Source organism: Mirounga angustirostris, unplaced genomic scaffold (genome assembly GCF_029215605.1).
Source record: "Mirounga angustirostris isolate CCGP_5_RB_7025 unplaced genomic scaffold, mMirAng1.0.hap1 SCAF_5, whole genome shotgun sequence".
Lineage (NCBI taxonomy): Eukaryota > Metazoa > Chordata > Mammalia > Carnivora > Phocidae > Mirounga > Mirounga angustirostris.
The window spans coordinates 61,092,482-61,220,616 of NW_026991713.1; the positions used below are offsets into that span (position 1 = coordinate 61,092,482).

At 52.5% G+C, this 128,135-nt stretch overlaps 7 protein-coding genes across 9 annotated transcripts; 6 read left to right on the forward strand and 1 right to left on the reverse strand.

The window, feature by feature from the left end:
- Window positions 1-5,045: 5,045 nt before the first annotated feature.
- On the forward strand, window positions 5,046-14,699 carry LOC123838904 (keratin, type II cytoskeletal 75). Its single transcript, XM_045868104.1, has 9 exons — window positions 5,046-5,543; window positions 6,083-6,297; window positions 7,265-7,325; window positions 7,685-7,780; window positions 8,633-8,797; window positions 10,655-10,780; window positions 10,923-11,143; window positions 12,518-12,552; window positions 14,461-14,699. The coding sequence occupies exons 1-9, from the start codon at window positions 5,046-5,048 to the stop codon at window positions 14,697-14,699; spliced, it is 1,656 nt and encodes a 551-aa protein (XP_045724060.1).
- A 2,148-nt stretch (window positions 14,700-16,847) lies between these two features.
- LOC123838910 (keratin, type II cytoskeletal 5-like) lies at window positions 16,848-28,809 on the forward strand. The gene is given in 9 exon segments (XM_045868116.1): window positions 16,848-17,340; window positions 19,155-19,347; window positions 21,848-21,908; window positions 22,707-22,802; window positions 25,017-25,181; window positions 25,942-26,076; window positions 26,547-26,767; window positions 27,341-27,375; window positions 28,628-28,809. Coding segments are annotated over 9 exon segments (1,581 nt in total).
- A 3,505-nt stretch (window positions 28,810-32,314) lies between these two features.
- Window positions 32,315-42,710, forward strand: KRT82 (keratin 82). The gene is made up of 8 exons (XM_045868153.1): window positions 32,315-32,719; window positions 34,466-34,674; window positions 37,050-37,110; window positions 37,787-37,882; window positions 38,252-38,416; window positions 40,562-40,687; window positions 42,175-42,395; window positions 42,671-42,710. The coding sequence occupies exons 1-8, from the start codon at window positions 32,315-32,317 to the stop codon at window positions 42,708-42,710; spliced, it is 1,323 nt and encodes a 440-aa protein (XP_045724109.1).
- A 9,759-nt stretch (window positions 42,711-52,469) lies between these two features.
- Window positions 52,470-59,631, forward strand: KRT84 (keratin 84). 2 transcript variants are annotated; one of them, XM_045868140.2, is made up of 10 exons: window positions 52,470-52,680; window positions 52,801-53,006; window positions 54,224-54,432; window positions 55,036-55,096; window positions 55,586-55,681; window positions 56,562-56,726; window positions 56,897-57,022; window positions 57,139-57,359; window positions 57,822-57,853; window positions 59,288-59,631. In XM_045868140.2, the coding sequence occupies exons 1-10, from the start codon at window positions 52,470-52,472 to the stop codon at window positions 59,629-59,631; spliced, it is 1,671 nt and encodes a 556-aa protein (XP_045724096.1). The 2 variants fall into 2 exon arrangements, with proteins under 2 accessions (XP_045724096.1, XP_045724086.1); XM_045868130.2 differs by having other exon boundaries at window positions 52,470-53,006.
- Window positions 59,632-74,341: 14,710 nt separating this feature from the next.
- LOC123838929 (keratin, type II cuticular Hb5) lies at window positions 74,342-82,018 on the forward strand. 2 transcript variants are annotated; one of them, XM_045868165.1, is made up of 9 exons: window positions 74,342-74,853; window positions 77,033-77,241; window positions 77,807-77,867; window positions 78,009-78,104; window positions 78,741-78,905; window positions 79,166-79,291; window positions 79,681-79,901; window positions 80,639-80,670; window positions 81,068-82,018. In XM_045868165.1, exons 1-9 carry the CDS (start codon window positions 74,434-74,436, stop codon window positions 81,259-81,261), a joined length of 1,524 nt encoding a protein of 507 aa, XP_045724121.1. In that variant the 5' UTR covers window positions 74,342-74,433; the 3' UTR covers window positions 81,262-82,018. The 2 variants fall into 2 exon arrangements, with proteins under 2 accessions (XP_045724121.1, XP_045724130.1); XM_045868174.1 differs by having other exon boundaries at window positions 74,434-74,853; window positions 80,639-80,674; window positions 81,075-81,261.
- An 8,810-nt stretch (window positions 82,019-90,828) lies between these two features.
- LOC123838937 (keratin, type II cuticular Hb5-like) lies at window positions 90,829-101,020 on the reverse strand. The gene is made up of 7 exons (XM_045868187.3): window positions 100,532-101,020; window positions 97,640-97,848; window positions 96,188-96,248; window positions 95,492-95,587; window positions 94,653-94,817; window positions 94,290-94,415; window positions 90,829-91,053 (listed from the first exon to the last, which is right to left on the reverse strand). Exons 1-7 carry the CDS (start codon window positions 100,952-100,954, stop codon window positions 90,829-90,831), a joined length of 1,305 nt encoding a protein of 434 aa, XP_045724143.2. The 5' UTR covers window positions 100,955-101,020.
- A 14,322-nt stretch (window positions 101,021-115,342) lies between these two features.
- On the forward strand, window positions 115,343-121,463 carry KRT83 (keratin 83). The gene is made up of 9 exons (XM_045873388.2): window positions 115,343-115,726; window positions 117,353-117,561; window positions 118,202-118,262; window positions 118,393-118,488; window positions 119,085-119,249; window positions 119,499-119,624; window positions 119,864-120,084; window positions 120,776-120,807; window positions 121,276-121,463. Exons 1-9 carry the CDS (start codon window positions 115,343-115,345, stop codon window positions 121,461-121,463), a joined length of 1,482 nt encoding a protein of 493 aa, XP_045729344.2.
- Window positions 121,464-128,135: the final 6,672 nt, after the last annotated feature.

Below are 128,135 nucleotides of genomic sequence, written 5' to 3' on the forward strand. Positions count from 1 at the left end.
AAATAAGGAACCTCTTGAAGGTGTATTTTCTGGAGCTGAGGTGAACGGCAAGGGCCAGGGGCCTAGACCCCAGACCATGGCCTGGCCTCGGAGGAGGAGGTGTCCCTGCCAGGCGTCCCAGTGCTCCCCGTGCACACGCTATGCCTGCTCATATTCATACGGTGACACCCTATCGTAGTGGTTCCTTTCCTTGAGGCAGAGGGGAAGACTGCACCACCTCCCCTGTCATGGCCCAGCACCTAGCACATTGTAGGTCCCAACAAATATTCGATGAAAGAATAAACGAACAAATGAACAGACGCATGTTGGATGAAGGCTCCGGCCAGCAGTGCCGGGAGTGAGAGATGACACTGGAAGGCAAGAAGGAGGGAAGGGCTTCCGTGATGTCCAAGCTTAGGAGACACTGAGGCAGTGCCGAGCCCTGCATGGCTTCCAGCTGTTAGTTCCCAGCTGGTGACACACACCCCAGACCTCGACGGCACCCCCGAGCCCTGGAAGGAGCCAGTGGATGGGGTCAACAGCCTCCCGCAGTGCAGTGGTATCACCCAGCGCCCCCCGCCTGTGCCCACCTGGCCATGCCACCCGGCCAGGGTTCCTAGGTATTGCACCTTCTGTTCACAGAGGCCCGGGAGGAGCCACAGGGGCATTCCAGTCGTCCCCCACTTTCCTCTCCCAGCAGTGACCCTGTTTGGTAGCTCCCCCTCAGTACCAGCCAGAGAGACTTGGTGAAGCACCCTGATCCAGGGAGCAAATGAAACCACTAAAGTGGTCAGAGGTGGCGGGCCAAGGCTTTCTTGTCTAAATCCCTGCACCTGCTTTCTGTGGGGACCCGCAGGGGGGCCCTTGAGACGCTGGCTTCGCACCACCCCCTCCCTCCCGGAGGGGCCCCAACTGTGCTTTCTCACTGGGGGCTGTGAAATGCAAATGTGGGCAATAGCACAAGGAACCAGGATTCCAGCTCGGCTACCAGACAGGTGCATCGCCTTCAGACAGTTCTTGTCCTGGATCCCCTCATCGCTAAGGCTCCTTTGGGCTCCGAAGGCCCGACTCTACTCCTTCACGTCACTTCTCTCCCCAGACACACCCAGTGGCCACGACGTTGCCTCAAGACTGCTGTTTGGTGAATGTTCTTAAGACACGCGTGTCTGTGTGTTCATGCTTTGCACGCGCACGTCCGTTGGGTGTGTCTGAAGAACTTGATTGTGGAGGGAAGGGGCTGTTCCACCTTCACTTAAACACAAGCTTGAATGAAACGAGCACCCCATTGTGTTGCTAAAAGTGGCTGAAGGGGACTTGAGGGCTGCCTGCCCACGTGCGCAAAGCACGCACCTGCCCATCAGGTCTGGGCCCCAGGGAAAGGCCTGGCTATGTCGGCTGTAGAAGGGAGCACATCAGGCGAGGTGTGGCCGTGAGCAAGGAGATGTCCCGAGTCGTGAATCTTGGTGGTCTCTTGGGAGTGACTGGCACATCTAGTGCCTTCCGGACGGCAGCTATGGCCACAGAATGCAGGGGGAAGGGGGCCGTGGGCAGGCCGGGTGGCGCCGCTTAGAGGTCCCAGACATGAAGGAAGCCGGCTGCCCTGGCATGCACCAATAGCCCAGGCGGGAAAGGGGTTCTGGTTGCGATGTCTCCGGCACCACCACAGAATTCTCTCTCTCCGCTCAGCCCCTGGGAGTTGTAAACTGGCAGAGCCATGTGTGGCTGTCCCCCCAGACAGCCTCAGCTCCCCTTCTCTTCCAGCGCGCACTCCAGGGGGAAGGCTTTGTGTCCGCTTAGTTCCCCGCTGTAACTCCCGTGCCTAGAAGACTGAACATCTGGCACCCAGTAGGTGCTAATAAACATTACTAACTAAAGGAGAGGTCCATCCCAGTGTATGGAGGGATTGGGGGCGGGGGGTTTGGGGCCTGGGGCCTCTGAGATTGTACGCAGGGACTTGGCTCTGTGCCTCAAGACAGTCTGCTCTAAGGAGTTACCTAATCACCTCTGTCCCCATCCAGCCTGCCCTTCCTTCTCTGGCCTTGGCCTGGTTGGAAGCCAAAGCTTCTTGGTGTGCCCCCACCCCACCCTTTCCCACCCCAACTCCCTCGGCCTCGGGAGGCGTGCCTCCGTGCCTTCTTCTCTTCTTCCCCTGATCTCCACAGCCCTGACTGCCACCCCAGCCTGGTCTCCTCAAAATCTACCACTACCAAGGACCTCAGTTTCCTTCTGGGGATGGGAGAGCCTGCCCTGAGCAGGACAGGGAACAGCCTGAGGCAGCAGAGTGCTTACTATGGCTCTTGATCCCCCACTCCCCGAAACCTCAAGAAAATTCCTCCAGACAGACCCAGGAACAGCGAGTTGTAGGAACTCAGGAGAAGTGGAGAACAGAGAAGAGTATGTAGCTCTTCTCTAAACTAGACAACCTAACTCGGGTGAACTTCTGCCACAGTTCCATGTAGGGTGCTAGGAGGCAAGTCAGGGCGGGGGGGAGAAAAACACCCTTAACCCTCAGGGGTAAGCTAGCTCCCGGACCACCAGGAAACCAAAGCGGTGGAAAAACACAGTGACCTGCAAGCCTGCACAGGTGGTCTCAGGAAACAAGCAGAAAGCGGTCAGTACCGGCGTGCAGTTAATCTGAGAAGCCTCCTTGGGGGTGAGTTTTAAGCAGAATTATAAAGGAGGTGAACATCAAAACAGAAAGGAAAGAAGAAGGTATTAATAGTCTCAAGTTTTGAGGTTTTAAAGGGGACGGTGACACAGGCTGTCAGGGAGGCTAAGGTGTCCTCGGCATTCATGTGGACATCGTTCACTGGGGAAAAGGTCACGATGAAGGTCAAAGGCCACAGAAGAGGGAGTGAAAGAAGAAGAGAAGTGAAAGACTTACCCATTTCCATCTATGTCACCAAAGTCAGTGAGTGAGACAGTCTAGATCTGGAAACAACAGTCCGGGTGGAAAAATTAGAGAGAGGAGGGAGGGAAAGAAGTGGGCAGCCCCAGACACGAGGCAAATGGAAATGGGATGAGAGGTAATGCCTGGGAATAGGGCTCCCTGGAGAGGGCATGGGAAAGAAAGGAAGGACCCGGGCAGGAAGGCGGACTGGGGTCAGCTCCTGCACAGGAAGGGTGAGGGGAGAAAGTGGAAGCGGCCCCCATTCCCACGGGCTACGGCGCTCCCTAAGCTCTGAAGGGTTTACTCAGCACAGGTCAGGAAACAAATGTCTCTTCTCTGGGAGAAAGATTATCATGCGATGCATTCAGAAAACAAAGACGGTTATTCTTTCCGCCCCAGACGCATGCACCACCCGGCTCGGACCTGCGCGCCCTGGCAGCCTGGTGAGAGAACGCTGCTCCTCTCACCCTGTATCAACACAAGCTATGATTCATAGGTTCCCTGTGGAAACTGAGACTCTCGAACAATCTCTCAACGGAGGAGTGCTCCCCCCGCCCCTGCCCGCCTCAGCCTCAAGGAGGAGATAGCTCCGCAAGAAAGTGCCAAGCTGTCATTCCAGGCCGGTGAATGTCGGCCAGCCCATCGTTCCACGTGTGTCTCTGAAAGGACACCTGTGTGGGAAGACCATGGAATCTGGCTCTGCTTCTCCATAGCTGGGCACCACTGATCTGCTAAATTTACCATTCAAGGACTCAGTTTCCGGAAACTGAATACATTTCCGTTCCTCTCTCGCTCTGCTAGCTTTCGAAACCACTGCAAGGAGCTCGCGGTCAGCGAGAGCAAAGAAAATCTAACAATTTCTCTGGCTGTCCCCAGGGTAGAGGCAGGGGAATGAGATGCAGAAAAAGGGGAGACCAGGAGCCTGCAGGCTTCCTTCCTATCAGTGTCCACTGGCCACTGGCCTTCAGCCGGAGTGGCCAGTCTGGGAAGCTTCTGGAATAAGGCAACCTCAGACAGAGCTGGGAGGCAGTTTATGGTACACCACCTTTGTATACATTAATGAACTTCAATTCTGTCTTCCTACTAGGACTACAAGCCTGTTATTAAAGAAAAAGAACGTGTATGTTGCTCCTTTCAAATCCCCACCGGCCTTGCCACGGGAAGGACACGCGGCGGGCTCTTCGCTCATATGTGCTTGATGGCACCAGAGGGAGCGGAGGCTCGACAAATGTTTCGTCAGCATTCACGTGTCCTAGGCATTGCAACAGTTGTTTTCCCACATGAATCCTCATCACAAACCCCACTTTACAGACACCCAAAGTGAGGCTGGGGGAAGGTTCGCGACTGGTGGAGGGTCTCACGACTAGTAAGTGGTGGGGCTGGGACTCAAACCCATCCTCCCGCACTCACAACTTCCCTCCGCAGCAGACAGAGGGGCTGGTCCCGAGAGTCCCATAGTGGAGCAGACAGGACGTACGTGTGCGTATGCGCGTGTGTGTGCGCGCACGCCCTCCTGTTCCAGGAAATCAGGTGTGACCTACACGATAGAGAAGGAAGCTTTGAGGAAAACAAAGGGGCAATCAAAACTGGGTGGTGTCCTGAGAAAGATGAATGTGGAGCAGGATTTTTAGGACCTGGAAGGACAGCGTGGGGCAGGGGACACAGCGGGCACTTGCTGAGAAAAAGCTCAGGAGCAGGAAGCACAGCCGGAGAAGAGGAAGGCCTGAGAAACAGGGAATCGTGGGCACTTGTTTTGACACACGATGTTTGCGCAGGAGAGAGTGGGTCCCAGGCCTAAGAAAGCGGTTTAGAAACAAGGCAGTGTTTTTAGAGCCCATTAGGAGATGCATGATTAGGACATGACTGAAAGCAATTAGCGTGCTTCTCATTCGTCTGCTGATCAAGTTGCGACTGGAAAGGAGTTTCCACGTGGGGGAGGGATGCCAGGGAACCAACCAGTGGCCTTGACACTGTCTCGGAGGGGCGCTGAGTGTGAGCTCAGGGGTGGCGAATGCCTGGGGGATGCCATCAGAGGCCTCCCTCGGCCGCACCCCGCCCCTCCCGCAGGCCCATAAAAGCCAAGGCGGCCCAGGGCTCCCCAGGTGCCCCGTCTTCTCCATCCCCCGGCGCACGCGCCCGTGTCAGGAGCTCTCCTCGCCGGCCTCGCTCAGCCACCATGTCCAGGCAGTCCAGCATCACTTTCCAGACCGGCAGCCGCAGGAGCTTCAGCACGGCCTCGGCCACCACCCCAGCGGCCGGCCGCTCCCGCTTCAGCTCCGTCTCCGTGGCCCGCTCCACAGGAGGCGGTGCGGGGCTGGGCAGGATGAGCAGCGCTGGGGCGGGCTTCGGGAGCCGCAGCCTCTACAACCTGGGGGGCACCAGGCGGGTCTCCATCGGGGGGTGCGGCGGCAGCTTCCGAAGTGGCTTTGGTGGCAGGGCCAGCAGCGGGTTCGGGGTCAGCAGTGGATTTGGCTATGGGGGCACAGGCGGAGGAGGCTACGGGGCCTCGGGCTTCCCTGTGTGCCCCCCTGGAGGCATCCAAGAGGTCACTGTCAACCAGAGTCTCCTGACTCCCCTCAACCTGCAAATCGACCCCACCATCCAGCGAGTGCGGAAAGAGGAGCGGGAGCAGATCAAGACCCTCAACAACAAGTTTGCCTCATTCATCGACAAGGTGAGCCGGGGGGCTGCATGGGCGCCATTGGGGTCAGGTGGCAGGAACTCTTGGAGAGGCCCCCTGCATGGACAGGGAGCAGTAATGCAACGGCCTCCCTGTGGAAAAACGCATCCACTCAACAAGTACCTCGCAAGTGGGGCCAGATGGCCCCACAGGACCTTGTGGAAATTTCCCTCATCCTCCCTGCGAGACACGCGGTTGGTTCAGCCAACACAGAGGGAAGAATGAAGTTGTTCTCCACAGGAGGAGTTTCCACTGAGCAAACTAGCCTCACCCAGAGCAGGTGTTGTCAAGACACTCAACCCAAGAGTAGAGTCTCCCCCTAGAGACCTCCAAGCCCACCACACCAGTTCTAGGGAAGCCTCAGAGAACGGTGAGGTAGCGTCGAGGGCTTTCTCATTCTGATTTGGAGTTGTCAATTATAGAGCTGACAGACGGTTATGAGGTGAAAGGTGGATTTTTCTTCTCTCCCTTATTAGTTGGAGTGTCTGTCTCTGCCCCCCAATATCTCAAGATTTCGTTCTCCCTCCCACCAGGTGAGGTTCCTGGAGCAGCAGAACAAGGTCTTAGAGACCAAGTGGGAGCTCCTTCAGGAGCAGGGCTCCAGGACGGTGAGGCAGAACCTGGAGCCTTTCTTTGACACCTATATCAATGACCTCCGCCGGCAGCTGGACAGCGTCACCACAGAGAGGGGCAGGCTGGACGCTGAGTTGAGGAACATGCAGGACGTCGTGGAAGATTTCAAAGTTAGGTAAGGGGAAGACGGGCTTCTGGTCACACAATCGTCCCAGGACTCCTTTTTATAAGGACCAGCGAAGTGCAAAGCAGCAAATACCAGTGGCAGCAGGGAGGTTTGGAACTTGAAGTCATCATCCCATGATCTGAAGATAGCATGGTGTAGGGTAACAAAGGGACTCTCATCTCACGCATCACTATTAACAAGGAGCCTAGTCTAATCTGTCCACATGACCGCAAAGGGATGTCGGCATCATCTAAAATAACATGGCTACTCTGGAAAGCATAATACCGTTTCACAGCCAGAATATTCTTTTACTCTGCTGGCACGGTCCCTATTATTGAGCTGGTACATTCCCAGTGTAAGCGAGGCAATCCTCCTGGGGGAGGCAAAATTTGGCCATCATCCAGGCTGCAGTAGGTGAGGTATGCAACAAAAAGGGATAGTCCCCTCCCCCCAATCCCATAGCTGCTTTACCCTTGGTTTCTGAGTTAGAGCTGCTCTTATTTACTAAAAGCGTGCTGATCATACACACAGCTGCTCTGAGTTTCAGTGAAAATACATCAAAATCTACTAGGAACCACTTCCTTCCTGAACAAGCAAAATCGGCCCCACAGTTCCAGCAGCCACTTGAGGCAACAACATTTGTGAAAGATTGCAATTGTGCATCTCTAATAAGATGGAGTCATAAGTACATATTGCTATTCCCATAAGTTCCATGCTCGCCTTCTAGTCTTACAAGAGGAAGAGGAAGAAGAAGAAGAAGAAGAAAAAAAACTTCTGGCAGAAGAAATGATTCCCCTTTTATAGAGGGAGAAATAGAGGTTAAGTGAATCACCCCAAGTCACGCACAGGTCAGTGGAAGAGCTAGAAAGGATCTGAGGTCTCTTAACTCTTGCTACACCAGAAACGCTCCTCAGCCAGGGAAGAGTTCAGCTGCACGCTTGCTCAACAGCACGCCCCCTCTCCTCTGTGCTTACAGGTACGAGGACGAAATTAACAAGCGCACCACTGCCGAGAATGAGTTTGTGGCCCTGAAGAAGGTGGGTGGAAATGTCTCTCAAAGGAGAAGATTCGAAACTGAATCTTGGAGTATGCAGTGACTCGACCCTTGGGACTCCCAAGAAATGGCACATAACCCTTGAGGGTATCTGGAGAGCTCAAATCTGCCAAAATGCTCCCTCTGTATTTATGGACCCCTGACCCTGCTAGGGTTTCTGTTAGCTCAGGGGACTCAAGCCCCCAGTTCTCTGTAATCATCCACCCCAACCCCAAGCCCCAGACTCAGAGTTTGCTAAAATCTAACCTGGAAGGGCCAGGGAGGAGTCAGTCTGTCCAACTTCTTCTGGACTCACTGCTTGGGGCTGGGGTCTCAGAGGAGCATCCTGTGCTGTTGTTCTAGGATGTGGATTCAGCCTACATGAACAAGGTGGAACTGGAGGCCAAGGTCAACTCTCTGACTGATGAGATCAACTTCTTCCGGATGGTCTTTGAGGCCGTAAGAGCCTGCAAATGTTTTTGTCCCTCCTAGGTCTGGAGCCTGGAAAGAAAAGGATGCTGCAGAGGATGTCATCTACATGGGGCCTCCATCCAGCATCTTGCCCCAGAGGCTCAAAGTTGGGGCTTGGGTGGTCACGGGCACCTGGGAGAACTCCTTGAAATCTTGCCACAGTAAACCCTACTCCTGCTCTGAGGCTCCCCGCCCCACCCCGCCCCCCCACCTGCTGCCCCACAGCACAGCAAGCAGGGAGAGCTGATTCTCGAATTCCAGGGCCTTGGGTAGCATTCTCAAGGAAACAAGACACACCTCTCCCTTTCCCCTTCCAGAAAAGCTCAGAAAAGGCAAGTTGCCCCTCAGCTCGTTGGTCAGGGTGCTCCTTGCCCTCTGAAGATGCCTCATTCTGGGCACTGCCACTGTGAAGGCAGAGACCTGGGTCTTTGAAGGGGAGAGAGAAGTGGAGAGTGATGAAGTCACACTGTACAGGGAGAAGCAGGGTCCCCAAACTCACTGTATCCTGAAGGAACCTTTTATGCTGGCATATGAATCAACATATGTCATAGTCAACTCAATATAATTTGGACCAGAGAACATTGATCCACTCTTCATACTCAGGGAAAACACACAGGTGGGGGTCTTGAGAAGCTATACTGGGAGACACACACCCATTGCACTGATCTGTGACCCAGAAACTTCTCAGGGCTCAGCATGGGAGTTCCTAAATGGCTTCGAGTGCCCAGAGAAGGGCTGGAAGAGTCCCTGCTAGGGATGACCTAGACAGGTAGTCAGTCGCATGATTTCAAGAACCTTTCTTTTTATGCCTTGGTGACGCTGAGTTTTCTGGTTCCACAGGAGCTGTCCCAGATGCAGAGCCATGTCAGCGACACATCCGTGGTGTTGTCCATGGACAACAACCGCAGCCTGGACCTGGACAGCATCATCGCCGAGGTCAAGGCCCAGTATGAGGACATCGCCAACCACAGCCGGGCCGAGGCCGAGTCCTGGTACCAGACCAAGGTGAGCGTGGACACCTCTATGATAGGTTCCAAGACCAGTGTTATCTGAAGCCCCGAATAATCATTTAACTCTTAGCCACAGGCATCAGGAATACATGAGCATTTCTGTCTCTTTCAACATGGCCAAAGTGTCTGGTGCTATGAAAGATCACCTTGAAATGGGTGTAGAAACCCAACCATACACACTAACATGTGATCAAGCAATGTTGGGTGCTCAGGACAGCCCTCGTCCCCATATCACTTATGATCTGGTTGGGCCTGGGTGAGACTCCATAACAATGGAGGACTAGTCATATAGCTATTTCTAGATGGCTTATTTATTCAACACCTATGTGTCAAGCAGGGTTACAGATTTGTAAATAAATAAACTGTTTATTTTTGGTCTGAGAGACCAGGAAGTAAATGGAGGGGTCGTGGAAGGGAAAAGACCATGTTAATAAAAAGCTTCCAAGAAGAGGTGGGTCTTCCTTCCATTTGGAAGCATCCAGGGACAATAGATTGCCAAGGATGGGGGAGGTATTTAAGGCTGAACAAGCAGTCCTGTGGGGGCTGGAAGGCAGAAATGAGCACTTTGCCAAGCAAAAGACTCTATATCAAGAAGAGGGGGGTTGGGATGACAACGGAGAGCTACTGTCCAAAGTCACAGATGGCCAGAAGAAGGTTTGGCGTTGGAGGGTGTAGTAGACTGGATAGTCCAATCCATGAGATCAGCTCCCTACCCAGGGCAGACCCGTCTCAGGGCCAGCTGCTCACCTACATGTGGCTTCCATCCTTCACCCTGCTGTGTCCACTGCCTTGGTCCCTACCACTGCAACACGGTAGGAAGGAAGAGGATGTCAGGGGCCAGGGGTGCACAATGCAGAGGCACGCCCCCTGCAGAGGCAGAGGCAGATGGTAAGTGGAGGTGAGATGCGCCTAAGTTGAAATTTACAGTGGTTGAAATTTACAGTGAACCATTCCTTTTGTAGGCAGGGCCTCTTGTTCCCTTAAACCATGTGTATCTAGAAATGGAGGAGCTGGGCCACTCAGCACTTTCAAAGCAGCCAGATCTTCACTTGGTCAGGGGCTCTTCTTCCCTGGGAAAGGTGTGGGCAGGAGACAGGGGTGTTTGTTTCTCCTAAATGAGTACATCCTGGATATGCACCACAGGGCAGAGAGCTCCCTCAGATGGGGGATTTTGTTACAAAGTCTTCAGAACTGTGACCCCTCCAGCCTGGCTCCATCTAACACCGATTCCCTGCACCTCTCCCCTGCTCCCCCAACACTGAGGTCTGGAGGGCTACCAAAATTCATGGTCATGTGGGTCTGGATGTATGCCCCATGACCGGGATCCCCAAAGGACACTGACCAAGTCACCTTGTCACTCCTAGAGATCACCATGCTCCTTCCTGCCCCAGGGTCCTCACACAGGCTGTCTCCCCTGTCTGGAATGTTCTCTCCCCAGCCTATCACTTAGGTCACTCCTTCCCATCCTTCAGCACGCAGCTCGAGCACCCCTATCTCTGGAAGGGCTTCCCCGACCCCCACCCCACAACTCCATATCTGGTCAGATTCCTTTGTTACACTACCCATTCATTTCCTAAGGCGCACTCATCCCAGTTTGGAACTATAAATTCAATAATATTTCATTAACATCTATCTTCCCCAATAAACTGTAAGCAGGGGTCTGATGATGCTCTCTGTGATACTCCCAGAGCCTAGCATGTGCCTGGCAAGTAGATGTGCCTAAGAAATACCACCCAAATGAATGAGCGAGGGAGTGTGTGAATCATCAGTGAATGTGTGGGCCAGGTTGTGCACACGCAGAGTACGCAGCCCAGGCGTTTGATGAGGGGACTGACTGCTCTAATTCCATCAGTACGAGGAGCTGCAGGTCACAGCCGGCTGGCACGGGGATGATCTCCGAAACACCAAGCAAGAGATCTCTGAGATGAACCGGGTGATCCAGAGGCTGAGAGCCGAGATCGACAGTGTCAAGAAGCAGGTAGAGTTTTGGCAGGGCCAAGAGCTCCTTGCACACTCATTTCTCCCGGGTCATTCCACCATGCTTCCAGGACTCCTGCCCAAGACACGCCGCACCTCCAGGGGCTGTCAGTAAGGCTCGTGGCTTCCTCTTTTTTTTATAGTGTTCCAGCCTGCAAACGGCCATCGCTGACGCAGAACAGCGTGGAGAGTTGGCCCTCAAGGATGCACGGGCCAAGCTAGTGGACCTGGAGGAGGCCCTGCAGAAGGCCAAGCAGGACATGGCCCGGCTGCTTCGCGAGTACCAGGAGCTCATGAATGTCAAGCTGGCCCTGGATGTGGAGATCGCCACCTATCGCAAGCTGCTGGAGGGCGAGGAGTGCAGGTGGGGACAGATTGGGGGGACAGATGCAATTATCCATTGCAGCTAAGCAAGCATTCCTAAGGTCTCAGGTTGCTGCGGCCCCCTCCTCTCCTGGAAAGGGGAGCAAAAATAGAACTGGGCTATGAGGGAAAAAAACCAAAACAACAGGTGCAGTTTTTGGGGGGGCCAGTAAATCATTATCAAATGCCCTTATTTGAAGTACAACTGCTTTTCGTACCCCATAGAAATCTAGGATCTGATCAGGTCCTAAGTAATCAAATTCTATCAGCAATTGGGTTATGTGGCAGGTCTGGATATATGGTATGAAAGGCTCTGGGCTGAGAATAAACTGTCCCAGGATTCGGGCAGACAGGCCTACAACTAACTAACTACGTAACTCAGGAAAGTCAGTCTCCTTTCTCTGGTCCTCAAATTCTTCAGTGATGGAATAAAGAGGCCAAATCATCTGATCCCCGAAGCTCAGTAGGAGTTTTGTGTTATGCCGATTACCAGCTATGTGACCGAGGGCAAATTACTTTACCTTTCTGTTCCTCACCTGTGAAATGAAGATCCATACCATGCTTTCTATCCCATATGTTATTAAGAGGGTTAAAATAAGGGAATACACATGAAGTTCTTAGAACAATGCACGATACACAAGTGTTTGAAAAATGCCAGTGATCGTTCAGTTTAGTGGCCAAAGATACGGGCTTTGGAGCCAAAGGAGTCTGGCTACAAATCTTGCTTTGTGATCATGGGCAAGTTAATTAACCTCTCTGAGCTTCAGTTTCCCCATCCATCAAACCTACTTAACGGGGTCATGGAGAGAATTAAGTGGCCTAATGGAGGTAACAGGTATGTAGTCCCTTTTCACGTTCTAAGTCCGTGTTTATGAATGAAGGCCAGTTCTGTCCTAGCATGCAAAAGCAAAATTACTCCTCTTGCTACAATAACAGGTTGATTATTGTTACTGTTATGTTTATGACTCAGACTCCTCTCCACACCTCTAATCACCCCAGCACTGCCCCATGCACGACAACAGTCCATTGTTGAAAGAGAAATCTTCTTGTTCCTTAAAGGAGCCCTCCCTTCTCAACTGACCCTAGTGTAGGATTAGCTTTAATTTTCTCCAGGAGTCTACCTAGTTTGAACCAAAAAAATGTATTTCTGAGATTACAGGTTTTCCTCCTAGGAACCTCAAACTCCGCATTATGTCATTCATTAGATTATTATTTTTAATACTACTAGTATTTAAATAATTTCAACCTCCACTACTGCTGCAATAAAAATAATAAAGGGTTTTTTAATGTGCTTAATTGCAAAAATGTGATTTCAAATGCCCACGAGCTGCTGGACATAATAGTAACGTTCCTTCTGCCCCCTCCCCCCGATCAGGCTGAGCGGAGAGGGCGTTTCTCCAGTTAACATCTGTGAGTATGACATCCTCTGTGTCAGTTGGTGTGCATGTGGTTGGGGCAGGGGAGGTGGCATTGTGCGGGAGGGCGGAGGGCATGCATGAGGCATCGGAGGGGACCTCACGGATAGGGTTCATTTTGAGGTTTGAGGTCTCGAATTCCTTAAAAGGAGAGCCACAGTAGGAGTCTGTTTTGTTTTGTTTTGTTTTAGGAGAGAGTCTTTAATGTCCCAATTCTTACCTCTTTGCAAGGGACAGAGCACCACAGAGGGGCTGAGAGGAGTTTGCTGTGATCTTTCTGCATGGGTTTAGAAGACCCACAGTTTCCGCCCGCCCACCCCCCCCCCCCCCCCGCCAGGATCCCACACCTTTCTCGCAGGGGTGCGAGTCTAGTTCAGACATGAGCATTCACTGCGGACAGGATTTATAAAACCCTGGTGTGCTCTCAGTCTTTGGAGGGAGGCTCCACGCTGGGCCCAAGGGCATGGCCAGGAAGGCCACCCCTTCCTGAGCAGTGTGGGGAGAAGCCCTGCCGCTCTGTATTACTCTGCAGAGTATAACAGCAGAAGGTTACCCGGGTTTTTCAAGGCAGAGAGAGCACATAAGAGCAGGTGGGTGTAGCTGCTCGGGAACAGGAGAGGCGTTAGCAAGCTGGCGCAGCCCCGTGCTGCTAAGGGCAGAAGTCACTCTCAGAGCTCACTGCTGGCGTCGTGAGGCCGACAGGGGTGACTTTTACAGCTTGCATCCTACAAGTGAGTTTGGTTCTCTTGATGCAAGATTCACAAAACCGATGATTATACTAACCGATGATTGTAGAAGGCAGAGAGCCCTCTGAACTACCCAGCTGTCCTCCTTCGCTGATATCCTTGTCTAGCGGCCCCCAAGACCCCCAAAGCTAGTTTTGGGGACGGCTGCCATAACCTGTGAAGTTCCCTTTCTCTTGAAAGCGCCAGAAAGTCCGTGTTTGTTATCTAGGGCTGCCACATCTCTGGCTTCAAACCAGAGAAATGAACTGTCTCACGCTTCTGGAGAGCTCTTGGTGCTCCCTGCCCTGCCTCCTGCCAATCTCTGGCTCTGCGATCACATGGCCCTTTCCCTATGTGTCTGTCTTCATGTGGATGCCTTTCCTCTTCTTATAAGGACACAAGTCCTATTGGGTAGGGCCCTCCCTAATGATTTTATCGTAACTGGATTCCATCTACAAGATCCCATTGCCAAATAAGGTTGCATTTGCAGGTATTAGAGGTGAGGACTTCAACATACTTTTTTGGAGGACACAATTCATTCTGTAACAGTCCATTTCTATTTCAGTTTCCCTTCTGAAGAGCCCAGTGTAGGGTACTGGATGTTGAAGGTGATGGGTGGTTATAAAAGTTAGGAAAAGAGCAGGTGTGGAGGGGGAGAAAGGGAGCAGAGTTGGCTGGCCAATAGGTTATCTGTCACTTGGTCTAGCAAGATTACTCCAGCCCCACTCTGGGATTCAGGGTGCAGAGGCTGGGGACACCAAGGGAAGTGCATACGTGACCCCCCCCCAAAAGAAAGAGAGACATCAGAGCCAGGTCCACAGAGGGAGATGGGGACAGAGTGGCAGGGAGTGTGATGGGGTCAAAGGGAAAGGCACGTGGACCAGAATCGCTTCCTGGAGGCCAGAAGTCTCCATTAAGTTCTGGAAGGAAAAGCGAGGCGCCCAGGGGCAGAGAGGAGGCAGGAAGCCATTCCAGACGGGGAGCGTGCCCGGCATTACGGCCCAGGGAAAACCAGGCTCTGAGCATAGGCTAGAGCTCTCACTGAGTAGGTGGGGAAGCTGGAAGGATGCAAACAGCTGCCTGACCAGACAACCCATCCCCACCCCACGGACTTCGGGGCGCAGGCCCTGACACTGCAGGTGCCCTGGGTTCTGACCCTGTGTCCTGTCTTCCGGCAGCTGTGGTCACCTCCACCGTTTCCAGTGGCTACGGCGGTGGAAGCAGCATTGGAGGCGGAAGCCTTGGTCTTGGCGGGGGCAGCGGCTACTCCTTCACCACCAGCGCTGGGCACAGCCTGGGTGCGGGCCTGGGCGGCTCCGGCTTCAGCGCCAGTAGCAGCCGGGGCCTCGGGGGCAGTGGCTCTGGCGTCAAGTTTGTCTCCACCACATCCTCCAGCCGGAAGAGCTACAAGCATTAAGTGCAGCCAGCCCGCTCCCCGACCCCTGCCCTGAAGCCTGCCCGCTTGCTGACCTGGCCTGTCCACACTCGCAGACAGGATACCTGGGTCCTTCTCCTTCTTCTCCCCTGGCCCACCTGTGCTGCCGGGAAGGAAGCCTGGCGTCCTGGCTAAACCCCATTCCCCAGCTTAAGCCAGCCTCCGCCCTCCTGACAGTCCCCAGAGTGCTCCCCCACCCTCTCTGAGCCGATGCCCACCCTCTTTCAAGATTCACATTGGGCGTATCTTGTGGAGACCCTCCCTTCAGCTCCTCCTTCTTCCTCCCCACCTTCCGGATGCAGAGATGGGAAGTGGGTGTTTTCCAGGCCGTCTCAATGCCAGGTTGGCAGCCCCCCCATCTCACGGTGCTCATGAGCTGCCTGCTGGGAGTGCGGGCTCTCTCTCTTCCCTCCCTGGGATGCGTCTATTAAATGCATGTGTAATGTGTTTGGTGTCCAGCCCTCTGTTCGCGTGGTGATGCGGCACAGAATGATCCTCCTCCTCTCCGAGCCACAAAGAGTGCCCAGAGTACATCAGATCTTCCCTGCTTCCAGAATGAAGAATGCTGGGCTGGGGAGATGGGAGGGATGAAGGGGGGCAGACTGCCAGCCAGACTCCATCCTGGTGTTTCTACCCACTTCATCCTGCCTCTTGTTGGGATGTGTTCTTTGAGAAGCCCAAGCCCCTGGGCAGCTCTGTCCGTCCTCCAGACTCTGTATGTCATTCAGGGCGATACCATCCCCTCCCAAACCCTAACTGTTTTCTGAAGACACGGACGTAGGGTGGGCGGCCCAGCCCTCCTCCAGCAAGGGGGCTGATTGTTCCCTGACAGCTTCAAACTTGCAGACCTGAGCAGAGAAATAACAGGCCAGGGGAGGAGTTAAAAGTCAGCCCTGGGGGCAATGCTTTCACCAAGCAGAGCCACTGAGACCCATAACTGCTGGTGGCAGTGAGGCATCCAGGAAGCTCCCGCATTCCTGAGTTTACAGTCTCCGGAACCCCTCCCATAAGGTCTGAGCCTGGCATCACCCGGAGTGGGGACCACCCATGTGGACTTTGAGGAAGTGGGCTCAGGGCTCAGGACCATGCTTGGAACTGGTGGGAGCCAAGAACCAGGAATCTGAACCACAACAAACCAGGATGCTGTGCAGGAAGCTAGGTGGCAGGAGGGGAGAGGCCATGAACCGAGAGAAGATGAGTGTAAAACCGGGGGCTAAAGTCAGGAAGGGTTGGGAGGAATGGCAGGAAGGAGAGAAATGACACCGAGGGTAATCTTTAAATGTTTCTGGTCCCCAGGGATAAGAGGAGTAGAGGGGATAGGAATTTGGAGAGAAATCCTGAGTCTGCCCCTCTCAGACAAGCCACCTCTCCTCCAACCAACGTCAGGTGCAAAGATCCTGTGGTCAGACCACTGCGCCCTAACGTCAGCCCAGTACTCACTAGCCATGTGACGGCGGCCAAGTCTCACAACGACTCTATGCCTCAATAGCTTCATGAGCAAAACAAGAATAGTAATAGCTACCCCATGGTGTTGCGTGAAGACTAAATGTGAAGACTGGTGTAAAGCAGCCATGCTTATTGTAGCTGCTCAATAAACGTTGGCAACTATTACTCTCATCCTCACCCTCACAAAGTTATTATGAGAATCGAATGACATAATGCTTGCAACTGACCTGCCACATGGTCTGGCACAGACTGAGTCCTCAGTAAATGGGGTTTCTCTTCTTTTCCCAGCGACAGGAAGGGCATGATCCAGTGCTTGGGTTCAGAGTCCAAGACCTGGGAATCCAAAGAGAAGAATAGTTGAGAAACAGTGGGAGTGCCTGCCTTGTGAGCCTGAGAACCTGGGCGGGCAGGGGGCTCGGGACCCAGGCCTGCCCCGGGCCCGAATCCCCAGGCCTGGTCCTGCCCTGGGTAGGGTGTTCCCCGTGATGATTAGGGGGCAGAAAGACGGGTGCTGGCCAGACATGCCATTGAGATGAACTCAACAGAGTGGTCTCTCATCTTCTCCGGCCAAGCCCAGTTCTTGGAAGGGATAAAAGTCAAGGAGAGTCTGGGACAGCTAGACTTGGAAGGCTCCTCATCCCTTTGACACTTGCGCCCCTCCTTTAACTGGTACCGGCTCCCACCATGACCCAACGATCTTCTGTCACCATCAAGTCAGGAGGCACTCGGAACTTCAGTGCTTCTTCGGCCAGCCTCCTCCCAGGCTGCCAGCCTAGCTTCAACTCTGTCTCTGTGTCCCAGGGCGGGAAGAGCTTTGCAGGCAGCTTTGGGGGTAGCTTCGGGACCAGGAGCCTCCACAGCTTTGGGGGTAGCAAGAGAATCTCCATCAGTGGAGGCTATCGCTGCAGCTGGGCCAGTGGTGGGGGTGCCAGCTATGGGCTGGGTCTTGGAGGCATGGGCTACAGAGCCGGAGGAGCCTTCGGGGCGTATGGATTTGGAGGCGGGATGATGTCTGGCTCTGGGGGCATGCAGGAGGTCACTGTCAACCAAAGCCTCCTGACCCCCCTCCACCTCGAGATTGATCCCTCCCTCCAGCGGGTGCGAAAGGAGGAAAAGGAGCAGATCAAGACCCTCAACAAGTTTGCCCCCTTCATTGACAAGGTGAGAGGCAAGTGGGGTCCCCACCAGGAAAGCAGCAGGTACCCGGGGTATCTCTGCTTTCTGTGCTTTTCTGAGGTCAAGTGGGACTTGCCCAGGACCTGCGATCCTGGGGGCTGGGAAGACTGCTGACCCAGCAAAGAAGGAAGCAGTTTCCCACCTTGTTGAGGTGGGAGCAGAAAAATGTTCATCTCCACACTCCAGAGCTATCTGACCTACTGAAAGGCCATTGCTCTTTTGGTGGATAGGGAATGTGTACTGGGCTTAAAGTTAGACAGCAAAAAGGGATCATGCTGGGGTCACCTTTCCCTGCAGTTAATAGGGACAAGTCCTCCTGCGGTGACCTCCCTGGTGACTTGGGTATGGTGGGGAAGCTGAGTGGTTGGCGAGGGGCCGGCTTTCCCACTTTTCTTCTGGCGAGAGCTGAGCAGTGACATCAGCCCTGAGTGCGCCCTGCAGGAAGGCCTGTACTCCTAAGGATTTCCCTAGGTCCCGGGAAAGAAGCTATTCTATTTTGTTCTACCGGTGGTTCACACCTGAGCTGGTTGCTTTGTCTGGGAAGAACCAGTTCAAGGACCTGGCTTGTTCAGGCTCCATATATGGGACCTGGATGGAAGAGTGCTGGACTCTTCCAACCCAGACTCTAGTGCTAGGAGAACATCCCCTAACTTCTTGGGCCTCGGTTGGGTTGGACAGACAGACTCTAAGGTGACTCTGCAGGTCTAACAGGCTGTGGAATGCCTCATCCTAGGGTCCCAAATCTTCCAATGCACCAATCTAACCCCAGGGACTGTTGAGCCAGGGGTTCTTCCATTTAATCACCCGTGTCACCCCACTTGGCCTTGCATTTGCACCAACAGATGTGAGGTTTCCAGCAGACTGGCTCTGGGGGGGAACAGGCAGGCCCTCCTTTGCTTGGTTCCTCTGGAGGGGGATGTGGGGAAAAGGGGATGTGATAGCGAGGGACTTGGGGTCAGGATTGCCCTCCTTCTGACAACAGAGAAGAAAGGTGGGAAGGGCAAGTGGGGCATTCGTTAAAGGCCCTCTGGAGGCACACTGCCATCTCCAAGATTTTGGAGGCTCCTTTGTTCCTTCATTCTGAGGCTGTGTGTCACTCCACGGACTCCCAAAGGAAGGACTTTGTGTAGGGAGAAAGGTTTCACATATTCCCAAGGCTGCCTCCCAGACGGAGGAGCAGATAGATGAGTGCAATTCAAGCAAACCAGACTAGAAGCACAAGGCCACAGGGGACCTGAGAGAGCAGAAGGGGCTTGCCCAAGCCACACAGCTGGCCGGCGACATGGCTGGAATTGTGCCCAGGTCCCCCAACGTGATTTTAGAGTGACCCATTTCGGCGTTCCTGGACTGCATGGGCAACTGAGTTCAGATTCTAGATCTAGAGAAATCACATAGGAAAGAAAATGGACAGACTAAATTTTCTGCCAGGAACTTCCTGCCCATTTAATGGGAATCAAAATCCCGCCCAGTAAGGTGATGGTGGAGTGATTTCCTTCAGCTACCGCACATCAGTGTGGTGTGGTGGATGCAGACGGTTTCCAGCCCTTCTGGTCCTGGTCCTCCTTACTTCTCCCACCTCCACACCAAGCCACCGCCTGTCTCCCAGGCCCATTGCACCCACATTTGGGTGGCTAGCTACGTTGGAGGATCCTTCCAGGGTGAGGATGAGGAGGAGCCTGCCACCTGGACTCCAAGCTCCTGGAGGGCCTCCCTGCACTGTTGGGGGGCCCTATGTCGCAGAGCTCTCCGGGAGGCTGCTACAGGGCAGCCCTCAAAGTCTCTCCCCTCTGGCCGGGGCAGGTGTGGTTCCTGGAGCAGCAGACAAGGTCCTGGAGACCAAATGGAGCCTCCTGCAGGAGCATAAAGCCACCAGGGCCAACATCGAGCCCATGTTTGAAGCCTACGTCAGCAGCCTGAGGCGGCAGCTGGACTGCCTGGGTGGCGAGCGGACGCAGCTGGAGACGGAGTTGAAGAACACGCAGGACGTGGTGGAAGACTTCAAGAACAAGTGAGTAGACGCTCAGCCGGATGCCCCGCTGGGGAGGCCCCGCTCTCTGCAAGAGTCCAGTCCAGTGAGGCAGTAGGACGCACCCTCAGGGCAGCGAGGCGGAATCAGAAAAAGAACTGGGGGCCCTGTGGCCAAGAATGTTGAGGCTTTGGGGAGGGGTGGGGCTGAAGATGGTGATGACCGGCACGGGCACAAAGAGCGGGGTTTGCACGACCACCATATAAACTCTGCAGACACTGACTTAGCCAGTGTTGTGCAGGAGGCAACTCATGAGTTAAGAATGAAACCCATAGACTCCCACTCTCACATTTGTTCAACTCAGCCCCATTGCTAACTTACACGACGTGCGCACACACCCCAACCCTGGCCAAGGCCGGGAACAAAGCAAAAGGAGACAGATTTGCTGCCTTCTCCATGGAACCACACTCTCCATGGAACCACACACACACACACACACACACGCACACACACACACAGAGCCCACTAAACATGATGGCATGCTCGTGCCTATGGAGTCAAGCGGCTTCTTGTTTTTATTGTTTTAATTTATTTCTAATGCTCTTGGTCCAAACAAAATAAGTGGCTTGATGAGGAGTTTTGGTTATAGTTGTATAATGTAATGAGAATTCAGGTCTGAGTTGAGTTTAAATGGTAGCCACCACCCACCTGTGGCTGTTTAAATTTAAATTAATTACAGTTAAATAAAACTTAAATTTTAGCTCCTCAGTCACACTAGCCACACTTCAAGTGCTCAGTTGCCACATGTGGATAATGGGTCCCCAGAGTGGATGTAGATAGAGCATTTCCATCATCATAGGAAGTTCTTTTGGACAGCACTATAGAATCTAAAGTCAGTGGATTTTGAATCTTGGCTCAACTACACTAACTGAATGACCTCTGACTCTCTGAACCCTAGTTCCTTTGTCTGTTAAAGGGAATATTAATAGTGCCCACCTCGTAGGGGTTGGGAATATCATATCAAAACTTGCATGTGAAATACTTGGTAGGGTGTCCAGTGCCTGGCATATAGTAAGTTGTTAATAAATGTTAGCTATTTCTATTATAGGGATGATTAGGTGTGTAGTGATGCAGACACAGGCAAGAGAAATAGTGCAGATGGATAATTTATAACATGTATGCAACATGAAGTAACAGTGTTTCAGTCCAAGAAGGCTTCCTGGAGGAGGAGACTAAAGTTCAAGGTGGAGAAAGAAAGAGGCACAGGGGAGGACTATGGGGGCATTTGTTGAAGAGTGTCTCCTGGTTAATGGACAGTGATGTTCCTGTGACAGGGCCCCTAAGAGGCCCATACAGGGGCAGGGACTGTGAGTGGAAAACACAGAAGGTGAGGACAGTTGCATGGAGTTAGGTGAAGAGAAGATGTTCAGATTTCATTAAAAGGCAGCATGAGGAAGCAATAAGGAAAACGACATCCACTCTGGAGAAGGCACAGTGCTGAACATTCAGTGGCAGGAAAGAGCTTTTCTCAGATCCTCCTGGACAGTGGAAGCAACGTAAAAGCGAGGTGATCCCACATACACTTCGTGTGGGGGAGTACTTGTGGTTTTAAAAAAATAACGACAAGCCATTCAGAGATGAGAGAGAGCCTCTGAGAGGTTAAGTGACCTGCCCCAGGTTACTCAGCTGGGAGATGGAAGAGACAAAGCCCAAACCCCAGCTGCCCAGAGCTGCTAAGAGGGTGGGGCTCACTGACGCTTAGGAGGGCTGGGGAGGAAATGGGTTACCTAGAGCAGAGGGGAAGCTTCCTTCCCAGAGCTCAGTGAGCAAGAGGGTACCTCCACGTGCCCCTGGGCGGGGGGGGGGGGGGTCAGGAGGGGAGAGGGGCTGCTGTCTATGGGCAAATTGAAAAATGGGAAGCCTGGGCGGGTGGGGGAGGGAGGGCCCCTATTAGCTTGAGGACTGCTCCCTCTCCGTGGCTCAGTCCAGCTAAGCAAGGCAACGTGAGGGTGCCACAGGGTGCAGGAGCCAGCCAAGGCCTGGGGCTGTCTGCCTTGGGCCAGACTACTCCTCTGTTCCTCCCTTCTGTTTGGCTTAGGGCAATACCAGGGGGTAAAAAGGGAAGCCTGCTGACCCCTTTATGGAAACGTCAGCACTCTAGAGAGCAAAGCCTCAAGAAAGACAACCTCAGAAGGAATGAGGGGTGGTTCTGCTTTACCGCTGTTTGGGGCTTGAGTTGTATCTGGACAGAAGTGGTTGTGTGATTGACTTGGGATGGGGACACATGTGTAGTGGGAGAGCTATGCTCCAGTGGCTCACTCTCCATGGCTGTTCTGGAGACCGACAACGCCTACCCACCTACAGCCCCCCTGTTAGACCTCACTCCCAGAACCCTGCTCCTAACACCCATCCACTTTTCTGTATTGTTTTATGATCGGCATACAATATGATACTCGTTTCAAGCGTACAACATACTGATTCCATATTTTTATATATTACAAAATGATCACCTTGACAACCCCCTTCTTGATCCTTCCCGCAGGTATGAAGAAGAAATCCACAGGCGCACAGTGGCGGAGAATGAGTTTGTGGTGCTCAAGAAGGTGAGGGGACAGAGCTGCTCCCTCCTGGCTCCCAGGCCCAAGGCGTCCCTTCTGGCAGTGACACCCTGAAACCAGCGGCCTCGCAACTTTTAATTCATGTAGCTAATCTTTGAAGCAGGTTTTACTTTACAAGTGAGAAAACTCAGGTTCAGGCAGGTTAAGTAAGTGACCCAACGTTACCCAGAAAATCAGAAGTGAGTCAGGATCCGGGACTCCAGAGTCCCCGCTATAAATCATGACACCAGCCCCTCCCCATGTGGAGTCCCTGAAGGGAGAAACAAGCAAAATGGGCCCTGTGCTGAGCTAAGGCTCCAGGACATCAAGTCAGGCTCAGGAAGACAGGGGTAGGACAGGGATCGGCTCCATGGAGTGGTGGGCCTTCCTGCTCAGCAGGGGCAGGCAGAGGGAGGGGAGACCAGCTGGCGGAGGGAGAATGGAATCGGAATAGAGGTGTGTGCAATGTAGAAAGGGGCTGAGAGTGTGAGGAGGAGGGCCTGGGGAGAGTCTGGGAGAGCCCAGAGGCAGCCGAGGCCCACAGGCCCAGGATGGGGTTGACCTCACCACATGCAGGTGACCTAAGATCTGTCTATGTGGCACCAGCTGGGGAGCAGGTGAGCATTCCCTGAGAGCCCTGGTCCCCACATAGTCTTCGCCATCCTGCAAGTTCCACTCCAGAGCCTGGAACAAAGAAACGCCCTCAGCCCTGGGCTCTGACATTCTCCAGCCTAACTCTCAGCCAGAGGGGCTGGTTGCCCCACCAAGGATGGGCCTCAGAGTGACAGCATGTTCTGTGCCCAGGACGTGGATGCTGCCTACATGAACAAGGTGGAGCTGGAGGCCAAGGTGGATGCCTTAATGGATGAAATCAACTTCCTGAGAGCTTTCTACGATGCGGTAAGCAGTGTTAGGGGCCGGGGGCCTGGGCTGGGTACGCAGGCTGCCGGCTCCTTCCCTCGTCTCTTCTCTGCTCCCCACCCCGTCCCCAGGTTGGAATTCATGGAGCAGATGCTATTTTCCTTACCGAGGAACAAAACGAGGCTCCCTAGAGCAGATGGGGGGTCAGGCAAGAAATTCAACCTTGACCACTTGGACCACGCATGTGCTGGTGGTCAGACAAAAAAACTGCCTGTTGACGAATTGCACGTGCTTTCCCGAGACGTAGCTGAGCATCCTGGCTCACCCAGCCCAGCTTAAATTTACCAGCTACTCTTCCTAGAGAGGCTGCAGAATGATGCAATTTCACAAACCAAGCAGCAATTAATGAGCCCTCAGGTGCTTCTAGAAGCACCCGGCACAAATACCTGGCTCTCCTGAAGACAGGTATCATCGTGCACTTCCGTATGCCAGACACTGTCTTGGGCTGCCGGGGCAGTGCTGAGCAGACACAACAAAGCCCCTAAGTTCTTGGAGCTTCTATTACAGTGGAGAAGACAGGTGGCACAGGGAGGATAGAATAACTACACCATTTCAGGCATAGTAGGGCTGATGGAGAGAAACAAGGAATGGTGGCAGGCAGGAGGTGGGTGATACCTGATGAGAAACGGGAAGAACTGAGGATCCAGGAATGCCAGGAGGAGGTCAAGGTGGCTGGAGGCGAGCAAGTGAGGTAGAGTGGTCGAGATGGGGTGCAGGGTGCACTGTGTGCCCCCAGGTAGGCCTGGTAAGGACAGGTGATATGCCCGAGCACTGCGTATGTTTGTTTGGTGCCCAACAGAAGTGGGTCATGTTCCGGGAGCAGGAGCATGGGCTCCATGGCTTTGGACAGGGGCAGTGACCACCCTGCCGCCCACATAGGGCAAAAAAGACATCATTTTTCTCTGCTTGTCCACTGCGATGCTGACAATTGCAAGCATGTGGACTGAGACCAAACCCCCCCCCAAGTTAGGTCAGCTACCAGGAAAACTATGTGGGAAAAACATATCGCAAAACAACAACAAAATAATAATTGCTCGAAGCAGCAAATGCATGAACCAATTATTAACAAACTAAGGAGAGGAATATTTTTTACTAGATTTGTGCTGTGGACCAGAGATTCTCAAATTTGAAAGTGCATCAGAATCTTCTAGACCGCTTGTGAAAACACCAGTTCTGACTCAGTGAATCTAGGGTAGGAGCCAAAATGTTGCATTTCTTTTCTTTTCTTTTTTTTTTTTTTAAAGATTTATTTATTTGACACAGAGAGAGAGACAGTGAGAGAGGGAACACAAGCAGGGGGAGTGGAAGAGGGAGAAGCAGTCTCCTGGCTGAGCAGGGAGCCCAATGTGGGACTCGATCCCAGGACCCTGGGATCATGACCTGAGCCGAAGGCAGACGCTTAACGACTGAGCCACCCAGGCGCCCCAAAATGTTGCATTTCAAGCAAGTTCCCAGGTGATGCTGCTACTGCTGGGCTCAGGATCCCATCTTGGGAACCGCCACCTTAGATGATTCTGGAAAGTGATCATTAACAAATTAATTGTGGTTTACTGTTTCAAAAACCGTGTTATGTAGACATGAATTGATTTAATCCTGGCAGAAGGCGTGTGAAACAGTGCTAGGACCAGCCCCTCTGAGACTCAGAGAAGTGATCTAACCCTCTTGGCAGATTCTAGACTCGAATGCTTTGTTTCGGTGCTCTTTCTGCGGTCTCGAGCTGATTTCCATTTCCCATCCCTGAGGAGCAGGGAGGAGCCACGCTGGGCAACAGGACTGAGACCGAGCAGAGCTTTCTGGCTCCTTCTGACTCAGTTTTCGGTCACAAGAGGATTTCTTTATTTGGTGTGAAAGGCTGTGTTTTCTCAGAACATGAGCCAGCCCGGCACTGACAGGTCCCCGCAAGGTGCGCTCCCTTGACAGTGGGAGTGACTTCTGGAGGAGGCCGGCTGGAGTTCCCCGTGTGGCTTCTCCCTGCGTGCAGATGAGGTGACGGTCAAGCCCGAGTGTAAACTCAGTGACCTCCCTAATGTCCTTCCCAGCCCTTCGGGCCTATACAAGGTGCTGCACCCCAACAGTGCAAGTGAGGTCCTCGGTGCCACGGTCTGTTTCTCGGGCCTGGACACTGTCTCCCAACACACACACACACACACACACACACCCTGCTTCAGCTCTTCCGTTTGGGCCCCCTCACAGGAGCTGGCTCAGCTTCAGGCCCAGATCTCCAACACGTCCATGGTGCTGTCCATGGACAAGAACCGCAAGCTGGACCTGGACAGCATCATCTCTGAGGTCAAGGCCCAGTACGAGGACATTGCCAACCGCAGCCAGGCTGAGGCCGAGTCCCAGTACCAGACCAAGGTGAGGCGTCAAGGTCAAGTCCAGGAAACAATCTTAGAGAACTGGGATTTCAAAGGCAAATTAGGTAAGAGCTTGTTCTGTCAGGTGTCCCAGTCTGATGGGTCAAAGGGATGAATTCAGCCTGGGGCTTACCCTCGATCAGGAGCACCCCTCGGGCAGCACCATCAGGACCTGGGGGAGCAACCAGATGAAGGCAGGAGGTGGCCAATCCTCTGTGAGGGGGAGGATGGACACATCTCCAATGCCTTATAGAAGCCAACAAGGGACAGCTGAACAGCACCAGCCAGCAGGAGCCAGAAAGGGAAGGTAGGAACAAGAGCAAGTCTCAGCCTCCTGGATCCAGAGAAGGGAGGTGCAGCTGGTGGTGGCCAAGGGGCTGGGAGCAAAGTCTCGACATGGGCCACACAATGAGATTTTCTAGGTTAGAGAGCAAACACTCTGAGCAGGGGAGCCACAAATATGAAAAAGCTTAAAAATCAGAGACTGACAGGCACCCTGTGTGCTGTTGAGCTTGTGAGGATAAGATTCCTGGTGTGGAGGGGGAAGGATGAGAGACCAGACACAGGATGGGTCCAGCTGTGGGGTGGGGCCTGCAGGCATGGAGAGCGAGGGGCAGAGCCAAGAGACAGTGCAGATGGAATCTGATGGAAAGCAGCAGTGGGGGCAAAGGGAGGCACTTCCAAGCAGCACCCTGGAAGCCTGTTGGGCCCTGGGAAGCCACAGCCATCTCGCCTCTGGCCTGACCATCCCCTTCCCCCAGTAAGAGGAGCTGCAGTGGTCTGCCGGCCTCCAGCATAGGGATGGGGATGACCTCCGCACCACCAAGATGGAGATCTCTGAGCTGAACCGCATGATGCAGAGGCTGCGCTCCGAGACTGATAACCTGAAGAAGCAGGTAAGGCTGAGCTCCCAGCAGACATCCCATAGATGCCCCTGCCCACCGGCAGACCTGGGCTTGGTCCCAACTCGGCCCCTGCAGAGAGAAGCCTCCCCCGATGAGTGACCGTCCAGGAATGTAACCGTGCAGTCTCCCGCCCCACCAGGGGGGTTGGGACCTTCTTTCTGAGATCTGCCCAACAGCTGCTCCTCGAGGGAAGGGTCTGTCCTCCGGGGGCATACAAGACAAAACTATGCAGAGAAGCGCGGCATCGGAAAGGACTCTCCCAAAATCATTTTCTCCGTTATGGCTAAGCCTCAAATTATCCAAGAAGGACAGCGATTAATCTTATTTTTAAAGATAACAAGCTCCAACCTCCTTTGCTTGAAATGCATTTCAGGAAATTCTCCCATACTTTTAACCTTAAACGCACATCTTACTGCATTCTCTGTGGGCGACCTCACAAAATCCTTTCTACCCCCCGGCAGAGTGCCACGCTCCAGAACGCCATTGAGGATGCCGAGCAGCACGGGGAGCTGGCCCTCAAGGACGCCAAGCACAAGCTGGCTGAGCTGGAGGACGCTCTGCAGAAGGCCAAGCAGGACATGGCCCGGCAGCTGTGCGAGTACCAGGAGCTCATGAATGTCAAGCTGGCCCTGGACATCGAGATCGCCACCTACCGCAAGCTGCTGGAGGGTGAGGAGTGCAGGTGGGGGGCCTTCCCCAACCATGGCTGCTCAAGTACCATGGCTCCCACCATGGCTCAAACAGACACCAAGAGCCCCCGAATGTCAGGCCCCAGATAGAAATTCCAAAGGTGGAAACAAGGTTAAGATGCAGCTGCTCCCCAGAGGCGCCCTGCAGTCTCAGCCTCTCCCATCGTTGCTGCTAGACCCGGGCAGAGGGTCAGGGTGACAATGTCAGGCAGAGGTGACCCATGACTATCTGGAAGGCCATAAGCAGGGCCATTCCTGCCCAGCCCCCAGGCCACACTGGGGATGGGCCTCAGGGGCTCCATGTTTGCCCAGAGATGCCTACAGTCTGAATGTCCCTCTCCACCTAGTGAACACACATCCCTCTCCCCGTTTCTCTATGTATTTTGATTTCGTCTCTCTTCTAGATTCCCCCCGCAGATTCATATTAGCTAGATGAACAAAAGGCTTGCTAAGCACAGGCCTGGCACACAGTAAGCGCTCTGTACTCATAGCTGCAAATACAAGAGCCCAGGGCTCTTCAGCTTCTCAGCAAATGAAATGTCTCTTTCTCTCCACCCCCGCAACAGACTCCCTGGGGAAGGCGCCGGACCCCTGAACATCTGTGAGTAAATGTCTTGGGAAAATAGAAAAGTGGGCATCAAAACAGAAGCACTAGCATCACTAACCAGGAGTTGGTGATAGATATGGCCAGGGATGTCATTAAGACCCTCCTAAGGGCTCTGTGGAGACCCCCTCTTCTTTGGCCTTTCCTTTCTGTGGACTCGAGAGAGACTTGTGGTGAGACCTCACCACCCAGGGCCAGTCCTGGTGGGGTCCCTTGTCCACAGGAAGGACTCCACTCTGGCCCCCAGAGGACCCCAGTCACAGGACAGGACAACACGCAGAGTGATGGGTCTGCAGCCTGAATGCGATTCCTTAGCTAGTTCTGGCAGGATTCAAACTCACACAACTAACAGGAGGCTAGTAAACTGGTTAAAAGGAAAGAATCATATCTAGAATTGAAGCAAATTAATGGAACAAGTCGAGCATGGCTTGGCCTCAGCTCACAGAGGGGAGAGCAGGAATGACCCCGCAGGGTGAGGGACGTTCAGGGAGCGGCGACTCCTGGGCATGAGAAGGAGAGTCTCCTTAGTCCCCTGGTGGCTCAGAGCACATGAGGGAGGCCAGAAACCCATGATGGGGGAGAGCTTGAAACCAGTTGATAAAAGGAACAAGAATGCTTCAGCTGGAGAACTGGACAGAGAGGGGAGGTCAACGAGGCATCTTCAAACGTTTGACAGGCTGTGGGGAGCTGCGTCCCATGGTAGTGAGCTCCCCATCACTGAACGTATTTGAGCAGGTACTATAAACCATTGCCTTTCGGTGACGTGTCAGAGGTGATTGCAACTGGGGGAGGTTCACCCGGATGGCCTTCGGGCCTCTTCCAGTATGGGAGCCTACGCTCCTGCCCAGGACATGAGACCTCGTGCCCCGTCCGGTATGAGAACCCTGTGCAGCTGAGGAACGGACATGGCAGGTGTGACCCCGGGCTTGGCCCTTGATGTCTCTGCACCTCCATTTTCCCTCTGGGAAGTGGAGGTGGTCCTAGTAATGGTGCCCTCTCAGGTCTGTTGAGATCAACATGGTCACAGCTGTGAAAAGAGCTTTGAAGAGCGCCATGGACTATACGGACGCTCACGCTGGGGCGGCGGATCCATACCCACCCTCTCTGACCCTGGCCCCTGGCCCCAGGAGATTCTTGTTCCCTGAGGAAGCCCTGCGGGAGGGAGCCCTCCTGGGCCTAGAGCCAGGGAGGGGGGCTCCCGGGGACCCGGAGGAGCCTGCTAGCGGTGCCCTGTGCCTTCTCTCCACAGCCGTGGTCTCCTCCAGCAGGGGCACAGGCTACAGCTCGGGCAGCGGCCTCTGCCTGGCCAGTGGCAGAGGCTACAGCTACAGCCTGGGCTACGGCTCCGGGGGCGGCTTCAGTTCTACCAGCAGCTCCAGCATGCGCATCATCTCCAAGACGTCGTCCACCAAGAAGAGTTACAGGAGCTAAAGGGCCCCACCCGCCTGGGCTGCCACCCCCCTCAGGCTCCGCCCGATCCCCAGCCCTAAGGCCTGGCGCTTTGCTGATGCCCCATGCGCAAAATCACAGTAGGAGGCGTGGGGAGTGGCCTGTGGGTTCTAAGGTCACCTTGTCCATCCCTCGGCCTCCAGACGGGTCCTCACAGAGGTACCCCCCCTTGCTCCTTATCCCAGGGCCCTCCAGGGTCCCCAGGCATCCACTCCAACTAACGCCCACTCAACTGCTCTGTGCCAAGACCTGGGCTAGGACTTAGCCCATCAGCAGCTTCCAGAGCAGGGGTGCAGTAGGGTCTTCCTCTTCCCACTGGAGCCAGATCCACGGCACCCACCATCCTTTATGGGGGAGGGGGGAGCTTAGAATTGACCTTGGTGCCCCCAAAGAAGTTGCGTGTAGTCTAGGCCAGAGTTCCCATGCGTGGGCTCTCTTGCCGCAAACAGGACCCTTTCCTGCAGGCCCCCTCCGACCAGGGAAGGCTGCCAACCCAACGGGCATGTTGTGTCCTCACTTCCTTCCGTCTTGCCCCCTGCCAGGCCCCCAGCCACTTCCCCTGACAACTCCCACCAACAGAATATTGGAATAAGAAATCAACGCCCTTCAAAATATGACCAAGTCACTTATTCATACTAGAATAGAATGATTTTATCAAGAACACAAAAGTTCTCCATGGCCTGGGGCTACATTCCATGATAGTTCATAGCCGAATTCCTTTCAAATCTGCCTCATTTAAGCCAATATTAGATTTAGCGTCCCACACAGAACCGCCCTGCTGCTGAGTGGGAGGGAGGCAGGCTCAGACCAGGCGTGGGAAGGCAGCCGGGCTGCAGAGGCACCAGGAAAAGGAGCCCAATCAGACTGTGTTAGAATGGCCCTGGGAGAATCCTGCCGCAGAACAATCCTCCAGGCTCAGGAGTCTTTCTCCTTGCTCTGTGGTAGCCAGGTCTCTTTTCTGGAAAGTTCTCTTTCCTTCTTACCTTGCTCTTTCCCCCCTCCCTCCTTGTTCTCCTCTGCCGCCACCACCCTATGTGTCTCCTCTCTCCACCCCTCCCCCTTTGCTCCTTCATTTCTCTCTTTTCTTCCTCTCCCACTCATCTGTTTGGCAATATATCCCCTGCTCCCCCCTCCTGACCTTTCTTTTTCTATCTCCCTGTCTCTGACACGTCTGCAGTGTGGCTTTGTCTGTGCCCCAGGCCTGGCTAGAACTGACACTCTTAAGGCAGTCCACCAAACCCCCTGCCCCACAGGGAAGGCCTAAGAGGGCAGACTCTGGAGACAGGCAGTCCTTCCTCCAGCATCTTTCCTCACTCTCAGAGGATGCTTGCTCGGCCTGGAAAGGGAGCAGAGGTAGAGGAGTGGTGGAAGAGGGGAGCCGTGTAGGCACAGACCTGCCATGCATTCAAGACCAAAATGCATTCCAAAGGCCAGCAGGGCCTGGCTGCCAGTTGTGGACATGAAGACAGGAGAGATATGAAGTCAGAAAAAAGGTCACCCTGCTCTGATCATCTCAAACCCTCCTGAACTGCCTGCTCCGCATGCCTGCCTATTTCCTGATATTGCTTCAATAAAGTGTCACTGAGCTCTCTAGGTCTTGGTAGAGTCCGCGTCTTCTCTCACATTCAGAGGGCGGCCTTGGAACCGGTGTTCTCTGGGAACAGGTGCCTTCCGCCCACAACAGATCCAGCCAACCATCCTACTCGCTGATCCCCAGCTTTGGTCCCAGGCTCCTGGGGACCCAACATGTCACTGCACCATGCTCTGGCCTTGGAGTGGTGAGGGGTACTCTGCGGTCTGGCTTCTTACCATCACCATCCCCTCTAACACCGTCTCCTAGGCCCACTTCTGTGATGCTTAACCCAAGGCAGAATGGGAATCCCCCCTCCTGCCATCATGCAACAAGACCCACCCCACCTCCCCTCCGCCTCCCACCATTGGCCATGGCCACCTGTGACAGCCCTGACCCGCCCAAGCCCCAATTTCCCTCCCCAGCATTCTAGGACCCCAAGTCAAGACTAAGAAGAAGGGGACAGTGAAACAGAACAGTTAGACCGAAACTGTGGAGCTCCAGGCTCCTAATCTTCAGGTGGATCAGAGAAGACATAGTGCATATTGGCAGGAGACCCCCATTCTCAACCAAGCTTCTCTCCATCAGAGCGGCAGAGCACGGTGACGACAGAAAGAATAGGATCGAATCCCAGCCTACCACAGATGCGCTACATGGTTCAGGGTACTTAATTAATCACTCTGCTCCTTACGTTCTTCATCTGGAAAGCAGAAACTACATCATGGTGCCGTCATGCAATTAAATGAGATCGTGGGTGTAGAGTTTGACGTGGTCCCAGCACTCAATAAACGCCCAATAAATGTTATTATTATTATTATTATTATTATTATTATTATTATCATCATCATCATCATCATCATTGGCTTAATTGTGACCTGGGAAAAAAGCCAGTATGGCAGGGAAAGACAGTCGGCAACTGCAGAGGTCTCATGGATAGAACTGATGGGAAGGGAATTAGGGGCGGTGGGTATTTCAAGCATCTCCAAAGAGCTGTGACCTGGGTGCTGGGAAGGGAGCCAGTATCCCGCATCCAACTGAGCAATTCCTGAGGGCAACAACGGTCCCTTGAAATGTCCTCAGATTACGGCAGGCTTTGTCTACCTCAGGGAGTGGGGACAAAAGGCAAAAGGCTAGTGACACAATGGTGTCAACCTAATGGCTGACATCAATGCATCTTTGAGGGTCCAAAGGGTCTTGGGGAAAGCATCTCTTCCTCTCCCCTCCTCCAGCGCAAAGCATCTCCTCTCAAGCCCCCTGCAGGCTTTTTTTGGACTAAACGGGCCCCGGAGACAAGAGTCCGTGTCAGGAGCCTTAGTGGTTCTGAGCCAGAGTCAGCACCCACCTGGCCTGAGGAGGGGCCGGGCCCAACCTGCTTGTGGAGGCTTCTCCCACCTCAAAAGCCTCCCTCCCAGGGAGCTTCTAGGAACACCCAAGAGCCTATGGAGGGCACTTGGATCTGGCACATCGGCAGAAAAGCAGAAAAGCAGCCTTGGGGAAATAGAGCATCCCCAAGCATAGTTAATTTGGCCTCTAGTCTTGGGCAACAGGGGTGTATAATTCATGCCTCTCCCCACCACAAAATGGCATAAAGTCCAAAATCCCCCTTTCCTTGAAGCTGAGCCACCCAATATGCCAAACGTCTGTCTGGTTGGCCCCTTTCATCGGCCCCATAAACTAGGAAAGAGGACAGCAACACTACCCATTGCTCCTTCCCTTTGCTCTTCGCTACCCTAATTATCCACCTTGGTACTTAGCAACTGCCAACATCCCAAGCTTATAAACCTGTTAGTGGTGATTTGGGGTTTGACTCTGTCTGGCCCACCACCCCCGACGAGATAAAAGCGGGGAAGCTGGGCTGGCTTGAGAACTCGGGCCTCGCGCTCTCCCCTCCAGCCTCCTCTCTGCCTCTCCCCCGCCATGTCCTGCCTCTCCTTCCAGCCAGGGTCCAGATACGGCGGTCAGAGCTTCAGCTCCTGCTCAGCTGTCCTCCCCCGGATGGTCACCCACTATGCCGTGAGCAAGGGGCCGTGCCGGTCCGGGGCCGGGGGGGCGCTCCGCACCCTGGGCTGCCTGGGCTCCCGAAGCCTGTGCAATGTGGGCTTCGGGAGGCCTCGGGTGGCCTCCAGGTGTGGCCTGCCTGGCTTCGGGTACCGAGCGGGGGTCCCCTGTGGGCCCTCGGCCTGCATCGCCCCCGTCACCATCAATGAGAGCCTGCTGGTCCCGCTCGAGCTGGAGATCGACCCGGCCGTGCAGAGGGTGAAGAGGGACGAGAAGGAGCAGATCAAGTGCCTGAATAACCACTTTGCATCCTTCATCAACAAGGTAACAGGGAGGCGCCCTGCTGGGGGGGGGGGGGGCTGTGGGACTCAGAGGGCGCTTTGCCTCCGGGGCAGGGAGGCAACAGAGAAGACGTGGTGGATGGACTGGCCTCTCCTGTACCGTATGATCCCTAATCGTTGAAAACTGCTTCAATCAGGCTCAGCACCAGACATTTCTGCCTGCTAGTTCTTTTTTTTACTCTCCTGTCATCTCTCTCTGAATGTTACCTGAGAAAATCACCAGGGCTGCCTGAGGTCAGACTACAAGAGGAACTTCCAAAGCAAAGATAGGTACTGAAAAGAAAAACCAACGAGGCAGAGGAGGCTGTGACAATAGAGCCGCCTTCTGAGTGCCTGAGCTGGGGTGAGAGCCTTGGGCCTGGAGGCAGGGATGGGCCCCGTGACCCCAGATTTGCCACCAGAGTAGGCCTGGTGTGAGGAGAAGATGGAGCAGTCAGAGCTGGGAGCACACGGTTGCTGTCCCCAAAGCCACAGCTCCCAAAGGCTACAGGGAGGGGTGGTGTGCAGCCTTTGAAAGGCACTGATCTGGCCAATCGGAACTCCAAGCAGCTGCCTCTGCACCTGTCCCCACACCCCAGGGAGGCTCCTGGGATCAAGGGCTGAGCCCGTGTTTCTGCTGAGCCCCCAGCTGGAGGGCAAAGAATCCTGGGTCAGAAGTCAGGAGGCCTGGGCCCTGGTGTTGGCTCCACTCCTGACTGTTGTCCTGAGGCCCTGTGCAAACCTCTCACTTCTCAGCCTCGGGGCCCCTGCTGCCCGGTGGGGAAGGGGGACTTGGTGGTGGGCAGTCAAAGGAGGTAAGATAGGTAAAAGTACTCCAAAAAGAAACTTAGCTCAGTAAATGGGAACTGTTTCACTTACGGTTTTATCTTTAAAGCTCATTAAGTTCTGGGCTCTGACCTTCAGCAACATCGCACCACCTTCCTGAGGCTGGGAGCTCCCCCCGCTCCTCCCCGCCCCAGTGATGCGGCCGTCGACCAGAAGTAGGGCAACATTTCTCCCTCTGCAGATTGCTTTCAAGGCTTGGACACCGTGTTCCCTCCGCCAATGGCTAAGGGGGTGGCCGTGATCAGCTCACTCAGGTCTCCTCATCTCGGTTTCTAAGCCACCAAAAGGGAGAAGCTGGCGGGTAGCTCTCCGTGTTCCCGTGACAGGGACATGTTTTGGACGCAACCAGCAGGGTGCCTCAGAGTCGGGGGAGAGAGCTTAGAGTCCTAGGGCCAAGCCTTTGATCTGACATCCCCTGAGTGCCCCTGGGCTGTGACCAAAGAAAGCCTGAACTCCCAGGCATCCTGTGAGCAGTTTGCATTAGCATGAAGATTCCTGAAGTGCTTCCCAGACCCAACACCAAGCAGGAAACTTAGGAAGCCGAGCAAGGCTTAAAGGGACAGGATGTGTTGGCCGAGGTTGCCAGGCTCGGCAGGCAGGTCTGGAAGGTGGCCCTGTCCCAGGCCTATTGGGACAGTACTCCTCCCATAACAACATGCGACCCCTGGGTGGAAGGTGAAGGTCTTATAAAAGCTCCCCTGGGCAGGGGATTCACGGAGACATATCCTCAGGTGCCAGGCTACGCCAAGAGCCTCATCTAAAAATTTTAGCCCATTGGCAGCAGTGTGTTGGGAGTAAGAGCACACGCTGATCCCATTGCCCACCCACCCCATCACCTGTTACGTCTCCCAGCCACGGTCCCCAGGCTCCCTTGCTCTCCGTGACGTCCTGGTCTTGGCCGCAGGTGCGCTTCCTGGAGCAGAAGAACAAGCTGCTGGAGACCAAGTGGAACTTCATGCAGCAGCAGAGGTGCTGCCAGAACAACATAGAGCCCATCTTCGAGGCCTACATCTCCGCCCTTCGGCGGCAGCTGGACTGCGTGGCGGGGGACCGGGCCAGGCTGGAGTCTGAGCTCTGCAGCGTCCAGGACGCGCTGGAAAGCTACAAGAAAAAGTGAGTGTGTCCCACGTTCACCCCACCAGGGAACCTGAGGCAAGCTCCATCAACAGCCTGGGCTTCGGTTTCCTCATCTCTACAGTGGGAAGTGTCCAACTTCGTGGATTAGGTAGAGCAAGAGTGCAGTGGGATAACACAGGCAGAACACCCAGGAAACTGACACTCAGTCGAGCACGCGGTAGAAGGTCTGAACTTGTATATTTGTCTTCACCTCCCTTTCCGCCGCCCTCCCTCAATAAGGCCCTCCTCAGCTCCCTATAGTACTAGTTCTTTCTCCTGCCATTTCCTGCCCTCCAGGGCCCTGCTCTACCACTTGGTCTGCTGTATCTTCTATCGATCCCCGTTCAGATCCGGAACCACATCTTATTCCGCAAACAGGCCCCCAAGCCCTCTTCCCTCCAAGCTTTTACTCCCACTGTCCCTTCCTCCTGATAAGCCCCTCTCGGCACCTCCTGGGACCACATCCAGGCTAACCTGGCCCACGTTTTCCCTCACTCCCTGATACTCAGCTCCTGGACCTCGAGTCCACAGCTGGAAGCCATCACCCCTCCCCTCACCACCAGGGCTCTACGTCGCCAGCTCTTGTGGTTAAGGTCAGGTGGCCTGCTAGCCTTGCCCTCCCCGAGGGCAGCTCCCGGCCTGCCTCCAAGGAGAAGGTAGCTGAGAAACAGATGCTAACTAGGAGCTTGCAGGCTGCTGGGTCCAGTGCCTGCAAGAGGCTTGAGGCCTGGATAAATGGCCTCATGGGTCCTAGGTGGGTGTCTCTGGGTCCAGGGTCCATGGGAGCACATGTTGGTGGGGGAGGGTTGAGAGAGACACATCTCCATGACAGGAAGCTGTCCAAGCAGGCTCAGAGCCACGGTTCCTAAGGGAGGTGAGTCAGTGGAATGCAGCCACGTGGGGGCCACTCATGCTGCGGGTGTCAGTCCTGTGCCTTCCTGGTGCCAAACACTGTGCTGAGCCGGCTCCTGCCTCAAGATCCCCCGGTCCAGCACAGACCTCCATGTGCACAAACTGTCACGATGGGGTACGAGGCAGAAGCGGAGAGGAATGCCCAGACAGTGAGGGCGCAGACGGGGCCCAGGAAAGCTTCCTGAAGGAGGTGCCATTTGCTCGGGGCCATGATGAAGTTTCATTCTAGTTGGGCCTTACAAAAAGGGAGTCCAGAGTAGATCCCAGAAAAGAGCAAGGGACAGGAGCAGGTGACAAGAAGGGCCAGAGTGTGCCAAGTGAGAGAGGACCACTGAAGCAGACCGTGACAGGCGAGATGTGGCGAGGCCAGCCCTCTCAGCCGGAGCAATGCCTTTCTTGGCGGGTAACATACAAGGTGGGCAGGAGACGTGGTTTGCAGCTCACGATGAAGACTTTGGACGGGGAAAGCGGGGGGAAGAAGGATGACACCAAATGCTGATTTGATAGTAACAGCCAACGCTTATGCAGCCTGCATCCCATGCCAGGGCGGCCCAGCGCTTGGCAGACACTAACCAGTGCATGCGTTAGCTCGCGGCAGCTCCGTGAGGCTGGACCGGGTCATTCTCATTCTGTACATGATGAAGCTGAGGCACAGAGAAGTCCCTCACCCAAGTCCCTTCTGCAAAATCACATGACTAGCACCTGCCCGAGCTGGGATTCACGCCCAGGTAGAAGGCTCCAGCTCCCAGGGCCCATGCTGAGGCCAAGGTCTGCTGGAATCAGGAAGGATGGGCGTCAGGAAGCACAGTGAGGATGTTAATGGATCAATATCACTCATCAGACTGAGTCATCCCAGCCAGACTGAACCCCCTGGCCCTGATTCCATTGCCCAGGGAGACAGGGAGTGGGCGAGGAGCTCCCTTGGAGCCTAGAGGTGGCCGGGCTGTCTCTACGGCTCTGGTAAAGTGGGTAATTGCTACCTCTGCAAGTAGAGGCCAGGCTCAGACCTCCACTGGTGGGGAGGGCACAGGGCAGGCTGGGGTTCCAGTGTCTGCAGCCAAATCTGAGAACAACTCAGAGAAGGCAGCCAACTCTTCACCACCTTCCCAGAAGAAACAACTAGATGATGTGGGCTTCCTTCATAGCAAGATAGAATGAAAGTGGCCTTAAGAAGGACTTCCCAGAAGATGATTAATCACAGGAACAGGCTACTAGGGAGTGGGGAGGGAGGTCAGCACGCACAGTGGCTAACGAGAGGCTAGGATGACAACCAACTGTCCTGGGTGGCTGGAGGAGCTGGAGGTGTCCAGTGACGACAGGGGCCAGGCCTGGCGACTCCTTAGGGCATTAAGTCAGTGAGAGGCAGATTTGCCCCCCAGGCTCCCTCCTCAGCCTGGATACCAAGGCTACTTCTGAACCCCCAAGCCAGACTAAAATATTTCTTCCTGCCCATCCACCAGGTATGAAGAGGAGCTCTCCCTGCGGCCCTGTGCTGAGAATGAGTTTGTCGCCTTGAAGAAGGTGCGGGAGGGCAGCACAGGGAGAGAGAAGGCCCCCTGAGCTGGCCCAGGTGGCCTCACCACACTCAGCCCCTGACCGAATCCAAACGTGTCTGCAGCCCACCCACCCCCCAGCAGGGCCTCTCCCCTCCTCGGAGCCCAGGGCCGACCCTACCGACCCTGGGAAAGAGGAAAGCCAGCCGTTCCCCACTTCTTGCAGAAGGGCAGTGATCAACCTGGCCTCCATCTCCCAACTCATGTGGGCCCAACCCGGTTAGGGTTGTGTCTACACCTGCCTGAGAAGTTGGAGATAGAGGTAATGCCCAATCAAAAACCAAACAAAACCTCTGCCTCCAACCATAAAAGATGAAAACAATAGCGATGGTTTCTCAGATAGACACCGCGGTGTTCTATGGCCCATGTGCCACACACAGGGCTCTGAGAAGCTGTAGTCAAGGCTCCTTCAAAACCCACTCTGTCAGATCCTTCCCTATCAGGGTGCCAGGCCCAGACATAGGGTCCTGGGGCTGGGCTCCTCCCTCCATCCTTGGCTTTGTCGCCTTTTCACTTCCACATGCACCTACACGTGGTTCCCACACCAGCCACTGGTTTGCCTGGGAGGTGGCCCAGTGGGAGAAGAGGGTGGCTCTTACACGTTCCCCTGGCCCCAGTTATCGTTGTCCCTGCTCTGGCCGCAGGATGTGGACACGGCGTTCCTGATGAAGGCTGACCTGGAGACCAACGCAGAGGCTCTGGTCCAGGAGATCGACTTCCTAAAAGGCCTGTATGAGGAGGTACCTGCAGCCCCACTGCCCACAGGGGCTCGGTCAGGGGCCAGTGCTGTGGGCATGATGGAGTGGGAGAGCTCCGGCCAGCGGGTACGGTCTGGGGCAAGCTGACTCAAAAGTGAGCACGGGAAGAAATCAGCACGGGCAGCTGGTTCTCAGGCAGTGAGACTGCCAGAAGTCAGAGGGCCCAGACCTTGGCTCTTGGGTCTGCATGACTAGAGGGGGGATGAAGAACAGGTTGGTGATGGAAGGCTCAGGACAGCTCTGCAAAGTCCTGTGCAAATCTGCTCTGGGAAGGTCAGAGCTGCTTCCCCCCTCCCCGCCGCCACCTTTATCCTCTAAATGCTCATGCATTCCCACCTGTCCCCCGCCCAGGAGATCTGCCTGCTCCAGTCTCAGATCTCCGAGACCTCCGTCATTGTGAAGATGGACAACAGCCGGGAGCTGGACATGGAAGGCATCATTGCCGAGATCAAGGCCCAGTATGACGACATCGCCAGCCGCAGCAAAGCCGAAGCCGAGGCCTGGTACCAGAGCCGGGTGAGGCCCGGGCAGGGCCGGGCTGGGACCCCAGACCCCCCTTCTCCTAGGGAGTGAGTGAGAAGATAATGAGGGCCGCTTCACACCACAACCACAGGGAACCCTGTAAACGCTGAGTCCTGTTGTTTCTGCCAGGCTCCAGGGCCAGGTCCCTGCAGAGGATGTGGGAGGGGACCCCATGGGCAGCCCAGGCCTGTCATCAGGGTGCCGGGGCGTCCCAGCTTTACCCACGCACCGACACTGGAAGTGTTCCCCTAGGCAGTACTCGAGAAGCACTAATTGGCAATGACTGCGAAGAGGGCCCTGGGCTTCAGGGTGTGAGGGAGGCTAATGGTGCAGTGGGTACCGATGGTAGGGCAGGAGCAGTCATTAAAGCAGCCCCAGACGGAGGGAATGAGGGGCTTGCTGGGAGGGAGATTGATACTCCCAAGGGCAATTTGATTTCGCAAATATTATCATCTCCGTCTCGTCTACCCTGTCGGTGAAAGACACCAAGCATTCATTCGCTCGGTCATTTCTTCATCCAACAACCGTTTATTGAGCAACCATCATATGCCAGGCACTGTTCTAGATGCTGGATTCCAGCAGGGGACTGAATAGACAGCAAACCCTGCCTATGTGTCACTTTCATTCTAGAGGACAGGGGAGGGGGGGGTGGAGGGGCTGACAATACACAAGGTGAATCAGTAGGTGGGTGTACGTTAGATGGTGGCATGCGCTTTGAAGAAAATCAATCAGCATGAAGTTCAGGGAGTGTTGTGGGAATGAGGTTTTAAATAGGGTGGCCAGGGAAGGATGGCCTTACTGAGGTGTGTGGCACTGTGAGGATACTAAGAGTCACACCATCCCTGTCCTCAAAGAGGTTACAGAAATAGACTGCCCACAGATGACATGGGAGCTCTCTGTTGCCGTCAGGGACACAAGCTCCTGCTCGCTTTCTATTCTGCTATCCTTAACATTGCTGTAATCCTCACGGTTGCCTCACGTCCCAAGAAGGCTGCCATATCGCTAATCTCACATGCTCATTCCAGGCAGGAAGAACACAGGGAAAAAGAAACACGCCAACTGGGTCATCCCGCATTTTAAAACAGCTTTCCTGGAAGCGTTACCCATAGATCTCATTAATGAAAAAGCCAAGAAATATTCTCTTATCTGGGCTCACTGCCACCCCAAATAAAAGCAGAATTCTGTTGGAAGATGAGGAGAGCACATATTGCTAAGGCAGCTGCAGGCTTTGTCACAACAGCCAAATGACAAAGGGCCAAAGAGAGTGATTTGCTTATCATTTGTTCTGCCTTCTCTATGCAAAATGCTCCCATCCATTATATGCAGAAAAGTTGGCTGTTTTTAATCTATAGATGTAAATCTATAAAACATTATTCAGAAATTGAAATTGGAGCAGCAGAAGTTTAAAAAAATGTTAAGTCAAAGTAGGAAGTAACACTGCATTTTGTTTTCTATTGTTTTGAAGGAGAATACAGGAGGATACCCACCCTGGTGAGGCAAACGTGGTCTGTCCTCACTCCCAGACCTGTCAGGCATCCCAGGCTGAGCACAGAAACCCCTTCTAAGGTCCAGAGGGAACTCTAAAGGGGAAGGAGCCCTCAGAAGACCCTGGGGCTCTGGGCTAGGGAGAAAAAGACAAGCCACAGAACAGTTAAACAGAGAAAAGGAGAGCTTAGAGGAGCATTTAATAAGCCTGAATGTTCAGGGCTGGGGAAGGAAATAAGACACAGCCCAGAAAAGGACCCCAAAATTGACCAGAAACAGAAAGGGGATGGGGAGCAGAACAAGCATAAGAGGGGCGCCTGGGTGGCTCAGTTGGTTGGGCGACTGCCTTCGGCTCAGGTCATGATCCTGGAGTCCCAGGATCGAGTCCCGCATCGGGCTCTCTGCTTGGCAGGGAGTCTGCTTCTCCCTCTGACCCTCCCCCCTCTCATGTGCTCTCTCTCTCTCATTCTTTCTCTCAAATAAATAAATAAAATCTTAAAAAAAAAAAAAAGAACAAGCATAAGAATCCAGAGAGCCCTGAGCTGGGAAATCTCTGGAGGAGAGACTCCGGACGGTGAGAACAGGGGGCTGCGAGGCGCCGCGGTGTGGGTGTGGGTGCCCAGGGCGCTGACCCGCCTGTCCCTCTCCCGGCAGTATGAGGAGCTGCGGCTGACAGCCGGGAGCCACAGTGACAACCTCCGCAACCACAAGAACGAGATCCTGGAAATGAAAAAGCTGATCCAGCGGCTTCAGCAAGAAATTGAGAATGTGAAAGCCCAGGTGAGGCCAGAAAGCCGTGGTCGTGAGGTCCCATCCCAGGCTGGCTCACTGCTGGTCCTGGGGGGCATGTCCGTTCTCCCTGGGAGCACCTGGAAGTGGGCATGAACTTGTGCCCCTCGCTCATGAGGGAACAAGCCCTTTCTGCAAAAGCTGACCAACAGCAGCAGCAGCCTAGGGAAACAGCAAGGTCCCGAGAGACTCTAGGCAACTTTCAGTCCCAGATGAAATCGCAAGGGTGCTCCCCTCATCGGGGGCACAGAAAAGATGGCTGCCATGGCCACTTCTAACCCAAAGACTCCAGTCCTGTGATCCTGAAATTCCAGACGACTCCCAGGAGTCCATAAATGCAGACCCACTTTGTCCTCCTAGGCTGGTGAAGACCAGCCAGACACTTCAAATCTATTAGCCCCAAAGAAATTGCTCAGATCTCCTTGAGGTGTTATAGACAGAAGTGGTCCGACATTTCAGGAGGAACCAGATGTCACAATCCTAGGATGAGAGGCACAGCAGCTTTGAATCTGGCATGTCCCCATGACTGTGAAGGAAATCTCCTTCCTCCTCCTAACCCACACTCACAAAGCTGTTCATCCAGCCAATTATGCCACCCCAGCTGGTGTCCTACAGTTCAACTCAACTCTGACACTATCTAGCTGGAGAGAGCGTCAGATCCCACAGGGTAAGGGTCCCACCCCACTGCCCCCACTTCAGATGCTGTCCAAGTTGTCACCCAGTTGCTTCTGACCCATCAGCTGTACATCGGAGTTTCCCATGATCCCCTCTTCAGGTTCGATTAATTCGCTAGAGTGGCTCAAAGAACTCAGGAAACAATTTACTTACTCTTTAGCAGTTTGTTATAAAAGGCTATGATAAAGAACATGGATGAATACCCAGATAGAAGAGACGCATAGGGCAGGGTAGGCAGGAAGGACACGGAGCTTCTAGGCCACACTCTGGGCACATGAATGTCCCAGCACTTCTGCATGTTCACCAACCCAGAAGCCATGTGAACCCCATACTTTGGGGATTTTACAGAGGCCTCCTCTCCTAGGCATGATCAATTATTAACTCCATTTCCAGCCCCTCCCCTCTCTCCAGTAATGGGTGGGTGGGGCTGAAAATCCCAAGCTTCTAGTCATGGCTTGGTCTTTCTGGTGACCAGTCCCCATCCAGGAGCCATCGAGGACTCACCCAGAGTCACCTCATTAGAACAAAAGACATTGCTATCATCCAGGAATCCCAAAGGATTACAGAACTCTGTGTCAGAACCCAGGGTCAAAGACCAAATATTAAATCAAAAGGTGCTCCTAATGCTCTTTATCCCTTGGGAAATTACAAGGATTTAGGAGTTCTGTGCCAGGAACTGGGGGCAGAGACGAATATATGTATTTTTTATTATCTCCCAATGACCATGTTCTCCCTGTTCTTCTGAGAGTCAGCCTAGGGCTCCCGGGGCCCCCAGTAATGCCTTGCTGTGCCCTCTCCCCCAGCGCTACAAGCTGGAGGCCGCAGTGACCCAGGCTGAGCAGCAGGGCGAGGCGGCCCTCAATGATGCCAAGTGCAAGCTGGCGGGGCTGGAGGAGGCCCTGCAGAAGGCCAAGCAGGACATGGCCTGCCTGCTCAAGGAGTACCAGGAGGTGATGAACTCCAAGCTGGGCCTGGACATCGAGATCGCCACCTACAGGCGGCTGCTGGAGGGCGAGGAGCAGAGGTGGGTACTGTAGCCTGTTTTCTCTCCCAGGTGAGCCCGGGCTGCGCACCAAGGGCACATTCTCCCTCCTCCCTCTGGTCGCTGCTGCGGCTGCGGGTGGTGGGATTGCCTGTCCTACAGTCAGGGAAAGTCCCAAACAGCCCAGAATCCGCAGGCCCTCCTCCTGAACGTAGTGCTCAGTAGTGGCGGTGGCATGGGAAGGAGGAGGGGTGCCCCATGTTCATCCACCTTGTTCTCCATGCAGTTACCCTGTGTCTTCTTTCCTCTCCCTCCAGGCTGTGTGAAGGCATTGGGCCCGTGAATATCTGTGAGTAGATGCGCACTCCCCTGGGGCTCTGGGGTCCTAGGGACTGATCAAGCCAACAAGGACAGACCACACCGCCCCGGCCCAGACATCAGCATGCCCTCCCCACACCAGGGAAGAGCTCTGTCTGCCAGGAGCTCCTGGTCAGATGGAGGGGCTGTACTTAACTTTGGGAGTCAGAATTATATTAGGAGCAGAGATGCAGCTGGGCCTCAGTGCTTTGGGGCCTGGAACCATCATGACAAGGGGGTGCCTCTCTGAAGAAAGCAGTTTTGAAGCAGGTTCAGACAAGTAGAAACTGAGAGCATGAAGCAGAAGCCAAGGCCCTGGAGAAAGAGGAGAGCTTCTAAGCACTTTCTGTGGCTGGGGTGGGAAGCGGGTGGCTGGAATGGGAGTATCGTTGTTGGTGAGTGGCAGCAGGTGGGCGCACGGCCTGGTTGAGAGGTTTCAGGGCCATGCTCTTCGAGCCACACGCTGCAGGACCCTGAGCATCCCTCCCTGTTCCCACAGCCGTGAGCAGCTCCAAAGGCGCAGTCCTCTACGAGCCGTGTGTGGTCAGCACACCCGTGCTGAGGACCGACTACTGCCCAGGGGGCACCGGGGTCCTCAAGACCAGCGGGGGCTGCAGCGTCGTGGGCACCGGTGAAGTCTACAGCCCCTGCGAGCCCCAGGGGCTGCTGGGCTGTGTGAGCGGGCGGGGTTCCAGCATGAAGCTAGGGGCTGGGAGCAGCTCTTCCTACAAGTGTTAGCCCGGCCCCCGAGGCTGGAAGCCCAGGGACAGGGCGCCAGCCCCCCGCCTGGATGTTGTCCCCCGACCAGGGCTGAAGACAAGGATATTCCCAACCCACCTTCCTGTATTGACCACACGTTTCCCTTGGGTTTTCACTGAGAGGCGCCCCTCAGGCATCTCTCACTTAGCCGTGTGCAGACCCTAAGCTAGGCCCTCGGGGTGAACACATCAAAGTTCTGCTTTATAGATTATCCCCTGAAAGGCTGCCCACAAAGCCAGTCTCCCACTCCCGACCCCTGGAAGTTCCCCACCTCCCTTTCGTCTGGCTCTCACGCACCTAAGTGAACTTCTTTTAACACCCGGCTAACACATGCACTACTGCAAGGATCAAAGCCCATTCTGAACTCTGAAACCAAGTGCCACCGTTTCAGGATCACTCGAGACCTGTTCATGGTCCTCTTGGTTGGCACGTAGAATCGAGAGGTGGTCTTTGGGCAGTAGATTTACCTGCTCAGGGGTGCTGGACTCGCACTATGAAAATACATCTTTTTCCTGACCTGCATTGGCAGCTGATGGCGGGCAAATGCCAAAACAAAGGCAAGGGGATGTGGAACGCTTCCTGAACGGAAAGACAATCACGAGCGGACACCATTTGCTCGATGGAAACAAGACCCTCCCCCACCCTCCGTACATAGCCCTCGCTGCCCCACCCAGCCCCGCCCCTGGTCCTGAGCCCTCTCCTTCTAGGTCCTTTTGCTTCCCGTCTGATATGAACATGTTTTCCTGGCTATAGTGATGTGGGGCTGCCCAGCAACTGGGAGGCTTTGGCTCAGGGGCTGCACAGAAGGTGTTGCGCTGACCCCATCTCCCCAGAGGCCCCTAGCGCTGCATCCTGTAGGAACCCACCCACCCAGGGAGCCTCCATCTCTGTCATAAGCCTCTGGGCTTGTCTGTTCCCAATAAACTGACTATTCCCAGGCTGCAGGAATCCGGATTATTCACTTGGCTCTGTGGGGTACAAGAAGGCTGGAGGGGAACCAATGAGCAGCCTTTGGGAGCTGGGAGCTGGGAGGGCTTGGGAGTGGAAATGAAGGTTATCATACTCATGGAAAAGCTACATATGAATGATTTGCAAACAGCCTGTGGAATAAATGTGGATCCATACAAATTGCATTTAAAACCTGCATATCACACCCCAATAGACTGCAAGTCACTTGCCATGTTAAAAACCATGGCCTTATACACGTAGGCCTCCTCACCACCTGGTCCCCTGCCCGTGTCCTAGAGAAAGCCTGTGGGGGCCCGAATTATGTTGATACTTAGCAGCCTCCCCATCCCGGACCAGTCTCAGGGCAGGTCAGATGCAGGCCTGGGGAAAGCTGTGCAGATGGGCACCAGTCCAGCCAGGGAGGAGAAACTTCTAGTCCCCTCTCCCTCCTAGAGAGCCCCAAGACCTGGAGATGAGACTTGGTAGTAGCAGTTCTACCCTTTTGGGGCCCCCAAAACCTTCCTGTTGCCTCACTGATCCCCTGTAACAATCCCCCCACCACAAACTCCTCCCAGAGGAGTCATAAATAATGAGAGGCAGAGAATATGGGAGCAACAGGAAAAGGCAACTAATGATTATGTCTAGAAAGGGGGTCAGAGAGAGGTTCACAGAGAAGGTTGTAAGGATAGAGTCTGGGAGGAAGTCGAGGACAGTATATTCAAAAGGAGGCTTTCATCCACTTTTTCATTCATTCAATATATATTTATCAAGCACCTGCTTTGGGTCAGGCCACCCAGGGGCTGGTGACAGTGATGAACAAGACAGCTCCAATCAAGGTTGACTTACTCAGCAGACAGAACAGACACAGGACTTAGAGCCCACAGTAAGGACTGTAAAATGGTGCGGGCACTTTGGAAAACATTCTGTCAGTTCCTCAAAACGTTAAACAGAGAGCTGCCATAGGACCCAGCCATTCCACTCCTAGATATACACCCAGGAGAAATGAAAACATGTGTCCACACAAAAACCTGTATGTGAATGCTCATAGCAGCATTACTCACAACAGCTAGAAGGCGGAAACCATCCAAACGTCCATCAGTGGATGAATGGATAATCAAAATGTAGTATAGCAACACAATGGAATATTATTCAGTCATGAAAAGGAATGAAGTACTCATACACATTACCACATGGGTGATCCTTGAAAACACCATGGTAAGTGAAAGACGCCAGACACAAAGATCACATATGCTTTGATTCCATTCCCATGAAAATCCAGAATAGGGTAATCCATAGAGGCAGAAAGCAAATTAGTGGTTGCTTAGGGCTGGAGAGAGAAGATGGGGTGGGGGATTATAGCTAAAAGTTTCCTTTTGAAGTGGTGAAAACGTTCTAAATTTGACTATGGTGATGGTTGCATATGTCTGAGCATATACTAAAACCACCACTGAACTGTACACTTTAAATGAGCAAATTATAGGGACACATGAGTGGCTCAGTCGGTTAAGCATCTGACTTTTGGTTTCAGCTCAGGCCCTGATCTCAGGGTTATGGATGGAGCCCCGAGTCGGGCTCCGTGCTCAGAGGGGAGTCTGCTTGAGATTCTTTCCTCCTCTGCTCCTCCCTCTGCTCGCGCTCGCTCTCTTTCTAAAATAAATAAAACTTTTTAAAAATAAAAATAAAAGGGACGCCTGGGTGGCTCAGTTGGTTAAGCGACTGCCTTCGGCTCAGGTCATGATCCTGGAGTCCTGGGATCGAGTCCCGCGTCGGGCTCCCTGCTCAGCAGGGAGTCTGCTTCTCCCTCTGACCCTCCCCCCTCTCATGCTCTCTCTCTCTCAGTCTCTCTCTCAAATAAATAAATAAAAATATTTTTTAAAAAAATCAAAAATAAATGAGCAAATTATATGGCATGTGAATTATATCTCAACCAAGCTGTTTGTTTGTTTGTTTAAAATGGGGCCCTGGCCCTAATCCATGCCTCACAGGGCTTACAGCCTAGCAGGGCATACAGACCTGCAACGGGAAATTACAGATGTGAGAATTGCTGTGAAGGGGGTCATAACTGAGGGCCCCACCTAGTCCCGGGCTTCGGGAAGGTCCCCAGGAGGAGGGCCAGGCCAGCTGGACCCTGAAGGGCAGCAGGATTCAGGGGAAGGGAGCCTGGTGGGGGTTCCAGGCTGAGGGACCAGCAACCGTGAGCCCGAGCACACCGTGCCTGTGCTGCTGAGAGTCTGGAGCCCACGACCGCACAACCACACAGAGGGAAGGAGAGGGCAGAAGAGCAAGGCCTCCAAGCCTCAGGTCCCCCCCGCAGCCCTGTCACTCTGCCCCTGGCCCTAGAGCCAGCTAAGCTCCTTGCTGATCAGTATGCAAAGCTCTGAAAGCTACAAGGATGCTCTGGCCTGGAGTCAGCAGAAACAGAGATTCCAATAGACCGCCCATCTCTAGCCCACAGATGGCTACCCGAGATCCAGGAAACATGCACTGGATTAAAGGAGGAGAGGGAGGGGAGATTGCCCACCCTCACCGGGAGGTGGGCTCAGGCATGGAGACCATCCCTTTAGGACTTCCTATTCAGAGTGCACAGGCCCAGGGAGAGAGGAGGCTGGCTGAACAGTCCACTACCCAAGCTTAGTCCTGGACAGGAGCTCGGGGGCCTGGGTGAGCCCCCTCTGGAACGTCCGGCCGTGGCGGGGGGCTTCAGTGCTGTGTAGCAGCGCTCCCATTCTCCCTTCCTCCGGACTGGGAGCTGACTCAAGGCAGATGGGACAAAAGTGCCTCCTAGTGGTGGCCCGGTGGCACATTCCATTCACCTAGGCAAACCTCTCCTGAGCTGCTGAGGGGGCCAGGCCTGTGCAGGGTGCTAAGATCCAGAGAGGATCGGCCTGGGCCCCCTGCCCCCAGCAGGGAAGTCAGAGCTTCACTGCATTCCACTGGGCCTCAGGAGTCCAAATCCTGGCCCCCTCCAGGGCACCCCTGTGAGGACAGGAGGAGAACAGCCCCAAGGGGCCTGGGGAGGATGGAAGCACCCAGAATGGAGCTCCTTGTTTCTCTGTCTCCCCAGAGTATCTCCCATTTCCTTGCCCCTCTTCTCACCTGGGGCCTCTCTTCTCCCCACAAGGCCCTTCCTGGCCCCACTCCCCCCTCCCTCAGGGGCCCTCTGCCTCTGCCTCTCAGAGGCCCTTGTCTTGCCAGGACCCCTTCCTCATCCCAGCCCCCTCGGTGGCCCCAGGTGCACCCGCCACTGCCACTCTCCAGCCCGGGCTTGGACTGGGGGCACTGGCTTCAGAAGCAGAACTGTGACCAGAGGAAGGGGAACAGGATCACCATGTCTGATGGAAGGGAGATAACTGGGCCCCAGCCATGCCAGCATCTTAACACAACGCCAGGCACACATCAGGAGGGGAGTGGAAGCAACCTGAACTGTGCACCTTCAAGGAGCATCATTTTCACTCCGGGCAGGTGATAGCTGCGTGGGCCAGGTGAGGAACCTAGATTACACCTGAAAAACACTCATCCTGCCTGGAAGAGTGGGGATCCCTGAACAAGAGGGGATGCTTTATCCCTCCTGGGGAGGTGTTTAGCTTCCATCTAAGAGTCCTTAGTCCGAGAGGGCAGAGGGGTGAAGGGCCTAGGCAGGGGTGGGCTCAGCCTCTCCCCACTGTCCCCCTCCTTCTGCTGGGCTTCCCTTCCCACAGAGGCAGGTCTCAGCACGAACACCTCCCAGTGAGTGTCTCTTTCCAGCACAAACTTGTCTCCAGGCAAAACGGAAACACTGTGAAGAAGGCGGCTTTTAGCAAAGCCTCTCAGCACCTGGGATTTCCCTGTCTCGCTCCTCCCCTCCCACACACACGCGCACACACACACACACACATACACACAGCCTGGGTGTGCCCAGGGTTCCCAGACCCTGCTTAGCCAGCCAGGACGGGGCCTCTCCCCACCCTTCCCCGTCAGCAGTTCTGCCTCCCCGCACTGCACAGATAGCATCTTGGGGAGCCCAGCCCCCAGAGGTCCGGCTTCCATCCAGCCTGACCCACTGCAGGAAGAAGAAACTGTCAGGGCAGCAAAAGCTCCAGCCAGCCCAGGGTTTCCAGGGCAACCCCTCCCCGCTCCGTAAGGGCCACCCCCAGGAAAACTGGCTGAGGGTTGTGTTATGCATCGTCAGGCAAAATGATGCCTCAGAACTAGAAACTGCTGATGGTGAGAGTTCATCCCAGAACAGGAGTTATGCTTGACTGGTCCCACCTGCCCTGCCTGGTCAGTCAGGCCCGCGGGAAGCAGGGACTCAGGACAGTCCCAGAGCGGCAGTGGGTGATGAAAGCACGGCTGGGGCGTGGGAGGAGGCGGGTGCTGAACAGGAGCAGGGTGCCCACCTAGAAGGGAAGGGAGGCTTGTGCAAAAGAGAAGGGTGGGGCAGAGAGAGGGAGGGAGGGAGGGAGGGAGGGAGGGAGGGAGGGAGCAGAGCAAGGGGGGAATGGATGGCCGTAGCCACACCACCTGCCACAGAGTCGCCCCAGACACTTTCACACTTATCCCTACGATACCGTGAAGGAGAAGGCAGTGTCAGTCCATCTTGCAGATAAGGAAACTGAGGCTTAGACAGGTTAAGGGACGTCCCCAGGTGACCGGTAACTCACGGAGGGGGCGTGCTTGCTGTCTCCCACTGTTCAGAATGGCCGGTGCATAGTGATAATAAAAAGCAGACTGACTTTCAGCTGGTCATATTATCGTTTTTAAGTTCTCAACAGACAAGCACCCGGAGCAGAGCCCTGTCCCCACTCTGCCCCTGGTGCACCACCGTCCAAGGTCACTCTGCTGGCAGGTGGCAAAACTGGGACAGAACCCAGGTCTGTCTGACTCCAAGGGTAATGTCAAGTCTCTGTTGTTCACCTGGCACCCTCGTTGGTGTTCTCAATGCCTCTCCTCCCCCTTTCACCTCCCTAAGGGTCCGCCAGCCGCCTTCCCAATCTCCTGGATCCCCTTGCCTGGCCCTTTCCTCCAAGCAGCCAGACTCACAGTGCAAGAGGCCAGAGCTGGAGGGTAAACTGCGCTGGCTCCCCGGTGAGCACTTGAGTTTTGGATCCTGGAATCTCCTCTTCCTGAGATATCTCCAAAACCAAACGCTCGAATTCCTCTTCTTTTCACTTCCTGCTCCTTTCTCCCCCCTTTTCCTCCTGCTTTGAATCTTTGGGGTGTATTCATGCATTCTACGGAACTAAGTAGCATTCCCTCCACATGCCCCGCTCCACCAAGCACTGGCGGCACAGAGAACAAAACGCACCAAGTGTCTGCTTCCTGGAGCTTATATCCCAGCTAGGGAAGATAGAAGATAAGCAAGCAAATCCATGCAGGAGAGGACCTCTGATGGCGACAACTACTAGGGGAGGAGGGATAGAGAGGACATGGGGGAGGGAGCTTTAAATAGGGGGTGACCTATGAGCAAAGACCTAGGAGAGTTGAGAGACCGGGCCATACAGCTATTTGAGGAAAAGGGGTTTCCGGCAGAGAAAAGAGCAGGTGGGTAATTGTCTGAGGCAGGACTTTTCCTGCCTGTTTGACAGACAATCAGGAGGTCAGGGTGGCTAGAGCCTGTTAGGATGGATAGAGGGAAATGAGGTCAGTGCACAGAGAGCAGACTGTGCAGGGTCCTGTATGCCATTTACTCTGAGTGGGATGGGAAACCATAAGAGCCTAGAAATGACATGATCTAACATGTTGTTAAAGGATCACTTTGCGCTGTTAAGAAAAGACTGAGGGGAGGGGCACCTGGGTGGCTCAGTCGTTAAGCATCTGCCTTCGGCTCAGGTCATGATCCCGGGGTCCTGGGATCGAGCCCCACATCGGGCTCCCTGCTCCGCGGGAAGCCTGCTTCTCCCTCTCCCACTCCTCCTGCTTGTGTTCCCTCTCTCGCTGTGTCTGTCTCTGTCAAATAAATAAAATCTTTATTTAAAATAAATAAATAAGAAATTAAAAAATGAAATATACGTGTGGAGAACAGAAGAGATGTTCACCAGAGCGATATGCCTTGACAGTCATCAGTGTGGATAGATGGTATTTAAAGACATAAGACTGTATGATGTCACCAAGGGAATGAGTGTAGGTAAAGATGTGAACAGGTACAAAGACTGGGCCCAAGGATGCTGCAGTGTGTAGAAGTTGGGGATATGAGGAGAAACTGGCTAAGAAAACTGAAAAGAAGTTGCCAATAATATGGCAAGAAAATCAGGAGAGCATGGCGTCTGGAAACCAAAAGAAGAAAGCGTTTCAAGGAAAGGGGAATGATTGACTATGTCAAATACTGCTGAGAAGCTAAGTGAGGGCTGAGGACAGACCACTGCAGTTAGCAACGTGGAGATCACCAGCGATCTTCCCAAGAAGGATTCTCTCATTATTACTTTCCTGCTTTTCTCTTTAGTCATACATTTGATAACTGGGTCTATGGAAAATAGTAGTAAACTAGGAACATTCTTAGTTTGATAACGAACATCAACAAAGAACCTACAACTAACATCCTACTTAATGGTGAGAAACTTGAAGTTTTCCCACTAAAATTAAAAAATAAGGCCAAGAAGTCCTCTCTCACCACTGTTTTTAACATCATCCTGGAAGTCCTAGCTAATGCATAAGACAAAAGAAAATAAATGCTGTAGAGATTGGAAAGGAAGAAAATAGTAAAAACCCGAGCTGGATAGCTCAGGTCAAAAGCACACACCCCCTTCCAAGCATCCCACAGGATCCCAAGCAGCCAGTCAAGTACAAGTTCCACCAGGCACGGGACAAATAGGATGAACCATGTCACATGCTAGAATAGAAAACACTTGTCTCTGGGTCCTGAAATATCTGCAATATTGGTAACAATGATAATATCCAGTTGCTTAGAACTTTTCCTTCTCTATCCAGATGCTTATTGCTTTGTCTCCCATCCAAGTACTAACCAGGCCCAACCCTGCTTAGCTTCCAAGATAGATGCATTCAGGGTGGTATAACCATAGACCAGATGCTCATTGCTTTGTGTCTCTCTATCCTAACCAAAGATTCATCAGTAACACAGGAAACCTGCACACAAGCCTATAGATCAGCCCTAATGTGTGTTTTAGGGGTTCAAAATCATGTGGTTAACTTTCCACACAGGTACATGATCAAACCATTGGCATGCTTTGGCCTCAAATTACGCCACAAAAATATTGACCAGTGGATAAGATAAATCTTCCCCCAGCATAGAGACTGTCTTTTATCTCTGTACCATCAGCACCAAGCACACTGTCTGAGACGGAGTAGGCAACTGATAATTGTGGAAAGAAGTAATGAATTCATGAATTAATCTCTTCTGAGTGTCTCAAATCAGACATGCTTCTATACTAACCCAAATGAGCTTTACCGAAGATTCAACTCTTATGTAAGCAGCCAAACCAGAGCATGGAAGACTGATAAGACAGTACAAAAGGGTTTTGGACTACTTAATCCATCTACAGAGATGCAATAAACCATATTCTCACCACATTATTTCTTACTCAGCTGTGCAGACCCTGTCTCTTCTGCATACCCCCTTACACCCCCACCTATTTAGGGGGTTATATCTGTATGGATGCACCTCTTTTGAGCCTCTTGCTGGAGGTGTTACCATCCTAACTTTCTGGTGGTTAGCCACACACTTGCAGTTAAAAAGTCTATTGGATTTATGACCAAAGCAAATTTATGTCCCCATAATGGCAATTGTGGTGGACTTGTGGGGAAAAAATAGGACCATAATGTTTATGTGTTTATGTGTTTTTAATGTTTATAGGTTTGATGTTATAGCCCTGATCCTGAGGAGAATAGGTGTGTCTGAGATTAGCTCATTATTAACAAGGTTACAGGCATGAAGAGTTTCTGCTAACTACCCAAGCTCATAAATGCATCCAAATGGATTTTTTTGCGTTTTTATGGGGCCAATCCTCAGATCCCCAGACACATAAAAGGGGGAAAGGGATCCACTAGCCTCAGAAGGACTCCCAGCTCCAGCTCGCCCCACTCTGCAATCCCCGCTCTGTCCTCACCCAGGAAGCCATCATGTCTTGCCGTTCCTACCGAGTCAGCTCTGGGTGCCACATGGGCAACTTCAGCTCTTGCTCTGCAGTGAACCCCAAGAACCTGAACCGTTTCCGAGCCAGCTCTGTCTCCTGCAGGAGTGGGCCCAGCTTTGGGGGCCTTGGCAGCTTTGGGAGTCGGAGCGTCATCACTTTTGGATCGTGCTCACCCAGGAGAGCAGCTGTAGGCCCTCGTCCCATCCGCTGTGGAGCTGGCTTTGGTGCTGGCAGGGGGGTGGCCTTTGGCTTTGGTGATGGGAGTGGTGCTGGTCTGGGCTTTGGGGCCAGAAGTTGTGTTGGTCTGGGATTTGGAGCTGGCAGTGGCCTTGGCTATGGCTTTGGTTACAGAGTTGGAGGAGCTGGAGTTCCAGCAACCCCATCTATCACAGCAGTGACTGTTAACCAGAGCCTGCTGACCCCCCTCAACCTGGAGATTGATCCCAATACCCAGAGGGTGAAGAAGGATGAGAAGGAGCAAATCAAGACCCTCAACAACAAATTTGCCTCCTTCATTGACAAGGTACCTATGACAGCTCAATCTCGGGGTCTGGGATGGTAAGAGCTAAAATGCACTGGGGTGTCCTCTCCCGTAAGAAGAAAGAACCCAGGCCTGAGGCATCAGCCTTGACCCACATCTTTCAGGCACTGCAATACAATTTCTGGGTCATTCTGCTGCAAAACAAGGACAAACCTGAGGAAATGCTGCATGGTGGGATATACTAAGACAGTGGTTTTGTCTTCTGGAGGAAAGAGGAACACCCAGCCAAATCTGAGGGCATCTGGACAAACTAAGACCTAGCACCTAGTCACTTAGAAATATCTCCCAAACAGGCTAGAAACATTAGGACTTTGGGCAGATGTTGGCTACCTGTTTAAAGGGTTTTAACCTTTGAGATCTTCATGTTCTTTTTGAGATTGTCATAGTCTCTGAGGCTGGGTAGCCACATCTGCTCAGGCTCAAGAAAGTAGAGAATGGAACTGAGTAATTCTTGCACAAAAGAAAGAATGTATACTCCTCATGTGGGGTACCCAGATTCAGCTGAGTTGTCTAGATTGAGGGAAATTGTAGGAAACCACCATGGGAAGTCATGATCTTCAGACTGATGAGAGAAACAGTGATGTGGAACTGACATCCCACAAACCATGTCTCCATGGAGCGGGAGTCCTCTATATCTGAGAATGGAAACTCACCTCTGTGAGCTTCAGGTTCCTCATCTCTGAAATGAGGGGGCGGAGCAAATGATCCAAGTTCTCCTCCAGCTCAACAATTCTCAGCTGATGGAGCATCTGGGATGGTGGATACGACTTATGACCTGAGAATTCCCACCTCCTAATGCCTTATCCCACCCCAATATACTTTACTCTGCTCCTCATTCCCTGTGAGGGATGGCCAATCCATTTTTAGATATAGGCAAATCCCAGCTCAAGTAGAATCAAATTCTCCAACTTCCCAGTGCACCAGCTTGCACTTTTCTTGGAGGGTAGAGAGGACATGGTACTGAAGTGCTTTGGTTCAATAGCTTCTGTTTGCAGCTGAGCCTGACTGAGCATGAGGAGGGGGTCACAGACGTACTCTTCCAGTTTCTACTGAGTTAGAGGAGGAATGAAAGTCAACAGACAAGAGGACAATGTCAACATGGGGCTGAGAGTCATCTCTGGCCACCTGAAGAACTTGTCGACATGTAGGTGACTCTATCAAGCTCTTCAGGTGCCATTTCTTTGCCCCTGTGGATTTAGGTGCGGTTCCTGGAACAGCAGAATAAGCTCCTAGAGACCAAGTGGAACTTCCTCCAAGAGCAGAAATGTGCCAGGAGCAACCTGGAGCCCCTCTTCGAGAATTATATCACCAACCTGCGGAGGCACCTGGACATAGCAAACAGCGACCGGGCCCGGTTTGAGGCTGAGAGAAACCACATGCAGGATGTCCTTGAGGGTTTCAAAAAGAAGTAAGTGGCATCTAGACTGCATAGACCAAGGACAGGCAGTGTTTGGTTCCCAAAGCAGCTGCCATGTTCAAATAACAGCAGCTGTACAAACCGGGGTTGAATGCTGGTTTCAATACTCACCCTAGTAGGGGCAACGATATGTAAGGGAGGAGGAGGAGGCCCTCTGTGGGTCCTGAATAAAAAGGAGTCTTGGAATTGGGCATGGTTTGTCCCTAGTCTGGTCTGTGGGAATGGACAGTAGACTCCAGAAACAGCCCTCTGGTTTTGAGAATAGTGCTCACGTTCAGCAGTGAGTTGGGTCCTACTTTCTCTATATTCAAATGCAATGATTCCAAGTCTTTTCTAGCAGAGGAGCATAGCAATGGTCCACATTTTCAGACCCCAAATCTAATTTGAGAAAGTAAAAGGGATTTGGAAAATCTGAGGGCCACAGGCTCATAAAAGGTCCTAAAGATGAGACAAAGTAGATGAGAATATGTAGGTGGCAACAGGGACTCGTGCTCCTAGATGTAGCAGAGGTGTCTTAAGAGGCTCACTGGAGAGTTGGGAGTAATTGCCTGTCAGTTCAGATGAGAACTCACCCTCTCAATCCTTATCATCCAGGTATGAAGAAGAGGTGGGATTCCGGGCCAACGCTGAGAATGAGTTTGTGGCTCTGAAGAAGGTAAGGGAGAGCAACAGGTCCAAGCAAGCTTCTCCTCCAGACAAGAAAATATTCCCAAGACAAAACCTGCCCCACCCCCCCGTACCCCACCTGAAACGGCCCAGGCAGCCCCGTGGAGTCTGGGGCCACTCACACAGAGTGGAACCTCTAAGGTCATAACAGGTCCCCTTTGGAGTTCTGATTTGGCCTCAGATTATTTAGGATTGGGTCTTCACAAGAGCAGAGGTCTGAAGAGATGGCCTTTTAAGAGTCTTAGATTATCCATATGCTCCTTTCCTATAAATATGCATTCAAAAATGTCCAGCAGCCCCCAGGCAGTAGGGAGAAGAACAACAGTCACTAAACTGCATTCCAAGGGCTCTCCCACCTATCCCAAAGCCTGGCCTGGCCCTGTGGGGATTGGCCTGATCTTCCCACCCATCTCCAGACTCTGCCAAGTTTAAACAGTACACAAGTGATGACCATTTTCTCCTTCTCTCTTTTATGCAGGATGTGGATACAGCTTTCTTAAATAAGTCTGATCTACAAGCCAATGCAGATACCCTAACTCAGGAAATTGACTTTCTGAAAACCCTATATATGGCGGTAAGCATTCATCCCCTCTGAGCCAAACAAAGAGATCTGTGCTTAGCCTGGACTCCTGGGGGGCTTTGTCTGGACTGGCATAATTTCTAACATTTAGTATCGTACATCTTCCTCCTGTTCCAATCTATTATCCTCTAAATGTCAGTTTATCTACAAGTGGAGAAAAGAAGGTAAGCAAGCAGACTTCTCAGCAGGTCTATGAATAAACTCCTTAGATCTACGCTCCAACTCCTCGTTAGCCAACCCAAAGACTGGGGTCTAAGAGCATCCCTTCCTCTCTACCAATCAGAAGACTCTGAAAAACTGATTTGCTAGTAGATGTAAGAAAAACTGTGTTTGACCTAATTGGCTAAATGAACTAGTTATCTTTTGCTTGGTAAGTGGTCTGTTTGGTCTGGTACAGAATCAGCCAGAGCTAATGTCTGGCTCTGAGCAGAAAGGCATCAGAAAGCTCCCTCTGGAGCCCTTACAGGCCAGTTCCAAGCTCCTGGTTCTATTAAGGACTTGAGATACAGGACTTCCTAGACCACCATGTTCTAGAATATTATCAACTCTCGATGATCCATGACCAGCACAGTCACTTTGTGGACAAGCCAAAGAAAAGTTTCAACACTAGCATGGCTCTCACTCTCCTCTGCCAAGTTCCTAGGCCCCATGTATTCACCTAGGTGAATAAGAAGTTAAAGAGGTGTCTTCGAGTATATAACATTTCAAACTGAAATAGTTCTCTGTTCATGTCTTTTTCTTTGTCCTCCGTTTGGATGGTCAGCTCCATCACTTTGCTCTGAACAAATGAGCAATGCTCTCTGCTCCTGAAGCCACTCCTGGGGCCCCTATGGAGAGTCCTGGGCCCAACTGTCTTGCTCATCCTCCAACACAGGAAATCCAGTTGCTGCAGTCACACATCTCAGAGACATCGGTCATCGTGAAGATGGACAACAGCCGGGACCTGAACATTGATGGAATCATCAACGAAATCAAGGCCCAGTATGAAGAGGTTGCCAGGCGCAGTCGGGCTGATGCTGAGGCCTGGTACCAGACCAAGGTGGGAAGGGGAGTGGGGGGCTGAGGAAGGGGTGTAGGCAGCCCTAGCTAGAGTAAGACTCATGTACGACCGAGTGGACCCAGTGGAAGTCGAAGGCTTCCCAACTCAGTTGGGGCTGTGGTCTGCACTCAAACTTTGGACCCTCATAACATCCCCCTCTCCCTGCACAGTACGAGGAGATGCAGGTGACAGCTGGCCAACACTGTGACAACCTGCGCAACACACGGGATGAGATCAATGAGCTGACCCGCCTGATCCAGAGACTGAAGGCAGAGATTGAGCATGCCAAGGCTCAGGTGGGCAAAGGAGAGGAGAGAAAGCCCCAGAGGGAGGAAGGGGGGCTGTGTTTCTAACCCCACCCGGGGATCCCCTAGTCCCTGCCAAAGCCCACCTGCATGCCCCCTTCCTGCAGCGAGCTAAGATGGAGGCTGCAGTGGCCGAGGCAGAGCAACAGGGCGAGGCGGCCCTCAACGATGCCAAGTGCAAGCTGGCGGATCTGGAGGGCGCCCTGCGGCAGGCCAAGCAGGACATGGCCCGGCAGCTGTGCGAGTACCAGGAGCTGATGAACGTCAAGCTGGCCCTGGACATTGAGATCGCCACCTATAGGCGCCTGCTGGAGGGCGAGGAGATCCGGTGAGAGCTCTTAGTGCAGCCGGAGGGAGGTCAGACTTAGGCATCTAGAATGACTAAATGGGAGAGGGGACCAGGTGAAGAATTGCCAGTTTGAGTGATCTTTAAAGGTAGCAGTATCTTCTCTGCAAATATTAGGTTGCCCTTGCCAGGGAATTAGAAGATGGTTCCAGCTTTTTGCCTCCAAAACGCAAGTTTCTAGACAGTCTGCACCAGAATCATAGGATGTTTTGCATATTGGTTATCTGTTTAAAAATAATAATAAAACCACATGTCCTCAAATATTTTGATTCAATCGTTTTGGAGCAGAGTCTAGGAACATGTGTTTTTTCAAAGCTCCCAGGATGCTTGTAAGCTAAGGGTAAGAACCACCGGTCCACTCTGCCAAGAAAGCCTTTCTGATAGCAAGCAGCTTTTCAGGGACCAACACTGCTTGTGAACTCACTTATTTCTTTCTCTCCCCAGGATCTGCGAAGGTGTTGGACCAGTAAACATATGTAAGAAACTTAAGTTTTTTCCTCTTCATATTCCTCTCCTGCAGCTCTGCAAATTTCCTTCAAACTCAGGCTCATGTTGGGATTAGGAGCCCATGCTGGGCTGGCCATGAAAGTCAGGGGAGCGAGGACCATCTAGCCCCTGGACTAGGAGCATCCCTTAGCTGAGGTCTGAGATCTCCCCAGAGCCTTCATTCCCTAGAGAAAGCAATCACAAAGGTTTGCAGGGCCAAATAGGGGGGAAAGGGTTCCAGAAGAAAGTCAGCCTTTTTCCTTTGAGTGGTCTTGTCCTTCAGGGACAAAGACCAGAGAAGGAATGAAAAGACCTGTGCCAAGGAGTCGCCCCCACACCCATGGCAGGGGATGGGACAAGGATGAGCAGAAGTCTTCCTGCTGCTACTACCAGGCAAAATATTGTTTGTGCCCAAAGCATGCTGGGGATTATGGTGGGCACTGCAGGGCAGGGGAAGGTAGGCACAAAGAAGGCAAGCCCAGCTCCTGCTCTCTAGAATTAAAATCATCTTGAGATGAGCCCTATCCATTGTCAACCTGTCCCTCAAGCCCTGTGGAGAGGAATAGCATTAGCACTCCCCTTTATGCTCACTTAGAGAAAATATGTGGTTTACCAGAAGTCCCAAAGCTAGTCAGTGGCACAGCCAGAACTCAAACCCAGATTTCTGATCCAAAAGTACAAATCTACACAGATGTATGGTGGAGCTGAGTGCTACATTGGGTGGGTCAGGTAGTCAAAGCTACTCATCCTCAGATGACCTGCCCTCAGAGAGGGGGAGGTAGCAGGGAGTGGCTTTCTGCAAGAGGTCAAGCTTGAGTGGAGGTCACAGATGATGCGAAGGATTCCAGTAAAAAGAGAGGGAAGGAGAGGGGGGGCCCTCTACAGACAGGGCTGGTCTAAGCAAGCTTTAGTGGGATTGGCATCCTGGGATATGGAGGTATGCCCAATGGATACCAGAGGGCTAAAGAGCAGAGACATCAGTGGGTCAAGAGAGAACTGGCAAGGGACTCCTGTTGGAGGGACAATGTGGGAACCCCCAAGGAGCATGATATAATTAGGAGAGAGAAGCCCCATGGCTTTATGGGAGCTACTGCTCCAGTTGTCTGGATAATCCAGCTCACCGCCCAACCTGACTTCAGCCATATATAAATGACAGTCAACTTATGACTATATGCGACCTGGGGAACTGGCTGAATTCTCCCATTTTAATCTGAATGTTTAACTTTAGTGGAGTCACGGCCTTTGAGTCACCCAGGCAAAAGAAGGGAAAAGTGGGTGTTGTCTGGGTAGGCAATAGGGACCACTTCCTCCGGTGCCACCATCCTTCCCTGTCCCCTCCTTCCCTGCTCCCAGCAGACAGCATGGAGGTTGGCCCCCAGGCGTGGGCAGCCTGTGTCGCTGACAGTTTCCTCTCCCTCCCGCAGCCGTAAGCAGCTCCCGAGGCGGTATAGTGTGCGGGCCTGAGCCCCTGGTCGCGAGCTCCACCCTCTCCCACAGTGGAGTCACCTTCTCGGGCAGCAGTGGCATCCAGTCCGGCGGCACCTGTGATTCCAGCCTGGGCGGGGCCCAGGTCATCAAGGCCAGCAGGGACCTGCTGAGCGCAGGCTCCCGAGGCAGCTCGGTGCTCATGGGCGAGGCTTACGCTCCCAGCACCCCCTGCCTGCTGCCCACCGAGGGGGGCTTCAGCAGCTGCAGTGGGGGCCGAAGCAGCCGCAGCTCCAGCGTCCGCTTCATGTCCACCACCACCTCCCATCGGACCAAGTACTGAGAGGCCAGCGCCAGTGAGCCACCAACCCCGGAAGAACCATCTCGATGTCACCTGCTTCTGTCCCACAGGCGTCTGGACTTTAGGCCAGAGGGGGCTCCAGCTACCCCAACTGCCAGGAAGGCAACTCTGCTCTCCCCAGGGATTGATCTGCCTGGCCCCTGTCCTCGGGGGATTTTTTTTCATCACCTAGATGCTCTCTCTGCAGCCCCAGTAGACTGGCTTCTCCCTGACTCCACATTTCCGCTCTTTGGATCACTCTTCACCATTCAGTTGAACAGCCTGAAGAAAGGCACATTCCTTACAGTTACACAAATCAGTGCACTAGGGAGAAAAAGAAGAGTCGAAAGCCAAAAAGAAGGTGCTTGGGCACTATTGCCATCCATAGCTTTGGATTAATTTGGAGAATGGAGAGCTGACGTCCACACTGCAGGCGTCTTTAGCCCACTGCCCTTTGCTTCCTTCTTCCTTTCCCTGGCAGGAGAAGGTTCTTTCCTTCTCTTCCTCACCTGAAAGGATCCATAGTCCTTGGTGGCCCAAGGGATCCCTAAGCCCCCTGAGATGGTTCTTCTCCGAGTGGCAAATGTCCTCAATGCTTCTCTTCTTGCGTTGTTGGTTTAATGTGCATGTGGGTGCCGATGGAGCCATGAGCTCTGCTCTGCTGCATGGACCCTGCCCCTGTGGTGGTGTGAAGGAGACCCGACCCTGTCCACTGCAGGGGGTTTGTGTCTGCAAGCTCCAGGGAGGTCTGGGAAGGGGGGGGTGCCTCTTGGTACTGTACTTTGCATTGCTGGGTTTTCAATAAACTTGCCAATCTAACATCACTAGGACTCTGGCTTCTCCTTCTGGATCACACTGCTGATGGGAGAGATTGCCTCCTAGACTCCACCAGCCCACCAGCCCAACCCCCCACCCCAGGGACCTGCCAAGGGCAGAGGCTGCTATCCTGGGCACAGGGGAAGCAGAGGGGAAAGAGGGCTCAGGCCCTTCCCTGCAGGAGCTCGCAGCTCAGTGGGGGAGAGGATAAATGTAGCAAAGGCCCTGAGAACAAGTGCCCAGCAGCCCACTCCTCTCCAGGTGTTGCCCTACACCTCCTGACCAACACAGACACTTGCCCCTGTTCCCCAGGTCCTTCCCCAGCCCCACTTCCTCTGGGACCGCTGCAGGATACTCATCCTTCTGCCCTCACACTTGTTTCCATCCAGCTCACTCACTATGATATTGTTAGAAAGGCCTTACATAGAAAACTAATCATGGCTCTCCCCTACTTATAGACCTCAGTGGCTCCCCATTGCCTTCCAGAAGAACCCAAACTTCCTAACATGGCATACAAGCCCTGATGATCTGCCCATATATTTCCACCCCATGCCATCCCTCCGTGCACCCTACTCTGGCCTCTCATCCTTTATTCATTCACCCAACAGACACTTGTGAAATGCTTACTTCCTGCCAGGCACGATGCTGGGAAAACAGCAGTGAACAAGACTTGGTCCTTGCCATCCAAGAGCTTACATCCCAGGCTGACAAATGGACAGGTAGACAACAATTACGTCTTGATATGCTCAGTGCTGTGTTAAGAGTGGAATTGATGTTACAATGCACAGAGGAGAGGCCCGACCTAGACTTGAAGCATCATCAAAAGCTTCCTGGAGGACGTCATGTCACAGCAGAGATGTGATGGGTGATGAATTAGCCATACAAAGAAGGAAGAAGTACTCCAATCAGAGGAAACAAGGTGTGCCAAACCAAGAGGTTGCAGAGAGCGTGCCCAGTTTGGGGATCCTGCTGGGGCTGAATATAACATAGCCTGCAAGTGATAGCTCAGGTGGGGGCAGGAGGCAGCCAAGGGGTGCTCGTGACCAGCACCCAGGGTACCGCTCCATCAGGGCACACATCTCACGCAGGGACTGTTTGCTGCTCTGCCTCACCTCGAGAGTCCTCCTCCTAGAGCAAGAAGCACACCTTTCATCTTTATGGATTCTGCCTTGCTCAGTCAGCAACCTGAGAACTTACAGGTTGCTCTGCTCACAGCCTGAGGCCTGCCTGACCCTGGACTCACCAGCCCCCTGCCCTCCTGCTTCCGGGAGCTCCACACTAGCCACCTCATCTGCCATGTGTGAAGTCACACACACCCCTCAGGTGGCGGCAACATCAAGGCAGCCCCCGTCCGGCCTTGGTGCCTCTCCTCAGCCAGACTTACATCTACCCTGTGCTGGTTATCAATTTATTGCCTTAGTTCCAAATTCACCCTTATTGCCTCCCCTGTGAAAACAGATCTGATCCTCTGGATATTTTCCTTTGCTAGCTGGCACGGTGCTAATTAAGCCTCATCAGTAGGCATTTCCAGGGACGATGGAGAGACATCACAGGAGTAGGACTTTCCTTCCACTGAGCTCTCTCAGCAGTTTCTCTGCCGTCAGATTCCTGCAACACAACTTCTATAATATCAGGCCCCCACAATGCTCACAGTAGCACCCAGCAGCCAGGAGCTTCCCAGCACCCCTCTTGGGCAATCTCATAGCAAGTGCCTCCAGCAAACACTTCCTCATGAAAAGCTTTCCCCAGCACCCTAGAGGGTGGATTTCTGGTAAGCTCTGGATGGGAGATTTCCAGCAAGTTCCACTGGTACAGCACCACAGTGACTTCTCTGGAATCCAGTGAGCAGTGCTGTGCCTTGTCCAGTGAGACTGGGACCTCAGTCATGGCTTTTCCTTGGGGCCGTAGAGGTAAGGACTGCCCCTTATATCTGTCATTCTGTACTCTTTACAGTTCTCTGGACTTCTTACTAGTCAATCTTTCATGACTCCATCCCCAATGTTATCTATATTAAACTTCCCCTGTTCACTTGCTGTGTTCTATTATCTCCTGACTAGACCTTAACAGACACATGCCACTTGGACAGCATTGCTTCCAACCTCTAGGGTAAGACAGCAAGCCAATACTGGGACTCCTCAGGCTCCATTCACTAGTTTCTTCTCTTCTCTCTCTGTCTTACCCCATAGGTGATCTCAGCCAATCAGTGTTATGGCTTTAAAAGTCATCCATATGTCGATGACTCCTGAGTTTGTATCTCCAGCCCAGACCTTCCATTAACTACAGGCTGGTATATACAGACACAAATCATTGACATCTCCATTTGTGTAGCTAATGGACATCTCAAACTAAACATGTCCAGAAACAAACTCTTCACCTTCCTTCTTCCCTCTCCATGCTGCTTCTTCCATATTAAGGGCATATCCATTCAGTTGCTTAAGCCAAAAAACACTTTAGAATCATCTTCAAACCCTCCCTCTATCTCATAGCCCCATATTTAATCCATCAGCAATCTTGTCAGCTTTACCTTCAAATAATATCTAGAATCCAACCACCTCTCACCACCTCTATGACTACCACTGAGGTCCAAACCACCACCACTCTTGCCTGGATTACTGCAATAACCTCCTATCTGGACCCTCTACTTCTCCTCTCACCCTCCCTCAGCATGTTTCCAAAAAGCAGACAGGGTGATCCTGTTAAGACTAAGTTGACTCCCAGTTGCATCCATGATGGAGTAAGCCTATTATAGCCTGTCTCTCCCACTGATTACAACTAAACTAAAAACTCTGGATAAAATCCAGCACAACTATTAGAGGACTCTAAAAAGTAAATAAAAGCTGGTAGATCATGGGGGGAAGACAAAGCTTGAAGAAGCTTTGTATTTCTTTTCCCTCTGCTCACATGGCAGGCCCCCATGGTAAGGCTGTGAGCCATCAACATGATCAACTAGAACTCTAATAGAAATCCCATCTTTCTAACCAGAGGAAGGGGGCCCCTGTGGGCAGGAAAATATGGAGGGGGAATCCTCATGTTTTTCTCTTTTCTTTCATGGCTTTGCCCTGAGAGCAGATCCCAGTCATGAAGCTATGCAGCAGCCATGGCATGGCAGCAGAAATTCCAAGACAAACCTGATCTTTCTGGCAGGAGGAGCCAGGAAAAGAGGCCCTTTCTACGGGGGAAGGGATGAGAGAGAAAAACTGGATGAGCAGATTCCTCTGTGTGTAAATCCACACATGTACAAGTCCTGGGCTCTCCCTTGAGCTACACATGCATGAAAGACCCAAATATCATGCCAAAGCTTTGAGAACTGAAGTAACATTTAAGTCACTGCCCACATTTCAGACACACCTTAAGTGGATAGACACAGGACAAACACAAATCAGCAAGCAAAGAAGGCTTGAAAATCGCAATTGAACTAAGTTTCCCACAGATGAAGAACTTTCAGTCTGAACCTAATTAGGCAGATTCCCTATTAAACAAACAAAACAAAACAGAAAATTCTTCAGAGGATTTTAGTAGGACCAAGAGTCTACACATCATAATATTTAAAATGTCCAAGATACAATCTAAAATTATTTTGACATCAAGAAACCAGGAAAATGTGACCAATTTTCAAAGGTAAAGAAAATCAACAGACACTATTCCCAAGATGATACAGATATTGGTATTATCACACAAAGATTTTAAATCACTATTATAATAATGTTCCATAAGATAAAGGTAAACACATTTGAAGTGAATTAAAAGGTAGGAATTCTCAGCAGATAACAGAAACTATAAAAACAGAACCAAAGAGAAATTTTAGAACTAAAAAAATACTACATTTAAAATTTAAAAGTCATTGATGGGCTCCATAGCAAAAAGGAAAGGACAAAAGAAAGTCAATAACTTGAAGATAGATCAATAGAAATTATCCAATCTGAAGAATAAAGAGAAAAGAAAATAGTGAAAAAAAAATTTAAACTAGAGAAAAATGATACATTATGTATAGCTAGAGAAAAAATGGCACATTATGTATATGTATACCACAGATTTCTCATCAGAAACTATAAAAGGCTGGGGGCACCTGGGTGGCTCAGTCAGTTAAGCATCTGCCTTCAGCTCAGGTCATGATCTTGGTGTCCTGGGATCAGGCCCTGCACTGGGCTCCCTGCTCAGCAGGGGGCCTGCTTCTCCTTCTCCCTCTGCCCCCCACACTCATGCTCATGCACTCTTTCTCTCTCAGATAAATAAATAAAATCTTAAAAAAAAAAGAAACTATAAAAGGCTGAAGAAAGTGAAAAACCTCTTTAAAGTACTGGGCGGGGGAAGGGGAGGAATGTCAATCCAGAATTCTATAGCCAGCAAAAGTATCCTTAAGGGGGGGGGGCAGGGAGGGAACCAGAAAGACATTCTCAGAAGAAAGAAAACTAAGGGAATTTGCCATCTGCAGACCTACTCTAAAATTAAGGCAGAAGTTCTTCAGAATGAAAGAAAGTGATACCAGAAAGAAACATAGAACTTCAGGAATAAAGGAAGAGTAACAGAAATGGTAAATACTGAATAAATATAAGACTATTTTCCTTCTCTCATGTTCTTTAAAGCATATAGCTGACTATTAAAAACAAAAATTATAACATTGTCTGGCAGGGTTTCAATGTATGTAGATGAGTATCTATGACAACTATAACATTTTACATGAAGTGACAAAATATTAACTCTAGTAGGTAGACTGTGAAATATTAGATTATTTACACTGTAATCTCTAGAATAGCCACTAAAAAAATAATACAAAGAGATATACTCAAAAGTTAATAAATAAATTAAAAGGAATATTTTTTAATGTTCAAATAATCCAAAACAGACAGGAAAGGGGTACCAAAGAAACAAAAATCAGAAGGAACAAAAACAAAACAAATAATAAAATGGTGGCTCTAAATAAAACCATATTAATAATCACACATAATGTAAATGGTCCCAATTAAATGGCAGAGATTGTCAGATTGGATTTAAAAAGATTCAAATATACATTGTCTACAAAATATCCACTTTAGATATAAAGATATGGATAGGTCAAATTAAAATGATAGAAACAGGTATATCATAAAAACTATAATCAAAAGAAAGTTGGAATGACTGTATTAATATTAGACAAATTAGATTTAAGAACAAGGAATACTGCCAACAGTAAAGAGATATTATATTGTTAAAAGGGTCAATTCAACAAGAAGACATAACAATTCTAAATATGTATGCACCTAACAACAGAGCTTCAAAATACATGAAGCACAAAGTGATAGAACTGAAAGGCAACATGGGCAAATCCACAATCATACTTGATTTAAACACTTCTTTCTCAGTAATCAACAGAACAAGTAGACAGAAAATCAATAGGATTACAGAAGACCTAAACACTATCACTCAACCTAACAAATGACATTTGTAGAACATTCCACCCATAAAACAGAAAAATACATATTCTTCTCAAGTAACAACAGGGAACATTCACCAAAACAGGCCATTTTTGGGCCATAAAACAAATCTCAATGAGTTTAAAAAACTCAACCCCATATAAAGCATGTTCTCTTACCATAGTGTTATTAAATTATAAATCAGTATCAGAACAATATCTGGAGAATATCCCCAAATACTTGAAAATCAAGCAACATACTTCTAAATAACAAACAGATCAAAGAGGAAGTCACAAGAGAAGTTAGAAAATATTTTAACTGGGTGAAAATGAAAACACAGCATATCAAAATTTTAGGATGCAGCTAATGCAGTGCTTAGAGGGAAATTTATCACATTGGATACTTAAGTTAGAATAGAAGGAAGGTCTCCAATCAATTATTTAAGCTTCCCTCTTAAGAAACCAGGAAAACAGGGGTGCCTGGGTGTCTCAGTTATTAAGTGTCGGACTCTTCATTTCAGTTCAGGTCATGATCTCAGGGTTGTGAGATCAAGCCCAGCGTCAGGCTCCTCTCTGGGCATGGAGCCTGCTTAGGATTCTCTCTCCCTCTGCCCCTCCCCCTCCAACCTCTCTCTCTCTAAAAAAAAAAAGAAGAAGAAAGAAACTAGGAAAAGGATAGCAAAGTAAACACAAAGCAAAGAGAAGAAAGGAGATGGTAAAGAAAAGAGCAGAAAAACAATGACATTGAAAAACAGAAAGACAAAGTAATACAACTGAAAACTGGTTCTTTCAGAAGAATGATAAAATGGGTAAAGTAAACCTCTAGCCAAACTGAACAAGGGGCGGGGAAAGAGAAGGCAAAAATTAGCACTGGCAGGGGTGAAAGAGGGACATCTCTACAGACACTGCAGATATTAAAAGGTTAATAAAGGAAACTTTTATGCCAAGAAATCTGGGAACTTAGATGAAATGGACTAATTCCTTGAAAAACACAAATTACCAAAGCTCATTCAAGAAAAAATAACCCAAATACACGGCCGGTTTCATGGGCATGTGTGATATTGTGATTTGTAATCAGAAATAGATATTTAGTTTTCATCCTCTTCCTGGCACAAGGGTTCTAAAACCCTTGGAATTTCCTAAGGGAAAAGAGTGATCAAGTTGTCTTTTGTTATGTTAATAAGCTGACTTTATACTGTACCTAAAGAGAGAGGCTAGATGCCCAGGGACCCAACCAGTGATTAGAGGGTTGGAACTTCCCAGAGGCGGGGAGGGGCTGGAGGTTGAATGGATCGGATCAATCATGAAGCCTCCATCAAAACCTAAAAGGATTGGGTTCAGAGAGCTTCCGGGTTAGCGAACACACGGACATGTGAGGAGAGTGGTGTGTCTAGGGAGGGCCTGGAAGCTCCATGCCCTTCCCTACACCTTGCCTTATGCATCTCTTCCACCTGGCTGGTCCTGGGTTACATCCTTTTATAATAAACCAGTAATCTAGTAAGTAAAACGTTTCTCTGAGTTCTGTAAACTGCTGTAGCCAACAGATAGGATCCAGAGAGAGGGTCACTGGAAGCTCCAATCTATAGCTGGTTGCTCAGAAGTCCAGGTGACAACCTGGGCTGGCACCTGGCATCTAAAGTGGGAGTAGGGGTGACACAGAGGGGGTGCTATAGGACTGAAGCCTTAACTTGTGGAATCTGATGCTATCTCCAGGCAGATAATGTCAGAATTGAATTGAATTGCCGGACATCCAGCAGCTATCCAAGAATTGCTTGTTGGTGTGGGAAATTGCACCTCCCCCACACACACATCAGAATTGTGACCAGAACTCTTAGTGTGTGTCCTGTGCAAAATCACACAGGGTCCAACACCAGAGAATGCCCCACACGTGGTTCATTGACTACTGTCATTAAAATCTTGAAATGTGAAATTTTTGAAAATTCTTGAAATTCTTAATTTTAAACAACAGGCCCTGCATTTTTATTTCACACTGAGCCCCATAAATTGTGTAACCAGTCCTACCCGAACGGCTGTAGGTCTACTAAAGGAATTGAATGTGTAGTTTTAAATCTCACAACAACAGCAAAAAAAAAAAAAGTCAGGCCCGGAGCGCCTGGGTGGCTCAGTCATTAAGCGTCTGTCTTCGGCTCAGGTCATGATCCCAGGGTCCTGGGATTGAGCCCCACGTCGGGCTCCCTGCTCAGTGGGGAACCTGCTTCTCCCTCTGCCTGCTACTTCCCCTGCTTGTGCTCTCTCTCTCTCTTTGTCAAATAATAAATAAATCTTCAAAATAAATAAATAACATGCTTTACATATCATTTACAGTAGCACCCCAAAAATGAAATGCTTCGGTGTAAGCCTTCACAGAGTATGGGAAGGATCCAGGAGCTGAAAACCACAAACAACAATGAAAGAAATCAAAGAAGACAAACAGATAGAGAAGACTCTCTTCCGGAACTGGAAGATTCTATATTGTTAAGAGGTCGATGGTCCCCCCGGAGACCCACCCCCAGCAACGACACGGGGTTCAAACCCATGGGCTTCAGTGTGGGCAGAGCCCCATCAGATCCCAGGCCCTAAACTTACTAGCCGTGCGACCGGAGGTCATCAGTCATAGGCAGTGATGTTTCATGCTTTAGCTCACTTGTTTCTCTCAATGACCGTATGTGGTAGGTACTTTTATTATTCCCTTTTAAACCTCCTTTATTATTACTTGACAGATGACAAAACCAAGGCCCAGAGAGGCTGAGTGGTGGAAGCAGCGGCATCCGGACTCCAGAACCCATGCTGGTCACCCCCGTGTTCTTGTGTCTCTTCATCTCAATAAGCCTCTTGCCTGTCAAGTGGGAAAATCATCCCTACTTCAAGGAGTCGCTGTGGAGATGACACACAGGGACACAACTGAGGTGCTCAGCACCCAGCCCGGGGCACAGTTGGGGGCATAGCAAATGTCTGCTATTGTTTTGGTCATGGTCGCCGCCGTGGTTCTCGTTTTATGGCTAAGGGAGAGTAGCTGTGTTGGGCAGCTCAGCCCGTCCAGTAGCAAACATGGGTGGATGCTGAAGTGTCAGCAGACTGTTTCTGGCATCTTCCTCCAGAGTCCCGAGCTCTGAGCCACAGACAGGTAGGCAGGCAGGCAGCTCCTCGCGTCTGGGGCTCTTGCACCCGGGGCTCGGCCTCCCCCTGCCAGCGGTGGGGATCTGCTGCCCTCTGCTGGCCGCCAACTTCCCAGGAGGCCCTACACGGGATTTTCAAAATACTCGGACTGATGAGAGTCTTTTAAAACAATTTTTTTCCTCCAAAATTGTGCTTAGGACACAAACACTGTAACAACGAATAGCAACTTTGAAAGAGAAACCCTCTGTCTCACCAGGCCCAACACAGCCCTGCTTCCACCGTTCTGGGTTTCCATCGGGCTTTGGTCCCACAGGTGCTCAGCAAATCCCCACCCTCACACAGGAAAAAGCTGCGGTGGGCCCTGAGTCCCCAGGGCTCTAAACTGGGTGTTCTCCTCGGGGCCTGGGCCAGGTCTTCCCACAAGTTGCCATTTTCTGCCAACATCAAATATCGAAACTGTCCAAGATTTCCATTCACTTACACATGCAGTCACAAACAAATATTTACTAAGCACTTCCTATATTCTTCCTATATCTTCCTATATTCCCAGTGCTGTCCTAAGTGCTTGGGAACCATCAATGAATAAGACAGACAGAATCCCTGCCCCCATGGAGTTTCGTTTCCTTTTGGTTTGGTTCGATGGGGAAAAGAGGAAAGACTGACAATAATCAATAAAGAAATAAGTAAGTCAATTATAGAGTGTGTTAGAAGATGTTAAGTGCTATGGAGAAAAAAAGAAAAAGATCAGAGCAAGATAGACCTGTTGAAGAATGCCCTGGGAATGGGAGGCCAGATTGCCATTTTAAAAAGAAGATTCAGGGAGCCTATTTGAAGGTGAGAAAAGATCCATAGGCAGCAATGGAACCAGCCTCGTGGCCAAGGGAAGAGCATTCTAGCAAAAGGGACAGCCAGTGCAAAGGCCCTGAGCTAGGAGTGTGGCAGGTGTGTCCGAAGTGCAGTGGGAGGCCAGTTTAGATAGCTGTTTTCCTCCTGAGATTCAGGGAAACAGTCCTAGTGCTAAAAAAGACAGGAAGAAAAAGCTTCCAAACAAATACTAAGGTACAATTCTGAAATTGGAGGCCCTGTATTAACTGATCGACTGCTCGGACCCAGAGCGGCCACAGACGACAGCAAAGCCACCAGGGGAAGCTGCCTGCAGGAAGGTGCGTGGGTAGGTTCAGGGAGAAACCATAGAGCCTCTTGCAGGTGCTGGTGGGGAAGCCCGTGAGAGGAGAGGTGGGTGGGCCAGGGAGCAGCTTGGCTGGCTGAAGGGGGGCCCTGCCCTAGATGCACTGGGGGACAGCCCAGTGGCTCACCCAGCTCCTCCCTGTTGCTCAGACCTCACTCCTCTCACATAGGGTCATGACTAATGCCCAAGTTTTATGAAAGCCAAAGAAAGTGTCACAGGGCTAGGAGACCCTTAAAGAGCTGTGTCCCAGCACCAGGAGATGGTGTAGATTCAAAAACTAAGAAGTGTGGAGAAGATCAGCAGAGATGATGGGCACTGCCCAACTTGAATGAGCTGGGTTTGGGCAACCCCTGAGGCCCTGCTCAGGACAGGGCTTGTCCATGCAGAGTCCATCAGGGTTGATTCTGGAGAAGCAGCCAGCCAGGAAGGATAGAGAGACAGTGCACGAGAGCCCAGACAGATACAAATACAAAACTGCAAGAGCTGGCAGCTGTAAGGGCAGACAGGGAAGGATGGGAAGGGGGTGAGCGCTCCTTTATCTCTGGACAAATCCAGAAAGCCTTCCTAGAAACAGGGGGATTTTAAGCAGAGTAGAGAGATCAGAAGGGAAGGGAGATAGTGAGCCCTGGGCTGGGGGAAGAGCAGCTGTGCCCCAGCAAGCGTCCCAGAGGTAGCACGTAGGGGGAGGATGGCCCATCTGTGGGGAGGTGTGTGGGTGATAGGTCTCTGGGGAAACCCCAGGAGATGGCAACCAGGACTGGGGCAGAGTCAGATGGAGCCGTGGCAGTTGCCTGGGTCTCCAGGGTGGGGTAAAGATTCTCTCTCACTCTGGGGGCTCAGTGGGTTAAGCGTCTGACTCTTGATTTCATCTCTGGTCATGGTCTTGGAGTCATGAGATTGAGGCCCACATAGGGCTCCACGTTGAGCACAGAGTCTGCTTGGGATTCTCTCTCTCCCTCTCCCTCTGCCCCTCCTCCTGCTTGCTCACTCTCTCTCAAATAAATAAATAAATCTTAAAAAAAAGAATCTCACTTAATTAGCTCTTGAAGGCTTCCTGGATGAAGTGCCCTCTTGGGAGCATTGTACATCATCACAAGAGGGACGTGGGTTCTTAAGCGCCTATTCCCAACACTGGGTGTGGCCTTCAGAAGATATGGGGGCAGGAGGGGACAGGACCAAAGAGGGTGATGGATGACAGCACCCGAGATAAGAGGGTGTGGAAGGAGGTAATTGGAGTTACCTGGGAAGTCCCAGAAAGGGTATTTTATGAGTTGCTTGAGCAGCTGACACAAAGGAGGAGAAATCACAGCTTCCCTCTGACTAGTTCACAAAGCCTTCCTGGAGGAGGTGGCCAGCCATTCAGGAACATTCCAGGCAAAGGTGTGCCCAGAGAGGAGGCTTGGGCGTAGGGAGAGAGGTGCAGGGAACCTATAGGGCAGAGAGGCAGTAAATGAGGAGGAGGCCGGTGAAGGGAGGTCAGCCTCCCATCCGAGAGTTGGTCCCATGAGCAGAGGTGGTGGGTAATGAGTAGAGCCAGGCATGGGGCTATGGGGTCTCTGTCCCTTTCTTGGGTAGAACTAGACAACAAAGGCCCAGGTCCCATGTGTCTACACAGACCCTCCAGAGCAGCTGTGTCAGACTGGCCTGGTCTGTAAGTCTCTCACTTGCCCTGCACAACCTGGGAACAACCTCCTGATGACTTAGCCTCCCTCTCCAGCCCAGCCCCTCCGATCCAAAGCACCATGCGGACAGGCTTCCTGAGCAGTTGCTACCTGGGCTCAGCTGCCATCTGCAGCGATGCAAACTTCACCCAGCGCCCATGAGCACACCCCCGTGCCAGGCTGGGGGCCTCACTCCCGCCCACTCAAGCCCTTGTTCCCCCAGGTCTCCTGAGTCCCCCAGCATCATCTTCCCCACCCTCAGTGCCCAAGCCCAAGACCAATTCAAGGTAAAGGTTTGGGAGGGGTGTGTGTGTATGTGTGTGTGTGTTGGAAGCATGGGGAACTGACTCAGGAGCCTCTCTCTGGGACAAAGCCTCCACTCCCTCCTGCCCCCAAGAAGAGGCAGAAACAGATCTACCTCCATCCTTTTCAACAAGCTGAAGGAGAGCAGAGGCTGATGGGAGCTGAGAAGAGGAGGTGTGTGGGCTTTCCCAGCTGGCTGAGCAGAGGGCCCACCCATCTTCTACCTCCCATGCTCACCCGTTCCCCTCCCCCTGCCATGTTCAAAGGGCCCAAATCCTTTTTGGTCCCCCGCACGCCAGCACCAGGTCCACACAACAGGCAGTCAGGAGCTCACCGTCCAAGGCACCAGGCCAACAGGGCCCCCTCTAAGGAGTGGGTGCTGGGAAACCAGCCCCTGCACTCCCTAGCCTCCTCTCTCCACCCCCAGACTCCACCCCAAATTTTTATACTAGTGAAATCAGGTTAAAGGAAACATTAAAAGCAGCCTTGAAAGGGTAAAGAAGTTATAAATGTGCAGAGGATGGGAAGACCAGGGTGGGGCAGGGAGTACACCCACTCCCTGCTGGGTGAGAGGTGCAGGGCGTGGTAGAGGTGTTTCTGACAGGAAGCAAGAATCCCTTTCCTTTATACAGAGTGTTCTGGTCCCCAAAGCGCACGCTTGTGTATTATCCACATAATCCTCCCAACAACCCTGGAAGGTAAGGATGAATTCCACACAAGCATACGAAAGTTCAGAGAGGTAAGAGCGTCCCCAGAGCCACATAGCCAGGAAGCATCCAAGCGGGCCCTTGAACCAGGTCCTCCGACTTCGATTCCACTGCCCAGCCTGGCTGTGATCTGAAGATCCTTCAGGGCCAGCTGGTGAGGCCTCCTGCTCCTCCCCGCCAGCTGCCCAAAGTCTCTCTGCCCGCCTTGGAAGAACACGTGTGGAGGGTGGAGATAGAAACCAATCAGCCTGGCTCTTGGTGAAGAGCTGCAGGGGGCCCAGCCATAGAGATGAGGGCAGAACCAGGGCAGAACATCAAGCCGCAGCCCCACAGCACTAGTGCTTGATTCTGGGAGGCTCCCCAAAGGGGTTGTCACCCTCAGAGGCCGCTCATCTGCTCTTCTTCCCTTCTCGAAGTTCCTAACACCTCGGGTGCCTGGTTAGCCTCCCTGGGGGAAGAGACCACATCCCCCAGCTTTGTGCTCAGTGACCATTAAAAGAACAGCAATCATTATCCTAATAAGTGGCTCCAGGATACATGGGGAAGCAGGGACGTTACGAAGAGCCAGGCTCCCAGAGCCCCCGGGAGCCAGAAATCATAGCATCCTCAGACAAGAAAAAGCCACTTTCCTGCCCCCGTCTCTAAATGTTCCTCAAGGGGTGGCGGTTTGGGGGCTGGTGAATAGGATGCGCTCCTCCTCTGGTTGGTGATCTTGGAAGGAAGAGAGACAAACAGAACCTGTTTCTTCTTAAAAAGCCAGGGAAAATGCCCAGGGCAAGTTCACAACAGCCAGGTTATCCCAGGATTGGGTACTTCCACCCCTGCAGCCCAGTGGGAGAAAGTGGCTAAAGGGGAGGCTCCCCATTACCCACAAGTAGCCATTATTGTGGCCACTGAGAGTTGAGTGGTTTGCAATTTTGCTGGGTGAGAAATGGAAGCTCTGAAACAGAGCCTCTGGACTAGAATCCAGAAGGTTCTAAGAGCCCATGTGCCCTCTGTCCTGCAGGAAGCATGGTCAAAATGTTCCCACAGACCTGAACCACCTTCCAGGCCATGGTGCCTGGGTGGGTTTGGACTTGCCCGATCCATCAGCCCCTGAAACACAATGACTTACTTGAGAGTATATTCTGTATGGAGCCGGGAGGTCAGAGGTAATGTGCTCTCAGGGTCTCGCCCAACCTGGGACCCTAGACCTTCCCGCTTGAGACAGCAACCCAGCCTCTACCCCAACCCCAGCCAGCTCAGACTGTTGTGGAGTTCAAATCCCTCTCCGGGTGTGGGTTGGGGACATCCTTACAGGGAGACTGCGAGAAAATTAATTGCTTAATGTATGTAAACGAGCTTTGAAGATGAAAAGTGCAAACACAGTGTCCCTAATAACATCTTCAATACTTTTGCGGAGGCCCTAAGTCGCCGCTGAGCTCACCTTTAAGACGAGTCTTGGGGGAGTTGCTGGCAAACTCCCCAAGCCAATAAACAACATGAAATGGCTTTTCACTCCTTTAATGCAGCCAACCCCAGCTCTCCCCAGCAATAAAAGGACCAGGGAGGATCAGAGAGGCCAGAGGATCCTAAGCAGCGCCCTGACTCCCGCCGCACTCAGCCTCTGCTCAGACCCGCACGATGTCCTGCCACTCCTACCGGATCAGCTCAGGATGTGGGGTCACCAGGACCTTCAGCTCCTGCTCGGCTGTGGCCCCCAAAACTGGCACCCGCTGCTGCATCAGCGCCGCCCCCTACCGAGGGGTGTCCTGCTACCGGGGGCTGACCGGCTTCGGCAGCCGGAGCCTCTCCAACCTGGGCTCCTGCGGGCCCCGCATGGCCGTGGGCGGCTTCCGCGCCGGCTCCTGCGGCCGCAGCTTCGGCTACCGCTCCGGCGGCGTGTGCGGGCCCAGCCCGCCCTGCATCACCAGCGTGTCGGTCAACGAGAGCCTCCTCACGCCCCTCAACCTGGAGATCGACCCCAACGCGCAGTGCGTGAAGCACGAGGAGAAGGAGCAGATCAAGGGCCTGAACAACAGGTTCGCTGCCTTCATCGACAAGGTCAGTGAGGCCCAGGATGGTCCAGAGAAGGCCCCGGCTGGCCCTCCCCTCGGGAAGGTTCCGGTGTGTTGGGGAGACAGCACGGAGCCAGGTTTGAGACAGCAGAGGGAGAGAAACGCAGGAGGATCAGTTTCCATCTTTGAATTCCAGCCAAGTGCACAGAGGGCCCCGTGTGGTCCAGAAATGGAGTCTGTTGGTCTAAAGGGTGTATGTGCTTCAGGAGACAAGACAACACAGGAATATCAGAGGTGCCCCCTGGAAAACTGGATTGGGCACTGCGAGCTATGAGAGTGGGAGATAATGGGGAGAGTAAAAGGCACGAGGCTCCGAGCCAGGCAGCTTGGGGAAGTGGGCGGGCTCGGCTCAGAGCCACGCTGCCTCCCTATCTTTGCTCTGCCCCTGGGCAGCAGGAGACCTTGGGCATGTCACTTGTCTGGAGAACAGAACTTGCCTCGTATGCATGTTGCGAGCATGGATGGATTCATGCTTGAAAAATGCTGCACACAGTAAATGCTCAATGAACGTTGGCTGTCAGCATGATTCTCCCAGGACAATAGTGTGACGGGAGGTGTGACAGTAAACCAACCAGGACTAGCACAACCACCTTCGTGGATGGAGGGCTGGGAATGGGGAAGAGGGGCAGCCAGGCTGGGGGAAGGAAGCCCATGGATGCAGAGTGTGGAGATCCCCAGTGCCCTCCCTGTGTGTCCACGAGGCCTCACCCTGGCAGAATAGATAGGACTGGGCTCTGGATTTGGGGTCAGGAGTTTTGTTACCATCTTCTCTTTAGTGAGCTTGGTTCATCCTCAAAATGACCCGATGAGGGAGACATTAGTATTTCCATTTTTTTACTATCAAATGGAAGCTGAGTTTAGATGAGCTGCTTAGACATACTGTGGTGGACAGATGAAGGGTACTCAGGGGACATCAGACCCCGACTCTTACGGACTATTTGTGTGACAATGAGCCAGTCATCTCAGTTACCCCATCTGTACTATGAGGGGAATGATACTGCCCCCCACCCGGAGGGCTGTGAGAACTGAATGGGAATGATACATAAGCAGAGACAGATGGATAGAGGTAGAGATACACAGCTGACCCTTGAGCAACATGGGTTGGAGATGAGCAAATCCATATCTACAAGGATTTTTTTTTATAAATATAGTACTATAAATGTATTTTCTCTTCCTTATGATTTTCTTATTAACATATTTTCTCTAGCTTACTTTGTTGTACAAATACAGTATTTAATACATAGAACATACAAAATATATGTTACTCTACTGTTTAGGTTATCAGTGAGGCTTCTGGTCAACAATAGGCTATTAGCAGTTAAGTTTTTGGGGAGTCCAAAGTTATAAGCCAATTTTCAACTGCATGGGGTAGGGGTGGGGGTGGGGGGAAGCATCAGTGCCCCTCACCCCCGCGTTGTTCAAGAGTCAGCTGTAGAAATAGATAGATGTGTATGTATCTTAGCATGGGCCCTCGTACCACACAGTAAGGTTTCAGTAAGTGTCCCATGGATTAATAAATGAGGAACTGGGGGCGCCTGGGTGGCTCAGTTGGTTAAGCGACTGCCTTCAGCTCCGGTCATGATCCTGGAGTCCTGGGATCGAGTCCCACATCGGGCTCCCTGCTCAGCGAGGAGCCTGCTTCTCCCTCTGATCCTCCCCCCTCTCATGCTCTCTCTCTGTCTCATTCTCTCTCTCAAATAAATAAATAAAATCTTTAAGAAAATAAATAAATAAATAAATGAGGAACTGCTAATTATAGTCACAAATTAGTTGAGCATTGACCATGTGTCAGGGATGTTCTAAGCATCTTCCATGTATTAACTTGTTCAATCTTTACAACTCTAAGGGAGGCACTATTTTCATCTCTGGTTTAGAAATGAGAAGACCAAGCACCCAAAGGTTAGACAACTTGCCCGCTCCGAGTGGCAGAACTGGACTTGAACCAGACCTCTGGCCTCAAGCTCGGGGCACTTCCCCCCACAGCCACCCTGCCTCCTGGGGGGTTGGGAGCAAGGCCCCTCACATCACAGACACTCAGGCCCATGCTCGGCCCTCGGCGGGCCCTGGCTGCTCAGTGAGCATCCAGGGGGGAGAGGGCTCTGGAGGACCAGGCACCTCCAGGGATCTCCCCACCCCCGAGTCTCATCCTTACACCCTGAACGCAGGTGCGCTTCCTGGAGCAGCAGAACAAGCTGCTGGAGACCAAGTGGCAGTTCTACCAGAACCAACGCTGCTGTGAGAGCAACCTGGAGCCCTTGTTCAATGGCTACATCGAGACGCTGAGGCGGGAGGCCGAGTGCGTGGAGGCCGACAGCGGGAGGCTGGCCTCGGAGCTCAACCACGTGCAGGAGGTGCTGGAGGGCTACAAGAAGAAGTGAGTGCGGCCGGACTGGGGGCACACAGGGAGCGTGGGAAGGCTCCACCCTCAACCATCTTGAAGCAGTTGAAGATTCCTGCCTGTCCAGGAGCAGGGGCTGCCTGGAACCCAAGGGGTTGTCTAGGGCCGGGCCTAAGTGTCTTAGATTCTTTGGCTCCACTCTCTCCCTTGGAGCCTGGGTGGGTCTTAGAACTGCTTTCATGGGGAATGAGGAGAGAAAACCCAGTAGAGTTCTATAGCTCTCTGTGGTCCTACCCATCTCAGCTCACTTTATGATGCTTGCTCTGTGTTCTTGCTGCCCAGGGCACCCGTTCTCTTTGGATCTGGGATGCACAGACGAATTTAGGTTTGGGGAATGGAGTGTGCATTCCCACTGGGGTGGCCTAAGCAAGGCGGGACAAGTGTTAGCCCAAGAATAGCGCACAAACTAGACCATGGAGAGGATAAGTTAACAATCGCAGGGACTCCATCCCTTTGGACCCCTGGGAGATCTGGCCCAGAAGCTGGGATGGTGTCCAAGCTCCCACCCCTCAGCCACGACTCCTCTCTCCCCCCAACCCAGGTATGAAGAGGAGGTAGCTCTGAGAGCCACGGCAGAGAACGAGTTCGTGGTTCTGAAGAAGGTGAGGGGGCTGCTCATGGGGCAGGAAGGGAGGGGCACCCATCTGGACAAACTCCAGTGGGGACACAATCACCACGCTGACCGCAGAGGCCTCCCCCCCCACACACACACACACATGCCCTCCTCTTCCCTCCACCGCCAGGACGTGGACTGCGCCTACCTGCGGAAATCTGACCTGGAGGCCAATGTGGAGGCACTGGTGGAGGAGTCCAGCTTCCTGAAGCGCCTCTATGACGAGGTGAGGAGGCCTCTGCCGACCAGCCAGGGCAGGGAGAGGGGAGGCGGGAGGACCTGAGCAAGAGGGGAGGGACGGTGCTGTGTGTACATGTTTGCCCCGTGTGTGCGATGGAAGCATGAGAGAACATGCACACACCTGCAAGAGCGCCATGTGGCACGACTATGACAGACACACGTAGGTTTGTGCCCAGGGAGAGCCTGGAGTGCGTGTCTGAGGACTGTGGAGTGTGGGTGTGGTTGTCCACGTCTGTGAGGGCCTGTGTGTCTTGCAGTGTGTGCGTGTGCTGGTTTGGGGCGTGTCAGTCTGTACCTGAGTATGAGAGTGTGTATCTGAGGGTGCGGGTCAGGGTGAGTCTCTGGTTGGGGGGGTCCTCAATTAATGGACAAATCACTAGCCTCAGCATTCAAACCCCAGCTCCCTGGCTAGGTGACTTGGAGAAAACCCAGCGTGGCTTTCAGTCTTCCCATCTGTTCAGTCAGGGGCCCCTTCCGGCTTTCTTGTTTTATGATGTACCTGTGTGTGAGCGAAGAGGGAACGGGAGCAGGTGAGCAGGGGTCATGTAACATGATGACCAGCGCCCCCTCCAGGGTGCCCAGACCAGGCGCCAGACCCAAATGCATTGGCTATTGGCCCCAGGAGCTCCAGGTCCTCCACGCCCACATCTCAGACACCTCGGTCATCGTCAAGATGGACAACAGCCGGGACCTGAACATGGACTGCATTGTGGCCGAGATCAAGGCTCAGTACGATGACATTGCCAGCCGAAGCCGGGCTGAGGCTGAGTCCTGGTACCGCAGCAAGGTGAGGGGCAGAGGACACCTGCCTCCTTAACGTGGCAGTGGGAGGGAAGCCAGGTATATATTTAAGAAGGCCTCTTTTGTCTGGGGATTTTGATCATTAGGATGGTAAGAGGACAGACATCTCTCAGTTTGGGTGGTAGAGCAGGGCTGCTATTTATAGTTGCACAGGCTGAGCTCTGTACAACCTACCAATCATCTGTGGTGTCCAAATGGGTGGGAAACTGCAATCTGAGCCTCAGGAGCATCTCTGCTTCCCCCCAGTGTGAGGAGATGAAGGCCACGGTGATCCGGCATGGGGACACCCTGCGCCGCACCAAGGAGGAAATCAACGAGCTCAACCGCATGATCCAGAGGCTGACCGCTGAGATTGAGAATGCCAAGTGTCAGGTAGGGTAGAAGGAGGGGTTTGAATGCCCAGCTCAGGCAGACTGCAGCACCAGGGACTTTGCCCGCAAGAGGGCAAAGGCCTGACCCCAATCAGGCTTCACAGTGTGCCTGTGGGGAAGCAGGGACCCAACCAAATCACACAGCCCTCCAAGTGGGATGTACCGTATCACCGATGTCAACCTTGGCCACCCTGCAGCAACCACCAAGGAGAGATGGTGAACGCCCCCATCTCCTCCCTCATATTCAAGGTCTCGTTAAATACCTGGTCCTACATAGTTGACCTAGCTTCTCTCTGGAGCCCCCTCTCGCTGGCCCAGCTCCATGAGCTCAGGTGAGCCAAGCTGTGCCTTCTCCTTCTCATCCTTGCTCTCACATCCCCTTACTCATAGCGGGCGAAGCTGGAGGCTGCTGTGGCCGAAGCTGAGCAGCAGGGCGAGGCGGCCCTGACTGATGCCCGCTGCAAGCTGGCGGAGCTGGAGGCCGCCCTGCAGAAGGCCAAGCAGGACATGGCCTGCCTGCTCAAGGAGTACCAGGAGGTGATGAACTCCAAGCTGGGCCTGGACATCGAGATCGCCACCTACAGGCGGCTGCTGGAGGGCGAGGAGCACAGGTGGGGCTAAGGAGCATCTCCCCAGGTTTAGGAGGCCCTGGTCCCCTGGGAGTGTGTTTCCCTGAGCCCAAGTGTGAGCTACATCTCTAAGCACTGCTAGTACAGGTTAAGCTTCAGTAATAGTCATAATTTATCAAAAACTTATGTGTTTGGCCTGAGCTGAGTACTCACTGTTAATCCTCACAATCCAATGAGGTAGGTCTCATTTTTCACGTCCAAACATGAGGAAATAGGGCTCAGCGTGCAGTGACTTTCTCGTGGCCTCAGTTAATAGGTGGAAGAGGCACAACGTGTGCCCCAGCGATGTGCTTCTCGAAGGCACTTTCTTCCGGTAGCTCCCTCGGGGCGGCCTGGCCTGCCACGCTGGCTCGTGCCCGGTAAGGACGGTGCGCTCCGTATGCGCTGGTTCCTCCCCGGCCCCTCCACACACACAGCGGCACACTGCTGACTCTCCTTTCCCTCCGCCCGACCGGTGCTACCCAGGGAGCGGGGCCACTCAGATTGGCCGGAGCTCAGCAGCACGCCACGCTGCTTAAAATCAGGAGGCTTTCTCTCCGTGGTCAGAGAACGGTTAGAGAGAGAAGGTGATCGTGTAACACAGACCTCGGGGCGCCCCCCCACCTGCATCTCGGGGCGAGGAGCTCTACATGGAAGGGCCCTCTCTGTCCCTAAGCAACCACCTGCTTCAAGGAATCCGGCTCCCTGTTCAGAGCTAACGGAGCTTTCTTTCCCCACAGGCTGTGTGAAGGTGTGGGCTCCGTGAATGTCTGTAAGTGTCTGCTTAAACAATACCCCCCCCCAAAATAGCTTTGTTGATGGGCAAAGCTAAACCCAGAATGCTTCCCATCGGGAGGGGGCCTTTCCTCCTCCCCTGGCTCTTCACTGGGGAGCACTGATGGGGTTAGGGACCGCGGTGGCAATGAGAACTGCATGCCAAGGAAATAGGGCCCTGATTTGCCCCTCTGGGAGGAGGGGTCCTCACTTCCTTCCTATCCCAGTCGCCTAGAGGTCTGAGATGCTGGGAGGAACGGAGCCTGAGTTCTTAACCACTAAACCCCTTTCTGGAGGAGGAAGCTCCTGCTAGGGGAAAGCCCCTTGGGGCCTATCACAAGGTTGGGGAGATCAGGGCAGGCCACCCACCCTGTGTCCCCTCTCTCCACCTGTAGGTGTCAGCAGCTCCCGCGGTGGAGTCGCCTGCGGGGGCCTCACGTGCAGCACCACCCCGGGGCGCCAGATTGCCTCTGGCCCTGTGGCCACAGGAGGCAGCATCACGGTGATGGCCCCGGACTCCTATGGCCCCTGCCAGCTCCGCTCATCCAGCTTCAGCTGCGGGAGCAGCCGGTCTGTCCGCTTCGCCTAGAGTCCCCAGAGCACGGAAGGGTGTGTGAATGGAAATCGTGTGCTTGCTTCTGGAATCTTCCACGTGTTCCTACAGAGGGAAAGACCCTCGGCCGCGCTCTCGCACCTTCTCATTCTAGGGAGTTGTTTCCTGGTTCTCCTGCGGGCTTCAGTTAGAGAGGCATTCCCAGCCCTCCCCCTAACTCCGGTTTGACTCCAAGAGACCCGTGGCCAGTTCGTATCATTCTCCAAGCTCTCTGGGACACTACCGGTCACCCAGGGTGGCTGGACATCACGGGAGCTTGGCCTTCCCCAAGACAAGGAGTGAGCCTGATTCCCAGCCAGGTCTCCCACAGGCTGAGAGTCTGAGAGGAAGTCCTCCCTCTCTCCTGGCTGGGAGTTCTCCAGGAAGCACTGGCCCCAGGGTTATTCTTGTTTGTGTTTTGCTTGTCTCTCTGGCTGACTGCCTTCTTTGGGTTAACCTGTCCCAGCCAAATTCCTCATGTGACCTCCCAGTTGAGGGGCCCATTATAGGGGGGAATCCTTTTGACTTGGGACAGGTCTTGCTATTCATTGCACCTTTATACATTTCAAAGGAAACTCCAAGGTTGCTCTAGACCTCCCCCTGCGGGTGCAGGAGGGGTGTGTCCAATGCGAGCCGGTGGGATGGAGAAGGTTAGGCCGCTTCCTGAGTCTCCCTCTTGTTATGACTGTCTGTGGGTGCCTTGACTTCTGGCTTGTCTCAGTCTGTGTTTCAATAAATGCTGCTTCGATGCAAGGGTATGTGGTCTTGTGAATGACAATGTCTCCACCCCTTCCCATATGCCATAGGCTCGACCCTCACCCCATCCCCTGCTGGCCAACACTTTCTAGACCCTGGCGGTGTTTCCCTAACCCTCCAGTGATTGTGCCTCTTCTCGTCCACTCCCATAGCCTGATTCCAGCTTAGCCCTCCTCAGTCCAGTCAGGCCTGGACCACAGCTCCAGCTCCCCACCCATGACACTTTGCTCCCTGCCCCCACCCGCCCCCAGCAGCCAAAAGTCCCACCCCAAATTCATCACTCTCACCCGCTGGCCCCTGGTTCAAACCAGTTCCCAGCATGTGCTTGTGCTCCTGATGCCAAGCACCGGCTCCCTCCATCTCCTCTTTCCCCACCAGCTCCTTGCCCTGTGCAACCACCCCCTACCTAGTGCCGATCTTCCCAGACGCGGGCTCCACCGCATGGAGACAAGCCCACTCCCTAAGCCACCCAGGACCATCCCACACAGACACATAAGCCATCCCACGCCTCTCCTCCCATTTGCCTTTAGCCAGTGCTCTCTCTGCTCTCCCTACCTACCCTCCCTCCCACATGCACAGTCCCCCTACCCCTGCCCCACACTGTCTCCAACCCTGAGGATCTGTGCTTCTGACTTGGTGGCTCAGGGCCAGGGATGTCACCGGGTGTGTCTGGAGCCTGGATCAAGCTGGAAATTCCTTGAGAGCAGGAAATATCTCCTCCTGGCTCTGCCCCACCCCACCCCACCCCCACCCCCAGCCCAACACCCGGGATGGGGCTCCAGGCCATGTCAGGCCTGGGATGGTTGGATGAACTCAGACAGGAGAAGTAGAAATCAGCCCTGTTGGGCAACCCTCCATTTCTCCATTAGGAGAACAGACCTGCTGTCACCATTCTAGGCAGACATCCACCTGCCAGCCCCCTCTGCTGCCCCATCCCCCAGCCTTTCCCTGAGAGGAGAAGTTAAGGCTCTCTGTGTTCTGATGAATCCTCACTTCAGGCCCAAAGGGTTGCAGCTCCCTTTGGGGAAGGGGTGGCTGGCTTCTTCTGAGTGCTTCAGGTACTGCTATTGGAGGTTTGCCGGCTGCCACTAGGCAGGCCTGCTCTAAATTTCCCGCCCGCCTCCCTCCTTTCGCTCACCTCTCCGGGACTCAAGGGCATGGTCCTAAACACAATAGGAAACGTTCAATTTAGGGCACAACACTCATCCACAGGAAAGGTTAAAAGTCAGGGGCTGAAAATCAAAACCTGAGCATGAACTCTGCCATGTCTCAGTGAGACATGCGGCAGGAAATGGCCTTCACGCTTTTTATATCAGCCTGGGGATCTGTGAGCTGAGCCCTCCTCAGCCCTGCTACCTCCCGTGGTTCTGGGTTTCTGGAGTCAGTCTGTGGGGGGAAAACACCTGGATGTTCCCATGGGCCTGGGCCACACATAACTAAGATACCAAATCTGGTACCCCCAAAATAAGACATGATGCATTGAAAAGTCAAACAGCCACAAGCTGGGAGATAGTAATAAGCTTTTTAATGAGTTTCCATGCTTTGTGTGCAAAGACCAGTCAACTGACTGGGCCAGGCAGAGGTGCCACCGTCTTATAAGGATGAAACCCCCACCCCAGCCCTCCCTGCAGCCAACAGCAAAAATGCAGAGCAAAGGATCCTGGGGCTCCCACGGCCCTCTCCTGATAAAAGAACTATTCCTCACACAAAGCAAAGGATATGCTCCAAGGGCAACGAAGGATTAAAGTTTTATTAGAAAAAAAATTTTAAGGAGAAGCCAAGTGGTCTGAAATCAAGAGATCAGGTAAATTCCAGAGCAAGTGGCCCAAACAATAAAGTTGGCCCATGTGGGTGATTCCAGAGCTCTTTCCCGGGCTCCCTTTCGCTCAAAACTCCACAAACCAAATAAGACCTCCATCAGAGAAAATCAGACCTTCTGTTTGTATTCTACCCTTATTCAAATACTCAATGTCCCCCCAAAATACAAGGATGAGGGAAGTATGGATTACAGTCTTTTCAAAAAAATCAGGTCAGGTTAGGCTTTCCTCTTCTCTTTCCTCTCTGAGGCCACAAGCTCTCCTCCACCGAGTCTCAAATACCCTCCCCTTGGACCATCCTCACAAACACCCACTCCCAGGTGGGCTCCTTCAAGCAGCCCAGTGTCTCCAATGTCCCTGCTTCAGTCTTTGGGATCTCAAGAAACAGAGATCGCTGCCATCACTCACCTGAACCAAGCATAGTGAGAAATGTAAACTAACCACATGAGCAAGGAAATCACAAAGCATGTCACTCTTTGGAATGGACATGGACACTGGAAATGGCTATCTGGGATTACCCTCTGTCCATATATGCAAGCCACTGACACTCTCTGGGAATGTGGATATTAAGAAGAGGCTGTATTTATTGAGGGTTTCATTCATTGAAAAGTAGAGCAATGAGGACACATGACCAAGATTCTGCTCTTTTTGGGGGGGGGACTTGCATTGGGGAGTGGCTGAGTTCACAGATGCCTTACATCACTCTCCTGCCCCTCCCCCGACCCTTACCAGACCCCCTTTGTGCCCCCTGGAAATCCTGCCCACTTCCACTTTGTTCAAAGACAAAGGGTCCTCCAAAGTGCCCACTCTTATTCTCTTGGTGCTATTGGACAGGAGGTGATGAGAGGTGGGTAGCCAGGGAATGAGTGGGGTGGAGGTAGAGCACAGAGGATGAGCTTTTTTTTGAGAGAGAGAGAAAGAGCAAATGGCAGGAGGGAGGGGCAGAGGGAGAGAGAGAATCCCAAGCAGGCTCCATCCTCAGCACGGAGCCCAATGCGGGCCTTGATCTCATGACCCTGAGATCATGACCTGAGCCGAAATCAAGAGTTGGATGCTCAACTGACTGAGCACCCCAAGGATGAGCTTTTGCATTAAAAAAAACACCAGAGACACAAAAATGTGTATACACACCCTCCACCATCACCACCAGAAAGGAAAGGCAGGCCCTCCTCCATTCCATCCCATTCTGCTCCAGGGCAGGAGGTGCCCAGTGGGACTCCCTTTCCTCCTCGGAGCAGATCTGGTGGCCCTTGGACCTGATTTTACCTCCACTCAAACTTGGTGGGATCCAGACCGTGGTGTGCCCAGCATGTAGCCCCTGCGGGACCCTCCAAGGCCAGGAGGCAGAGACTAGGGGAGTAATACACTAAGAAAGATCTTGGTCCTCCCAGGGTTGCAGGGGAACAATGTGCCCCCTGAGGACACATTTTGAAAGCATCAGAAGGACTGCATTGCCCAAAGAACTGCTCATAGGTTTTTCTATGTCTTGAGATCAAGTATGAATTCTCATGGCAAAATATCTTCTACCCAGTCAAGTTGTTTTTGACTCTTTTTTTTTTAAATCCCAAATAAAATAAAGTGGAAGATGCGGAATTCTTCCTATAAATCAAATGAAAGAAACTTGTCCATCAGAAACCCCTCTCTCCACCTCAGCAGGGGGACACCACTTGCCTCAACAGGGACTCCAAACAGATTTCCCCAGTGGGACTTCTTGGGGACTGTCAGTTCAGGAATAGGCCAGAGGCAGATTTCCCTAATCAATTGCCCCATCCAGGCCGTCGGGGAAAATGTCCTCCAACCAGAAGTCTGGGTTTTACTTCTGGGTTCTCACATAATGGGCCTGTATTAACTGTCCCATAAGAAGATCTGCCCAAGATTCTTGGAGACCAGAGACTATGGGAGTTGTTTCTACCACAGTTCGAGGAGTTTCCTTTGTGTCATCTTCTGTGTCTTATTTCTGAAGTGTCTGACTAGCAAAGCAGGGTCAGTTAGAACCCCTCGTCCAGAAGCAGTCTGATGAGCCAGGATGTTTAGTCTGAAGGTACAACCGGGGTAAGACAATGGAAAGTATATGAACTTCGGCATTCCCTACACCTCAGTCTGAACGCTGGCCTAGCTGTGTGACCTCAGGAAAGGTACTTAACTTCCTTGGGCCTGGACTTCCTTATCTATAAAATCAAGATAATAATGCCGCTGCTGTGAGCAATGAATGAAATACACATATGATGTGCCTGACACTTAGCAGGTGCTTGTGGACAAAGGCTCCTCTCTCCTCCTCTCTCCCTTCGCCTCCACCCCACCCAGGCGTGGGGGCCCCAGATTGGCTCTGCTTTCAGCAAAGTCAAAGGAGAAATGCAAAGAGATGAAGCTGATCCTGTGAGAGTCAGAGAGGAAGTCAGCTCCACGGTCAGAATCACCTGACCCTCCTATCCCCTCTGCCCACATAAACCAATGGTTGTCTGCTTTAGTTCCTCTAGGAATCACCTGGGAGCTTGTTTAAACTCAGATCCCCGAGCTCTTCCATGGAACTTCTGCTTCAGTAGTTCTGGTTGGAGTCCAGGATCTACTAATTGAAGAAGTCCCCTCCACCTCCCATCTCTGGGGACCCTGACTTGGTGGTGGTGGTCCATGGACCACACTTGCAGAAGCACTGAGATGGTCGGGGATTGAGGGAGGAGGGGGGGCGCTGGGGAAAACCACAAAGGAGGCAGGCATTCATTTATACTAGGAGAAAATTTTTACCATCAATATTTAATCACACACACTCAAAGAGAGTAGGAGCCATAACAGGAATTGTCCAAATACAAAAAAAAAAAAAAAAAAAAAATCCCAACCAACCACCAACCTAAACACCTCAGCCATTAGCTTCAGTCAACCTTTCCATCCTGACACGTGAAGAGTTGGGGGACACCCTGGGAATGCACAGTCTCTCAGATCAGTGAGGGGCCTCCCAGACCCCCAGTCTACTTGCCCCGCCACCCCCTCAGTGCTGAGGTGACACGCCCACCGCTCCTCTGAGGGCAAAGCAGAGGTGTGCCCCCCATCGCCGTTCCCCGACCCGGCTCCCTTCCCAGAGGGTCTGGCACACAGTCGGTACTTAGTAAATGTCTGCTAACCGGAAGGTAGTTGGGGAAGAAAGTGGCTGAGTAGCTTCTATCAAAAAGGGAGGGAGGGGAGACTCAATGGAGGTGTCAGTCATGCGCTCGAAGGGTAAGTCCTAATTGCAGTAAGAAGGAAACTGGAGAGTCAGTCTGGGTTCCCAGTCAGGGGAAATTCCTACACTGACCCTAGGGTCTCAGAGAGCAATGATTTTCCCTCCTGCTCCCCACCCCTGCCCCCGTCAGACCCACACCCTCTACGCAAACCGCACTGATCTGACACTGGAGCAAGTACCCACTACAGAGGGGGAGCGGAGGATGCCACTGCTGGTGGCCACGCCCCCCGGGCCACGGGGGACAGTGGCACTGAAGTCCCCACAGACCACGCCGCCCTGGGAACGGCTCACACCTGTGGAAGGAGACACTGAGTCAGAATTCTCTTCCATCCCCTGACCCAGAATTTTTTGGAACCAATGATTTGCTTTCTTCACATTCGGCACGACCAGCAACATGAATCTTTACAACTCCAGGCAAATCCAAACCCATTGCCAACTGTTTCTGGAAGGAGTGTGTTTAGCCAACGGGATACCTAACTCTACTTGAACCAGACTAATGTTGAGATGTGTTTATACAATCTTTGAGCAAAAACTGATGGTCACAGTGGAGGAATCATCTAGAAATACGGTTGCTGCAAGGATGAGAAGAACGGATAGACACTTAGCCTAGGGACTGCGTACATGTTGGATTATTAAGGATAAAGATTTAAGAGTTGCCTGCAGTGGCCCAAATGATCAGAATAAACATCTCATGTTTCTTATCAAAACATTGTGCCATTTGAGGAGTATTCTTTGTGTAACTGAAAGACTTGGGCTATTTTTGCAGAACCAATTAGGGGGGCAGAACTTGCCACCATCACTAGCTTAGGTTTCACACATGTTCCAGGTGGACCTGCGTAGGGGCCAAATATTTTGGACCACCCATTTGTGCAGATCCCAGAGACCTCAGCCCCTTTATCCCCCACACAGTGCCCACAGACAGAGTCACCCATTAGATGCAACCCAGTATTAACACTCAAAAGAACGATGCCCATGATATACACCCAACTTACAGATATTGACGGAGCACACACCTTCACACAAGCTGCAGGGGAGAGAGAGAGAGCAAACATTCAGAACGGAGTTCCTCTGCTCCTGCTCGATCGGGCCTATTCTGCTCCATCCTGAGTGAGGGGAGCAGAGCTGAGGGGCTGGCGGCATGCTGCCTACCCACTACAGAGAGCATCAGCATTGCTCCTGCTCCCAGGGATCCCAAAAGGACAGGGGAATGTTAAGATTGCAGGACCCAAAGGGCCACTTTGTGCCTTGTTTGCTTCTCGGCCATGGAAGGTTGGTGTACTGAAAGGTGGACATGGGTTACAGTGGGGGTTATCCTCCTTGTCCCCTGGCTGGAAATTCCAGCACAGCCCAGTAGAGGATGGGATCAGCCACTGCCTAACTGGGCACCTCTAGGTAGGAAAATGCTTGCCTCTCATTCTAATCGATCCATTTTTATCCCATGAGTTTACATGCTACCCCAGATATCCACATGACTTGATAATGCAGAGGGAGGCAGGAGGGTATGGTGGTTAAGAGTCTGGACTCTGGAGCCAAGCCTCCTGGGCACAAATCTGGCTGAGCCACTTACTAGCTGGGTGACCTTGGACAAGTCACCTAGGCCTTCCGTGCCTCAGTCTCCTCATTTCTGAAACGGGGATGATCATACCCACCTTCCAGGATTGTGGTAAGCTCTACGTTGCCAAGTGCCTACAAATAGAGCCTGGCACACAGTAAATGCACTGTGTTTGCTATTAACATTAGAACATTTCGTTGATGGTGGGATATTTATATCACTGCCGTGGGCCCCCTCCTCCCTCACACCCACCTGAACTTTCAGTTCTATGTCTCCCTCTTTGTTAACCCCCAGCTTCAAACCTTACCCTCCAGGAAAGCTCTAGTCTGATTCCTTCTGCCTGATACAGAGCACCTCTATGCGCTACAGCTTTTCCGTGAGGATCTATGCTTTGGGCTCACTTTCCTGCCACGTGAATCTGACTCTACCACAGCCTTGGAACTGTGCCCTTCCAGAAGATTCTAGCCATCATGCTGCCTGTGGAGTCACAATGCTAGCAGCAGCTGTCTCCAAGTTGAGTGATGATGGCTGCTTTAATTTTCTTATTTTCTGCAATGAGAATTACTAGCGTAATCCAATTGAACTTACTAAGTGCCAAGAAGGGAAGATCTGTTAGAAGGTCAATGGTCACAATATGCAAGATGCCATACACTAAACCATCTTTTAAAATCTCATGTGTTGGGGTGCCTGGGTGGCTCAGTCGTTAAATGTGTGCCTTCTGCTCAGGTCATGATCCCGGGGTCCTGGGATCAAGCCCCGCATCGGGCTCCCTGCTCCGCGGGAAGCCTGCTTCTCCCTCTCCCACTCCCCCTGCTTGTGTTCCCTCTCTCGCTGTCTCTGTCAAATAAATAAATTAAATCTTTAAAAAATGAAATAAAATCTCATGTGTTGGAGACAGTGCCTCATTCATTATATGGTGGAGTTATTAATACGCTAATGATGATGATGATTACAATGAAAGTAAGTTTCACGGCGCAAATGCCCAGTGCCTCACTGAATGTAGATGAGCAGGTTGAGGCTAAGTGTACAAAGGAGGAGGTAGACTCTGGTGGCCTGAGGACATGGACAGAAAAGTTTACCTGCTTTGGTCAAGCACAGCACAAATCCAGCAGCATGGCCGGCTGCCGTGGGTGCCACAAACGTCAGATTTCTAAAGCTAACCTGGTTAATAAGGAGCCTCTCCACAGTACAGCCCTGCCTGGCCACCCTGGATAGACAGATTCTTACTCTGATTGTAACCTGCTCCTACTTGTGCTTACTATGCACATTAACTCACTTAATCCTTGCAATAGCTTAAAGTGGTGGGTTTTATGATTACCTGTTTTACAGATTAGGAGGCTGAGGCATAAGGCTTCAGAGTTGGAAGTGGTAGAGCTGGGATTTGAGCCCAGGTGGTTTGGCTCCCAGCCTGTGATCTTAACCTTTATATTCTACTCCCCCCAGTCTGGCCTGCTCCTCCGTGACGGAACCCAGCTAGGAGGCAGTAATGATGCGGCCACCTCTAGGCTAGGGGCCCCGCCACTACCCCAGGTATAAATCCACATTGCTCCTTCCCTTGCTGACTTCACTGCCCCGGTTCTTGGCTCAAACTGTCAGCACAGCCTGATGTCTCCTGTCCCTTTCCCACCCCCTCAGCTCTTCTACCTCCTCCTCTGAGAAGCCCCCAACAGCCTCCCTGGGACACTAACCCTGGTCACCTGGAGGATGGATTTATGTCCAGCCCTGTCTTTCCCTGCTAAGCAAGGACGCTGAGCTGCTCATCTCCATTTGCTGGTCCTGAACATGGAACTACGGGGCTCCTTGACTGTGCACTCCAAATCAAATGGCCTTTAACAAATCTTCTGAATGATTCCAGCTTTTGCAACCCATTGAGATGTGATTGCAGAAACATCCTTTCAGCCAACAGGGTAAAGCAGTTGTCTTGGAACAAGCTTGAGGTGCCGCCAGAGGGGCAGTGTAGGAGGGCAAGGATCACTGGAACCCTAACCAGGAGATTGGTGTAATGTAAGCATAGCCACTACCTAGCTGTGACCTTGAACAAGTTCCTTCCCCTCTCTAGGCCTCAGTTTCCCTGTCTGAAAATGGGGAAATGGTTGGACTCCATGATTTCTAGAGTCTTTCTGGAGTCCTTCCTGGTTTGAATGCTCTCTGCCTGGAGGATTATAGTCGAGCGAGGCAGTCTTCAAGCCCTGAGTGGGGATGTGAAATGACCCTGAGCCCCGTCCTCACCGGCTCTCCTCGCCCTCCAGCAGCCTGCGGTAAGTGGCGATCTCCACATCCAGGCCCAGCTTGGAGTTCATCACCTCCTGGTACTCCTTGAGCAGGCAGGCCATGTCCTGCTTGGCCTTCTGCAGGGCCTCCTCCAGCCCCGCCAGCTTGCACTTGGCATCACTGAGGGCCGCCTTGCCCTGCTGTTCCGCCTCTGCCACAGCACCCTCCAGCTTGTAGCGCTGTCAGGGAAGAGAGGAAGAAAGGAGTTTGAGGGGGGTGCAGGCTGTGGGAACGCTGGTGGGTCCCCCATGGCCTCGGTCAACCCCATTCAAAATGGTCAACTTGCAAATAAACTAAGCAGGGATATAATGGCCCTTTGGAGCTTTCTTCCTCCATTTTTGTACCACTTTATTGTAAAACCCAAGTGCCTGGTGAGCCGTTAGAGGAAGGGAATGTTAGCACTGGGACAGGGCTGGTAATAAGTAGTGATATTATCTTACGTTTGTTTACTGTTGTTAGTTTACAAGGCACTTTCACAGATGCTACCTTATTCGCCTCCGGTTACTCTCTGAGCTTGTGAGAACAGGCATGGTTATTCCCATTATGCAGATGAAGAAAATGAGACTCAGAGAAGCTGTGACTTGCCCTAAGCTACCAGTAATTAGTGACAAGCCCAGGTTTTCATAGGCCACTATAAGGGGTTCCATTCTCTGACCCACTGAGATCAGCATACTGGAAGGATTCCCTATGTAAACACCCAACATACTAACTGTAGCTCCTCCCTTCTGCCCCACTTAAAGCAGAAGGAACTCCTACAACTCAATAGCAAAAACAAAACCCTTAATAATCTGATTTTCAAAATGGGCTAAGAACTTAAAGAGACATTTCTCCGAAGAAGACATATAAATGGCCCACAGGTACATGCGAAGATACTCAGCATCACTCATCTCCAAGGAAATGAAAATCAACACCACAATGAGAATCACCTCACACCTGCCTGGTTGGCTATTATCAAAAAAAAACAAGCTAAGTGTTAGCGAGGATGTAGAAAATTGAACTGCTTGCAAACTGTTGGTGGGAATACAAAATGGTGCAGCTACTATGGAAAACAGTGTGGAGGGTCCTCAAAAAATTAAAAATAGAACTACCCTATGATCTGGCAATCCCACTTCTGAGTATTTATCCAAAAAAATTAAAATCAGGATCTCAAAGAGATATTAACACTCCCATGTTCATTGCAGCACTATTCACCACAGCCAAGACATGGAAACAACCTAAGTGTCTATCTACAGATGAACAGATAAAGAAAACGTGGTATAAACATACAATGGAATGCTATTCAGACTTTAAAAAAAAAAAAGGAAATTCTGCAATATACCACAACATGGATGAATCTTGAATACATTATGCTAAGTGTAATAAGCCAGATACAGAAAGACAAGCTACCTGAGTCCACTTATATGAAATACCTAAAATAGTCAAATTAAAAAAAATTTTAAATTAAAATAAAAGAGTCAAATTTATAGAATCAAACAGTGGGACACTGGCTGCCAGGGGCGGAAGGAGGGAAAATACAGAGTTACTAATCAATGGTCATAAAGTCTCAGTTAAGTAAGATGAATAAGCTCTAGAGACCCACTGTACCACACTGTCAACAATCATGTATTGTACCCTTAAAAAATGCATTATGAGGGTAGATCTCATATTAACAGTTCTTACCACAATGAAATAAATATTTTTAAAAGCGTATTAGCATGCAAGCGAGGATAACTTCCAATCTTCTCTAATTTCACTTCCAGGACCATTCCCATATTTTATCACCTCAGCTATGAATAGCAATGAATTAATTGCGATACATCTTACACAGTGTTTGAGAACCACGACACAGAAGGGAGAGGATAGAAATTGAGCCACAGGTATGTGAGAACTCAGGATTAGGACAGAGGTCATATCACAAACCAGTGGATAAGGAATGGATTACATGATGTATTTTCTTACTATCTGTAGAAACAAATTAGCTTAAACCTTACTCTTTGTATATACAAAAAATAAAGTTTAGACAGGTTAAAGACCTAAATGTGAAAGGTAAAACTATAAAACTAGTTGAAGACAAGAATGCAAAAGGATACCTCTATGACCTCAAACCTTCATAAGTATAAACCATTAAGGGAAGAGCTGATGGGTGTGGCCACACCCAGGTTAAAGATTTCTGTTCAGGAAAGCAAACAGACCAGTGGCAGCCTGAGAGGAGATGAACTACAACATGCAGAACTGACAAAGGATTACGATCTAGACAGAATGGACAAAGAACTGCTGCAAATAGTCGAGAAAAAAGACAGGAATCACAATACAAAAATGGGCAGATAGGAATAGGCAGTGCTTAGAATGGGAAATGCAGATGAGTAAGTAAGCCTATGAGGAGACATTCGACATCACTAGTTAACCAGAGAAATGAAAATTTAAAAAACAACTTGTTGCTAGTTCACACCTACTAAAGCCACACGTATCGGAGTCTGATAATAGTGAGTTTAAGCAGAAGCCCCCACCTGTCTACGGTGGGATTGTGTGCCGGCACAGAGTTCTGAGGGTTCTTACGGGAAGTAATTCAGTGAATATCCTACAACTCAACATTGCCACTTCTTGCTTTATACCTTCAAGACATCTCTCATGTAGATGTACATGGAAACACGTATACGTGTGTAAAAATATATAAAAAATGTTCATGATACAACTGGTTGTAGTAGCAAAGACTTGGAGGCAAACGGAGTAGCCATCCATAGGGGAATGGACAGGAAACTCTGGCTTATGAATAGTAATGCATTCAATAGCATAGAAAAGATGAAACAGATCATTTAGAGCAACCTGCATGGATTTCAAAGACTTTGAACTGGCTATGGGAAGAATCAGATGAGAGTTATGGCGTAATGTCATTATGTAAATTTAAAACACCAAGAAGTTTATATAAATTTATTTTAAAGGATACATATGTATGTATGTGTGTATGTAAATATATGTATGGCAGAGGGACGTATATTAGCTGCATGAGAATGAGTCTGGGGATGGAGGAGAACGGAATAAAGATGAAGGAAAGAACACGCTGAATTGCAGAGATGCGCAGACGGTGGTCGTGTGCACTTTGAATAGAGTGGCATGGGATCAGTTCAGGTCTGTGCACCTCAAGTCCAACCAGAGAGGCGGGGAGAGAGACAGCAGGACATAACCTGCCCTAGACCACGTTATCTAAGGTACGTTAGAAGGAGAGAAGCAGTGAAGGGATAGGAAGGGAAATAACAGCAGAATTCAGAGAAGGTAGACAGACCTATCCTCCCCCTAAAATGTTTTGTGCAAACTTCAGGTGCAGGTGGTTAAAATCTAAGCCTCTCCAAAGATAGCAGCTGCCCGTCCAGGTAGGAGGAGAGCAGGGAGCAGATCAGAAGCAGCAGGTACACCGGCTGAGGTCTCAGCGCCCCCTGACCTGCTGCTTGGCATTCTCCATTTCCGCCGTCAGCCTCTGGATCAGGCGGTTCAGCCCGTTGAGCTCATCCTTGGTTCTGCGGAGGTCCTCACCCTGCTGGCTCACTGTGGCTTTCATCTCCTCGCACTGTGGGTTGGGGGACCAACATTGAGAAACAGCCAGTGGTTGTGACATTGTTGGAGGGGGTGCTGGGTTGTCACTGGAGAGTCAGCCCACTGTTCTTCAGCCACGGTCCCACTTCCTACACCTGCTCTGCTTGGGCCTATGCGGTAGCCCCTCTCAGTGCATGGGCACCTGTCCCAGGGAAGCTCCGGGTTCCGGCTATGCTCCCTGCCCAATGGGCAGCCCGGCCCTCCAGTTCACCTTGGTTTGGTACCAGGATTCAGCCTCGGCCCGGCTGCGGCTGGCAACATCGTCATACTGAGCCTTGATCTCTGCCACAACCGAGTCCATGTTGAGTTCCCGGCTATTGTCCATCTTGACCACCACCGAGGTGTCCAAGATTTGTGACTGAAGAAGGTAGATTTCCTGTAGGAGACAGCAACCAGTGCCCTCAGCTCCAAATCCCTCTCTGATTCCCATTGCTATAGGTAAAAAACAGTCCCCACCTGTAGCTTCAGGAAATAAACTGCAAAATTTCAGAGGGGAATTTTAAGAGAAAAGGGCTGGAATTTGGACCATGGCCTCAAGGCAGTGAGTAAGGTGGAATTCCATTAAAGCCTGGATCAACAGAGGCAGATTTCTAGGGATAGAGACAAAGGGGATCACTCCACCTGGGGCCCCAACAATCCAGATCAGCTCTAGCTATCTGTATAAATGTAATCAACCAGATAATGTACAGATTCAGATTCCTGGCTTTTCTAATTAAGTTTTCACACTACCGGAATTAATAAGATATTATTATCTCTATATATCCATACCTATATTCTCAAATCTCCACTTCATGTTGTCCTGTGTAGACAGGCAATGAATCCTAGTCTTTCAAATCATTTTAAAGGAAGGACATCACCCATTTCCATTTTGCAAGGAGGCCTGAGCAAGAGAAAATCTCCTCTGGTCACAGAAGGAGAGGTGTTTAGGCCCTAGAAGAGTTAGGGATGGACAACCCTCTCTAGAGCCAAGGGCCCAAGACAAGCCACAACCCAAAAAGCCTCCACCCTCTCCTCCCTCACTTGCTCTTCTGGAGATGGGAAGAAACTCACCTCCTCGTAGAGGGCCTGCAGGAAACCCATCTCCTCCCTCAGCGCCTCCACATTCGCCTCCAAGTCAGCCTTGCGCAGGTAGGCACAGTCTATGTCCTGGTGAACACACACGAGGAAAGGATAACAGGGTCACTCTGTGCCCCTGGACCTCTGCACTCTATAGGGGGCCCCAAGGCCATGTTCTGGCCCACTCTTCTCTATGACAGAAACATCCGTGGGACCACCTAGGAATAGGGAGTGAAGAGAAGTCTGACCCCTTACAGACTTTCTTCTGATTCCTCCAGAATTGGAGATCTTTCTGAAGTGGGTGGCCTAAAATCACAGCCTGAAATGGCAGACTGCTACCCCTGAGCCAGACTGGCCCATGGAGCGTGACCATGTGGTGGCCACAGAGCCATGAGCGCACGCCCCAGCAGGTCGTCCTTGGCACACAGGTCAGGCACCACCCAAGTAGCTGACTCTCAGGCGTGAGACCTCATGGTGCTGCTGTCTGGCTCTCTGTAGACTCCCTGCTTAACTCCCGTGGCCACTTGTAAATCAATGTCACTCTCATAGGGACATTGCTGACTAACTGGCCTCCATCTGTCAGTGGACTCGAGTGCCTGGCCACCACGACTAGACTGACACATCTTGGCGAGTCTCAGAGGCCCCCAGCATCCAAGATTTCATTCCTCCCATGTGGGAAGAGTCACTCACCTTCTTCAGCACCACAAACTCATTCTCAGCTGTGGTCCTGAGGGCCACCTCCTCTTCATACCTGAGGAGAGACACACAGGTGGAGAGGCCCTTGAGAAGGGGGCTTTGGACCGGCCAGAGAGCCCTAGGTTTTCTACACAATTTGGTTCTATCCTTCACTTGCTGCGTGCCTTGGGAGAAGAGGCTTGGCCTCTTTGGACTTCTATTTTTCAGTCCCAAAGAACCCACCAAAAGGACACTGGTCATGGAGATCAAGTCCCTGGTTTCTGATCTAAGCTTGAACTAAAGTTGCTGCAAAACTCAGGCAAGTCATTGAATCTCTCTGCATCTTGGGTTAAATTGCCTGGTGTGCAGGAAGTTTCTCTGGACATATTTGTGGGATGAATGAAAGACAGACACTCCACGGAGCGGGGGGTGTCTTTCAACCCGAAAATTGTACAAAACATAAAGCTCCATGAAGCCATCCCCGTGACGTTCTCTTCCCCTCCCCCAACATCCAAAGACTTGACATCCTGGAAGCACCCACTGTGCCCAGACTGCTGGGGAACATTTCCACCCCCCTCCTCAACAACCCTGCACATTTTCTTACTCCCGCGCATGAGGTCATTCCTGCAGCGGCCCTGCCCATCCAGCGGGAGAACCAGAGTTCTCACAGCACACTTCCCACAACTTTTTAATGACAGAGTAATTTGGGCTGCTATAAACCCTGAGCTGTGTAATTACTGGCCCTCACACCTCCTACACTGGGAGACAGACCTTGCCACCTGCAAACAGAATTGTGTCGGCATTTGCATCCCCTCAAGGAAAGCGTAAGCCCATCGCTGGGCCCATCTGGATGGGAAAACCTGATCTTCCAAGATCAGAACTCCAGTTATTTCCAGTTAGTATTACCAGGACTGATTATGTCAGAATCGCCCTTCTCTCTGTCCATATCTACCAGGTAAAGAGGAGCAAATTAGCAGTGACCTGGTGAGTTTAAACTAGGTAATGGCCAAACCAAACAAGTCAGGTTAAAACCAAAGATTTACATGGGCCTTTGAATTGCAGTACCTTGCAGAACAAGAGCCTGGCGATTTATCTACAGAGTAAATAAAAGAATTATCCGAACTCATCAGATACCTTGAATGGCATCAGCCGGATCACCTTCGAGATATCTCCCCAGGGACCTTTCCTTTCCGCCCATCCTAGCGCTGACTGCTCCCAAGTTCTTCCCTCCAGCCCAGTGATCTCTACCCTCCTGTTTCATCATTCCTCTCTCTCGATCTCCCCAGGATGCGGCGCACAAGAGCTGGGAGCCGAGACCAGATGGAGCAGGCTGAGAAAACAGAACTACCTGAGCAGTAGCCTGGAATGACCCTGACCTTCAGTGATCTCTGCCTCCTGGAGAGTTGGATGGACCCAGCCAAGACCTGCCCCACACCCATAACTACCCCCTGGCCAGGCCGCACTCACTTCTTCTTGTAGCCCTCCAGCACCTCCTGCACGTGGTTGAGCTCCGAGGCCAGCCTCCCGCTGTCGGCCTCCACGCACTTGGCCTCCCACCTCAGCGTCTCAAGGTAGCCTTGGAATAGGGGCTCCAGGTTGCTCTCGCAGCACTTGCAGTTCTGGTAGAACTGCCACTTGGTCTCCAACAGCTTGTTCTGCTGTTCCAGGAAGCGCACCTGCCGCCCAGAGGGGAGGAAAAAGACTCAGGAGGAGCCCAGAGAGGTGCACAGGATCCCAGAGCCTTCTCTGCCCTTGGGGAGGGCCCCTGGCCTGCAGCAGCTTGACCTCCCCCCAAAGGCCAAATCATTTGGCAAAGCCTGAAAGTGCAGGTCACAAATGTTCCCCCAGTCGTGTTCCCTCACCCTATCCCCACCTTCCCGTAGAGCACACTATTTGTGATGTGTTTATTCTGCAGGAATGAAATAACATCTATCCTACAAAAACACCCCAGGCCATGGGGGGGTGCAAAAGTGGCCCCCCAAAGATGGTCACATCCTAATCCTTGGAACCTGGGAATAGGTTACGTTACATGGCAAAAGGGACCCTGCAGGTGGAATTTAGCTCATGGTGCTGAAGACCAGGAGATCTGGAATTATCCAGATGGCCCCAAGGGATCAAATGGGCCCTTGAAAGTGGATGAGGAAGGCAGAAGAGCGGAGAGGGGCACAGAAGGAGGAGGTAGAGGAGAAACTCAGAACCTGACATGGTCTCTACCACGATCACCGGCTTTGGAGGTGGAGGGAGAAAGGGCCTGAGTCTAGGAATGCCAGTAGCCTCTAGAAACTGAGAACAAGCTCCGGCAGCAAGCCAGCAAGGGAAGAGGGACCTCAGTCCTACAATCCCACGGAACTCAATTCTGCCAAAAGCCTGCATGTCCCTGAAAACAGGCCTCCCCTAGGGCGGACACCTTGATGTTGGCCTCATGAGATAATAAATTTGTGTTGTTTTAAGCCACTCAGCTTTGGGCATTTTTATGGCAGTGATTTAAAAATGCACCCACCATGCTCTCCCTCCCTCTGATCCTGGGGCATGAGAGCCCAGCTCGGGGGCCCTGAACCGGGAGTTAGGAGACCTCCCACTGCCTGACCCTGCCACTAACCAGGCCCCAGTGCCTCCTTCTCTCTGAGCCTCACGATAAACTGATCCAGCAGCAGAATCTCAGCAAGTGTACATGGGCAGGCCCCAGGCTCTTTCTACCCAGCGGGCAGGTTTTATTTGGCCAGCAAACTGTTTTACAGAAATCAAATTCATTGCCAACATTTAGTAATTGAGTAATTTCAGGCAAGAATCTGGATCTCCGTGACCTTGACAAACCAGAGGCTCAGGCAGTGCCGGGCCTGGGTCTGGTGGTGAATCACAGCAGCTGCCCCTCCAGCAGGCATGCGTCTCAGCTTGGCTTCATTCGGGTCCTGCCAGGCCCCATGCCCTTGTGAGCCCTGCACTAGGTGATCTCCTCCCAAGCCCTAACCTTCTGGGAGCACAAGCCTGGTAGAAAGCAGCCCTCAATTGCCCACCATTGTGGGAAAAGAAACCAAACCCTAATTAACCAAAGGCATCTGCCCTGGGTGGCCCCATGCAGGCCCACTCTTGGGCTTGCCCACTAGGCCGGCTTAAACCCATCTGGCCAATACACTTTGCACACCCAGAGTGTGATTCCGAGGAGGTGAGGGTGCTGCCGGCCACCTCAGGGGAGAGAAAGCCAGCCTGGGGCGGCAGTCTGAGTCTTTCTCCTCAGACCGGAACCGACTGCTCACAACAGAGGCTGCATAGCTGGGTGCTGCCCAGAAGGCTGCGTGCAAAGGTCCTTGCACGCTCAGGGCCCTCACTGTGCTTTCGAGCAAATTAGACAAAGGGACCACTCCAGGCAGACGCAAGCTCCTGCTGGGGCGCACAGCCGGGTGAACAGAGCATGGGCTGGATTTCAAACACACCCCACACACACACTTGGTGCATGTCCTTGTGAAATTAACAGCTTGCACGATGTGCTGATGGCAGGGAAGAGCCAGCAGCATGTTAAGAATAGATGTATGGCACCATCGCTCTTGCAGAGATGCTTATTCCTGATGGTGGCATTTGTCTGAGAGCAAAGCTCCCATGCACCGTCACCCTGTGTGCATCCAAAGTCCCTGGGTGTAGATATGCACACCATTCTGCCCTGGAGATGAGCCTTTCCTCCCCTGGACTTCAGTGGCTGTCCTCCCTCAGAGAGGCTCTCAGGGGGCACCACTGAGTCAGAGAAAACCAGAGCTCTGCGTCCAACCAGAAGGTGGGCTCAGAGACTGCAACATCAGCAAAGTACAATTCAACAGCCCCTCTTGGGCTTTCCCCTGGAGTTTCTCGAGTCACTGTCTTTAATCTGTGTCAGTATTGGGTGGGGAGGGCGCCCCCAGCGGAAGTCCCGGGAACTCACACTCTGTCCCCAGCGGAAGGAGCAGGAGAGGAGCTTCTGGCCCCTCCTCATCCTGGTTCCCCTCTCCACCCTGGGGATGGTGGCATCTCCTCTAGGAGTGGGGTCAGACACCAGCCTAGCAGACATGCCCATTCCCCTGTCCCTGCCACTGTGTGGTGGCTGAGATCCAGAAGATGGGGCCATGGACACGCTCTCAGCTCTTGCTGGGCAGGGAAGAAGCAGCAATCAACGCCCTGTTCTGTCTGGTGGCTTCACACCCATTACTGATTGCATTTGATTCTGCTGGTAACACCTGAAAACCAAGAGCCCAATTCAGTCATGTTCTCAAGGCCACGTGCTGATGAGTAGCAGACCTGGGACTCAGAGAACGTGAACCCAGCTCGTCACTGGTTTCCAAGTCCCTTGCCCGTTCCTGTGCCACAGCCCCAGGGAGCAGCCCGCAGACCCACCTTGTCGATGAAGGCAGCGAACTTATTGTTCAGGCACTTGATCTGCTCCTTCTCCTCGTGCTTCACGCACTGCGCATTGGGGTCGATCTCCAGGTTGAGGGGCGTGAGGAGGCTCTCGTTGACCGACACACTGGTGATGCAGGGCGGGCTGGGCCCGCAGAGGCCCCCTACCCGGTAGCCGAAGCTGCCCCCGCTGCGCAGGGGCCATCCACAGCTCACCGCCGTGCGTGGGGACCCCACGGCATACAGGCTTTGGCTGCCGAAGCCCCCAAGGCGCCTGTAGCCAGGCCCCCCAGGAGTGCCCCTGCGGGAGCTCAGGGCACCAGCGCAGCTGCGGGCTGAGGGCTTGGGCAGGACCGCAGAGCAGGAGCTGAAGTTCCTGACCCTGACGCCGGAGCCGAAGCGGTAGGAACGGCTCGCCATGTCTTGGCCGTGCAGGGCAGCGCGGGCAAGGTGGAGAGGCCCGAAGCGTGCAGGTCTCAAGCTGGAGACCTGTAAGTGCCCCTGCCTTTTATGGGGCAGATGACAGGCCTCCCAACAACATAAAAGGCAGGGGAAAGTTATTAATGCCATTTATGAGCGTGGGAATCTCCCACTAGGCAGACCGAGAAGCAAAGCTGAAACTTGTCTCCTTTAATAAGCATGTGGAAGAGACCCCGCGTCACAATAAACCTGTCCCCTGGTGCCTTTTCGGTCCCACAGGCCTAGACAAGGCTCTTCAGCCCCTAATTCACCTCCCACCCTGTGAGTCCACCTGCCATCATTATCCCACACGGGCAAGTGGGGGCTTGGGCCGGCCCATCCCTGAGATGCCAAGGGTCCCATGTCCCATAAGGTCGACAGGCCCAACCTCCCAGGCAGATTACACGTTTCCCTCCGTGAGGCCGCAAGGATGCCTGGCTCATCTTTCCAGGGTGAGCACGTGCAGAGTGAACTCTTCCAGCCTCCCCTGTTACTGCGTCTCCTACATTCTGTCTCAGAGTCGAGTCACTGGGGATGGTACAGACCCCTTGGTGCAGAAAGCATGCCTTATCTACTTTCGTAGCCTTCACAGCAACCAACACATATTAGGTCTGCAGGAAGCATTGCTGGAATTGAACAGACTGGGCACAGGAAGGAAGGGTCAGTATCTGGAGAGCGTCTTCATCTAGGCCACAAATACTGATTGACCCCTCCACTGTGCGCCAGACCCAGGAGCTGTCCCCCCGAGGAGGTGCCTTCATTCACAGGCAAGTGCTGAGGTCCTACCGGAACAAGGCCCTAATCTAGATGCCGAGGGAAACAGAGCTGGGCAGAGCTTGCCCTTGAAGAACCTGGGTCCCCTGGGGACACCAGACAGGGGCAGGAAAGATCCATGGCAAGAGAGAGAAAGACGACTGATCAGGTAAAGGGGATGTTCTTGGCTTTCCCAGGAGGGCCACTCATGGCAGGTGGAATGTTGCAAAGGAGGTGAGACCTGAGGCAGGGCCTAGAAGATGACAGGACGTGGCAGAGAGAATAGAAGCGGGGGTACCAGGAGAGCCAGTGAGCAGGCCTGGAAGCCAGAGAGATTGCCTGGTTCCTGAGATCCTCTGCCAAACCAAGCTCTCGGCCAGGGCGCCTCACCCTCAGCCTCCCACCCTGATGTCACACCCCAGAAGGGCAGGATGGAGATGGGCCCCGGGGGGGAAAACCACTGCCTGCAGCCCCGACTATAATGATGCCTAAGCCTCCAGCAATCCAGTCCTCTGAGTAGAGCTGTCATTACAGAGAATCTCTGCCTATGAAGACAAGAACCAGGAATGGTCTTCCAGAAGTCCCTCTTGGGGGAACAGGCTTGGGGAGGGGGCATAAGAAAGAGCCACACAGAACAAGAGAGAATGGGGAGGGTCTTTCTGCTCGCTCTCTCTCTCTCTCATGCACGCACGCACACCTCACAGCAGGAGGACACAGAGGACAGAATCGCACTCTATGTGGGGAGCACAAAGATGGATGCAGAGGGAGCAGGACCCGCCCCAGGAGCACCAGTCTGAGAAGAGGCCCCTGTTCCCGCACCTGGAGGACAGAGCTCCGAGGCTGAACCAAGTCACAGGATGGGCTGGGGAGACACCCCATCAACTGACTCCCTGCAGGGCCAACTTGCCCCAGCCTTTTGCTCCTGTGGCCAGAGAAGCACAGATCCCACACTAACCCTAACTGGCAGGAAGGGGAGTTGGGTGAAGCTGAGAGAGCCCCTCCATGGTGGGCAGGCAGAAAAAGAGAAGCAAAACAGAAACCGGAACTCAAAACCGATGCTCTGGAAGGGCCTGCCTCATGCTGGGCTCTATTTTTTTCTTTTTCTTCATTCAACAGGTACTTACTGAGTACTTACTATGTGCAGGGTGCCCTTCCATGAGCTTGGGATACATCAGGAAATAAGACACACAGAGGTGGAATGGGCTCCCATTCCAGTGGGCGAGATCGACAATAAACTTAGGAAATGAGTTGATTATATATTTGATGGTGATACGTGTGTTAAGAAGAAGAAATAGAACAAGGAAGGGGGACTCAGGAGAAGTGGGAGGAAGATGGGGTCCAATTTTAAACAGGGTGGTCTGCATCGGCTGCCCCGAGAAGGGGACGTGGAGCAAAGGTTTTGAGGAGGTAAGGGAATGAGTCAGTGCACAAGCCTGAGGTGGGGACAGGTCGGGTCAGAGTGAGGAGGCCCGTGTGGTTTGAGCAGAGAGAGTGAGAGGGGGCCCCAAGTATGGTGAGCTCAGGGGGATACAGAGAGGGAGGGGAGAGCACCAGTGGTCCCTGTGGGACCCAGCCTGTTCCTCACTGTGCCCTACTGCTTACCTGTGTGTGCCTGAGCTGCTTCCGGTCCCAAACGTTGCATGGGGAAAATAAAAGCAAACCTACTTCAGTGCCTTTGGAATTGAAATTATGTGACCCCCCTCCACACCGGGTCACTCCAGAGCCTGCAGGAACTCATGGCAGAAGGCTTCCCCACTGTCCAGGACGGGCAGCATCTCTGGTGACCCAGGCATGGTGTCACCTCCAGAGCGGTTCCTGCTGCCTTCTCTAAGGGTCTCACACGGATATTCCCCAAGACGGAGAACTGGGTTAGGCTCGTTCATCAGCACCCCATTCAGAGCACCCCTGTTGGGCAGGTTCTCATCAAGGCTGCCTTGCTCCCCAATATCCGGACTGGCCCTGGGTACCTTTGGCTCAAATATAAATGTCTGGCCTAATCTCGCTAATCTTGTGGCCAGGGTCACAGGGCACAAAGACAAGCACCTGGGACCTCTTACCCTGGAAGGGCCTACGTTCTGGGCAGGCAGAACTTGCAGGCTTACTAACTGCATCCCTGTATTCTGGTATCATAAAGAATGCTAACGGTGTGAAAAGAGAACAATGTAATGGCTCTAGGTAGACGGGGGCATCGAGCGGGCTGGGGGAGCTGATAGGGAAGAGGACTTTATCACTGACATTGTTTAGAACTGCTCCTGCTAGGTGATCATAAAAACAAGCCGATTTTTAGTCAGTTTTATTGTTGTTTTTAAATTCTCTACCAAAAAAAGGCACCCCTATGGCCTCCACCCAGGGCGGACCCGTCCCACTGTACCCCCACCCCTTCCCATACATCAATGAATGGCTCAAATACAGCCGAAGGTTATTCCCTGCTCATGGAACACTGCTGAGGGTGCAGATTAGTTACTCAGGGACCAAGGTTCCGATAAATGCTCTGATCCCCTACCCCGCTTAGCATATGTAGAGCTAGCCTCTAGGATGCTAGATGAATCACCAAAGGAAAACTGGGGATCTCTTGTTATGGGGCCTGGAGAGTGGGGGGGGTGTACTACATGGTCTTTCTGGTTTGGGTCCAGCTTAAGGACACTGGTTTTTCTTACTGATATCACCAACATTATGAGGGTGTCCAAAAAAAATCCAGAAGGGAGGATCTCGGCTTGAATCTTCTGCTATGCCCAGCTCCTGAAGGAGAGTTGGCAGTTCCTGGTCAGATTCTTCAGCTGGAAAACCACCAGTGCTGGGCGTGTAGGGAGACCCCTGGAAACAGAACACAGCTATAGAGGGAACGCTGCTCACAGCCAGCCCAGGCTGCCCTGCCTCCATCCGTCTTTGGCCGCAAGCCTTTCCCGAGCACCTGTATGCATCTGGCAAGGGTATCATAACCATACTAACTGATGCTCTAGGGACTAGGGGGTGGGGGAGCAAGGTGGCCACTGAATACCCATCTCTCCCTCCCCCACCTCGCCCCATCTGTGAGTCCGTGGCCCAGCACATCTGCTCATCCATTCGTTCAGCAATTGCTTATCAAGCGCCGGAGGGTCATGCATTGCGCTAGATGCTGGTGACACCGAGCTGGGCAAAAGCCAGGCCCTGCCCTCCAGTGGCTCACAGCCTACTGGTCACAGTGGGAAACCCAACATCTATGGAACAGTGTGGTGACAGACGTGTGCAAAGATGCCAAACTCCTTTTAAAGGAAATGGCCCCTGAACCAAGTCTGGAGGTGCCCCAAAGCAGGGGACAGTGTGTGCAAAGGTATGGAGGGACACCCAGCTGACTGAGTATGGCTGGAGGGCAGGGCCTCCCCTGCGGAGTGATGAGGAAGGAGGCAGGAAGGAGCACGGGCAGGGCCCAGGAGTTTCCCCTCATCCTGTCAGCAGCAGAGAGTTTCATCTGTCTTAGAGGGGCAGGCAGGTAGGGTTACTCGGTGATGGATGGATGGGTGGGAGGAAGTTGACTGGATGTACAATTGGATCAATTAAGAAGCAGGGCGAAGAACAGATTGTGAGAACATGATAAAAGGCAGCAAATCCAGCTGGCAAACTATCACGTGAAACAAGATGAGAAATCATACGGCCTGAGCTAAGACCGTGTTGGAGGGGATGGAGAAGAAATGGAAGGACCACGAGGTGTCAGCAGGGCTTGGCAGTTGGTTGGATGTGGGATAAGCAAAACACAAGATGGAATAGCCAAGGGCAAGGCAACTGCCCTTCCTTGAGCCCTACCACCCCCCACTCAGCCCTGTATCAAGACGCCCAATCACAGACCTGCCTGAGCGTGCGGAGAAAATTAACTGAGACAGTCGCGCAGAGCACTTAGCACACTGAACACTCAGCCAGTGGTCACTCTTGCTCTTCATCCCCCTTGGGGTCCCAAGCCAGTGTGTACTAGAAAATAGCACAGCCCATGGGGCCCGTCAGCGTGGGGACAGACTGTCCTGCATGTCACACTGTGTCCGCTGGCCAGCACAAACTTGGAGTCGTTGTGCAGGTCACATTAAATATGGGTGTGAATCCACATCGCGCTCCGTGAAGCGCTACCCCAAGGGTGCGGTCGCTATCCAGCGGGCAGCTGTGAACCTGAGACAGGGACATATCAAGGACAGAGGGCCAGCCTCACGGCCAGGAGGGGGCTTCCCCTTGAGCTGGCCGTGGGGCACGAGGATAGGAGGGGCTGTTCCTATAACCCTGAGCCCCTGAGTCAGCTTCACATCACGTTTGATGCACTTTTACTGCAGCAGGAATGTCAGTAACAGTCTCGAGAAATATTTCCGTATACGCAGAAGTTTGGGGTCAAACTTCAAGTATTTAAAAATTTTTTTTAAGATTTTATTTATTTATTTATTTATTTGAAAGAGAGAGACAGCGAGAGAGGGAACACAAGCAGGGGAAGTGGGAGAGGGAGAAGCAGGCTTCCCGCAGAGCAGGGAGCCCGATGTGGGGCTCGATCCCAGGACCCCGGGATCATGACCTGAGCCAAAGGCAGACGCTTAATGACTGAGCCACCCAGGTGCCCCTCAAGTATTTAAAATTTTACTAAGAGTAACACCTCTTTCCCTCCTGATTCCAGATCAGCAGAAGTTTCCTGCCCCTGGATTAGATCCCTGCTTCTAAGATGCTCTCAGACTAAGTGAGGGAAGAGGACAGACAGCCCAGTGTAGAATAAGAACCTGGAACAGGACAAGAAGGGCAGGGATGTGGTTATACCCAGGCGGGGGGGGAGGCAGGAGCAGGATTTCTGGGGCGTGAGGTCATCAGAAGAGCATGTGCATCATCAAGGAAGATGGGAGGGGGATTTGGGGAGAACAGATTTGGGTCTCCTGCATCTAACAGGGGAGGGAGACACCAGCTCTTCTGATTTCCAGGGTGAAGTAGCCTCTAAAAAGCTATGAGGCAGATGTACAATAAACTAAGATATTCATTGTGGTGAATGGAAATCCAGCGGATTTTTCCGGTGGTCCCAGAATGGCAGCCAAGTCCCAAAGCTAAGCACAAAAGGGCATCAGTCCTCCAAGTTCTAAGAAGTTACACACTGGACCCGGCCACCACCTCGCTTGGTCACCAGCTTTGGTGGGAGGGGCACTGAGATGGAAGGGTCTGCCTTGCCAGCATCCAGCAGCAGGGAAGACAACATGTGGCCAAACGTCACAAGACAGCACCATGTGGGGGGGACATTGCAGGAACCAACCCTTGAACAAATGGGCACGCCAAGCCACCACCCCCATGGTGGCCATGGAGCTCCCCGCCCCCACCAGCTGTCACCTAGGCAGAGCCCTGTTTGATGGTGCCCCCTCTGACACAACACATGTTGGAAATCTCCAAAAAGAAGGAGATGATGAAAAGACCATGCCCCACGAACCAAGCCATGAGAGCCATATACACGCGATCCAGGGCTGGGGGCAGGTGGTTTAGGGGCGGAGAGAGAGAGAAGAGGTTTGAGCAGACTTTAAAACTGAAATTGTATCGTGAATTCAGAATGTCTTCACTTCTGGAATAAGATGATTCTAATAATCAGAAGTGGTTGTAAACTATGAAAAATGTAGCCAAGATGTCCATTCCAGTAACTGCAGCTGGGTCATAAACCACCCTGAAACTTAGCAGCTTTAAAAATGCAAGAATCTGCAGTCCGGGCAGTGCTCCACAGGGACGGCTCATTTTTCTGTCCCAAGGAGCTCCTGAACTGTCAGGCGTCACCTATAGACACACGGTGTCCAGAGCAGTGGCCGCTCCAGCCCTCTGCAGCTCAGGTCGCCTAAGCGGGAGACGGAGCAGTCTGAGCCCCCTCACCGCTTCCAGAGCCCCCTCACAGTGCTGGCCAAGACACACCCGGGGGTGTTAGGGCTGCCGGGGTTCTGAGACCCAGCCCTGTGAGGGGTCTTGAAGGAGAGGAGGTTGTCTGTCTTGGAGTGGTGGGAAGAGCGAAGGGCACGTGTGAAGCAGCTGTACCCACAGGCACCAAGTAAGGCTGCCAGGGGACAGGGCTGATGTCACGGGGTGCCCAAAGACAGCAGTCAGTGACGGGGGACTCAGCTTTGGACTCTATTTAAGGGCCATTTCCAGGGCTTCCCAAGGCCGTCCACGGGACAGGGAGGCAGCTACCTGCCTGGAGGGTGCAGTGGGACAGAGTGCCCTCCAGAATCCTCCAACTCAGGCAGCTCAGAAGCCTTGCCAGAGAGGGACTTTCAGGGGACAGACAGGAAGAAAACTTGGCCCACAAACACTTATAATTACCCCTTTCCTGTCTTCTTCCAGGGGATCACCCAGCAGCATCACAACTGCATGACGTGCAACCCGCTTCACAAACCGAAGCCCTGAGCTCTGAGGCTCAGAGAAGCCCGTGGGGCTGTGTGAGTCACCCCTCTGCTGCAGAGGCGCCTCAGAAAAGACACCCCCAGACTGCTAGAACTGCCACGCTGTTCCACTGGAGGGCACCCGAGCCTGGCTGCAGAAAGCACCTCAAGCCACCATGTGGAAAGCCCTTTTCCTCCAGGAAGCCTTCCCAGGTTGATTGACACAAAGTGTGGCTTCGCTGGCTCTTCCCTGCCTGGATTTTTCACTCTCCCAGCAGCTTCCCTGCGAGTGCTTAGCTCACCATGCTGTACCCTCCCTGGGCGGCCAGCAGCCACCACCCACCGCGTGTTAACTTCCTAACAGATCTGGGTACCAGGCTTCCCTCCTGCAATTTATCGTATGCCTTGACAGTCTTAGCTCCCTAAAAATCTGCTTCCAAGACACCTCTACCCGGTCACTCACACAGCCCCACGGGCTTCTCTGAGCCTCAGAGCTCAGGGCTTCGGTTTGTGAAGCGGGTTGCACGTCATGCAGTTGTGATGCCGCTGGGTGATCCCCTGGAAGAAGACAGGAAAGGGGTAATTATAAGTGTTTGTGGGCCAAGTTTTCTTCCTGTCTGTCTCCTGAAAGTCCCTCTCTGGCAAGGCATCTGAGCTGCCTGAGTTGGAGCATCTGAAGGCTCCTCAGCCCCGCCCCAGCGGGCCCAGCGAAGCCCCTATAGCTCATCTCCTAGGCCCTTCCCACTTTGTTTATTGTATCTTCCGTTTTTCTTTTCCACCTCTTGGGCAGAGAGGTGAGTCTGTCACATGCTCCAGTTCTTGGCACAGTGTCCTCAGGAGCCCATAGAAGCTACTCTCTTGCTCCTCTGTTCCCTTCGTTTCGTACCCCTCCCGCCCCTTCCCCAGCACAGGCAATGCGTGTGATGTCCTCACATACGCGCTCACGCCTGGAAAGGACACAGCAGTGTTTGGGGAGTGTGTCTGTTTTATCTCCCGACACGGTATGGTGTCCACAGGTTCTCACTCGACACTATGTCGTCTATAAGTACGACATCGGCTCTGTGCCTTCTAACTGCCTTGATTTGCGTTCACCCTCTTCTCCCTGTCTCCGTCTAGTCTGTCACCTGGCTTGCCCCAGCTTCCTCCTGCTGCACACAACGCCACCAGGAATTGTCTCCTCCTTGCAGGAGAACGGCTTTCAGGAGAGGAGCTGGGGCTCACAGGGTTTCCACCTGCCTAAATACACTGCATAACGCTGTGCTGCATCCCAGAACACCTTCCCACCCCCCACCCCCCATGAACAGGACCCCACCCTCCCACCCCACCCCCCGTGTACGGGACCCCACCTTCCCTCCCACCCCCCATGCACGGGACCCCACCTTCCCTCCCACCCCCCATGCATGGGACCCCACCTTCCCTCCCACCCCCCCATGCACGGGACCCCACCTTCCCACCCCCCCATGCACGAGACCCCACCTTCCCACCCCCCCATGCACGGGACCCCACCTTCCCTCCCACCCCCCATGCACGGGACCCCAACTTCCCTCCCACCCCCCCGTGCACAGGACCCCACCTTCCCTCCCACCCCGTGAACGGGACCCCACCTTCCCATCCCCCGTGGAAGGGGTCCCCATCCCCCCAGCTGCTCACCCACAGTCGGTAGCACCCACGGTCTGATCTTCGCCATTCCGATGATAAAAAGACACCTCACAGTTCTAGTCTGCAGCTTCTAAGAACTGGTGGGACTCATCCCCACCTCACGTGCTTGTTGGCCACTTGGTCTTTCCGTTGGCAGAGCTGGCTGTGCAGACTTCAGCTAGCTTTCCGCTGGGTCTTCTGCAATTCTCTTGCTGTGCTATAGGAGTTCCTCGCATATGGTAGACGCTGCGCTTTTCCCAGGCTGTCGACTGTCCGTTCCTGTTTTCTCTTTCAGTGAACTGGAATTCTTCATTTTGATGTGTTCGTGTCAATCCATTTTCTTCTTTACCTTGTGGTTTTGGCTTGTGGCATTTGCTTGAGAATTCTTTCCCCGGCCCTAAGTTACAAGAAAGTTCTCTCACACATTCTTCTGTTTGCGTTATAGTTTTATGGTTCCTGTCCAGGCCTTCCGTTTGTCGGGGGATCTCCCATGGGATATGGTACAGACTAGACTCCAGCTCTCCACTTTCCATGCAGTGAGTCTGCTTTTACCCATCTCGCCAACTGAATAAATGGCCCTTTGCTTGTTGTCACGACCTTTATCAAATACCAAATTTACCTTTCATTAAAGGGGCTGTTTTGAGCTCTCTATCCTGTTCCAGGGGCCCTTTTACTCGTCCCTGTGTAAGTACCACACTTTTTTATTACTGTGGCTCTCTGATCCTCAGCTATTCTCTTCAATTACCTTTCTCACAACGGACTTTATGATAAGTGGATTTTATTTTTTCATATAAATTTTAGACTGACTTTATCAAGTCCCTCAAAAGAAACCCAGCTCAAATTTTTATTGAGTTTGCCTTGTACTTATAAATTAACTTAGAGGGAATTTGTATCTTCGGAAGATCAGGTCAAATTATTCCTGAATATGATATAATTCCACTTAATCAGATGTTCTTGTATGTTTTTCTCATAATAGAGTCTTACATTGCTCTCCACAAGGATCTTGTGAATACTTTGTTGTTATACCGTAAATACTTCATTGTTTTTATCACTCTTGGGAATGGTATCTTCATTTTTCTGTTTCTTTTCTAAGTGATTGTCACCGATCCAGAAAAACACTTGGGATTGCTGTAGGTTGACCTTGTAACCGGCTGCTCATCTCATCTTGTTATTTCGACAGCATACCAGTTGATTTTGTTTGGTCTCCTATGTAGCTGTGCAAACAATAGTTCTTGTCTCATACTTATGCATATTTATCTTCTGAGCCAGGAATTCTAGTATGTTAAGCACAGCATTGACAATAGGCATCCTTGTCCTTCTCCCGGCTTTATGAGAGTGTACCCGAAGCTCATCCTTTAGGTGGGACACTCCCCAAGCTCCCTCGGTGCTCATCCTCTGCCCTTTGAACATTCCTGGGTTCTTCTGCCGTCCTCGGCCTGGTGCTGCCTCCACCTTTCTGACTTCCCCCAAGCCCTTTCCGTCTTTCAAAGCCCAGCTCAAGGCTGGCCTTTCCCATAGTCCCCCAGGTTGCACCGGCTCACAGAGAGCTCCTGCTGAGCCCCCAAGACAAGACACACTCTGTCCATTGACAGTTCTTCATGAACTGCCCTGAAAAACTACTCTACTATCCATTAGACTCGTGCCTATTTACTGATCTACCTGACTAAGCAGTCAGCTCCCTGAGGACAGGGATGTCTATTAAACTCCTCTTTATACCCGGAGGTACAGAGTACTTGTGTAGTAAATGGTTCTGGAGCCCACGAAGCTGCCACATTTCATCAGCTCCGGCTCACAGGCTTGTGTGCTGTGAGTTCAAGGCCAGAAGGCACAGCTAGAGGCAAGAAGGTTGGAGAACAAAGGCAAGCAAAGGCCCAGGGGATGCCCCACCCCGGGGAGGAGGCCAGTGCGCACTCAGCCTCAGCCTCCCCTGTGCTTTCAGATCCCCCACCTCGCTGCATCTTCATGGGGCCCCAGGAGGCTAATATTTCAATGCTCGCTTTGCAGATGACAAGACAAGTTGAGCAGAAATGAACTAACTTGTCACACAGCTAGTGGATGTCATTTGCGTCCACACTTCCTGACTCCCAAGTCCTACTAGTTCACGGAAGCAGCCTCCCCACAGAAATAACACTTCCACAGCCAGGCAAGCAACAGCCAGGCACAACCCAGGCCAGGTTAGTCCCCCTGGACCCATGAATCCCACCTCCAGGAATCTGTTAAAGAAATTAGTGGAGATGTGCATCAAGATATATCTTACAAACTTTCATCACGGAGTTGTTTATCAAAACTCCATTAAGAAGGGACAGGGGCACCCAAGTGGCTCAGTCCATTGAGCATCCAACTCTTGACTCTGGGTGTCGGCTCAGGTCATGATCTCAGGGTCCTGGGATCAAGCCCCACGTCGAACTCCACGCTCAGTGGGGAGTCTGCCTGAGGATTCTCTCTCTCCATCTCCCTCCTCTCGTGCTCGCTCTCTCTATATATAAAATAAATAAATCTTTTTAAAAATCTATTAAGAAGGGACAAAAATTAAAAGGCCCATCAATATGAAGGCAAAAAGAAATGGCAAGAGCATCATTGGGTCAGCAGCGTGGTGGACAGGCAGGTGCCCACCAGAAAACCACCATTATGAATAAGGCCAAGTGGCACTTGCAACCCCAGGGAGGTAGGCAGGAAGCTAAGGACCAGAACGATAGGGCAAGCAGTCACTCCAGGCAACAGGGACGAGGCAGCCCCCGGACCGACCCAGAGCAGCTGTGTGAAGGGCAGGCTCAGGGCACAGGCCTAGGCGACCGAACCAGCCTGGGGCTCAACCGGAGTCTTTACAGCCCACGGTTGGGGTGGAAACCAATCCAGCCTGGAGCCCGGGTGGAAGGAAGCAGCCTATTGGGCTGCAGTCCCTTTGTCAGCTTCCTGTCTAAGTCAGTTTTCAAGGGCTCACCCAGTTTGCCATTCTCTTTGTTCTCAGCCACTTACAAATAGGTGCTCTAATTAAGGCTTTCTGATGTGGCCATGATTGCCTTGTAAAGCTGCTGGGCTGTGTTCTGCTTACCAAGAATGGCACTGCCCAACCCGTGCACACCGTCCCTTTGCAAGGCCCTGAGGACCCAAGACCAGTCATCTTGTTAGTATGGGGTGAAGGTGGGGGAGGCACCTGCCCCTCTAGGCACCCACTGAATCCTCCCAACAGCCCACCAGGGCATGGATGGCCATGCATATTGTACAGCTAAGGAGACTGAGGAAACAGGACTTGCCCAGGGTGACAAAGCTAGTCAGTGTCCGAGCCAGGCTTCAAGTCACACCTTTCTATCTCTGGAGTCCACACTACCATCATCTCCCAATCAGGATGGGGCCTGGGCATGCTCATGGTGCCCCCAACCCAGGAAAGTGGCTATGTCTACACAGAGACCCTCAGTGAAGCGTGCAACTCGATACTGAGCCCACTGGGTTGTGACAGATGAGCAGGGTCAGAGGACAGAGGTGCAATGACCAGCAGGGTAACAGAGAAATGTTTCCTGGAAGATTCACCACCTCGCATCCCTCAGCATTTTACCAAGAAATAAATCCCACATAATCCTTGGACACGCAATGAGAACCTTCCAGGTGCTCAGCAGTCCCAGCTGAAACAAAAGGAGTGAAAGAACTGGTGCTTTCTTGGCTGTCTGGCAGATGTGTGACCCAACAAACACTCAGCCATGCCTCCCGCAGAAGTGCTCCAATATCCCACCGGCCTCTCAGCAGGAATCAGCCCCTCCCTCACCCCCTGGCCTTGCATTCTTGGGTGTCTCCCACCCCGGAAGTCCCTATCCCACAGCCCATACCCACAGAGCTCCCACTCCACACATAAGAATCTGTGAAAATTTATTCATAGGGCCCAAGTGGAGGGGCTGAAAGTATCCCCTGCCCTCACAGAAAGGACGGACCCTCCCTCACCCTGGGACGTAAGTGGCTCACTCACCCTGAGAGGAGTAAAGAAGGCAAAAGGTGAAGCCCAGGGAGGGTGTATGGAGGGCTATTTTTAGCCCAGATTGGGTCAGCATCTGCTTGTGCCTGGTTAGTAAACAGGTCCGTCGAAGGAGTCATCCTTAAGTACAAAGGCAGTCAAGAGACTTGCTCTTGGAAGGGTTTACTGGCTTAGATCTGTGGGTTCGAGACACCTCCTGGGACTAGGTCCCATTGTCCACCCACCAAAGCCATCACTGGTCCTAAACCAAAGGGATGAAGGGGAAAATCATGGGAGCTTGGCTGTCAGGACAACCACACGAGCTCCCCACCTGCTCTTGCAGCATGGATCCTCAGAGGGGAGGAAGCAATGTCATTTCAAACACTGGTGACCTCCCTCCCCTCATCTCCAGCACCTCTCATCCTTCCTGGTGGGTGCGTACACACCAGTATTCTACATTCAGTTTCCCTGCTGGGAAACTAAAGGACCCACACATCTCCATATGAGATCCCGACTCAACCTAGGCATCTTGAGACCTTCTCTCCACCTGTGGCTTCTCCCCCTTGCCCACTGGCCAAATGTTGGTGCCCCTATGTGCATGCCACCCTCTCCTACCTCCAAACTCCTCAGGTCTCGGCTGGATTCCCAGAACCCAGCCATGCACAGTTGGCACATGGTAAGAATTTTCTGAATGAATGAGAGAATGCATGATTACATAGTCTAGCCTCCAAATCAGAGCCAGACTCCTTTCTCATCTGCTCCCAACCCTATCCCCACCCGACCCCAGTCCTACTTCAACCCACCTCCAAGTAGTGTTCCCTGATTCATCTCTGTAGCTCTGGGTTATTCCACACTCCCGATCCTGCCCCCACCGCCCCGCCCGCCCGCCCCAGTCTCCCAGCAACGAGGCCCAGAACTCTGGAGAATAGCCCTGGTTATCTCGTGAACTCTCTGACTCAGTTTCTCCCATGTCCCATCTAGCATCCCATGGCTAGTCTTCCTAGGAATACCCAAAGAGACTATGCTCCCTCCCAAATCTCTACCCCCACTGGCATCCCTGACTAGGCTCTGGGTAGGAACAGGCCAGGAGAAGCTGACATTGACAGTGGGGAAAGGGACATGCTTTAGAGAGACAGAGGAAGACAGAGAAGCCTCCTAGAACAACAGGTTTTTTTGGGACATAGCCCGCTGGTTGGGACTGGCTAGACATCCACCCTGAGTTCAGGCCACGGGTCTGGGGCCCATAGCTCGGTGATGCCCCTTCCAGAAAAGGATTCTGAGAGCAGGCTCCACCCCAGGTCACTACCTCCATTCGCAGTAGTCGGAACGTGGAGGCCAACTGATGCTTCCAGGACCCCTTCCCTTTCTCTGCTTCCAGCAGCAATGGGAGGGGGAGAGGCAATGAGGAAGCTTGTTAATAGCTTTGAAGATGAAACAGGCCTGTGGCTGCGGATTGTTGACAGAGCCACCCTGAAGAGGCAAGCTGGGTTGGCTCTTAAGAGGCCGGGATGATGCCAAGCCAATAAAATGCATCTGTTGCCACTCTGCTGCACCTTTTAATGCCGGCCGCCCCTGCTGCATAAAAGGGCCTGCCACAGCCCAGGGAGCACAAGCCTCGGACTCCGTCCTCAGCCAGCTTCGCCACCGTCCAGACACCTTCCTACCTCCAACATGACCTGTGGCTTCAGCTCCGTGGGCTGTGGATTCAGCCCCAGGAACTTCAGCTGCATGTCGGCCTGCGGGCCCCGGCCCGGCCGCTGCTGCATCACGGCCGCCCCCTACCGCGGCGTCTCCTGCTACCGCGGCCTCACCGGGGGCTTCGGCAGCCGCAGCGTCTGCGGCGGCTTCCGCACCGGCTCCTGCGGCCGCAGCTTCGGCTACCGCTCCGGCGGCGTGTGCGGGCCCAGCCCGCCCTGCATCACCAGCGTGTCGGTCAACGAGAGCCTCCTCACGCCCCTCAACCTGGAGATCGACCCCAACGCGCAGTGCGTGAAGCACGAGGAGAAGGAGCAGATCAAGTACCTCAACAGCAGGTTCGCTGCCTTCATCGACAAGGTGAGTGTCCTTGATCACACCCTTCCTGAATCCTTCCATGCTTAGGACTCAGGCTGGGCTCGGAGGAGGGAGTCAGAGGCCGGCATTTATTTGCCCATAGAAGGCCCCAGTCCAGTCCAAAAGGAGAAGCATTCATACCTCTAGGACCACAGACAGAAAGACAAGAATATGATCAGGACCTGCCAATCTGACGGGGAAGACAAACTGAAAACCCATTAAGCATGAAGTAGAGGCAGAAACTTTGGTGCTGAGAGCTAACATCTCTTCATGAGCACAGGGCTGCCATGTGGGTAGTCAATGCATTTGAAGTCAAATAGCTGTTGACATGGGGAGGTGGTGCTCTCTGTGTCAAGGACAGGTCTGTGGGTGTAATACTGGAAGACTGCTTGGAATGCCATAGATCACACAAAGCTGTTTCTCTGCCAGATGGTTCCTTGGCTTCTGAGCAGGGGCCAGAGCGCTTGGTCCAAGTCTGGGGCTCGGGATCCAGGGATGAACAATAGCTACAGTCCCCACTCTCTGGGCCTTGCGAGGAGGCAGGCAGCATATGGTCTAGACACAGTGTAAGCCATCTGCCCTTGTCAGGGTCTGGTTCAACTCTGCAGCCATTTCCCCACTGAATTCAGTGGCAGTGGCACGAGGGGACCAGGGAGAAGACTTCAACTAGGAAGCGGTTCGGGGGCTGGCAAGGGCTCTCTCTCTCTCCAGAGCCAAGCTTGAAAGAAGTTACATTAAAGAGATACCCACGAGGAAGGACCAAAAAAAGTCTGGAACTCTTAACAACATGAAACACCAAGGATGGTCTAGGAAAGGATTCACCAGGGTTGAGGCAGGGTTTCTAGACAAGGGGATCTGAATGGGGACATGGGCCAGCCTTGTGGCAGGGAGATGGACATGCAATTTTCCTGGGACCCACTAGTCTATCATTATTACAGCGAGAGAAGAGCCCCTGTGGAGCAGAAGGTCAGAGTTTGAGTCTTTGCTCTGTCACTGTGAGCTCTCAGGCAGTCAGGTTAACATCCCTGCGCCTTCAATTCTACACCCATAAAATGAAAGGGCTGGAGCATAAAGCATGCCTGCACTAATATCCCAGGTGACTATTATTCTAATTGCTTTGTTGTTGTAAGGTTTATTAATTGGCACAGACTTCATTTTTCACCTTTTGCAGTCTGCCTTTCTAAAAAGGTCGGCCCACTCATCTGCATGCTGACAATCACACCTGACTTGGTACAGTAGCTGTCCAGCACGCAGGCGCCCTTTCATGCCAGGGCTCATTAAACCTTCTTAGTGAGACGAGCATTAACCTCCCACTTCTCAAGGGGGTGACACACTGTGCCCAAGGACATGTTACTAACAAGCAGCAGCAGAATCTGGACTCAGCGTAGTTTAGCCCTTTCTGTGGCACCAGATAATTGCCTAGACAAGACTGTAGTGAGCTCTCAGGAAGGACTTCCAGATCACCCGATTAAGCCCTGGTGTGGTTTTGACAGAACACCTGCCAGGGAGGACTCTGGGTCTGAGAGTTGGGGACCTGCAGGTCCTGGTGCAGGGACGCCCCCACCCTCCCCCACCTCTTGCCCCTGATCCTGTAAGAAGGGATTCTCAGGCTCTGCCTCTGGGCGGCAGGTGCGCTTCCTGGAACAGCAGAACAAGCTGCTGGAGACCAAGTGGCAGTTCTACCAGAACCGCAAGTGCTGCGAGAGCAACCTGGAGCCCCTGTTCGAGGGCTACATCGAGACCCTGAGGCGGGAGGCCGAGTGCGTGGAGGCCGACAGCGGGAGGCTGGCCTCGGAGCTCAACCACGTGCAGGAAGTGATGGAGGGCTACAAGAAGAAGTGAGTGCTAGAAGGCACTGGCTCAGGAAAGGGCTTGAAGGAAGCTCCCAGCACAGGAGCATGGCTGGGTCTGTGGCTGGGACTCTGCCTGAGGATGGGGAAGAACCTGCACTCTCTTACCTTCCTCAAGGCCCACAGCCCCCCAGGTGGCCAGCTTCTTTCAATAACACTCTCAGCCATGAACTTCCCAGGCCACCATACTCCCTGCCTCTGGCTCTGAGCTGGCCTGCTCACAGAGCAAGGGGAAGTGGCAGGCTTGACTCCTGTTGGCTGAGCCCAGGAGGGGAAAATGCAGACCTGGGTGAGAAAAACAGGCACCTCTCCCTCCCCCACCCTCTGCACACGCGCGCGCGCGCGCGCGCACACACACACACACACACGCATGCGCATGCTAAACTTCCAGATCCTGCCTTCCCATCCGCACTGAGAAGCTCAGGGGTGATGTGAGAGTGGGTATTTCAGCTCTCCGGGGTATCTCAGTAGGCCTGGACAGGCAGCCTCATTTGGTCCTGCCCCACTTCTTTTGGAGGCAAGGGGACGAGCAGGGAGAGGGTCTAGGGATCAAGCTCATTTGCATGCATGCTTCGTGGCCAAGTTGAGAGCTGCTCAGGCAAGGTCCTGTCCTTCCTGCCCACTTCAGGTATGAAGAAGAAGTCGCACTTCGGGCCACAGCAGAGAACGAGTTTGTGGCTCTAAAGAAGGTGAGTGCCCGAGGCCCAGCCCCACCCTGTGTCCCTGGCCACCCCATCCTCACTGCCCCACCACACTACAGCCAAGCCCTCACAGTGCCCTGAGGACAGCTGGCCTCATAGCCCCTTGAACCCCACACAGGAGGTGGACTGCGCCTACCTCCGGAAGTCAGACCTGGAGGCCAATGTCGAGGCCCTGACCGAGGAGATCGACTTCCTGCGGCGCCTGTATGAGGAGGTGAGGGGGCTCTCAGCCATGGTGGGCATCCCCAACCCCCTGCCCAGGCCCCCGGAGGCCTGCTGACATGGGGACCCGGGCTCGAGGCTGGAGGGTTACAGGGGAGCAAGGAGAGAGAAGAAGGGAGGCAGAGGAGCGGAGAACTGAAAGGGGCAAGAAAGTGCAATCCCTGGGACAGCTGTGCCTTGGGAAAGCAAAGCAAAGCCCACACAAAGCATCACACAGCCTCAAACCGCTTTCTCTGGCAGCCAACAGACTTCCTTCCTGGGGTTGGGCCAGGAGAATGTGAACCGGGCCTGATGCAGGGTCTGGACCCCTAGGAAGCACCCACAGCATGCTGGTAGGGAGACGCAGCCTAGGCTCACCTGGGCCTAAATATCCCAGAAGCAAGCATTTGAAAAGTGGTTGTGTCTCCCTCTAAAAGGAATTAAACTTATCTGTACATAAAGTCATACAATTTCATCAGAGAATGATCTGCTCCACACATGAGACTTCGGCTCCAAATAGGCTAAAGAGATTATAGGCATCAGCATCTGCATGTGAAGAAAAGCCCAGATAATGTGCTGCTTCTTCTTCCCCTACTCCCACCCCCACAGGAGATCCGTGTTCTCCATGCCCACATCTCAGACACCTCGGTCATCGTCAAGATGGACAACAGCCGGGACCTGAACATGGACAGCATTGTGGCCGAGATCAAGGCTCAGTACGACGACATCGCCAGCCGCAGCCGGGCTGAGGCCGAGTCCTGGTACCGCAGCAAGGTGAGGGGCATAGGACACCTGCCTCCTAGACATGGCAGTGGCAGGGAATCCAGGTATATAATAACAATCCCTCTTTTGTCTGGGGATTCTGACCCCTACGATGGTAACAGAAGGGCAGACAGCTCTGGGCAGGGCTGCCACGTATGGTTGCACAGGCTGAGCACTGTACAACTTACCAATCATCTGTGGTGTCTGAATGGGTGGGAAACTGCAATCTGAGCCTCAGGAGCATCTCTGCTTCCCCCCCAGTGTGAGGAGATGAAGGCCACGGTGATCCGGCATGGGGAGACCCTGCGCCGCACCAAGGAGGAGATCAATGAGCTCAACCGCATGATCCAGAGGCTGACGGCCGAGGTTGAGAATGCCAAGTGCCAGGTAAGTGTTGCCTGGGGCCTCTTCAGGGTCACACAGGCAGTATGTGTCCCCAGTGGATCTCACCATTCATGCTCCAGCCCATTTGCATGACTAAAGTCCTTGGTTGTAGTCCCTTGGGGGTACCTGGCTGATGACGGGGAGAGGCCTGTTCTTGGGGGAGGGGAGAGACTGGACACATCCAGGAAATGGACGGAGAGACCCAGGACAATAACCCACTTTGTTCTCCTCTGGGCCCCCAGAACTCCAAGCTGGAGGCCGCAGTGACCCAGGCTGAGCAGCAGGGCGAGGCGGCTCTGAGCGATGCCCGCTGCAAGCTGGCTGAGCTGGAGGCCGCCCTGCAGAAGGCCAAGCAGGACATGGCTTGCCTGGTCAAGGAGTACCAGGAGGTGATGAACTCCAAGCTGGGCCTGGACATCGAGATTGCCACCTACAGGCGGCTGCTGGAGGGCGAAGAACAGAGGTGGGGCCCAACCCAGCTGCCCCAGGAATTATACTTGCATAGATCTGCCCACCTTTGATTCCTCCATATTCTAGTCAGTCCTTAGAACTGACCCCAAGCTAGACTCTGGGGTCTTGAAATCCCAGATCTCAAAAGACTGGAACTTGGACATAGCATACAGAGAAAAAAAATGAAGGCCAGTGTCACTGTGAGGTCTAGAGTCACAGAGACCCAGGTCCTTGCTAGGATAGAACCTGGACACCCACTCTCTCAGTTAGAAGACCCTCAAGTTATTCCATCCCCAAATCTTGCAAGATAAACTCCCTGCCTGGTTTCTAGGAGGTCACCTTGCCCAAGGGTAGAATTGCTGGCCAAACTGTGACCCTAGCCTCATGTGACTGCCCAAGAGGACTTTCCTCTTCCTAAAGCTGAACCTATCCAAGTATGCCACGTATGGTTGTTCAGGCTGTGTACTGTACAAAGACAACCAGCTGAGGAGCAAATCAGAGCTGAAATCCAGCCCATAGTCTGCTTGCCAAAGAGTGTGGCCTGGCATTGCAGCAACTGCCAGAAAGGTACTTTTTAAAAGTTATACAAAGGCATAAATATAGGCCAGAAATGCACCTGAGATGATCCATTCCAGTACAGAGGAAATTTGAGGATCTCATTCTGACTTCTTTCTCTTCCCCTTTCTTACCTTTTCCCCACTCAGGCTGTGTGAAGGTGTTGGAGCTGTGAATGTCTGTAAGTATCCTGAGCCCTGAAAAGGAAAATTTTATGTTGGGTCACAAGAATTTTCTGGCTATGAGTGTATAGAAACACTGGGAGGAGCGTTTATAATAATTCCCCCAGTAAATGGGAGTAGGTTGGTCACGCAGCAGGAGAGACTGAGTTTAGCTCACAGGAAGAACTGGACAGCATAAAGGGGGTTGGGGAGGGGAAAGAATAACAGGTCACTGCAGGAAGGAACCTGAGCTGTCAAGTTGATGCCCGGAAAGAGGAAGGGACTTGCCCAAGGTCACAAACAGAACTAATCTCAGAACCCGGGGCTCCTGGCTCTCAGGCTAAGGTTCCTTCCATGCCTTCAGAACTACAGCTGAAGGCCCTTTGTGTCCTTCCCGGGAGGCTTAGGCAGAGCAGGGAGGCCAAAGGAAGGGGCCCGGATGGGGTGGCCACCAGTCGGACCTCCTGACTCTGCCCTTGTTTCTACAGGTGTCAGCAGCTCCCGGGGCGGGGTGGTCTGCGGGGACCTCTGCGTGTCCGGCTCACGGCCGGTGACCGGCAGCGTGTGCAGCGCCCCCTGCAGCGGGAACGTGGCGGTGAGCACGGGCATGTGCGCGCCCTGCGGCCAGCTCAACACCACCTGTGGAGGGGGATCCTGCAGCCTGGGGCGATGTTAGGCAGCCCCAAGAGAGAGCCAGAGATGCCCCTTCTGCCTGCCAGACGCGCCACCGTCCCCACCTCCAGCTGAGAAGCGCGGTGCCTCAGTAGCTCTTGCCCTCGTGCTCTGAGAATACACCACGCGTCTCCTTCCCACCAGCCACGCCTCTGCTCACCTTGTCCTACCGGAAGCGGCCCCTGCCTGGGCCTGGACCCTCCCCTTCCGCTGTGTTAGCCTCTGGTCCCCCCCACGGAGAAGGGCTCGCCCTCCCTGGAAGGGGGCACTGCTGGGTGCCGCCACGCCTCTCTGGTCTCTTGTCCCCTGTTTTCCCAATAAACTGGGGGACCCACTTTCTGTGCTGTGATGCCTTGTTTTCTTGGAGTGAGCCCCTGTCCACCGACCGCTGAGCACCACGGCCCAGCGAGAAGGCCCGAGGGCTGGGGCGGTGCTGGCGGGTCCCAGCCTAGACACCTGCAGGGCCCGTCCCCAAATAGTGCCATCCTCCCCTGGCCAGGCAGACCATGCTGTCAGCACCTTGCACCTGAGCCACGCCTGGCAGTCTGGGGTCGTCTGGAACTTATTCCTCTGACTGGTTCTGAAGGGAACCAAAGGAGGTAGTGGGGTTTTCTGGAAGGCTGTGTGTGTGTGTGTGTGGTTTTAGCCTCCTTCCCCCACACATACGCCCCATTTTCTCGGCACACCTTCCCTCCCTCCCCTCCCCACCACCACACACATGCCCTACAGCGGAAACTGCCAAAAGCGCCCACAGCCACCTCAGGTGGCCACCCTGTGTCAATCCGGACTCCACCCCATCCCATGCCCACTGCTGCCCACCAAACCAGGGGAGATGAGACCCTTGACACTCGCCTCTTGCCCACTCTTCCCGCCCCCCATCAGCACACCTGGGACAGCCTCCCTAAAAGCCCCATAGCTGGTAAGAGGATACCATCTACTGACTTTCTCAGCTACCCAACACACTGCTCTCATCCTCAGACACCTCAGAACTTCCAGCCCAAAGCTGAAAGGGCTCCTCTGCCCCCTGTATGGCCTGAGCTCTCCTTTGCAGTCGACTCCCTTCTCACTGACCCTCTTCTTTTCTACCTCTGCCCCAGCCCTACTCAGCCCCCATGCTGACCACCCATCCTCCAGGCCCTGCTCCTTCCCACCCATCTCCCCAAGCTGTCGTAGGAGGACCTGCTACCTTCCCTCACTCCCTTCTAGAATCTCTAGGGCCCTCTCGGCTCCTCCCCCTCACCCAAGCCCCCTCGGCTCCCTGTGGCCCTCTCTCCCTCCCCATTCCTGCACCCTGAGTCTCTGCTTTCCACTGCCTTGGGTTCTGTCTAGTTCTGCCTTGTTCCAGGTTCTCGGCGGCTCCCCGGCTGTGCTGCTCCCTGGCTCACATCCCTCACCCAGACAACCTTGCTCTTGAACGTTTGAGTGCTGTGGGGCGCTTCTCTCACCTCTCTGCACACACCGCCAGGGCAATGACATCAGTCTCTGGCCTTCAGTTACCACCACAGTTAATGGCCTTCCTGGTTAAAATCCTCCAACCACACTTTTGAGTCCTAATGACTCTCTGCTGCCTCACTTCACTCCCGAGCTTCAGACCCGCTTGCCCCAGTTCCTAGAAGTATCTCCACTTGGCTGTCCTAGAGATATCATCTAACCCAACAGACCTTCCGGCTGAATTCACCATCCCGCACTCTCTCCACCGGAACCTCCTCTTTGTCCCCTGGTAAGATCATCAACGCAGTTGCCCAGATCCATGATCTCCCCATGCCTGCACCCTCACCCTCAACACAAGCTAACCCCCAAGTGCTTTCCTTTCCTACCTTCTAAGTACCCCCCTAATCCGACTCTTCTTCTCTCTCTCCACAGCCACCACCCACATTCCAGCCACCACCATCTTGGCTGGAGCTCTGCTCTTCTCCCCTTCCAACCCATACAACATAGCAGCCAGAGGTCTTTATAAGACACAAATCTGACCTTTCAGCGGGTCCCTACTGCCCTCAGGATGAAGCCCAGACTCTTGAATGTAGCGTACCAGTCCCATATATCTGGCTCTGACTGGTCTCTGCCTCTCCCCACTCCCCACCACCTCCACCATCCCCCCCACCTCTGGCTCAAAGTGCCCTGAACTCATATCCAATGAGGGCTGGCCTTGGGGCTCTGCAAGGGCCTTTCCATCCTGACCTTCTTGGGCAGTGACTCTGAACTCTGCTCTGGAATCATCACGCTCCCTGCCAGCCTTGGGAGGTCATCCAGGTGCCACCGGGGGATCCCAGGGAGACCCCATGCCTCTGCACGTGATGTACCTTCCTTCCACCCTACCAGCTTGAGGCACTAGGCAGGACTGATGCTGCATACTCTCCAACTATTAGAGCCTCCTTTTCTGAGTCCCTGAGCCTCTGCCACCATGGCCACCTCTCCATCAAAGAGAGGTGCAGCCACAAAGAATTCTGGGACTCGGTACTAGGAGTAAAGGAGAAGCATGGTTGGAGGATTCTTAACCAGGGCAAACTGGTTACCTCCTGAATGAAGTAATATTGAAACTGAAGCCTAAAGGAAGAGCAGGAGTTGATTTATTCAATCAACAAATAATTATGGAGCATCTGACATGTACCAAGTACTGGTATACAAGCCTGAGTACATATAAGTGATGGAAATAATCGCAGATGCCTGTCCTCTGGGACGTTTATATTTTATAGCAAAAAAAAAGTAAGCATAAGTAAGGAGTGAACCAGGAGGAAGAGATGTGCTCCAGACAAGGGGAAGAGTATATGAAGAAGTGGGTTGGAAAAAGAGCATGGAAACATCCAGGAATTCTCTTAAGTCCTAAGGCTGGTGGGGAGGAGGGGGACTGCTCTCTGGTGCCCTCTTAAAGCTTAAGATGAGCCGTTCCTGCCTATACTCTCCTACCTCCACCCCCAACTCCACCCCAGAAAAGCTTTCTTCACCCATGGCCAGGCATCCCTCATTCCTACTTCCTTCCAGGCACTTTTTTGCAGCATCTTGCAGAGGTAGGTGGTCTGGGCCAATTCCAGGCTCCACGGAGAGCCACGTGCCTCCTCTCTGGAAGGTTCCCATTGACTTCGAGGAATATGAGCTATCCGGATGTCAGATCCCCGTGGGCCAACAAGCCTGAGGCACGGCCAGTATGGGTAGTGACCATACCCAGAGTATCAGTCCCTCAGCATCTGCCCGGCCTTGCCCGGTAGCTGATTCAGTTACCACCCCAAAACATGGAGAAATTGAGGTTCCCAAAGCTGAAAAGCTTTTGGTGACCAAACTAGGACAAGAACCCAAAATTCCAGACTTTCAACACCCAGTCTTTTACCCACCCCCCGCCCCTGCTATTTAGACGCTTGGAATGCTAGGCTGTTATGATACCACAGTCATAGTAATAACAATAATAATAGCAGTTTTTGAGTATCAATTATGGGCCACACTATAAACTTTTATCTGTATGGCCTCATTTAATGCTCCTGTGGTAGCTGTCTTCAGAAGCGGCCCCCAGCTATCCCTCTCTGTGCATGCCACTCCTCTTCTCAGAGATGGACCCTCTTTCCCCTGCCCTGGATCTGGGCTGGCTCTGTGACTGCTTTGACCAATAGAATGTGGTAGAAGTGACATTGTGGGGCTTCTGCGCCCGGCCTTAAGAGGATTGGTAGCACATGGAGGAGAACAGAGGCTCCTGGCCATCAGCCCCAGGTGAGCTCTCAGCCCATGGTCAACACCAAATGTCCACCACGTGAGCAAAGCCATTCTGAACATACAGGAGCCCCAGCCAATAATATGAAGCAGGAGAATCATCCAGTCAAGCTACACGATCGTGAAAAATAGTGTTGTTTTAAGCCGCTAAGTTGTGGGCTAATGTTTGTATGGCAACAGGTAAGTGAAGAAATCAGTACCTGGAAGTAGGCGCAACCATAAGCAAACCTAAAACCTGCGACATCGTGAAACCGTGCCCCCCAGAGTTCACGAGATGAAACGCACTGGAAATGTAAAGCTTGTTTTTCAGAGAACTGTTTCTCCCTAATCAGCTACTGTGTCTTTGCAGACCTTACTGAAAATCCACTAGCTGTCTCTGCAGAAGCTCCAAGTCAACTGATACGGTTCCAGCCTGGGAACAATGCAGGGCCCTGCCTTCCTTACTGGAGACAAGGAACCCATCCAGTTTGTACCAGCTCTCAGAGCAAGCCCATAGACCCTCCTCCTTGTCCCGAGATAACCGCTTAGCGCTTAATGGCAGGGGCAGAATTTTGTCTTCTTCAGATATTAAGTGCCTGCCCCAAAGTGAACATGGTATGTTTGTTACATTTATGTTTGCTCAGTGCGCATGTGCCACCTGTTTTCGTGAATACTCATTAAGTTTCCCAGCCCTTTCCATTAAGATGTATATAATCTCAACTCCTATGATTGTAAACAAACTTGTTCTCTCCCCCTTCAAAGAGGTGGATTGGAGGCTTGCCGTCCTGTCCACTCATTTGGCTGCCTCTCTAATAAACCTTTTCCTTGCCGCATACTCGATGTCTCAATGATCAGCTTTGCTGCACGGCGGGCAAACGAACTTGGGTTTGCATACAGCTGGTTTGGGGACCAGGCATTAGGCAGTCTGAATGTCCTCAAGGAAGCCATTAGTGAAGGCGGGAAGGACAACGAGGAAGTTATTAGTAGATGCTATAAAAGGTGACCCATACTATGTAGTGGTGACAAGTTTGGCAGGACTATTGCCTGTGGCGAGAAGAAAGACAAAAAAGGACATCTAATGGATTTGTGGACCTGGCTAAGGTTTCCAGGTAGAAGGATGAAAATGCCACTGGCTTCTCTTAGCTGCCTACGATAAAATACAAGAGGAGAGAAACGGACTGGGGAAGGAAATGTTCAGCTTTTTAGCACAATCCAGAAGAGACAAGGACAGTCTTTCCAATCAGCAAAAGGTTCTCCAAGTAAGAAAGGACCTCAGAGCAAAGATCAAACACAAACACATACCCTCCAGTAAAAGTCAGATGAAGACGGTGACTGTTAGACCCTCTGCTGAAATCTCAGATTTAATTCAGAATCTCCTAGACTCACTCAGCTGACCAAAAGTTTTCTAAGAATCTTAAAGGCAACTTCATAGATCCTCCCAGCTAAGCAGCAGGGCTTCAAAGAATCTTCGGTGTTGTCCCCAAGCATGATGACTCACAGCCCAAGGGTGGGAGGAGCCTACCTCAAAGATATTTATGGGGATAACTTTTGTCTAACAAAGCCCATTATCATTTGATACACCAGAAACAACATTTTAAAAAGAATCATAGCAGTCCTCACTAAAAGGAATAGCAATGGTTCAGAATGAAAATGGGCCTCTGGGCCCCTAACCTCCAGCAGGCTAAGAAAACATGGGTTATTTATCATGGAAAAGAAAGGACAACCCAGAAAACGGAGCCAAGATCCCAAAGGATAGAGCCAAGAACAGAGAGGAACCACTTCTAGGGAGCAAAAGTAGGCCCTAATGAAACACACTCCCTGCCTCTACAATGTGAGGGGGAAGCCGTGCCTGCCTGACTGTACTTGGAATGGCTTTGAATCAGTGACTTCTAAATGCCCCCAGTTTTTCCTCCCCCTAATGGGAGTCCCTACTGTGGCTATCCTGTCCCTATCTCGCCATTGCCTGACAAGTGTATGGTGGACATAAAAACACAAGTCTTCAGGCTGAGGTAAACCACAATGGGAACCATGTCCCAAGAACCTTGTGCATACTTGGATCTGATCCAAATCTTGAGATCTTGAACTTCAAGCTGATGTCATAATGGGATGAAACTTTGAGGGATTTGGGGAGGAGTGAGCACTCATTCTTCAGCAGGGGAGACATGAATTGTTGTGGCCAGCGAGGGCACCGTGGGACCAATAATTCTTTCCTCTCTGTATGTGAAATCATCAAGAGATGGAGCCCGATTCCCCTTCCCCTGAATCAGAGCTGGCCCTGTGACAGGTTTGGTCAATAGAATATGGTGGAAGTGACCTTCTGAAGTCAGGCCTAAAGGGGACTGGCAGCTTCTGCCTCCTTCCTTCATTCTTCCTGGAATGCCCTGAAAAACCTGCCACCGGGCTGTGAGGAAGTCCAAGCAGCCACATGAGAGAGGCTCTCATGGAGGAGAACCAAGTCCCTGTATGCCACTTATCAATTTATTGTCTCTCAGCTCCAGCTTTAGATCCAGCATCGCCTGCTCTGTGAAAATTTAGAGGGGCCCTTTAAATATTTTTTTGTCTGCTGACCCAATACTGAGTTTTGTCAATAGAGGGCGCGGGAGAGATCTTGCAGGAGGAAGGGGTTTTCCTTTCTGGTTCCCGCTTCCCCCTCTTGGCAGGTTCCTGTAGCACCACGGTTCTCCAGCACTCAGCTCTTGCGGCGTGGTAGCTTCACTACCACAGTGCATAGCGATCAGCCCCATCCTGTAGCCAGCAGCCTCCAGTATCCTCCTTGGGTGGCTTTGAAGTGGAGACGTGTCTTCACAAGCAGCTTTCCCTAGCAACATAGAGGACAGAATTCCAGCAAGTTCAAAAGGGTGGATTTCCAGCCAGTTCTGCCAGTATAGCCCCGCTATGTACTATGAATCTTCAACAAGATCTGGACCTCGGCCACAGGGCGTCCCCTTCCATGGATGTGCTCTCTCAGGCTTAAGGGTAGGGGCTGCCCCTTCTATCTGCA

What these genes read in the sequence shown, in the direction of transcription:
- LOC123838904 (XM_045868104.1), top strand. Translation starts at nt 5,046, where the DNA reads ATGTCCAGGCAGTCCAGCATCACTTTCCAGACCGGCAGCCGCAGGAGC. An exon ending in GTGGAAGATTTCAAAGTTAG is followed by an intron (nt 6,298 to 7,264) that starts GTAAGGGGAAGA and finishes CTGTGCTTACAG; the next exon opens with GTACGAGGACGAAATTAACA. An exon ending in AGTTTGTGGCCCTGAAGAAG is followed by an intron (nt 7,326 to 7,684) that starts GTGGGTGGAAAT and finishes CTGTTGTTCTAG; the next exon opens with GATGTGGATTCAGCCTACAT.
- KRT82 (XM_045868153.1), top strand. Translation starts at nt 32,315, where the DNA reads ATGTCCTGCCTCTCCTTCCAGCCAGGGTCCAGATACGGCGGTCAGAGC. An exon ending in TTGCATCCTTCATCAACAAG is followed by an intron (nt 32,720 to 34,465) that starts GTAACAGGGAGG and finishes TCTTGGCCGCAG; the next exon opens with GTGCGCTTCCTGGAGCAGAA. An exon ending in TAAAAGGCCTGTATGAGGAG is followed by an intron (nt 37,883 to 38,251) that starts GTACCTGCAGCC and finishes TCCCCCGCCCAG; the next exon opens with GAGATCTGCCTGCTCCAGTC.
- KRT84 (XM_045868130.2), top strand. Translation starts at nt 52,470, where the DNA reads ATGTCTTGCCGTTCCTACCGAGTCAGCTCTGGGTGCCACATGGGCAAC. An exon ending in CTGGAGGGCGAGGAGATCCG is followed by an intron (nt 57,360 to 57,821) that starts GTGAGAGCTCTT and finishes TTCTCTCCCCAG; the next exon opens with GATCTGCGAAGGTGTTGGAC. An exon ending in TGTTGGACCAGTAAACATAT is followed by an intron (nt 57,854 to 59,287) that starts GTAAGAAACTTA and finishes TCCCTCCCGCAG; the next exon opens with CCGTAAGCAGCTCCCGAGGC.
- LOC123838929 (XM_045868165.1), top strand. Translation starts at nt 74,434, where the DNA reads ATGTCCTGCCACTCCTACCGGATCAGCTCAGGATGTGGGGTCACCAGG. An exon ending in TGAAGCGCCTCTATGACGAG is followed by an intron (nt 78,105 to 78,740) that starts GTGAGGAGGCCT and finishes TATTGGCCCCAG; the next exon opens with GAGCTCCAGGTCCTCCACGC. An exon ending in TTGAGAATGCCAAGTGTCAG is followed by an intron (nt 79,292 to 79,680) that starts GTAGGGTAGAAG and finishes CCTTACTCATAG; the next exon opens with CGGGCGAAGCTGGAGGCTGC.
- LOC123838937 (XM_045868187.3), bottom strand. Translation starts at nt 100,954, where the DNA reads ATGGCGAGCCGTTCCTACCGCTTCGGCTCCGGCGTCAGGGTCAGGAAC. An exon ending in TCGCTGCCTTCATCGACAAG is followed by an intron (nt 97,849 to 100,531) that starts GTGGGTCTGCGG and finishes TCTGGGCGGCAG; the next exon opens with GTGCGCTTCCTGGAACAGCA. An exon ending in TGCAGGCCCTCTACGAGGAG is followed by an intron (nt 94,818 to 95,491) that starts GTGAGTTTCTTC and finishes TGTCTCCTACAG; the next exon opens with GAAATCTACCTTCTTCAGTC.
- KRT83 (XM_045873388.2), top strand. Translation starts at nt 115,343, where the DNA reads ATGACCTGTGGCTTCAGCTCCGTGGGCTGTGGATTCAGCCCCAGGAAC. An exon ending in TCGCTGCCTTCATCGACAAG is followed by an intron (nt 115,727 to 117,352) that starts GTGAGTGTCCTT and finishes TCTGGGCGGCAG; the next exon opens with GTGCGCTTCCTGGAACAGCA. An exon ending in TGTTGGAGCTGTGAATGTCT is followed by an intron (nt 120,808 to 121,275) that starts GTAAGTATCCTG and finishes TTGTTTCTACAG; the next exon opens with GTGTCAGCAGCTCCCGGGGC.